This window comes from Physella acuta, unplaced genomic scaffold, assembly GCF_028476545.2.
Source record: "Physella acuta isolate Inbredline_101_S28 unplaced genomic scaffold, ASM2847654v3 ptg001341l, whole genome shotgun sequence".
Lineage (NCBI taxonomy): Eukaryota > Metazoa > Mollusca > Gastropoda > Physidae > Physella > Physella acuta.
In genome coordinates, this window is record NW_026732856.1 from 1 (window position 1) to 142,518 (window position 142,518).

General features: G+C 35.6%; 8 protein-coding genes across 8 annotated transcripts; 5 read left to right on the forward strand and 3 right to left on the reverse strand.

Moving 5' to 3' along the window:
• The first annotated feature begins 5,278 nt into the window (after nucleotides 1-5,278).
• Nucleotides 5,279-5,719, forward strand: LOC131958603 (DNA-directed RNA polymerases I, II, and III subunit RPABC2-like). The gene has a single exon (XM_059323719.1). The coding sequence runs from the start codon at nucleotides 5,299-5,301 to the stop codon at nucleotides 5,677-5,679; it is 381 nt and encodes a 126-aa protein (XP_059179702.1). The 5' UTR covers nucleotides 5,279-5,298; the 3' UTR covers nucleotides 5,680-5,719.
• A 10,349-nt stretch (nucleotides 5,720-16,068) lies between these two features.
• Nucleotides 16,069-29,154, forward strand: LOC131958597 (alpha-(1,3)-fucosyltransferase C-like). The gene is made up of 5 exons (XM_059323713.1): nucleotides 16,069-16,289; nucleotides 26,226-26,872; nucleotides 27,241-27,366; nucleotides 27,879-27,973; nucleotides 28,675-29,154. Exons 1-5 carry the CDS (start codon nucleotides 16,264-16,266, stop codon nucleotides 29,152-29,154), a joined length of 1,374 nt encoding a protein of 457 aa, XP_059179696.1. The 5' UTR covers nucleotides 16,069-16,263.
• Nucleotides 29,155-40,788: 11,634 nt separating this feature from the next.
• LOC131958600 (tetraspanin-18-like) lies at nucleotides 40,789-47,315 on the forward strand. Its single transcript, XM_059323715.1, has 6 exons — nucleotides 40,789-40,860; nucleotides 41,560-41,823; nucleotides 43,898-44,005; nucleotides 44,366-44,614; nucleotides 46,014-46,097; nucleotides 47,092-47,315. The coding sequence occupies exons 1-6, from the start codon at nucleotides 40,807-40,809 to the stop codon at nucleotides 47,185-47,187; spliced, it is 855 nt and encodes a 284-aa protein (XP_059179698.1). The 5' UTR covers nucleotides 40,789-40,806; the 3' UTR covers nucleotides 47,188-47,315.
• A 1,779-nt stretch (nucleotides 47,316-49,094) lies between these two features.
• Nucleotides 49,095-74,229, reverse strand: LOC131958601 (alpha-(1,3)-fucosyltransferase C-like). The gene is made up of 5 exons (XM_059323716.1): nucleotides 74,091-74,229; nucleotides 72,571-73,214; nucleotides 72,082-72,207; nucleotides 50,966-51,060; nucleotides 49,095-49,574 (listed from the first exon to the last, which is right to left on the reverse strand). Exons 1-5 carry the CDS (start codon nucleotides 74,114-74,116, stop codon nucleotides 49,095-49,097), a joined length of 1,371 nt encoding a protein of 456 aa, XP_059179699.1. The 5' UTR covers nucleotides 74,117-74,229.
• LOC131958604 (uncharacterized) lies at nucleotides 57,545-63,908 on the reverse strand. Its single transcript, XM_059323720.1, has 7 exons — nucleotides 63,799-63,908; nucleotides 61,657-61,728; nucleotides 61,368-61,450; nucleotides 60,197-60,254; nucleotides 59,548-60,008; nucleotides 58,387-58,515; nucleotides 57,545-58,084 (listed from the first exon to the last, which is right to left on the reverse strand). The coding sequence occupies exons 2-7, from the start codon at nucleotides 61,715-61,717 to the stop codon at nucleotides 57,608-57,610; spliced, it is 1,269 nt and encodes a 422-aa protein (XP_059179703.1). The 5' UTR covers nucleotides 61,718-61,728; nucleotides 63,799-63,908; the 3' UTR covers nucleotides 57,545-57,607.
• Nucleotides 74,230-85,451: 11,222 nt separating the features above from the next.
• LOC131958599 (TBC1 domain family member 23) lies at nucleotides 85,452-109,021 on the reverse strand. The gene is made up of 18 exons (XM_059323714.1): nucleotides 108,966-109,021; nucleotides 99,810-99,918; nucleotides 99,417-99,519; nucleotides 97,894-98,098; nucleotides 97,226-97,349; nucleotides 96,424-96,548; nucleotides 95,683-95,729; nucleotides 94,945-95,048; nucleotides 92,641-92,775; nucleotides 92,113-92,208; nucleotides 91,381-91,456; nucleotides 90,689-90,826; nucleotides 90,123-90,277; nucleotides 89,188-89,294; nucleotides 88,584-88,663; nucleotides 87,818-87,959; nucleotides 87,189-87,383; nucleotides 85,452-86,415 (listed from the first exon to the last, which is right to left on the reverse strand). Exons 1-18 carry the CDS (start codon nucleotides 109,010-109,012, stop codon nucleotides 86,334-86,336), a joined length of 2,070 nt encoding a protein of 689 aa, XP_059179697.1. The 5' UTR covers nucleotides 109,013-109,021; the 3' UTR covers nucleotides 85,452-86,333.
• Nucleotides 109,022-109,281: 260 nt separating this feature from the next.
• LOC131958596 (retinoic acid receptor RXR-alpha-B) lies at nucleotides 109,282-123,709 on the forward strand. The gene is made up of 10 exons (XM_059323712.1): nucleotides 109,282-109,386; nucleotides 111,401-111,528; nucleotides 113,929-113,978; nucleotides 114,708-114,859; nucleotides 116,847-117,073; nucleotides 117,499-117,726; nucleotides 118,532-118,630; nucleotides 120,632-120,716; nucleotides 121,094-121,281; nucleotides 122,998-123,709. The coding sequence occupies exons 2-10, from the start codon at nucleotides 111,402-111,404 to the stop codon at nucleotides 123,231-123,233; spliced, it is 1,392 nt and encodes a 463-aa protein (XP_059179695.1). The 5' UTR covers nucleotides 109,282-109,386; nucleotide 111,401; the 3' UTR covers nucleotides 123,234-123,709.
• Nucleotides 123,710-134,096: 10,387 nt separating this feature from the next.
• LOC131958602 (germ cell nuclear acidic protein-like) lies at nucleotides 134,097-134,417 on the forward strand (the record flags this gene model as incomplete). Its single annotated transcript, XM_059323718.1, has 1 exon — nucleotides 134,097-134,417. A coding segment is annotated over exon 1 (321 nt), but the record flags the coding sequence as incomplete, so codon positions are not given.
• Nucleotides 134,418-142,518: the final 8,101 nt, after the last annotated feature.

Consider the following 142,518-nt stretch of genomic DNA (forward strand, 5'->3'; position numbering starts at 1 on the left):
ATATATATATATATATATATATAGATATATATATAGATATATATAATTACTCTGTAGCATTGTGAAGCTTTCTTTGACAAAGCTGATACCAAGTTAGTTGTATAGGTAAAGCCTCTCCCCTGGGGCACTTCAGCTGTATAGAGGGAGGAGGGGGTCTAATACATCGGAAACATCTGGCTCTTCTCATTTTACTGCCGTAGCCCAGTAGTTGAATTTCCTGAGGCGCAATGGTCAAAATTCTTTCTACAAAAATGTGCCGATCAGAATTACTTAAAAACAGAGGTGTATCGAATCATTCGGACGCCCGGGGCTTACTTTCAATTTTAGCGCCCCAACCCCCATTTATAAATAGTTAACCACGTTGGCTAAAAAGCGCCAGCCCCCCCCCCCTCCCCTCTTCAACAGTTTTTAATTTTAGTGTCACTAAACAGATGTAGAAAATAGTTAAACACGTACGTAAAGCCATATGCAGTCTATTGAGCTTTTTATTTTCCACCCGTTTGGCGCCCTCCATGCTATGGTTCGTGCCCGGGGCGGCCGCCCCAACTGCCCTCCCTTAGCTACGCCTCTGCTTAAAACATATATTTTAATTATACTGTTTTCAAATTCAGTTACTTTTTAATAAATAAAGTTAATATTGTAGAAAACAGTGTGGCTGTTTGGTTTCGATTGTTTAGATTTCTAGCAACTACTCGAATTAGATACTGTGCATTGTGTTTGCAAACGTGTATAACGATTTAAGGATTATATATGCCGCCATCATATGTTCTATACAATTGCGTAATTATGATACAGGGCTGTGTACAGATGCTTTGATATAATATTACTAAATTCAGATTCTAAACCGTTGTAGCATTATTAGTGTTAGAGTTGTGAGTATCCCATATTTAATCTGCCATTCTTGATAATTTTATTACATGGAAAATCACTGGACAGGGTGCGTATATTATTCATTCTGAAGTGTTTTATTCAGAGTTTCTTCCAGGCATCTCTTCGGGGGGGGGGGGGGGGGGGGGTGGGGGGGCCGAACGAAATGAAATTTATATAATTTATATAGAACATATATACTTTCAACAGTGTCCGACCCCCCGAAGAAAGTCTACCGCCCCCCCCCCCCCCCCGAAAATTTCAAGTGCCGCCGGAGGAAAAAGTCTGGAAGAAACACTGGTTTTATTCCATAAGCAGTATCAGTCACTGTAAAGTAAGTAAAGTTCCCTTTCGAACCCGACGGTTCATGTGTGGCAAGTGAAGTAGAGTTCGTCTGTTTCTGTGACCTCGGCATATAAAGGAATAGTGTGGTAAGCACTATGCCCAGCCGCCTATATTTTCTCTGACGTGAGTCAGGTACTCATCAGAGCTGAGTGGGCTCATTGGACATTCTACGGACTTAATCTCGGATTCGAACTCGAGACTTTCCTTGATTCTGATAACTCACTAATCCCTCTCTCACTCCTTTCCTCTCCCCTCTCTCCCCTCTCTCTCTCTATCTCTCTCGCTCTCTTCCTCTACCTCTCTCTCTCTCGCTCTATCCCTCTCTCTCCTCCTCAGTGTTTCTTCCAGACTTTTTTCTCCGGGGGGCACTTGAAATCTTCGGGGGGGGGGGGGGCGGTAAACTTTCTTCGGGGGGGGGGGGGTGGCGGACACTGTTAAAAGTATATATTTTCTATATAAATTATATAAATTTCATTTCGTTCGGGGTGGCGGTAAAAAATTTTCGGGGGGGCTAAGCCCCCCCGAAGAGATGCCTGGAAGAAACTCTGCTCCTCCTCTCCCTCTCTCTCTCGCTATCCCCTCCTCTCTCTCCCTCTCTCTCTCGCTCCTCTCTCTTTCCCACTCTCTCTCTCTCTCTCGCTCCCTCTCTCCCTCTCTCTCTCTCGTTCTCTCTCTCTCTCTCGCTCTCTCTCGCTCTCTTCCTCTCTCTCGCTCTCTCTCTCTCTCTCTCGCTCGATCCCTCCCTATCTCGCTCTCTCTCTCTTTCTCCCTTACATTAGCCATGAAGACAAGACCCTCAGTCAAGAATCAGGCATTTCTCTGACCCGCTTTGCAATGCCGCAATAATGTGACTTTTCACCACTGTTTAAAATCACATTTTTAAACATCAATTTGTCTTATTGTCTGTGTGTTTAGCAGGGACAGCAGTAATTGGTGGTTCTTAAATTGTTACACCATATGGTACGTGATTGTCGGGTTCTACACACATTCAGAGATGGCTACAAGTGAATAACTCAACATTGATCATGTTAGGAAATACTATATCACGCAAAATGGGATAAGAAAAGAGATTGGGGGCGGGGGGGAGCGTCTAATGAAAATTTTTTTTTATTGAATATGTATTTAATTGTTTTCGTCGAAAAATTTCGAGTTCGAACCCTCCGGCAGATGAGGCTCGTTAGCTGGGGACAGCCGCTCTTCTAGGCAGTGTTTCTTCCAGGCATCTCCTCCACCACCCCCCCCCCCTAAAAGAAATGGAATTAATATAGAAAATATATATATGCTTTTAACAGTGTCCCCAATGAAATTTTAGTCCGCCCCTTTCCCCTCCCCCCCCCCCCCCGCCCCTGAAAATTTAAAGCCCCCCCCCCCCCCCCCCCCCCCCCGGAGAAAAAAGTTTGTAAGAAACACTGCTTCTAGGAGAGACAACTCCAAATTCAAACAACGGCTGCCTTGTAGTTTGTTCTAGTGCATAACCAGTTGAGACGTATACTTAATTGTCTTGGGGGGTTTCCCTACCATGATAAACCATTTGCCTTAAAGTAATCAACGTCAACTAATATTATTGAACTAAACTAACAATTTGTTTCATCCAGTAAATCCATACATAGATTTAACGATTAAATGTAAGTCCTTTGAAATCAAAGCGTATTTTGTTTTATATTTTCTACACAAAGCCCAAACCTGATATAAAGATTACAAAAACAATGAATGTCGAGGTCTAAGGTTGATAAATTATAAACAATAACTTTTTTATTTCAATTGTATGTAAGCTAGTCTTTATGTTAAGCAATTAATGTCAATCGTTACATGTATCAGAATGTCACAGGAGTTTTGATATCGTAGATGAAACACGGGTTAACATTTTACAATTGTTAAGTAGTTGATGAGTGAAAAAAGGTAGAACTCATATAAAGAAAGACAGAACAACTGAGTTCAGATAATGGGTGACATTATCTAAACTGATAAACGATCACTAGATCTCTAGCAAAGAGCCGATTACATGATTAAGATATTTGATCAGGTGAGTTATTCGATTTTGAATTAAAATTTACTAACTAGAACGATTTCAGTTGTATCGAAACACAAAAGGGCGACTTCACTTTTAACTAAAAACAAAATGGATATTTTACTTTAAGTAATGGAAAAATGAACAAATTAATTTTTCAATGAAAATTGTGACAAATATTGTTGGTTTACCTTTAGTGACCTTGGCTTGTTGGATTACCTTTAGTGACCTTGGCTTGTTGGTTTACCTTTAGTGACCTTGGCTTGTTGGTTTACCTTTAGTGACCTTGGCTTGTTGGTGTACCTTTAGTGACCTTGGCTTGTTGGTTTACCTTTAGTGACCTTGGTGTGTTAGTTTACCTTTAGTGACCTTGGCGTGTTAGTTTACCTTTAGTGACCTTGGCTTGTTGGTTTACCTTTAGTGACCTTGACCTGCTGCTTTAACTATAGTGACCTTGGCTTGTTGGTTTACCTTTAGTGACCTTGGCTTGTTGGTTTACCTTTAGATACCTTGGCTCGTTAGTTTACCTTTAGTGACCTTGGCTTGTTGGTTTACCTTGAGTGACCTTGGCTCGTTAGTTTACCTTTAATGACCTTGGCTTGTTGGTTTACCTTTAGTGACCTTGGCTTGTTGGTTTACCTTTAGTGACCTTGGCTCGTTAGTTTACCTTTAGTGGCCTTGGCTTGTTAGTTTACCTTTAGTGACCTTGGCTCGTTAGTTTACCTTTAGTGGCCTTGGCTTGTTAGTTTACCTTTAGTGACCTTGGCTCGTTAGTTTACCTTTAGTGGCCTTGGCTTGTTGGTTTACCTTTAGTGACCTTGGCTTGTTGGTTTACCTTTAGTGACCTTGGCTTGTTGGTTTACCTTTAGTGACCTTGGCTTGTTGGTTTACCTTTAGTGGCCTTGGCTTGTTAGTTTACCTTTAGTGACCTTGGCTCGTTAGTTTACCTTTAGTGGCCTTGGCTTGTTAGTTTAGCCTTCAGTAGCCTTGACTTGTTGGATTACCTTTAGTGACCTTGACCTACTGGTTTACCTTCAGTGACCATGACATGTTGGTTTTTTTTTTTCTGCAGTAATTTATAACAACAGTTCTACACTTATTGCCCTACATTACAGAAAGCAATAATTTAATACAGTGATTCTCTCCGAGGTGTATTTTTCTTGAGTGCAATTCAGTCGCTTTATTTATTATTTTAATTAGATTAAACATTTATTTATACAGATTATACATTTGTTTATACAGTTTATAATTTGTTTATACAGTTTATACACGTGTTTATACACGTTATACAATTATTTATACACTTTATACTTTTGTTAATAGAGTTTATACATTCGTTTCAGAGGCGTATCCAGGTTTTCGTTGTAGGGGGAGCGAAAAAGAGCAAAAAAGGCGCCGAATTTTTAACAAGTTCTATATACGTGTATTTTATATATATATATATATATATATATATATATATATAAATATATATATATATATATATATATATATATATATATATATATAATTACTAGCTGTATGTCATTACTTCGCTATGATGTAAAATAAATTGAAAGTAGCACTCTGAAGAAATAAGAAAAAACACAATGTAGGCCGACAAAACAAAAATTGTATCAATCTAAACAAAAAAATATATATTTATACACACACTACAACCAAAACCAATGAACGTAACACAATCTGTTTTGTAATTCTTGTAAAAAAAAATTTCTTACATAATAATTCCTGGGAAATTATTTAAGACAAGTCAAATAGGGGAAATAATCACTCTCTTAATATAAATATGTATATATCTACACATTTAATTATAAATGTCAAAACAAATAAATAACTACTTTAGAATATAATGAAATTGTTTAACACTATTCGTGTTTACAAAATGTTTAGGTCTATAATTAGAATTTAATATATCGTCAGCATAAATGCTAAAGTATTACAGCATAATGAAAGTTTTTAAAATCAGAGTTGTTATAAAACCACGCTTTTTGATATAATAGAACACAATCGGAGTAATAACCTACATTTTACTAAATATCGGTCTTTTAGTTGCTAGTCTAGATTTAGTGTTAAAACTCATGGATCCAGAAGAAGCTGACGGGGACGACTTTGAAGATGGAGCTGAAATAGAAGATGATGAGCCATTAGATGAACCTATAGATCATGAACAGGGTGAGAGAGTGGAGATCATCAGTGAGGGAGCCACAGGCCAGGTGGAGCCCCAGAAAAGAATAACAACCAAGTACATGACAAAATATGAGCGGGCCAGAGTTTTAGGAACACGTGCACTGCAAATAGCGATGTGTGCCCCTGTGATGGTGGAGCTAGAAGAAGAAACTGACCCTCTCGCCATAGCCATGAAAGAGATTAAAGCAAGAAAAATTCCTTTTATCATCAGTAGATATTTACCAGATGGGAGTTATGAAGACTGGGCATTGGATGAATTGATTATTGACTGACTCTTATATTCTTGTCTAATAAAAATTTTTGTACCATTAAAAAAAAAAAAAAAAAAAAAAATCGGTCTTTTAGTTTAGATCCTATATTTTAATTAACTACTGTTTCATAGTGTTCTTTAAAGATTTTTTTTTTTAACATAGATGGAATGGGTTAGATCACTGTATTGATCACACACCTTTTTACTGGTAATTGCAAAAACAATATTCACAGAGTTGTACGTTAAAAAGCTAATTTTCTGGCGGCATGGTACTTTGGTACATCATTTCGCATTTTTCTACATGTACTTAACAGATCAATTTGGGGTGGGTTGGGGGGGGAGGGGTGGGTTCAACTTCATTCACCACTGTCCGTTCACTGTAGGTCAATGCATCGTAATGGTTATTTTTAGATTGGCAAACTGATGCAGCTGTTAATACGTGTTGTAAACGTACACACTACTAGACTAGTACAATAATGCTTAATTCCTGCATGAAAAGAAATCTTGTGATTTACATAGATGTGCCGACCAAAAGTATTTATTTTAACAAATATCATTGTTTAAAACGTTGAGTTTAAAAAGTTTCCAAAAAGGCGCCACTTTGCTGAAAATGGCCAGAGGGGGAGCGGCCGCTCCCCCTGCTCCCCCCTGCGTACGCTACTGATTCGTTTATACACGTTATGCATTTGTTTATGCAGTTTATACATTCGTTTATACAGATTAGACATTTGTTTATACAGTTTATACAATTTTGTAAACAGTTTATATATTTGCAAAGAATAACAAAGTCTTTCGTTTCCTTACTCATTTTAAAAACTTGTATATTAAAAAAAAAATTGTGGTAATTTTAAAATACATCAATTTCATGAAATATTGATGTATTATTGATGTAATATTATGAATTATGAAGGAAAGGGGGGGGGGGGGTGGATTTTATCATTTTGTTATCTATTTATATAATTATCTTGATGGAGACCATAGAAAACACTACGCAGCTTAGCCACCACCCTCATCCCCACCTGTCAGGTGAGCTGTGGTTCACCCCGAATGTTTACAATCGTAGAGCCGGATTAGTGAATGCTATTAGTGGCAGATAATTTAGTATTTAACGGTTTGAAACAAAGGGGAGGTAACGATTTCTGATTGAACTTTTCTTCTGAAACGGTTGCTTTCACTGGGCAAAATGGGGGGGGGGGGGAGTGGGGAGTGTTAAATTCACAAATTATGAATTGCTGATAAGCAGAAAATAAAACAACTAGATGGCGGTGTATACTACGTCGCGGGTAAGCTCGTATGTAGTAATGCGTAGAGAGTAGTCATATATAAGCAGACAAAATTTGCCTCGATTTTCCCACGTTTTCTTTAACTTGCTTTCGTCTCTGTTTGTTTGTCTTTCCAATCAAATCTTGCGATCGAAATTTCTGGCACTTCCCAGTTAGCTAGCGCGCTGAAATTTTCAGGGAAGCTTTGTTTTGGATGACATTAGAATATTCAATTGTTATTATTACTAAATTGATCCATGGAAACATTTTATTGAGCATTTTAGACCGCTATATAATCTATATATATAATTCTCCTCTGCGAGCCATTAGAAAACAAGCTGCAAGCGCCTCCTTACAGTCCCCTCTCTTTCTCTCTATCACTATCACTACCACCCTACCCCACCCCCACATGGTCTGCTGAGCTGTGGTCACGTTAATGTTTACAAACCGTACAGCCAGGTTTAGTGACGGCTTTTAGGGGCAGATAATTTAGTTTGAACCGATTTAAACTTACAGGAGGTAACTAAGAGGAGGCTGCTTTCACGGGGGGGGGGGGTGTAGGGTCGGGGTTAGGGGAAAGGAGGGGGGTTAGTGTTTTAAAGCAAATATTTTCAGTGGAAGCATTGGTACTGTCGAATTCACAAATTATGAATTACTGAAAAGTAGAAAATAAATCAACTAAATAGCGGCGTATGATACGCCGCGGGTCGGCTCGTTGTAGTAAAAACGTGGGGAAAAAAGGGACATAACCCAGTAACTGTAATTTGTGTACAACCAACCGTAACAACTGGTGGCCAGTATGGGGGAGACGATATGGTCGAGTGGTTGGGCACAAGATTGCTATCCCACTCGACACGGGTTCAAATCTGTGTTCTAGTCAGTAACGTATTCACACAACGTGTTTTTTACGAGTTGTCTTTTTACGAGTTGTCTTTTTACGAGTTTTCTTCGTTTACCCAAAAAAAAGTGAAAAGATAAAATCGATAGCAAGATTTTAATGCAAGCAAACAGACAAAGACTAAAAAGTAGAAAATAATAATCATTAAAAAAGTTTTTAAAAACCCACGTTTTCTGATTGAACTAAAAAGTAGAAAATAAATGCCATACATCACAATAATGCAAGCGATCACTCTACTATAAGCGATCAAAGAATACGTGTTTACTCAATAAAATTACTGCACATTGTGTCCATTTAACATTGCAATTATAATGTTTAACATTAATGAATATTAGTTATACTAATATGAATTAAATTTTATTTTAATTTACTTAAAATTGATAAACTAAAAGCTACATCTATTAAAAATAGTGTATATTATAAAATGTAATCAATTCCATTTCTATGTACTATACACACTGCCACACCAAGAAGTTAAAATATTCTTCCAAATTGATCTTGCTGTAACCCCATACCCTCTCAACACACCGAACCGACAAAAAGTAACCATTCTATTTTTATTTTCTTGTATACAGAGTACAGTGAAAGAATTGTGATCGTGCAAAACAAATGATTGAGATTTTTGCAAATCTCGACGTTTTACACCTCTCTGAGTCGGAAAAACATTAGTTTGGCAATCTTGTCCGTATGTCTCTGTGTGTGTATGTGTGTATGTGTGTCTGTGAACACGATAACTTAAGTGCCGTTACAGCTAGGTTGATGAAATTTCATATACAAGTATTATGTCCAATTTCTAGTTATGTATCAACTCTTGAGCAATTTCCGATAACCGGAATTTGAACTTATTCTACTTTCAATTTTTCAAAAGCCTATAACTTGAGTACTGTTTCATACCGATAAATGAAATTTCACATGTAAGTAAAAAACCTATTTCTCTATCTTCTGTCAAATTTTGAGTATTATCCGTTGACCGGAAGTAGTAATTGACGCTTTTTCCGATTTCTCAAAAAACGCGTGTGAATTTATAAAGTACTAATAATAGTCCGCACTATTATACACAGATTGTTTTGGCGTTTACTTGGTGCGCAATTCTTTTTTTTTCTACGAGATTCTATTCTATTTTAAAAAGTTTAAGTAATTAAAAATGGATTAAACGTCATGTTTATATCCCGAGTGCCATCCCCCGTAGTGTTATATAAGAATATTCGAGAAAGTTTAGGGAAGATCACATTTCAGCACATCGATAAAAAGTAACCATCCTATTTTATTTTTTTAATTATTTTTACAAAACGTTGAATCATCCTTTAACTACACATTTGTATTATTATGGTAAAAAATATAAGTAAAACATCTTGTATGAATGAAAGCACATGTCAGAAAGAAGTATTAATATTGTAAGTCTGTATCAGTCCTCACAAGCCGATGATCAAAACTGTAATACTAAAGTGTACATGGCAAGGCAAACTGACGCTGTAAATTACATGTCCGAGGCGAAAAAAAAAAGAAAATTAAAAATAAAAGAAAAAATAAAACATAATTTAATTTATTTTTAAAAATCTAGACGATTTTTTACAAAATCTTTTTAAGTTAGTTTCAGATCTTCTAACACTTCTTTTAGAAACTAGTTCAAAACTAAAAAGTGGCATCGATATTTGGATGAAAGAAATAGAACGCCTCTTACGTGTATATACACATACACACGCACACACACACACAAGAACTCACACACACACACACAGAGAATACATAACTTGTACAGCTTTTGTTACAATAGTATAATATAACAAAGCTCGTGACACATTACTTTTGCCTAATATACTGCTCTATATTATTAAATTCTCGACTTATCATTACGTCGAGAACTCAGCAAAATATTTTCCTGGATTAAGATCTATCTAAAGATGATTTTATCGTGACCAGATCAGTGGCGTAGCGAGGTCGGGTGTCACCCGGTGCGGCATTTAATGGTGTCACCCCCCAGAGGCGTAGCGACCCTTCCCGGGGACAAATTTTCAATTTGCATCCCCCCCCCCTCAAGTTTTCGATTTGCACCCCCACCCCCTCAAACTTTCGATTTGCACTCCCCCCCCCCCTCAAGTTTTTCTCTATATATTTTGCTATTTTTTTGCCTTGGTGTCACCCCCCCCCCCCCTAAATGGTGTCACCGGTGCGGTCCGCAACCCCCGCCCCCCCCCCCCCCCTCTCTACGCCCCTGGACCAGATGAATCCATTCGAGAGCTAGGTTTGTGTTTTATGTCCCTCGATGCCTATTTTAAACACAGCTACTGATTATGTAGTTGTGTGAGAATATTGTACGTCCCCTAAATCCATAACCTTTGATGGTAGCACATGTGATTATAACTTGTTCACATTTTCCTAATACAAGCATAATTCCCTAGAAAATGTGTGGGACGGCATGGTCAAACAGTAGAGCGTCTGGCTGCTAGTCCGATAGTCTCGAGTTTGGATCTAGGCTCAGATTTAGGACTGAAGAACGTCCCTGAGTACACCCAGCTCCAATAGATACCTGGCTTACGTTGGGGAAAGTAAAGGCTGCTGGGCAAAGTGCTGACGACACTATCCCTTCATTTATCGAGGAAACAAAAACAACATGTGAACTCTACTTCATCTGTCAAATGAATCTCGTTGTCTCGAGTTTGCCTAAATTTGATTCATGATTGAGAGCAGCATCTAAATGAAAGCATTAATATTGAACATAAGTTATCATTGTTTGGTACTTAATTCACACCCATTCAATGCATATTTTGATTTTAGCACATGATTTTTGCTAATGCACAGGTCTTTAATGCAATCATTCACCTCAAGCTCATCATTGTTGCTGTTCACATGTCCTCAATACAATCTTTTATCTCTAGCACATGATTGTTGCTTGTTCAAAAACTCACAATACAATCATTCATCTAAAACAAATGATTGTTGCTGTTCACATGTCCTCAATACAAGCATTCACCTCTAGCTCCTCTAAGTTTTCTTGTGCACGGGCCATCTATACAGTCATTCATCTTTATCATATCTGAGTGTTGCTTGTGCACGGGCCCTCGATACAATCATTCATCTTTATCACATAAGATTGTTGCTTGTGTGCGGGTCATAGGTACAATCATTCATCTTTCTCACAACCGATTGTTGATTTTTCTCAGGTCTTCAGTCATCCATCTTTATCAGTCACATCTGTTTGTTGTTTGTGCACAGACCCTCAATACAATCATTCATCTTTATCACATCTTTTTGTTGTTTGTGCTCAGGTCTTCAATCATTCATCTTTATCACATATGTTTGTTGATTGTGCTCAGACCTTCAATCATTCATCTTTGTCTCATCTGGCCGTTGATCTCAACAAGAAATGAACCGGTTTAATGAACGTCCAAAAACCATTAAAGATATCTTTTTTAACACCCAGTGTTTAAAACAAAAGCCTCTTGCGGTTTTTGTCCACATAGTGTAGGATTATTACCATCTTCTGCCCCGGGCAATGGAGTATGGACATGAAATTGATGATTTAGGTTTTTTAGCGGCTAGGTTTTGAAATGTTTGCTTTATGATAAAAAAAAATTAGAAAATTAGATATTTGGTGCAAAGACGTAACGAGGAGAGGGCGTGTGGTGCGTAGAAAAATAATATAAAAAGCTCATTTTGAGCTATTTTACTGAATTAGACACAGATGAAATTAAGAAATAGACTGTTATTTTGCTTTAATGCAGTGGCGTAGCGAGTCACCCGGTGCGGCACTTAATGGTGTCAACCCTCTCCCCCAGTAAATATATATATATATATATATATATATATATATATATATATATATATATATATATATATATATAAAGCGGTTGCTTTAAACTGTCCTCAGATATAATGCTAACGATTTATTTATTTCTATAGATGGTATATAAATACAGCTTGATGTAGCATGCTTTCTCTCTCATTAGCAGGTTTACGATTTGGTGTCACCCCCCCCCCCCCCCACACACACCCCCCCCTTCCTCCACCCTTGTCGGGATTTGTCAAATTTGCTCTTAAAAGACTATTTAAAACTCTAATTAATCACTTAATTAAGTGGAATTATCATTTTTCTGTATATATTTTGCTATTTTTGCCTTGGTTTCACCCGCCTAAATGGTGTCATCCGGTGCGGTCCGCACCCCCCCCCTCGTTACGCCCCTGCTTTAATGACTTTCTACATCTTTTGTGTGATTCCAAAAAAATAAAACGGTGAAGAGAATGTGGCTGGTAAAAAACGCTACGTTTTGCTAATGGGGGGGGGGGGGGGGAGGGAGGGGGGCTTTTACGCCAACTGGTATAAATTTATTTAGGAGGTGAGTGGGGGGGGGAGAGAAGTTGATATTCCGCCGCAGACACCAAAATAAGTAGAATGGCCTCTGTTTATGTTTTGTTATTGAGATTAGAACATATGATTAGGTTTGAAATATTTTATTTCGTTAAACTTTATGTTCTGTATATTTTTTTTTGTTAACTTAGAATGTTTTAAAAGTTTACAGTATTTAAATAAAATCTTAAGCCCTAACCCAACCTAACCTATAACTCGAGTACTAACCTTTATAGTAGTGTTAATTTAAAATAGATCATTGTTATTTAATTTCACTTCTGTCTTGATCTTTCTTCCCATATTCTATGGATTGCACGATTTTACAACAAAAAAAATATACTATGACAATTTGAAAAAGTATGTTTACGCTTCTGTTTGTGCTTGCGTTTTTGTTTAGGTTTGCGTTTGTATTTGTGTTTGCGTTACGTTTAAATTTGTTTTTGAGGTTGTGTTTTTGATTTGATTGGCTGTGGTTAGCAATAAGCTTAGAGAGGTTAAGGGTTATGTGTTTCTTTTTCAAATGTCCATATTTGAATATAAACATTAAATTGGAAAATTAATGTATTTCGTAAATCCGGACAATTCCGGATTTTGTTGCTTAAAAAAAGCACAAGCCACGGTCCTTTATATCAATTTTTGTATATAGGTCATATATATATATATATATATATATATATATATATATATATATATATATATATATATATATATATATATATATATATATATATATATAATATTATATTTGGATTCGAAAAAAATGTATATATAGGTTATATATATATATATATATATATATATATATATATATATATATATATATATATATTTCATATTTGGACTCGAAAAAAAATTGCGGCGGGGGGAAAGGGGGCGTTTTGCCAATAAGTTTTGCCTCGGGCGCTAAATAACCTGGCGCCGGCAAGGGTGCGACAAGGTTAAATGTCTTCTGTTTTGGAAAGTAAATGCTGTTTGCCTAGATTAGGTCCTTAGCTTTAATGGACATTACTGAGCTGACGAGAATCTTTCCCTCATTAATGCTGATATGAATACAAAATGGTTTTTTTTTTTTTTTTTTTTTTTTTGCAACCAAAACGACCCTAAAATATTTTTAAAAAGAAACTTAAGTTTGAAATTTATTCAGAAATGTAATAATTTTATAAGCAACGTTAAAGACGTTGCAAATCCAGAGAACTTAAAAATAGTTTTTTTAGTTAAATGCAATATCTCTATTTATTTTCATCAAGCCTAAGTTAGATCACAAAGTTTCACATTTGTAAGAAACATTGATTGGTTTTACTCCGTGATCGAAATTCTGACAGCCCCACATGCATCATAGTAATTTGTTTACAAAACTTTGCCGATAAAATGTTAAAATAAAAATATACTATTTTAAACCACATGACTTAGTTCTACCATATTTTTTTTTACATTTTGGATAATAAAATTGTGTCTAGGACATTTCCCCATCCCCGTCAATTTTACCCCCCCCCGGATATTTCCCCCCGCCCCCATCATTACCCCCGGATAATTACCACCCTGTCAATTACCCGCCACCACCCCCCCTCCCCCAAGTTCAAGAATCCTGACTCTAACTCCAACTCTGTATCTATATATTACCTTAATCCTAATCTTAAGAAAAATACCAAAACCTAAGCATTCACCTGAGCCTAAACTTAACCCAAAACCAAACCCAACCATAGACATTGGTTTAAGTCCAACCCTGAATATAACACCAACCCGTTCGTAGAGGTAACTTTTTTAAAATGTTTCTTTCACACCCTTTTCGAAATATAACTTTAGATGATTTCACAATATAAAGCAAATTTAGGGGTCGACGTGGTCGAGTCGGTAAACTTATGGTTGCAAAACCAAGTCTCGAGTTCAAACCCTCGGGCAGATGAAGCTCGTCAGCTGGGGACAGCCGCTCTTCTAGGAGAGACAACTCCAAAATAAAAACACCGCTGCTTTGTATTTTGTTCTTGGTTGGACAAAGAAATCAAATCCAAGAAGAGCTGGAATTGGAGTCAAAGGCCTCACTGCCGCATAACCAGTTGACACGCAGTGGCGTAGCGAGGTCGGGTGTCACCCAGTGCGGCACTTAATAGTGTCAACCCCCAGAAGCGTAGCCACCCTTCCCGGGGACAAACTTTCAAATTTTCGATTTGCACCCCCCCCCCCTCAAACTTTCGTTTTGCACGCCCCCCACCTCAAACTTTCAATTAGCACCCCCACCCCCTCGAACTTTCAATTTGCACCCCTCAAGTTTTTCTCTATGTACTTTGCTATTTTTTGCCTTGGTGTCACCCCCCTAAATGGTGTCACCCGGTGCGGTCCGCAACCCCCGCCCCCCCCCCCTGGCTACGCCTCTGTTGACACGTATACTTAATTGTGTTGAAGGGGATCCCTTCCTTCACTAAAATTTAGAACGAAGAAGAAGAAGATATTAGTACAAACTCATAACCCAGACCTGTATTCATCAACCTGTGACAGTTTATTTATCCATTCACACCCATTCGGATTAAGTATACTTGGGCCATCGCTTTATGAATGGAAAGAGTAATCGATAAAAAAAAAGACAGCTCTTAACAAATATAAATTATCGGCTTGATAGCGGGGAAGAATATTTGTATAAAAAATAAATGTGTAAACACATGTGTGCAGAAAAACATTGTCTATAAACATAAGTTTCTTTAAATTATGTATTATATATGTATATATATATATATATATATATATATATATATATATATATATATATATATATATATATATATATATATATATATATATATATATATATAACTGTTATAAAAACATACGTGTATAAAAATATGAACATCGACACAAAACATACTATTTATTATGACTGCATTAGAGAAACGTAACATTTAAACGGGACTATGTTTATTTAATCAAAATGTTTTACTACTTACAATTATTTTTAATATAATAATATACAGCTACTAAATAAACGTAAGACTATTTATTATTCACGTAGTTATCGTTGTTGATTTCTTGATGAGATTATGAAGCAGAAGAAATATACTATCCTGAGTGACCTCGATGATACTAATATTCGTACTATTTATCTCTATATTCCCCAGGTACTGAACAAGAGGAAGAGCTAACTTATTAATGATTGATATCGTAAATCAGCGTGTGACGTAACAGGACGCGAGTAATTAGCTTGTTGTGCGACAGGTGACGCATAACACAAAACAGAACCATTGAACGAGAATGGTTCGACATTAGTAGCACGGTGTCGCGTGAATAGATTTGGAGTGTATGCATCAAGGAAAGAGCTAGATTGAATTGAAAATCAGCAGTTGTTGTCTGAGACGGTAGGCCAAAGTAGTTTAGCTATACTGAGACAGTTGGATCAGTACATAAAACAGAATTATTCAAGGAAGCCAACGTGTTATAGCCATAGTGGAACAGTTGAATCAGTACATAAAATAGAAATATTCAAGGTAGCCAACGTGTTATAGCCATACTAGGACAGCTGGAACAGTACATAAAACAGAATTATTCAAGGAAGCCAACGTGTTATAGCCATAGTGGAACAGTTGAATCAGTACATAAAATAGAAATATTCAAGGTAGCCAACGTGTTATAGCCATACTAGGACAGCTGGAACAGTACATAAAACAGAATTATTCAAGGAAGCCAACGTGTTATAGCCATAGTCGAACAGTTGAATCAGTACATAAAACAGAATTATTCAAGGAAGCCAACGTGTTATAGCTATACTGAGACAGTTGGATCAGTACATAAAACAGAATTATTCAAGGAAGCCAACGTGTTATAGCCATAGTGGAACAGTTGGATCAGTACATAAAATAGAAATATTCAAGGAAGCCAATGTGTTATAGTAATACTGGGACAGTTGGATTATTACATAAAACAAAATTATTCAAGGAAGCCAACGTGTTATAGCCTTAGTCGAACAGCTGGATCAGTACTTAAACAGAATTATTCAAGGAAGCTGACGAGTTATTTAGCTCTAATGCGACAGCTGTCACAGTACACACTACAGGTTTACACAAGTAACATGCTTCAACACTAACTGCCGGGTGACGCATCAAACACTATCACAACATGGATGAACCATCGTTATTGAAAAGGTAAATCTCATTTAAGTAAGATTCTAGACTTGGTAAATTTAAGTTTGAAGACTAATTGTGTGTTTAAATTAGATCAAATTAAAGTTACGAAACTAGATCTGTAATCGTGCAGAAACAGAAGTTATATTTTTTTTTCTTAGCCAAGCCTGGAGTTAATAAAGTTATTTGCTTGAAATCGACGAAACTAATTTAAAGAGAATGTAGTTTGGTTATTTATTTAGTCACGAGTGTGGTTTTGTTATTTATTTAGTCATGAGTGTGATTTGGTTATTTATTTAGTCATGAGTTTGGTTTGGTTATATATTTAGTCGTGAATATGGGTTGGTTATATATTTAGTCGTGAATATGGTTTGAGTTTGATTATATATTTAGTCGTGAATATGGTTTGGTTATATATTTAGTCATGAGTGTGGTTTGGTTAATTATTTAGTCGTGAATATGGTTTGGTTATATATTTAGTCATGAGTGTGGTTTGGTTAATTATTTAGTCGTGAATATGGTTTGGTTATATATTTAGTCATGAGTGTGGTTTGGTTAATTATTTAGTCGTGAATATGGTTTGGTTATATATTTAGTCATGAGTGTGGTTTGGTTAATTATTTAGTCGTGAATATGGTTTGGTTATATATTTAGTTGTGAATATGGTTTGGTTATATATTTAGTCGTGAATATGGTTTGGTTATATATTTAGTCGTGAATATGGTTTGGTTATATATTTAGTCGTGAATATGGTTTGAGTTTGGTTATATATTTAGTCGTGAATATGGTTTGGTTATATACTTAGTCATGAGTGTGGTTTGGTTAATTATTTAGTCGTGAATATGGTTTGGTTATATATTTAGTCATGAGTGTGGTTTGGTTAATTATTTAGTCGTGAATATGGTTTGGTTATATATTTAGTCATGAGTGTGGTTTGGTTAATTATTTAGTCGTGAATATGGTTTGGTTATATATTTAGTTGTGAATATGGTTTGGTTATATATTTAGTCGTGAATATGGTTTGGTTATATATTTAGTCGTGAATATGGTTTGGTTATATATTTAGTCGTGAATATGGTTTGGTTATATATTTACTCGTGAATATGGTTTGGTTATATATTTAGTCGTGAATATGGTTTGGTTATATATTTAGTCGTGAATATGGTTTGGTTATATATTTAGTCGTGAATATGGTTTGGTTATATATTTAGTCGTGAATATGTTTTGGTTATATATTTAGTCGTGAATATGGTTTGGTTATATATTTAGTCGTGAATATGGTTTGGTTATATATTTAGTCGTGAATATGGTTTGGTTATATATTTAGTCGTGAATATGGTTTGGTTATATATTTAGTCGTGAATATGGTTTGGTTATATATTTAGTCGTGAATATGGTTTGGTTATATATTTAGTCGTGAATATGGTTTGGTTATATATTTAGTCGTGAATATGGTTTGGTTATATATTTAGTCGTGAATATGGTTTGGTTATATATTTAGTCGTGAATATGGTTTGGTTATATATTTAGTCGTGAATATGGTTTGCTTTTTTGAAACGAATTGCGACTGAAGATGAGGCTAAACGTGTTTATATTTGCTTGTTTCACTTTATCGTGTACGGCAGTATTGTAATGGTGCAAAAGTTGAAATCGATCTATTTTAACAAATCTCGACGTTTTACACCTTTCAAATTCGGAAAACAGTTTTACAATTTATAGTGTCTGTCTGTAAGTAACTTGAGTGCATTTTCAGTTAGATGAACGACATCGCATAAAAAAACCTTAAAAATAACAACTTAAAAAAAAAACTTTAAAAAAAAACAAGATTTTAAATGCTCTGAAAATATGTAAAGAAAATTTGTTACTTAATAAAGTTTTGACGACAAAACGTGTATATTTTATGAGCAAACAAATTAACAAACAAACGAACAGACATGGTGAACTAAATAAAAGCTCATACCCCGTTGAAGCCGTTTCATGTTGTCGACATGGGACCTTCAATATCAATCGATTGTGTACTGTTTTGTTTTGTTTTTTTGGCTGGCACACGAACCCTAAAGACACATCAACACATTGACATGTAAAACTAACGCCAGTGTGTATTGATTCTAGCTCTGCCGCGCCATCAAGTAATTAGAACGGTTATCGTCCTTAACGAGCTACTTATTGTGTTTTAAAGAAATATTTTCAGTGGCAGCGTTGGTACTGTCGAATTCACAAATTATGAATTATTGAAAAGTAGAAAAAACAACAACTAAAAAGCGGCGAATGATATGCCGCGGGTCGGCTCGTATAGGTTAAATCTAGTCTTCTTCTACGCACCTGGACGTATTTTAAATTTGATTGTTTAAACCACTGAAGTTATTTAAACAATGTTCGATCGCCGTAATGTTTGTGTGTCTTCAAAGCAGTTATTTTTTAAAGTGAAACAATACAAAGCCGTTGAATGTTTTAACACACCCTCCCCCGATGCCCCTCTGCGTTATGTTAACAGTTAGTGCTCAGTCATGCGTGGACAGTCACAGCGGGTTGTTAATTGTCGAGTCACGTACAAATAATGGAATATCCACCATTGTGATTCTTAGCGATGTCGGGGGGGGGGGGGGGGGGGGAATAAGGGAGGGGCGATTGATCTGTGAACAAGTCTAAAATTCGTCCACGAACTTAAAAAATTTTTTTTTTTTTAATTTAAAAGATTTGTTTCTTTAAAGTCACTGTTTGATTATTGAACACAATGATAGCTGTGGTTATTGTACAAATTTCAACACAAAAACGGTTATTATTTATAAAGGAGTCCGCAACACAATTATACATTGGCGAAACAACAGCGTAGCTTGGTGAGGAAGTGGGTAATGTAGGGAAATACGTACGAACCTATTTTATGCCCAAAATTCTCACCTTAACTACCTTTTAAAAAACGGATAATATTCTAAAATGTTATGGTCAAACTAAGAACGCTTACTTTATTTGTTACGCTTTCATACTCAAATGTTGGTAGAATTTTCTTCCATAGCCACACAGTTGTGTTTGCAACAATTTCCGGAACTAAACGCAGCCGGAAAGACCGTCTATCGTTTAGGCGACTTTACGACGAATGTCTTTTTACAAGCTTTTATTTAACTCACTTCCTCGTCAGTCGTCAGTCTAGACGGAAACGCAGGAGTGAAAATTCGGACAGTTCTACTTGACCGATACGATTCACAGTTGGCACGTGGGTCAAGACATGAAGACAATGCAATCTGAATCTAAATTTGACTTAATTGGATGCCTAATTAATTTTTTATGAATTAATTAAAATTTGGACCGAATTAGTAGGCATGTCTAGCCAACCACACCACACGCGTCATCACCTTCAATAGCTGCGCCATCACGTAATGGCTGCGTTCAAAAACAATTGCGCGGCTACTGAACGTGATGTTCAGTAGGCGCGCAATGGTGTTTAGTCATGTAACTCTATTGTAAATAAAACATGTAAAGTACTGAAAAAAAATTCATAAAAAACGTTTTAATAACAAGCTTTTATGTAATGATGCACTAAAAAGTAGAAAATAAATTATAGACTACTATTTAAATAACTATAAAGAAAAGCGTGGGTGTCTTCCTTAACATTAGTAAAGGTATCCAATAGATACTAAAGTGACCCACGCTTTTCTTTATAGTTATTTAAATAGTAGTCTATAATTTATTTTCTACTTTTTAGTGCATCATTACATAAAAGCTTGTTATTAAAACGTTTTTTATGAATTTTTTAATTGTATAAATTTACGTCGGTGATGTAGCGGGAGGAGGATGGATAAAATCTGATTTAAAAAAATATATAAAAAAATATTTTACATTTCAAATTTTAATGCAAATATGTTCGTATTTTCGAGTGCAACTGCACTCCTTTAAATTTTGTAAATATTTTTTTTACGAACTTTTGTTAAACTCTAAATTAGTATATACTGTTGTTAGTTTCTTCTTGCTCTTTCGTCTTATTTATTTCAACTCCACGGGGCACTCTTAAAATTAAACATTTTTAAGGTATATTTTCCGAAGGCCTTTTAAGCGTGGAAAATTATGTTCGTTTTGTTGATAAGGGTGATTTTTTTTCCTACTTCCATCAGTGCACCCGATGAGATCTACATCTAAAGCACCTACCCCCCCCCCCCCCCCCCCCCCCCACTTCCCACCACGCGACGCTATCATTTTTAGGTATCTTAATACGCCCAAACATCATGCTACCGATGCATACTGTGTTGACTTATGGCTGAATAAACAAAAATAATTAGAACAATCGATGATCTGGGTACAGCGTGAAAATGGCGTTATCGTGGTCTGGTTGGAAAGAGTAGTTAATTTGTGTAAACAATGGAACAAGCAATTACAATTGCGACACAAGTGTATACTTGTAAACAGTGTTAGATACACATATAGCTGTCATTGATAATCGATAAGCACTGACACTTTCTTAGGGCGATGTCACTCAATATTAACAGACACTAACCTACTCTCCACGGAGCCGCTGCTGAATATTTTAATAGGCACAGTTTTGACCCCCCCCCTTCACCCTCAATCCCCGCGGTGCCGCCACTGAATATTATCAGGCACTGCCTTACCCCTATGACGACGCCACTGATAAGCCCTTTCGACAAACACCCCCCCCCTAGCTGACACCAACGAATATTGAGTATCACTGCCATACCCCTGTGGCGACGCCAATGAATATTAGTAAACACTGCAATATTATCTTATCCGAGTTTAAGTCAGCAGGACGTCCCTGAGTCCACTCAGCTCTGATGAGTTCCCTAGCTAAACTGTGAGTGATTTCGGGTGACTGAAAGAAGTAGAACTTTACGGTATTTCAAATTTCTCAAAACATATCACTCCTACCGGACGGACGTCCCTGAGTCCACTCAGTTCTGATGAGTTCCTTTACTAAATTTTGATTGAGTTGGTGACTGAAAGAAGTAGTACGTTACGGTATTTCCGATGTATCCAAAACTATCACTTCCACCAGATTGATTGGTTTCAAACTTATCACGTAGGCCAAGACTCCATGACAATACACCGTGTCATAAAATGTGACTTGTTTTAATTACTTTGAAATAAACTAATTACAGTTTTTATTTTATAAAGTACTATTTTTCCTCTCAGATATGCATAAAAACTTGAAAAGAAAAGAACAGTTTGGGCCAAACGGGATCCGAACCCACCGCCCCACCCTAAATCGCGATTCCTAACGTATTATCCAGCCACTCCTCTGCATGAATAATTTACTAAGAACGAAGTGTCTATCCTTAATCAACGGAGAACATACGCTAAAAGCTTTAACATTTTTTTTTCTTATCAAAACAAAACGCAATAAAATATACCGCTTTTCGCTAAAGCTACCTGAACTGCGATGAATTCTATTGTTGTTGTATGATATACAGCCGTTATGTTACACGAAATGATAGCCGGCTGAGAATAGCCATATGGGCTATTCCCAGTCGAATTGGTATAGCCTCAACCATATATATATATATATATATATATATATATATATATATATATATATATATATATATATATATATATATATATATATATATATATATATGCATTTATTTATAATTTGCCATAACTGTAGTATAGAATTAGTATAAAATGCACATTAGTATCATTTTACTACTCTATGTTTTATATAGTTTAAAACAAGCTTTCATTGATTTTTGTATTTAATAACAAGATAATAAGAGCAAATTATGGCCTAATTGTTTAAACATTACACGCACAACTAATTGTAATTGCTCTTTATTTTAAAACAAGAATTAAATTTGCAAATTGAAAAAAAATAATTATTTAATTTTTAAAATACAGCGTAGACACGATTTTCCTATGTTTTATATTCAAAATATTGAACGATTAAAATACATGATTGCGAAATAGTCGTCTGAACCCCTTCTGTCTCGTTTTGTCTTAAAACTACACAGCATAGATCTACAGTAGTTTAGAACCGGTTATAAAGAATTCTCCTACGTGGCACACAATGGGCTTTTTTTTAAACCTTCTGACTTTAATGCACCATTCAACCCCAGGCCATTATCTGTAGCCTTTCAAATAGGAAAATAAATATCCTGCCCCCATCGGAATTTCAAATGCCACAACCACCACCACCCTCCGCGGAATTAAAATGTCTAACAGAAACTAAGTTCTAAACCAGGGGTCCGTGTAATTTTCAGCTAGGGTGTCTTTGTGTATGGGGGTTTCGTGAACACCACCGACTGCGGGAAGACCACATACTTGGGCGTCATATAGCTCTCAACCAGATCTGGATTACGTCGTGTGTACAAAATATAAAAAATATATAAGCCCATAATATCCGCCCAGGATTAATTAAATCCTTTCCTAAGTAATCGTTCAAACAACTTGAGACGGTAGCCATAAAAAAGACAATGAATTTGAAACACAAAGAAACAGCTGAAACAGGCTTGATACCCACGGTACATGAACAATTATCCCCGGTATTTGAGTAGCTTAATATATATATATGTATATATATATATATATATATATATATATATATATATATATATATATATATATATATATATATATATATATATATATATATATATATATATATATATATATATATATATATAAAATTCCTTCTGGGAGACGCTAGAAAACAAGCTGTAAGCGCGCTCCCTACCACCCCCACCCCTACATGGTCTGGTGAGCTGTGGTTCACGCTAAATATTTACAAGCAGAGCCGGGTTTAGTGACTACTATTAGGGGCAGATAATTTAGTTTGAATCGATTTTAAACGTAGGGGGAGGGGGGGGGGTAACTAAGTGGAGTGTACTTTAACGGAGAGAGTGGGATGGAGGGGGGTTATCGTCCTTAACGAGCTACTAATAGTGTTTTAAAGAAATATTTTCAGTGGCAGCGTTGGTACTGTCGAATTCACAAATTATGAATTACTGAAAAGTAGAAAAAACAACAACTAAATAGCGGCGTATGATATGCCGCGGGTCGGCTCGTATATATATATATATATATATATATATATATATATATATATATATATATATATATATATATATATATATTACGCGGTGTATGAGTTACAACTATGGAGCTTACCGACACGAGTTTTTGTTTTATTAACAAACTACGAGTTTAGTGGCTTTAGGTAAATCATTATCCGTTCTACGTCTTTAGTTAAATGTTTAATGTTTATAGAAAAACTGCCTTCATTTTATAAATAAACCTCATTTTTATAGGTATTCCAACTGACTCATACGAATGGCTAAATTACCTGTTTAATGTCTACAGGTAAACTACCTGTTTCATGCCTAGTGAATATCTGCCTGTCTTTTCTTTATGGTTAAATTACTTGTTTGTTGTAGGTATACTATGTCTCATATCTATATGCTAACTACTTAAGTTTTGTCTACATGAAACTACCTGTCTACTAACGCTACGTAAACTGACTCAGTAGGTTAGATTCATTGAATAGGAAATGAACAGAATTTTGAAAAAATAATTTAACGTATTCAGTCCTAGTGAGGCAGTTTCTGTTATTGATTTCAAGCATCTATTATTTAAGAATTTAATTAGATCTTTGTTACTGATTGAAAAAAAGGTAGTGTTTAAGAAGTACGAACTTAATGAAGTCATTGTCTGCTATTGATTTATATAAGCTATTATTTAAAAAGCACGAACTTCTCAACAATAAATTCAATGCATGTCTATCCCCACAATTGAAGTATTGTGAAACTATTTAGCACTGGCTGATTTATTCATGCACACGCCTTTGTGTGAACACAATCAATGCCCTCCCCGTTGCTTGCTAAATGTTAGTTCATGTAGGAAGGTCGTTTACAACTATACATTACAAAAGCAGTCAAACTCAGAGGCGTAGCGACCCTTCCCGGCGCCTGGGGACAAACTTTCAATTCGGCGCCCCTCGGATGCAAATTTTCAATTTGCACCCCCCCCCTCAAACTTTCGATTTGCACCCCCCCCCCCCCCTCAAACTGCAAAAATGTAGCTAAAATGACATTTTAATTTGTTTTTACAACCCATTTTGGCGCCCCCTAAGGTCGGCGCCCGGGGACATATGTCCCCCCCTGCCCCCCCCCCCATCGCTACGCCTCTGAGTCAAACTATAACATCGGCGTAGAAGCGAGTTAGTCACGGTGGAGAGGGGGAGTTGACTTTTCTCTCTCAATACACTCATGAAAACAAACGTAATGAGGTAGATAAGTAGCATGCGAATTTAAAGAACGAACTTCGGGGAAATAAATTTATAGAAATACGTGTTAAATTAAAAAAAAATTTACTATGTCTTGTTACTGCAGGAATAAATTTTTATTCTTCACACAATGACCAGTGAGACACTGTTCTATTTGCTTTGAGAAAATCATTCTATTTTCACCAGCTTCTGTTTAATTCACTTCCTCGTCAGTTTGTCTGTCTGTCTAGATCGAAACGCCCGAGCGAAATTTCGGACACTTCTAAACGACAGATTTGTTTCGACGTTGGCACGTCGGTCAAGACATGAAGACAATGCAATATAACATTAAATTTGACTTAATAGGATGCCTAATTATTTTTTATGAATGAATTAAATTTTGACCAAATAAGTAGACAGTCTTACCCAACTATTCCGCACTATTATACACTACTAATTAAAATTGTGTCCAAATAAGTAGGCAGTTTTATTAAACTATTCCGCACTATTATACACGCGTTATCACGTTCATTAGGTGCGCAATGGTTTTTAGTCATGCAACTCTAATGTAAATAAAAAATTTAAAGTACTGAAAAACAATTTTATAAAAAACGTTTAAATAACTATAAAGAAAAGCGTGGGTCTCTTCCTAAATACTAGTAAAGGTATCCAATAGATATTAAAGTGACCCACGCTTTTCTTTATAGTTATTTACATAGTAGTGTATAATTTATTTTCTACTTTTTAGTGCATTATTATATAAAAGCTTTTTATTAAAAAAATGTATAACATTTTTTAAAAGCTTTTATTGAAATTGTTTCCTATGTCGCAAGTCGTCTGTCTTTCTAGATCGAAACGCCCGAGCGAAAATTCAGGCACTTCTAACAAATAGATTTGGTTCGTACTTGGTACGTGGGTCAAAACATGAAGACAATGCAACAAGACATTAATTTTGACGTAATTGGTTGCCTAATTAATTTTTATGGATTAATTAAATTTTGACAAAATTAGTAGGCAGTCTTACTCAACTATTCCGCACTATTATACACGCGTTATCAAGTTCATTAGGTGAGTAATGGTTTTTAGTCATGCAACTCTATTGTAAATTTAAAAATTTTAAAGTACTGAAAAAAAAATCATAAAAAACGTTTTAATAACAAGCTTTTATGTAAAACGTAGAGTCGGAAAAACTTAATTTTGCAATGTTGTCTGTATGTCTGTCTGTCTGTGTGTCTGTGTTTGTGTCTTTAAACACGATAACTTCAATACTGCTACAGCTAGTTTGTTGAAATTTCAAATATAACTATTACATCTAATTTGTAATTCTGCATCAACTTTTTCGCGATTTCTGGTAAACGAAAGTGGAATTTATTCTACTTTCGGTTTTTCAAAAGCCTATACCCTGAGTCCTGTTTCTTATAGATAGATGACATTTCACATATTAAAGATTTAATTTTCTTTTTTCTGTCAAATTTTGAGTAATTTTCGGTGACCGCATATGAATTTATAAAGTTTTAATGTTCAGCACTGTTATAAACGCATTTTTTAAATATTTAATTTGCCGCAATTTCTTTTTTCTACAAGATTCTATTCTATTTTTAAAATGTATAAGTATGTAAAAATTGATTTAAAAACCTGCCTATATCCCTAGTTCCCATCTACTGCTGTGTTGTATCTGTATATATCGAGAAAGTTTAGGGGAGATCACTCCCGCTCTATTCATTTTGTTTAAGCAATTTTATTGTGTGTTTCAGTTTGCTCAAATACGTGCCAGAAAAGCGAATCACACTTTACATCAGCGTGGCGTTCAGCTTGCTCCTCATCATCTACCTCAACAACGACATCATCAAATGGAATCAAATTTTGCCTCTTTCTACCCTGGGGATTATCAACATCAGCGATATTTACTCCCCTCTTCTCGAAACGCCATCACCGGTCAACAATACATCATGCGCCACCTGTTACACCACCAACCTAACCAACGTCACGAACACCACACTTTCTTGGACTCATCTTCACCTACTTGAGAACGCTACCACGACAACATCGACACCCACGACGACAAACAGAACTAGTGTGTCGATCCTAGCCCCATGCAATACCTCCCCTTACATCTTATGCCCAAATGGTACTCGTGCCAATTCCAACGACACGAAGACCTACTCCATCGCCGTTCTTAGGCGGCCATCTTGGATACCTGACAGCGATTTTGATTTCGCATCCTGCGAATTCTCCAACTGTAAATTCGTCGATACTAACGTCAACGAGATGACAGATGTCGTGTTGGTGTATGCCGTGGGTTTGAGCGACGGATTTCGTCCCCCACAGCGCTGGGCTCACCAGATCTATGGAGTGATGATGTGGGAGTCTCCGATACATACACACGCGAGCTTTATCTCAGGTAGAAGCTTGATGCTATATGTAGTACTCGTCCTTTCTATTCACAACTACAATCATACCCAACATTATAATGTTTAAGCACAAATAGTATCATATCCTCTATCTCTATCTTTATATCAGTTTCAATGCGCAGATTAATTTATTAAAATAGATCCCGTGATTTTTAAATTTGTAAACAACCAAAATACAAATTTTTTAAATATTGAATATTAAATGTAATGTAAATTTAGCGTATTGGGAATCCACAAACACCATCCATTCCGAATTTGATAACCACATCGCGAGCAATGTCCAGATACCAACTTCACGTTCTGAAAATGATTCTGAGAATGTGCAAAAAAAGTTTTTTTATTAATTCTGATCTCTCAGATGCCGGTTCAGTCTGGAACAAAGCATTCAACATGACCATCCACTACAGGACCGACTCTGACGTGTTTGTGCCGTACGACCGTCTCGTTTACTCACCTAGACCACAGCAGGAGCTGCCCAATTACTGTAGGTACAGAGTGCGTTAGTGACTGTAACATAAGCCGCTAGGTAGTGTGTCACTCCCCGCACTGGGGCTTCGTCTTCGCCTTAAAATGCGTTTAAAATGTCTGTTGAATTCTTCAGTATGTATTGCATGTGTTTGATGTGGTTTGTGGGTCTGTGCGTTCGTTTCTGTTTTATAATTATATATATATATATATATGTATATATATATATATATATATATATATATATATATATATATATATATATATATATATATATATATGTATATGTATATATATATATATATATATATATATATATAAATGTATATGTATATATATATATATATATATATACATATATATATATATATATATATATATATATATATATATATATATATATATATATATATATATGATAAATAAACTCAGAGACAAAATACGACACTGACACAAGATATCATGGACAAACGATCTCAGACAAAAAGCAAACAAACTCTATGATAATGTTTTTCCTGTATCATTGCTCAGATGAGATAGCAAAGAGCAAAACTAAAATGGCAATGTGGATGGTCTCAAACTGCGGAGCTCCGTCAAAGCGCAACAACTACGTACAGGAGATGCAGGTAGGTCTCTGCTAGTCTAAAGTGGGGACTTGGCTCCTGGAAAAAAACAATTATTGATAGAAAACAATTATTTATCTTTAGCTTTTTCAAAGTAGCCTACATCTGCACATGTTGTTTAAAAAAAAAATGTGGGGGGAAACCTTGGTAACTATGACAACGGCGGCCATCTTGACACATTAACCCCGGGAAGGATTTCCACCATTCATAAAATATTATATTTTAAGTCCAATAAACAATGAATTCATAATCTTCTACCATATTTTAAGGTACTTAGCTAAAAATTTGAAATGCATACATTCAAACTAGTTTATTATGAATTTTCAAAAAAATATCCATTAATAACACTAAATTTTGGGAAATGTTGGGGCATTAAAACTGGTGTTTTTAACGAACCCACAATTTAAAAATTCATTAAAAAAATTAGTTTGAAGGCAATAAAAAATTTTTATACCACAGCCTACCACTTAAATCCAACATGTATTTGCCAACTTCGTTCATTTTCCCCCGACTAATCGCTATCCCCAGCCGACCAAAAGTTTTGAGACTTTTATACGCTTTTAATTTAGTTCACAATTTCTGTTTGCCGTAGGTTGAGGCGGATCCTGTAACTTATATTTGACCCCCTTTTCTTATATTTTTCTGAATTATAAATACTGTATCTGTTTAAAATCGGTTAAATTGTGTGTGCATTTTATTTTCAGAAATACATTGAGGTTGATATTTACGGGGCCTGCGGTCAACCATGCAAGCAGGAAGTCTGCGATGACCTACTCCGACATCACTACAAATTTTACCTGTCTTTTGAAAACTCCCACTGTAAAGATTACATCACAGAAAAACTATTCAAAGCCTACAATCCCGACACCCACATCATCCCCGTAGCCCGTGGAGGGGCGCCGTACGGTCAGTATCTCCCCAACAACACCATGATCAACGCGGCTGATTTCAAAACGCCGAAAGATTTGGCTTTGTTTTTGAAAAATCTGGCCAGTGACTTAAACAGGTACGCCGGTTACCTGGCAGAGAAAGACAAATACAGGCACGTGACTGAAATCCCCGCAGGCATTTCATCTGTGGGGTGTCAAGTATGTAAAAAATTACACACTCATACTTTTAACAAAATCCATGATATGAACCAATGGATACAAGAGGGGGCATGTATAACTCCACACGACGTGTGAAATATTATTAGTGTTTTATACTGTGTTTGTGTGCTCATTTGAAATTAAGAGTGAATATGCCTTGTGCCCCGTTCTTCCGTTTTGTACTTTAATTAACTACATATCACACTAGCTTGAAGTGAGAAAAATTTGGGATAAATATATATATTTTTCCACGTGATGTGATATAAAGTGTGAAAATATGGGATATATAAAAAATTCATTACGGTGTGACATAAAATGAGAAAATATGGGATAAATAAGCTCCCTTATCATGTGGTTTGATGTGAGAAAATATGGGATAAATAAGCTCCCTTATCATGTGGTTTGATGTGATAAAATATGGGATAAATAAGCTCCCTTATCATGTGGTTTGATGTGAGAAAATATGGGATAAATAAGCTCCCTTATCATGTGGTTTGATGTGAGAAAATATGGGATAAATAAGCTTCCTTATGATGTGGTTTGATGTGAGAAAATATGGGATAAAAGTCTTTTTATGACGTCATCAGTCAATGTTCCTACAGGCCCAGAGATTTGAGTTCACTGACCGTTCAAAGTTATGTGCGGGTCATACACCATGGGAAGAAGAGCAAGTGGGGTCTGGCCATAGTCTCCACAGGCTCATCCAAACTCCTCTTGGCAGGGAATGTTGCCTTTCAAATGTACCATGAGGCAAGTGGGATCTGGCCATATTCCCAACAGAACTCCTCCGTCGCAGGAATGTTGCCTTCCATCTGTACCATGATTTAAAAGTCTATGTGATATACTGTTCACGGTCATGTATATTGAACGTGGTGAACTGTTCATGAAATATAAATACTCATTTTGATAAAATATTCACAGGATATAATAAACCGTTTGATATACATTTTCCAATGTATAAATATCAATGTGATGTATTATTCTAGGGATGAAAATAGTCAATGTGATTTATATTTACAGGTCGATATACATTCTCCAATATGCAAATATCAATGTGATATATTATTCACGGGATGTAATTAGTCAATATGATTTACTCTTCACTTGACCTTATTTCCAGCCAATAGGGCTGAAGCATACAGTAGAAACTAATCGATAAGGGCCCTTGTAATGTTAAGTCAGCTTTAGCTGACCCACTAGGACCAATGCTAAGACAGTAGGAGCTAAACCGAATCAGCTCATCGGAAGACAGAATGAGCTAAACTAGAAGATGGGAAGACGGAATGAGCTAAACCAAAACAGCAATTGGGAAGACACAATAGGCTAAAAAAATAGCACTTGTGAAGATTGAATGAGATAAAAAAAATGTGTACGTGGGAAGAAGAATGAGCTAAAGAACAGCTAATGGGAAGACAGAATAAGCTAATAAAAACAGCACTTGGGAAGACATAATAAGCTAATAAAATCAGTCCTTGGGAAGACATAATGAGCTAAACGAAATAGCACTTGGGAAGACAGGATCAAATTAAAAAATAGCAATTGGAAAGACATAATGAGCTAAAAAACAACTGTTTGGAAGACAGAATGAGCTAAAGAACAACTCTTTAGAAGACATAATGAGCTAAAAAAAACAGCACTTGGGAAGACAGAATGATCTTAACCAAAATAGCACATGGGAGGGCATTAGGAACTATTTTTGCTTAGACAACATAACACAACACCAAGCACAACAATATGGCCACCCTTGCAAATGGCTATCACAGATCTATAGCATATTAACTGAGGACGTGTTTAACGCTGATATTTCAATAACATTCCATTTTCATGTATAAGTATATGTACATATAAATTTACAGCAAATATTTTTTACAAATACTCTAAAGCTCTTGTTTTTGAATTCCATGTAAATTAAATGTCATTGTTATACAAAGCATTTTTTGTAAACGAAAACCATTTTTTTGTAATTATAACATATTTTTAAAATTGATATTCAATATTATGTTATTGTTTCTGAAAACAAAACACATTGTGCTCTGTTTTTTTTTAGCCTTGCCATGAAATCAAATCAGTGTTTTCATTAGCAACATTAACACAACAAAAATGTTAACTCATGTATTGTAGAATAATACAATATGTAATCCACATATTACGATCTACATGTTATGGTCTACATATTACGACCTACATATGATCTACATGTTATGATCTACATATTTCGACCTACATAATTATGATTTAAATGTAATGATCTACACATTACGATTAAACTGGAGACCCCAATGGATAAACTGTGATTTAAATTATTTTATTTGTGTTGTTTACATTAAAAACTGTTGAATTTTAGCTGCTGTTCAACGGGTTTTATTTACTTGCATTGGTCTCTTCTGTTCAATGTATGTATCACTCAACAGAAGTAATTTCTATGCTGGGCAGCAGCTATAAGAGCCATTAAGTCAATGTGATTATTCACTTTTCTTACTTCCTTTATTCTTTTGTGGCACATGAAGAGCTGCAACCACACCTTTCCATTGGACTCTGTTTTGGGCGTCTGTCTTTATTTGCGCCAGTGTAAGCCCAGCAGAAGTCCATCGTCATCGATCCTCCAGGATTTCTTTGACGACCTACTTTCCTCTACTCCTGGAGATTTCAGTGTAATGTTTCCTCGCCATATTATTTTCTTTCTTTCTCACTGTATGCCTTATTCATCCCCATTCGTGGGCTTTTTATATGCTTATTGGCAAAGGATACTTTCGTTTTTTATAACAAGCTTTTTACTTAGCATTCCAATGCTGTCATTGCGTTAGTCTATGTGTCTGTTTGTTGTCAAGTTTTTAAACCTAATTTGGAACCCATTACTTATGAAGCAATTATTTCTCTTCAACTTGGTAAACAAGAGATTTACTCAACTGTTCTAGTTCACATCTAATTAAAAATAGGAGAAGTCATTAAAAAGTAATGAAAGAATTAATATATTAAAAAAATAACAAAAGGGTAGATAACTATGTAGAGGGTGGATCAATTGATAAGTTAGTTAAGTTGATTGCTTTTTAGCTAAATTTCGAACCAATTTCTTATCAAGCGATTTCGTTAAACCTGCACATAAGTACAGTTCTATGAGCGTTAAATTCATATTCATATTACTTCGACTTTGTAATAGTTAACATTATTGCATAATTGACTACATTGATTCACTAGCACTACTAAGTAGTACTTACACATATTGAATCAGGTGCGCTTGCAATGTTCATTATTAATCTTAGAACCCAAATGGAAGGGGCAGATAGTATGCTTGTCATTACGGAAATTAGCAGCAATAAGATCATTGGCTAACGAAATTTTTTTTTTCTGTAACTATGAAACATTTTTCCTTGCCTTTTCAAAAGCGATTATAATACTTGTGCTAAATAAAAATATTTTTTTTTGTCTATAAAACTTAAATTTTGTTAAACAAGATTTTTATTAATTTTTATTTGATTTTATTTTCTTGTAAAGTGAAGGGTTTTTATTAATTTTAATTAAATAATTTATTTTTTTATTTTAAAGTTTAGGATCTTTTAATTTACATTGAAACATTGGCTAAAATTTACCACATGCTGATCTCTTGGTAAATTTAGCTGCCTCGATGTATAGGTACATCTTACATTTATTTCGCTCCAGTAATTTAATTTGTGTCAATCGCAACGTATTACTCTTAAATATTGCATCAGTGGCTTACCCGTTTTTTTTTCGACTTGAATTCAACAGTTAATGTAATTGATTTATCATTTGAATTTAGCAGTAGATATAATTTATTCATTACCTGAATTCAACAGTTGATGTAATTTATTCATCTTCGGAATTTAGCAGTTAATGTAATTTATTCATCATCTGAATTCAACAGTTATGCAATTTATTTATAAATCCATTCGCAGTTTGAGTTATTTATAGTAACATTACTCTGTGCTTATATGTACTTATTTTTTTTTGTGGACGATAGTTACGTGGAATAAGGGGGGGGGGGGGGGGTGAGCTGCTTGTGGTATTAATTTTTTACATTTCATCTAGCAAGAAGTATAGTTGCAGGCTGAAATATGTGAACACATATTGTAGGTAGATTCGCTAAAAACTGTTGATTTTCCGTTTGCATTTGTTGTTTTTTTTTATCTTTTATTCACAGATTAATTTTTGGAAGAGCTTTTTTGTTTTAGTTTAAAGAAGATAAATTTTACTCGGGAGCGAGTTGGCTTTGTTTTGGTGTTTAAATATTTTTTAAAAATAAAAAAAAGCTTCATAATATATACAGTTGGTTGGGCATTGTTCTGTTAATAAAGAATTTACATTATTTGTTTTTGTTGTTTCTTTTTTTTTCTTTTTGGTTTCTATCTCACAACTCCAGCTCTCTTTCCATTCAGCTCTAATGGGTACTTGACTCACGTTGGGTAAAGTAATGGTATAATGCTGACCACACCATCCTTTCATAATTATGCCGAAGTCAAGAAAACTTAAAAATCTACTGCACACGACCTATTGATGTTAAAGTCTGAAAGAAGAGCTTTACTTACGTTTACACCATCTCACTAATAAGATACCTAGCCGTTCCGGCCAGGTTCTGCACTGGTTTCTTTGTGTTTCCGCCGACTCTCTTATAAGACAATTTATAAAATTCTTATCTTGAGTTATTTATATCACATGAACATGAGTGAGAAAAATAGTAACATAGATGTTACAAATCTAGCAAATTAGCCATACCTACACTTTCGTATAACTACTATCTACTACATTAAACACACATTTATATAATTTTCGTATAACTGTGTTCACCCACATACACTACACCTTTATGTGCCTTTCGTGCAAAATACTGTGTCTTATATACACCATTATTCGCATACCTACTTGACTACAAATACTATAACGTGTATACCTATTTCCCTACATACACCATACCTTCACATAACTACCCTCCCACATACACCATACCTTCGTATAACCATCCCTTACATTCACCATACCTCCGTATAAATACCCTCCCACATACACCATACTTCGTGTAACTACCCTGCAACATACACTTTACATTCGTATAACTATCCCTTACATACAACATACTTTTGTTTAACTACTCACCTACATAAACTATGCCTACGTATAACTACTCTTCTACATACAACACACGTACGTGTCACTACTCTTCTACATAAACCATACCTTCGTATAACTACCATCTCTTACATGCACTGTGCCCCCTGAATGAAACACATTCGCACATCAAAGAGCCGCTAATTGCGATACCGATGGCTATGCGAACGAAGTACTAAATGGGTGGCTCATATGTCAGCACTATAAACACCATCAAGGGTAGCTACACAACGACATTTACATCAGGTACTGTAAACAAAATTGGTATTAATAGCTACACAACATATACAACAGTCACTTTAAACACTTTTTTGTCGGTGTGGGGGGGGGGGGGGGGGGGGTCACATTCTCCAACAGTAACAACGCTTCAATGTTTAGTAATTTTTTAAACTCCTAGCTAAGTAAAAAAAAAAATATTTATTTTTTATATCCATTGGTTCCAGAAGACCAAACCAATAAATCGATCATGGTGCATTAGGTATATCGATTTTGTATCCAAACCACCATAGCCTCGCATACATCAGTTGTGTACGGATACGGGGCTGGGCGTGCGGACAGCAAAAGTTCATCCATTTTGAATAAAGGGCATCGTTTTGACCTCTATAATTTCAAACAGAATCCAAAATAGTTATTGATTATTGGTATTGATCGTTTTTTTCTATTCAATCTTCTACACTGCTGAATACAAAAAAAAGAAAAAAAGAAAAAAAATGTTTACGTGTTTAAAAAGAGTTACCCATAAGATCACCTGTGTAGTTACCTTATCGATCGGCAGCAATCAATACAACAGGCATAGTCGTTACCTGCAAGGGATGATAGTTCAGGGGAAGTAACTGCATTATTTATTTGACTCCGCTAGTAGAAAATTGATTCTGTTGTGATTTTATCTTTTAATTAGATTTTAAGCTGACAATAAGATAAAGGTCCTAAAAAACATTTTGAAATTTTAGTACTTTGAAGGATAAAACACAAAACACGATTTATTTCTTTAACATAAAACCGGAATGAAAACCACTAATTTAGACTAAGAAATAATGTATTTAAAAAATAGGACCATAGGTAAATACAATGGGACAACAGCATCTAGATCTTATGTGCGAACTTTAGCTGAAAAAAAAAAAAAAAAAAAAAAAAAAAATTTAGCTGATGTAGGCCTACTTAGCTCGTCGTCAAAAATTAGTTATTTTATGGATAAATATCAAATATAAAAGAATAAAATAAAATAAAGTTGAACTTTAGCGATTGTATAGTACAGTGGTTCCCAACCTTTTTCGAGTGGCGACCCCCTTTTATAAAAAGTAAGTGACCCGCGACCCCCATAGAATTAAAAAGCCGAAATTAGTATGGAGATTAATAAGCACTAAAATAAGATTTTCTAGTAGACTTTCAATATGAACTACTCTTGATAACTATTTTAATAGCATGAGTAAAATTGCATACTATTCACTAAACCTTCGTGGTTAAGTTTTTAATTAAAAAATTTTTTTGTTAACGCCAACCTATGTCGTTATAATTATCTTAATGTTGTTTTTAATCAGAGAATAGTGTTGAAAATATATTCTCGAAAAGTCAATCAATTTTACGTTTTGATATGAATGGTGAATACTACACCAACATTGTGTCTGCAGTTTTTCATCTTACTCGGAATCATTCTGCAAATCAAAGAATTCATCTTGTAATTCATCGTGAATGCTGGCAACATCAAGGGAAGAAGAGAATGGGTTATGCGTAAATGCAGATTCTTCTTTTTTCAGCTCAGAGAAATAGCGATGCAGTTCGTTTTCAAGAGATTCATGATGCCCAGAAATCGCTTCTTTCAAAAATTGTATTATCTCACAATCAGATTCATCTACCACACCGCAGAGTTTCTCAAATTTACAATATTTCCAAGATTTGTTTTCTTTACCGATTTTGCAGCTTTGATAAAAATGCCCCGAGATTATCATGGAAAGTTATAATATTCGTTCATTTTCCCTGAAGCTTCAGGTTAAGCTTATCTTGATGTTCGAACACATCTGCTAGGTATGATATTCTCTCCAACCACTCTATGTCGTTTTAAGTATACCAAAAAGTCTTGTTTCTTTTGCACTCCCAAGAACAATTTGATTTCAGATTTCAATTCAAAAACACAATTTACAACATTTCGTTTGACAGCCAGCGTACTGTAGTGTAGAAGAGCAGAACCTCGTGATCTATATTAATGTTTTTGCTCAGTTCTTTGAAGCTCCAGATTTTATATAATTTACGACTTATACTAGCAATGGACTCTTGATGTCGATTGGCTTGGGCAGTGGTTAGGAAGCTAAATATTTTCTGTTTTCTGAAAGCCCGATTTTGAGCTAAACATAGATGGCGCACCATCCGTACAAACCCCCCACAGCCGTTTTAACCCATTTTAATCATCCAGTTACAAAAAAAGGTATTTATTTTCTCCCTGCTATCTTCACAAAACAACAACTCTTCTTTGCTATCATCCGCATGAATATAAACACAGACCAGCAACTGCGAGCACGAATTCACGTCTGTTGATTTATCAACTTGAAAAGCAAAGAATGGTGAAAGCTTAATTTTGATAAAAATGTGTTATTTAACATTTACGTACATGCAGCGTTTGATGAGATTTTCTCCTATTGTTTTTTTTTTCTTGACATTTTCTATCGCGACATCATTTAATGCTTGCACTAATTCTGGTGAAAACTTCCTGTTCGATCAAGTCTCTGGCGTTTGCAACTAGCTTCTTACCGACGAAAGAACTCCATATATTTTTGGTGTGTTCCGAATGACTCGTCTCAAATGGCGTTTTAGTTTTGAAGATTTCGTAGATTCGTGACTGAGAACAACTTTGTACAGTGCGCTTTGTTTCTTCTCTATTACATCTCCAGTGATGTTAATGAAGCCGAATTAAAAAAAATTCTTCTAAATATTTATGTTTTGTTTCAAATTACTAAGGTTTAGTATACCAGTTGGCGACCCCCCAGAAAGACCTTCGCGACCCCCAGGGGGGTCGCGACCCCCAGGTTGGGAACCCGTGGTATAGTATATAAACCTTGTTAATTATCATGAAACCGATGAATAGTGTAAGGTGTGATTAGGAAGTCGAGCGATAGATTTCTGACAACCAATGCTCCAAATGCGTATCCTCCCCCCTCCGCGCCCCTCCCCAGCTGCGGATGAGACCCCGGAGCTGGTTGCAATATATCGCATTACAAATTGATATGGGATGCAATATTGTGTTGGAATAAATACCGTCCATTATTAAAAAATACAAATAAAGAAGACTAAGATCAATGAATGTAATGTTGACAAGGATTTGATAAAATTTTGAAAATCTATTTAAATAAAACTTTAAAAAATAAGCTTAAAGGGAAATAACTTTATTAATGTTTTAGGAAAATTCAACATAGCTTTAGTTAGTTCCCTTGTCAAGGAAAATCCTCCGATGGAAGGGAAACAAACAAATCGGGTTGGGGCGAAGGTGTTAAATAAAATATACTCATTTATGAGCTACCCCCCATATATTTTTTTTTCCTTTTCTTTATACACGATTTTTAAAAAATATATAACCTGCATTTCAAATATTCTGGACACTATTCTCGGTTGGGCCCATTTGAGCTAGTGTTTCTTCCAGACTTTTTTCTCCGCGGGGGGGGGGGGGGGGGGGGGGGGCACTTGACATTGTCGGGGGGAGGACACTGGTAAAAGCATATGTTTTCTATATAAATTCCATGTCCATGTGTCGTCGTCCTCCCCCCCCCCCCCCCCCCCACCGAAGAGATACCTGGAAGAAACTCTGATTTGAGCGTGTGCACTAAAATCACGCAAAGTTTTCCTGCCGTGAAACAGACGGTTCAGGAGAAATAAACAGATGATTTTCCATGAATGTTCAATGTCAAGCGATGAGCGTCTAGCTGAGTCTCCCCTCGCCAATGACCAGGTAAGCTTGATGAAATTTGTTTCAATTATTTATGTTGAAATATTAATATACATTGAGATCGAACAATACGTAAACATAAAACTGTGCTCTGTTCTAGTCAAACACTTTTGTAACACGTTTTCATTAGTTGTTGAGAATTTAACAATATGTGAGGGCATTTTTTATAACTACAGAGGCTAAAACGTGAATTGGGCGTTGTGAAATTAGCGGGTTTTTTTTTTTTTAAAATCAGTGTAACACCGAGTTTTGGTAGTGGATGTTGTATAAATGCTTTCCTTTAACTTACTTTAGCATTGTTGCGTTCCAGTAGTTTAATGAGGTATGGGTGTGGTTTAGTTATTTAATAAAACGGGAGTGAGCTACCCTAAATATATATTTCGAGGTGACGAAAAGAGATGTTTCGGCAGAAAATACGAAACTCAATAGTTCTGCACATGCGCATTATATATTGTAAATAAACGAAAGGGTTGGCTGGCGCTTTCAGTGAAATCTGGCTATAAAAGAAGTAGGTAAACTTTCAGATGGTCTGTATTAAATTTCGATGGGGCGGCGGTAGCGAAAAATCGCTGAAGTGTTTATTTTCTATATAAATGCTATTTGTTTAGTGGGTGGTAAACGATTACCGGGGAGGAGAGATGAAGCGCCCACCCCCCCCCCTAGAACGTCTACCGCCCCCTCGAACGTAATAGAAAATTTTGTCAACCCCTCCCCCCCCCCCCCCCAAAAAAAAAATATTTTTCACTGCCTCCCCCCCCCCCCCTCCCCTGGGAGAAAAAAAAATTGATAGAAACACCGATCGCACATACTAAAGGTAGACAGGATATTTATAATCTAGACCCGTTTCCTATTTTTGGCAACTAAACATCTATCATGCAGATAGTGGGTTTTTTTCCAGACTATTTTTCGCCGTGGGGAGGGGGGGGGGTGGGGGTGGGGGATGGCACTTGAAATACTTCTTTTAGGGGGGGGGGACGACTAAATTCTCTAGGGAAGGTATGGAGCACTGACACTGTTAAAAGTATATATTTTATATTTTAATTGTATTTCGTTGGGGGGGGGGGGGCTGTAGACATACCCAAAGCGATGCTGGAAAGAAACTATATATACTAGCGTGCGATATATTCTAGGTGCGATTTGGTGCCCTAGGTTTTCCCGTGAGCGATATGGCATCTACGTTAGTTTTAAAGAAGGCGATAGGCTATGCATACAATGTGTGTTCTACCTCACTATTACGGAGAATGATTAAAGTCCACTGGTGCGTGCTGGGCGGTAGTGTGGGCAAACCCGCACTCCGAAAAATATGATCCAAAAAATATAGCGCAGGCAGTGTTTATTTTTTAATAACTCAATGTTAGAAAACAAGGTGACACGGCTGAGAATTATAGGATTGGTAACGCAATGATGAAATGATGAAACCCTCTTAACTCATTTCGTCAGACTTTCTTCTAAGACCGCGGCAACGCCTGGGGACTGTCACGCTTGTATTAACTATATATATATATATATATATATATATATATATATATATATATATATATATATATATATATATATATATATATATATATATATATATATATATATATATATATATATATATATATATATATATATATATATTTATATAATAGTTTTATATACATATATATATATATATATATATATATATATATATATATATATATATATATATATATATATATATATATTTATATAATAGTTTTATATACATATATATATATATATATATATATATATATATATATATATATATATATATATATATATATATATATATATATATATATATATACAACTAGTGTAAAGTAGAAAACTGGGGACGTGACGAGTGGGCTATAAAATCAGCAAAGAGTGGACAAGATCGATTACTAATTTTGATTTGACCCTCTCAGTCCTGGTTCCAACCCAGGTTTTGATGTTGAACGTTTCTAAAATGTTGACAGCAGCCGTCAATCAAGGCTGGGCTAGCCATGGAGTGAGTAACACGGGCGCAAGGATACACGATGTAGTTTATGTCAGGTATACATGCGCCAAGTCCGCGGGATAATTCCTTTCTAATTCTATCGTCATACGTGCAACCTACATTAGGCTATGCATGCGCTTTTACTTGAAAAGTTAAAATAGTAATATCTTTTCGGACTCTGTTTGTTAGGCTATATCATTTTAATTAATTTATTAGCTGCAGGGTAATTGATTATTAGTACGATATTGGTGAGAATTTTCAGGTGTTTGTAGGGAAATATTTTCTTTTGTTCATACAACTTGGAGCTGTTTTTACCTCTTTGGTCAACTAAAATTATGCAGATTTATTGATAAAATAATAATTGGGAATTAGAAGTTTTCGTGATGTTTTGCGATCACTGGATACACCACTGACGTAGTAAACACAGGTAGACGTACATTGCTTTATACCTGTACTGTAAATAAATAAACCATTTCATAAACAAATGCATAGTATAAAAATATAAAAGTTAATTGTACTGATATTTATATTTTTTTTTTCTGATACAGTTAGAAAAAAGTGTTATAATTTTACCGAAGTACTGAAAATATTCATCCAACGCAAAGATAATTACATTCTTTTTCAAACATTCGTTGAGGTGATTATTTAAAAACGTTTTTCCCCCAAGGTGTTCATAATCCTAGACTCTAAGATGGAACTTAGAGAGGTCAAAATGGGCGTGTCGTGTTCTCGCTGGACTCTGGTCATTATCAACAGTGTATTTGCTGTAAGTACTTTTATATATATATATATATATATATATATATATATATATATATATATATATATATATATATATATATATATATATATATATATAAGCCCTATGTAGTGAAGATTAACTAAATTCAGTCTGATTATAAGTAAAGATTCGTGTTGTTTAACATCTGAGTTAAAAGCACGGGCTTTTTGTTCTATTACAGAGAGGTGGGCGCATTCTTGCAGCGTAATGTAGGCACTGCCCCCCCCCCACGTGTACCGCCCCCCCCCTCCCCAACTAAATACAAAATTGTATACAAAATAACCTTAATTTTTAAGCCACCCCCCCCCCACCCACACCCGTTTCCTGAGAAAAAAGTCTGAAAGAAACGTAAAGGGTGGGGGGATCGTTTTATACAGCGTCGTCGTTTATGTAGTGTTTCTTCCAGGCGGGGGGGGGGGGATATGCAAGTCCGGGGCCGGCGCCCCACTCCCACTCCCCCCACCTTTTTCCCCGGACGAAATTAAAAAAAAATATGCATACGCTATATAATTAGTATAGACAAATATATTTTGACAAATTAGTATCGCTCCTGATGTTTCAAGTGCCTTCCCAGATACCCTGCGTTTATGGATGACCCCTAATTTGGATTGGTAATCAGTCCCCCTGTGATTAGGGAGTAACACGACAACGGTATTAAAACCTGTGTTTACTTTCTATTTATAGCTGCTAGGCCTGTGTTTAATCATCCTCGCCTGTCTCCTCAAATTTGGATCCAACATGGTGGAAAACTACTTCAAGGATAAACTGACCGGCACGCTCAATTTCATAAACTCTTCCGGGTCACGAGGCGATATGGCGACCTTTGACCTCGGTGAATACCTCGGAATTGTGGTTTACGTCATGATCGCTATAGGCGTGCTGATCCTCGTCATCAGTTTATGTGGTTGTTGTGGGAGTATCGGGAAAATCCGATATGTGTTGATTGGCGTAAGTTTTGTTTTAAATTATACTAATTATGGTAACGCAATGCCATTAATTAGTTTTTTTTTAAGTCCAGAAAAATCTAGAAGTTTATAGTATTTGTTATTGTTTAAACTACTTTAGTGCTTATTTCGTCTACCGGTAGAGTAAATATAACAATCACTTATTTCTACTTCCTATTTTTTAAAATATCACAAATGCGTATTTCCTCTCCGTTTGACGAAATAAGAACTAACCAGAAATTTGGTAAACTGCTCCTATTTTAAGAAATGGCCGTCCATGAAACAAAACACGTCTCGCGTTTTACTTTCAGACGATTTTTTTTCACACCTTACTCCTTTCCACCGTCACCAAAAGTCATCCCCCTCTGCCCAGTGCCGGCGCCAGGTTATTTAGCGCCCTAGGAAACTTATCAAAAAAGCCCCCCTCCTCCCGCAAGATATATGTATATATATATATATATATATATATATATATATATATATATATATATATATATATATATATATATATATATATATATATATATATATATATATATATGTTATTTGTTTGTTTTCTATATCAATTGTGAGACACCAAAATAAAAAAGGCAAAATGGGGGGCGCATTTTCATCAACACGAATAACTATTTATAGGCCTAATTGGAAGAGGGGGTGCCAAATTGATAGTTCGTCCTGGGCACCAAAATAGATCGCTACGCAAAGTTATTAATTATTAGGTACTATTTAATAATGGCGATCACACATTTTTGCGCCCTTCTGTGGATAGCGCCCTAATCGGCCGCCTAGTTCGCCTTATAGTAAGTTATAGGTAGCGCCGGCCATGCCTCTGCCTCCCAAACCCCCGTAATATAATGTCACGATAAGGACTTGTTTCACGACGGTTTCTGGCTAAAGAGTCTGTAACTCAGAGGGCAGTGGCCCGGGCAGACAAAGCTCGTTAGCTGGGGACAGTCACTCTTCTAGGAGAGACAACTCCAAAATCAAATAACTACTGCCTTTTAGTTTGTTCTTGATTGGACGAAGGCTATGGAAGCAAGTCAAAATGGAAAGCAGATTGAAATCGGAGTCAACGGCCTATATGGCGATTTAAGTGGACACGCAATACTTCAGTTTGTTGGAGGGGATCCCTTCCATCGCTAAAATTAAGAACGATGGAGGAAGAAGAAGAGCTGTCATTAACTAGTCACAAATTTACAGGAGATATACAACCAATTTTTTTTTTAACTCTGATTCATGGCCCGATTTTGTGTGTTATATATTGTGAACTCATTATATTCCAGTACGCGTGTGCTTTGGTGTCGCTGGTGATTCTACACGTTGCTATGGTGACCGTTATTTTGGCATTTCCCAACACGGTAGGTAAATAAAGTATAAGTCATTCTGGTCGGCTATATAATCTAAATAACCCCAGGCAAAGAGCACAGCATTAAACTGTAACTCTTGAAAATAGTTTCTTTCATGCATCTCTTCAGAGAACAAGAACTAAAATAGAGAAAAAAATACATTTTTATAAAGAAAATATAAAATTTTAACATAAAATGTAGACCTTGAGTCTAGCCTAAATGTGATTCTGAAAATAATCAATTTATAGATTCAATCTAAGTGATCCAACTAATATTTATTTATTTTGCGTTTGAGATTTTGATGGAGTGGTCACATGAATGGTCACATGATAAGGGTTGTTCCTACTCGATGTAATAATACTCAATTTTTGAAAATATCTTTTAAAACATATGGCAAGAGATAAAATTATAATTACATTACTAAAAACTAAAGCTGTTAGGGAACCATCTATTACACTCATTTTTTTTATATCTTTAACTATTTCTAGCCTTAATGAAACCTGAAGTAATTTCGTACTGATTACACAAATGTTATAAAATATTCAATTTTGTTTGAAAAATATGCTTTCTGGAAACAAACATTAGGAACCATTTGGAACCAGCTTATTGAGTCTATTTTTATAGATTTAGCCATTGTCGTCGTTGACTATTAATGAACTTCTTCATTAATACGCATGTATATCAATAAATCGTTAATGAGTGTAAACAAATTAATTTATTATATTCTTTTAGGTGAGAGACGTGATTCGAGAACCACTTTTAAAATCTTTACGTGAGGAATATAGAGGAATTAACGGAACTGACGTCATAACGACCGGATGGAACTTCTTTATGATTGTTGTGAGAAGATTTCCTACTTTTCTTTTGATTTTTTTTCTTTAAAAAAAAAATAAAAACCTCTAACATCTTATGCTTACTTTTCTGTTGATCAAGAGACAGACATCTAGTAACAAGTTAGAAAAAAAAAAAGATTTTCAAACTTAAACGTAAACTATAAGTGGACTTTGTCCTAAGATCAACAAATTTCCGTGAGGTATTTTGTCTGAGATATTTTGTCTGAGATCATTCGTCCTGAGATCATTTGTCCTATCACCATAATAACCTAATGTAAAAATTTTAAAAATAAAATGTAATTAAATGCCACCTTCCCACCCATCTCTCCCCCCCCCCCCTCCCGGGGCTTAATCTCACCACGTCCAGTTCAAGTGTTGTGGCGTCGACGACTACCAAGACTTCCAATCGGCGTCGAAATGGCAGCGGAGTTTAGCTCCACACATCGCGTCAGCAGAGGGCAACAACCAGGGGACACAACCCCTGACAACACAACTGCTGACCTCCCCTGTGGCTTGCTGCAAATGGATGGGCGTGTTTCCGGATGTCTCGTTGCCGATGAAGAATGAGCTGACATGCGCACTCGAGCCGAATATTGACAATTCGAATATGTATAAGGTATCTTTCTATATATAGGCCTACAATTATCTTCATGGAGACCATAGAAAACACCAAGCTGTAAGCGCGCCTAGCAGCCCCCTCTCTTCCTCTCTAGGCATATCCCTACCACCCCCGCCCTCACATGGTCCGGTGAGCTGTGGTTCACTCTAAATGTTTACAGGCTTAGAGCCGGCAGATAATTTAGTTTGAAACGATTTTAAACTTAGGGGAGGTAACTAAGAGGAGGCTGCTTTCACGTGGGGGGTGTAGGGTTGGCGTTGGGGGAAAGGAGGGTGGGGGAGGGGGTTATCGTCCTTAACGACCTACTGATAGTGTTTTAAAGCAAATATTTTCAGTGGCAGCATTGGAACTGTCGAATTAACAAATTATGAATTACTGAAAAGTAGAAAATAAAACAACTAATTAGCGGCATATGATACGCCGCGGGTCGGCTCGTTCTCTTTATTTTTCAAGCTTTATCGTAGGTAAAGATACTTGGAAGTCTGTCTGTCTGTCTGTCTGTCTGTCTGTCTGTCTGTCTGTCTGTCTGTCTGTCTGTCTGTCTGTCTGTCTGTCTGTCTGTCTGTCTGTCTGTCTGTCTGTCTGTCTGTCTGTCTGTCTGTCTGTCTGTCTGTCTGTCTGTCTGTCTGTCTGTCTGTCTGTCTGTCTGTCTGTCTGTCTGTCTGTCTGTCTGTCTGTCTGTCTGTCTGTCTGTCTGTCTGTCTGTCTGTCTGTCTGTCTGTCTGTCTGTCTGTCTGTCTGTCTGTCTGTCTGTCTGTCTGTCTGTCTGTCTGTCTGTCTGTCTGTCTGTCTGTCTGTCTGTCTGTCTGTCTGTCTGTCTGTCTGTCTGTCTGTCTGTCTGTCTGTCTGTCTGTCTGTCTGTCTGTCTGTCTGTCTGTCTGTCTGTCTGTCTGTCTGTCTGTCTGTCTGTCTGTCTGTCTGTCTGTCTGTCTGTCTGTCTGTCTGTCTGTCTGTCTGTCTGTCTGTCTGTCTGTCTGTCTGTCTGTCTGTCTGTCTGTCTGTCTGTCTGTCTGTCTGTCTGTCTGTCTGTCTGTCTGTCTGTCTGTCTGTCTGTCGTATGTCTGTCTGTCTGTCTGTCTGTCTGCCGATGGGTGGGAAGGGTTGTTTTAGAAAAGATGTTCCGGGGAATTAGGGGAGGTCGTTTTTAAACTAGTGGAAAGGGGAGGGATTTACGAGTGGTGAAAGTATATACATAATATAGTGTATATACATAGTGTATATATATAGGCCTAGTGTGTATAATATATATATATATATATATATATATATATATATATATATATATATATATATATATATATATATATATATATATTACATGTGTGTATATAAAAAAAACTCTACTTCATCTTACCCAAGTACGTCTGGTTCTGTATTTATTTTTTTCTACACACAGGGATGTTTAAACGCCATACTTGACTACGTGAAAGAAAATGACCTGTATATAAGTATAGGTGCAGCAGTTCTACTTGTTACTGAGGTAATGAAGTAGGTTTTTTATAAATTGTTTACGTAAAAGGGTGCTATATTTTGTTCGTAAGTTGAAGCAATCGTATTAAAGTTAACTACACGTGCGCAAGTTGAATCCTATGAACGGAAGTTGAATAACGTATACGAAACTAAATATATGAATAAGGAGATTTTATTTAACTTGTATCAGTTTTATTTGTTTGTTTTTTTTAATGAGGGGTTGGAAACTAAGTAGAATCTAGTATTACAACTGGCCTTCTAGAAATTTTGTTTTACATTTAATTTACTTGCATTAGTTTACTAACACAGCCCCCCCCCCCCCACCCCCCCCCCCCCCCTCCCTCGCCGCGTATTTCTGCGCTATGATCGCCAACAATTTGTCAATATCGATTTTTTGTCTTGGTAGGTCACTTGACACCACTGTATGTCTACTGTATGTCTACTATTGCTATACTGTAAGGGATCGGCATGGTCGACTCGGTAAAGCTCATGGTTGCTAAACCGAATAGTCTCTAGTTCTAACACTAGGGCAGATGAGGGGACAGCCACTCTTCTAGGAGAGATAACTCCAAAATTAAAAAAAACTGCTGCCTTGTAGTTTGTTCTTGGTTGGACAAAGGCTATGGAAGCAAAACCAAAAAGAAAAGCAGGCTGAAATCGAAGTCAATGGCCTCAATGGCGCATAACCAGTTGACACGTATACTTAATTGTGTTGGAGGGGGATCCCTTCCAACACTAAAATTAAGAACGAAGTATATCTTCTACCTATACTGTATGCCTACTATTGCTATATTGTATGTCTACTATTGCTATACTGTATGTCTACTATTGCTATACTGTATGCCTACTATTGCTATAATGTATGTCTACTTGTTGCTATACTGTATATCTACTATTGCTGTACTGTATATCTACTATTGCTATACTGTATGTCTACTATTGCTATACTGTATGTCTACTATTGCTATACTGTATGTCTACTATTGCTCTATTGATTTCCACAGTTACTTATGCTTATTGTGGACATAAGGCTACTAAGGGCACTACGAGATCGCAAAAGTTCCGTTACTGAGATCAGCCGAATGTTCATAGAAGAGTGACCTTATAAATAGCCTAATGTTTACAGAAGAGTGACCACTACATAGCCGAATGTTTTCAGAAGATCGATCCCTGCATAGGCGAATGCTTATAGAAGAGAGACGATTACATGAGTGAATATTTATAAAGAGTGCCCATTACATAGGCGAATGTTTATAGAAGAGAGACGATTACATGAGTGAATATTTATAAAGAGTGCCCATTACATAGGCGAATGTTTATAGAAGAGTGAGCATTACACAGCAACATATATATAACAAGTTACCACTAAATAAGTGAATGTATATTGAAGAGTAACCACTACTTAGGCTTATGTTTTTATCTATATAGGGCTGCTAAGTAGGTCGCCAACCAGTTATATGGCTCGTGCAGGTTTTATTGAGCCTTAGAACTGGTTGGTGACCTACTTACCAGCCATATTGAGATGTTGTCAACATTCGGGATTCACTGCTAATTTAATGACAACAGTAGTGCAACTGTTAATTCATGCAATAAATATTTTATACATAAAGTTTTCAGTTCAGAAACTAAAGCATTTCGACTAATACAAACCAGATCTTCGAAAATGTGTTACATTGTCTTGGTGTTATATATGGCTAATCAATAATGGCCAAATACTTTACTAAACACGTTCCTATTATTTTACTCTTATTTTGTAGTGTGTTTTTCTCGAGACAAGGAATTTATCAATCGAGTAATAAAGGAGAAAAAAATGGAAAAAATAAAATAAAAAACAAGAATGGCAAAAGCAAACGTAATTTTATTAAATTAACAAAACAATGCCCCAGCAATGTTATATGTCGTATCTGTTGGTTTTATTTAAACACTAAAACAAAGCCGAACATATCCCCATCGTGAGTTGACTTCTGTGATACTAAAAGATAGGTTTTACATTAAAAAATTACAAAAGTATACTTATATGTTTATTGTTTCACTTTATCAAATCCAACCAAACCGGAACTCAATGCGCTAACGAAAAGCAACCAATGCATAAAAAACTGCATATGTAATAATAAGTTGAAAATTAACACAGCTGTCAATTTACTAAGCAAGAATACAATAATTCAAATCATACTTTACTTAAAAGGGTCTAATTTTTGTTTGGTATTGAATAATGTATCACACATAAAGTTCTTTCATACACCTCTTGAGTTAAGGTTTGGGTTAAAGTTTTATTCAGCAGCAATTTAATTTCTTGGAAAATCTGATGAAAAGCAACACATTTACTATTTACATCCTAAGGATTTTTTATTCAGAAATATAATTACATAATAAATAACATTTTATTTTTTACATCCTAAGGATTTTTCATTCAGAAATATAATTACATACCAAATAACATAAATTTTAAAAGAAGAAAAGAAAACCACTCTTATTTTCAAATGTGCAGTGGAAGATGCACGATATGTCTACCCGATGTGCACATGAAAAACGTACGTGGTTGTAACGACAATACCTTACTCTTTCGGTATGTCACAGGAAAGTGAGGTCGGGTGTCAACCGGTGCGGCACTTAATGGTGTCACCCCCCAGAGGCGTAGCGACCCTTCCCGGCGCCCGGAAACAAACTTTCAATTTTCGATTTGCACCCCCCCCGCTCAAACTTTCGATTTGCCCCTCCCCCCCCCCTCAAAATTTCGATTTGCACCCCCCCCCCCCCCTCCACCCTTGTCGGGATTTGTCAAAATTGCTCTTAAAAGACTTTTTAACACTCGAATTAATAACTTAATTAAGTGGAATTATCATTTTTCTCTATATATTTTGCTATTTTCTGCCTTGGTGTCACCCCCCTAAATGGTGTCACCCGGTGCGGTCCGCACCCCCGCCCCTTCCCCTCGCAACGCCACTGGTCACAGGTAATATACACAGAGCATACTTGAAAAAAAAATGTAACAAAAAATTATCGTCCATCATATATCTGTTGGGACGTTGCAAGCCCCGTTTTGCATCCATCGATTCATATCATGGACTTTGTTCAGAGTTTGAGTAGTTACTTTCTTACACACTTCACACCCTACCGATTCAATGCCTGCCGGGATAGAAGTCACGTGCCTGTATTTGTCCTTCTCTGCCAGGTAACCGGCGTACGTGTTTAAGTCACTGGCCAGATTTTTCAAAAACAAAGCCAAATCTTTCGGCGTTTTGAAATCAGCCGCGTTGATCATGGTGTTGTTGGGGAGATACTGGCCGTACGGCGCCCCTCCACGGGCTACGGGGATGATGTGGGTGTCGGTATTGTAGGCTTTGAATAGTTTTTCTGTGATGTAATCTTTACAGTGGGAGTTTTCGAAAGACAGGTAAAATTTGTAGTGATGTCGGAGTAGGTCATCGAGGACTTCCGGATTGCTTGGCTGACCACAGCCTCCGTAAATATCAACCTCAATGTATTTCTGAAACAAAGTAGGCATATACAGTTAAGTCAACTTTTTGAAATAGACACAATCAAATATCAATGTAGGAGCCTACGACTGTGCAAATAAGAAGGAGGGAGTGGCGCTGGGTGGGACACACGCTGCGAAAGGCTCACCCAGAAGTGACACGTCAAGCATTTGAGTGGAACCCCCAGGGAAAGCGGAAAAGAGGGCGCACAAGACAGACCTGGAGGCGGAGTCTTCTTGAAGAACTGAAGCCAACAGGGATGACTTGGGAGACGGCAAAATTAATAGCCGGGGATTGGATGAAATGGGAAGAAATCGTTGAGGCCCTATATTCCATAATTGTACAAAAATTGTTAATATAATAATTTTACAGTATATTTCACTAACAGGATCTTGGGAGTCAGAGCACTAACTTATATATCTTTCTAGACCATTAAAACTAGGGTGCCTGATCCGCTTACGATTAATATTAACATTTTCCCAAACGCAAATTTCTATTCACTGATTCTGTATTGTAACAACAATGTGCTAAAAATAATTCCCTAGTCCAACCAAATAAGATGAGACTGGGTAGCTGTAGACGGAAAAAAGACTTGCTACTTGAAGACAGTAGCCCATCTTGGAGTGAATACTCCAAAATCAAACAACAGCTAGAGCTTGTAATTTGTTCTTCCATGGACAAAAGTCTAGAAAGATAAGCAGGTGAAAATCGAAGTCAACTGGCCATATTACGCAAAACATGTTGACACGTAATACTCAGTTATAGTGGAGGAGATATCTTCCAAAATTACAATTAAAAAAAAATTTCATAAAAAACGTTTTAATAACAAGCTTTTATGTAATTGGATACCTTTACTAATATTTGAGAAGAGACCACGCTTTTCTTTATAGTAATTTAAATAGTAGTGTATAATTTATTTTCTACTTTTTAGTGCATCATTACATAAAAGCTTGTTATTAAAACGTTTTTTATGGAAAAAAATTTCAGTACTTTACATGTTTTATTTACAATAGTGTTACATGACTAAAAACCATTGCGCGTCTATTGAACGTGATGGCGCAGCTATTAAACCTTATGGCGCAGCTATTGAAAGTGATGACGCGTGTGGTGTGGTTGGATTGACATACCTACTAATTCGGTCCAAATTTTAATTAATTCATAAAAAATTAATTAGGCATCCAAATAAGTCAAATTTAGTTTCAGATTGCATTGTCTTCATGTCTTGACCCACGTGCCAACTGTGAATCGTATCGGTCAAGTAGAACTGTCCGAATTTTCACTCCTACGTTTCGATCTAGACTGACGACAGACTGTCGACTGACGACAGACAGAGGAAGTGAGTTAAATAAAAGCTTGTAAAAATGATGAAGAAGGAGATGAGTCCCTAGCAGCAGGTACTTACCTTCATCTCCTGTACGTACTGGTTGCGTTTCGACATTGTATAGCAGTTTGAGACAACCCACATGGCCATTTTACTTTTGTTCTGGGCTATATCATCTGTGCAATGATACAGGAAAAAACTTTATCAACATTATCATAGAGTTTTTTTGCTTTAAGGTAGGCCTACTTTGACTGAGATAGTTTGTCCATGATATCTTGTAAAAGTTTCCCTTTCAAACCTGACGGTCTATGGGGCAAGTGAATTAGAGTTCACTTGTTTCTGTAACCTCGGCATATGAAGAGATAGTGTGGTCAGCACTATGCCCCGCCGCTTTTACTTTCCCTAACTTGAGTTAGGTACCCATCAGAGTTGGGTGGACTCGGGGACGGTCTATTGACTTGAACCCGATTCGAACTCGAGACTTACGAGTTAGCAGTCCAGCTCTCTACCGCTAGACCACTCCGTCGCTATGATATATTGTGTCCGTGTCGTATTTTGTCTCTGATATATATATATATATATATATATATATGTATATATATATATATATATATATATATATATAATACACAAAACAACGCCCAAACCCACAAACCACACCATCTGTGCAATGATTCAAGGAAAATATAATAGTTAGCATGTTTACATTTTGATCATAACAAGATAACACAAGCATTTGTAAACAAATAAACACGTATATATCATTATGTATTTGGTGATTTTTTTACTGAGCATATCCCGTTAAGAAAAAGGAAGATGATGTGTACATAAACAATGTAAATTTTCTTACAGTAGTTGGGCAGCTCTTGCTGTGGTCTAGGCGAGTACACGAGACGGCCATAAGGGACGAACACGTCAGAGTCGGTCCTGTAGTGGATGGTCATGTTGAATGCTTTGTTCCAGACTGAATCGGCATCTGCGAGATCAGAATAGGCTTGAAAACTCTATGTTATCATACTAAATGTAAAAACAATATGGCAAGCGATAAAACTATAGTTACATTTGTAAAAAATTAAAGCTGTTTAGGAACTATCGATTACACATGTTCATATTTTTGTATTGAATATAAGCCGCTGGAAAGCCTTTTAGAATTTTTTTATAAGTTCAAATATTTTTTTTAAAAACCCGCCCTCAATCTCTCCTTGAAGACAACCGGAGTGGCCAGGGAAAGTAAAACAGTGAAAGTCACAACAATTGTATTCCATGATAAAATACACAATAGTGGTCAATGAGGTACAGCTAAGTGGTTTATTTATATTTAATAGTATAGGATCACCTATCACCACAACACATTAATGTTATTATAGTTTTTAAAAAGTCAGAGGACAATGGATTATGATCCTTATGCTGACTGGTTATTGTGGGACCATGTCACGGATTCAGTAGCGGATTAAGTGAGGTGTGGGGGGGGGGGGCTGATTTTTTAGGATTTTTGTTGGTTTTCACTATAAAAACTTAAGTGTTAATGTCTGCATCACGAACTTTAATTTTTGCTTTTTACAAAATATCTAACACGCACACACACACATGCATACACACACACATATATATATATATATATATATATATATATATATATATATATATATATATATATATATATATATATATCCCTCAAAATTTCAGCCGGGGGCCCCGCTCAAGCTTAATCCGCCCTGGACGGATTGCACAGATGTTTCGGTAATTGTGAATAGACTTTGTAACTATGGCAGAAAGGGGCGGGGGAGGGGGGGGGGGGTTTGGGGGGGGGGGGGTTTGGGGGGGGGGGGGGTGGTGTCAAGCTTCTACCTGAGATAAAGCTCGCCTGTGTGTTTACCGGAGACTCCCACATCATCACTCCATAGATCTGGTGAGCCCAGCGTTGTGGTGGACGAAAGTCGTCGTTCAAACCCACGGCATGCACCAACACCACATCTGTCATCTCGTTGACATTAGTATCGACAAATTGACAGTTGGAGAACTCGCACGAGCTGAAGTTAAAAAAGTCGGAAAGCATCCAAGATGGCCGTCGAAGCACGGCGATGGAGTATGTCTTCGTGTTGTTAGAATTGGTACGTGAACCATTAGGACACAGGACGTAAGGAGAGGAGCCGCATGGGGCTAAGACTGGCTCAATCGTTACGTTCCTCGTCGTTGGTGTCGCTGTTGTAGTAGAGGGGAACTCAAGCTGAAGAAGACGCGGTCCAGGAAGTGTTGTCTTCAAGAGTTTGGTTCGGCTGGTTGTGTTTCCAGGTGACGGTTGTGTTTGGTGTTGAGGGGAGTAAACACCGCTGGTGATATTGATGATGTTCAGGCGCAGTTCCATGACCGACCAGCGAGGCAGGTTTCGATGCCATGAGATGATATCGTGGTGCAGGTAGACCAAGAGGAGCACGCTGCATGCGATGCCAATAAAAAGTGTGGTTTGTTTTTCAGGCAAATGCTTTAACACACTGAAAAAAAATATTTTAAAAGTGAATTGCAAAAAAAAAAAAAAAAAAAAAAAAATTTAAATTTAAAAAAAAATTAAAAGTATATGTTGGCTGGTACTCTATTGTTGGTTCGTTATTTTATTTGTGTTCAGAGGTTGTTTTTTTTATATATTTTGGTAGTGTTTTATTATAGCTGGATCGGGGTAATATTCCCCCTCCCTTTCTCACGGCGCGGGGGTCTACCAGGCTGTCACTGGTAGTTTACGGGCGTTCACAGTCGCATACTGTGGCCGGAGATCGGCTTGACCGGACCCTAGGTGTGGGCATGCTTTGTGTTTCGATTTAATATCCTGTCTTCCTATGGCCGCCTCCTTTAATTTATGTTCGGAAGGCCACGACCTGTGTCAGATCGGGTCAAGCAGGGGGGTTGGGGTGATGGGAAAGTTTGGTTGGATTTAAACTATAAAAGAGGAAGGGTGGCTGTGTTAATGTCTCTCTTACACACACAGCTAGAGCTAGAGGCTAGTCGAGGCCTTAAGGTAGCAGCCTTAGGGCTGGCTGCCATAGCTGGCTTAGTGGCCCAGCTGATGTATTGTTGATATGGCCTGGTGTTACACCCGCGGCCCAACGTCTTGTTCCTGTACATATGTGCTTTGTTCCAGATGTTTACATCTGTGACCTGATGTTTAGACCAGTAGCCAATGTTGTACCGGTGGCCAAACGTCTTGTCCCGGTTGATACGTTCTTCGTTCCAGTGGCCATTATCTATGTGGCTGATGTTTGTACCAGTGGCCGAACCTTTTGTTTCTGTAAATAGGTGCTTCGTTCCGGAGCTTTGTTTCTGTGGTCCAACCCTGATGTTTATACATTTGGCTGATGTTTGTTCCAGTGGCTCAATGTTTTATTCCAGTGGCTGGACAGTCATCTTCCTGCCGCTTGAATGTCGAGTTGGATTGTTGTGATTCTGAGATTACGTAGCCGTGCAAGTAGACAAATAATAAGAACTAGGGTTAATAACATTTACATTGGTGACTCCGAGATTATACAAGCAGTGCAAGAGTGTAGGAAAGAGTTTATTTCAGATATTTTTTTAACTGGGGGAGAGGAGGTGTGCCACTTAATTTACAATATATATTGTATCATTTTTTACTGTTCGTGCCCAAGATACATAGGAGAGATGAAGTAGAGTTCATCTGCTTCACAGACCTAGGCATATGTAGGGATTGTGTTCAAGGACATTCTACTGATTTAAACCCGAATTCGAACTCGAGACTTTCGGAACAGCAGTCTAACTCTCTACTGGAGAATAGAAATTAGAACACCACGTTTACGCAAGTTTAAAACTACATTACTAGTTTACAGTTTCAATGACGAGTCGAGTTCCATTTGGCTCAAACAACTGATGTGTCACTATGCTATTAGTGTTGAAATTGTTTATAGATTTAGTTCTAGTGTTGAGATGTGACACTATGCGATTAGTGTTGAAATTGTTTGTAGCTTTAGTTCTAGTGTTGAGACATCTTCCTTGAAGAAACCTGTTGTGTCTTCTGTGCCAGCTGATTCACCGCAGGGAAATTACGCTTTGGCTTACTGCCACAGACTGTCTGACGCCAATATCAGTCTGACATGACGCTTTCATTGATGTACTGACTCCAAACCTTGGACTTACATTTATGAAAACAAACACCATTGTTAATTAAAACAAGATGGTTACTCGGATAATTTCCGACACTATTTTGTGAAATTACCCAGAAATGATCATAATCAGTGACATCATTATTCCTTTTAGTTCCTTAAGTAACATAGGACTTACGTTATAGCTCTTCACTCTTATGTGGATAATTAATTAATGATTTTAGTCTTCATTAGTATATAAAGTGAATATGCATGAGTCGCAAAAACTGTACCACTGCAAGTATTATCTATGGCATTGATGTGTAGTGCTAATCTATCTAGTAATCTAATGATTAGATTCTAATCATATTGATGTTTATTATTCTTCAGTAATCCATCAGGTTAAGTTCGCCGTAAAAGCAAATAATTATTCAGAAAACTACCTTAATCCGATGCACATATTTATCATCTAAACGTGAAGCATGAATTTATTATTTGCTTTTTTAATGACTGCGTCGAAGTGTCTGCTTTGTTCAAATACGCGTTCTCTCCTACAGTTCAATACCAGTTTACTTTGGTACTACGGACAAAATATTCTCCCTCGTGCGCAAATAAAGACGCGTAGACAATACTTTAATATTCTTTACGTTAGAGCCCATGTTAGGATTCCCAATTGCGTGAATAAAATGTCATTGTTTTACGTCATCGAAATCTGAGTACACCCAGTTGTGTAATTGTATTAAATGTCCATTTATTTGATTTGATCAGAACTGCATGTTTAAAAATAATATTTTTGAAATGGTGTAATTCTCCTGTAAATTCGAAATTTAAGTGAAAAAGAAATATAATAATCGAACAGTTATTATGGGTTCTTTATAAATTCGCCCCCCCCCCCCACATTTTATAAACCACAATTTAAAAACACTTGACAAAATCAGATTTATCCATACATTTTCATACAGTTTTAAAAACATTTTTAAAAAAATAATAGCTGTAAAGAAGTAATAGACCTCGCCTACGTCACAACACAGCAAGCCCTCTTTTGTGTCCATTGTTTCATATATTGCGTGTGCATTTTTCTTTAATTTCTCGAATTTAAGAGATATTTATTACCCAAGCGCAGGCATTGTTTACATTTAAATAACTCACTTTTAGAAACCAAGGTCACGCGTCTAAGAATTGGTAACGCATGGATGAAACCCTTCTGATATATTCCGTCGGACATTCTTCTATTCCCGCGGCAACGCGCGGGGACGGGTACGCTAGTATATAAATATATATATATATATATATATATATATATATATATATATATATATATATATATATATATATATATATATATATATATATATATAACTATATATATATATATATATATATATATATATATATATATATATATATATATATATATATATATATATATATATATATATATATATATATATATATATATATATATATATATATATATATATATATATTAGGGAAGTCAGTTATGAATGTCTCCTTGAAACAACTAAATGGTTTTTGTATTCTAACATTAAAATGTTCATCTGATAACGGAATTACACTGAATTTCTTTCGCTTATTGTTTCCCTATTTCTGCGCAACTTACTAAATATAACTGAAAACAGTGATGGGGCCTAACTTCTACCTCCTCTAGACACGGGTGGACAATCTACCTCATATGACCCTAGAAGGGGCGGACATTCTTCCTACTCTAGACATGGGCGGACCTTCTACCTCAAATGAACCTAGACAGAGGCGGACCTTCTACCTCCTCTAGACAGAGGCTGATATTTTTCCTACTCTAGACAGTGGCAGACATTCTTCTTACTCTAGACAGTGGCAGACATTCTTCTTTCTCTAGACATGGACGGACATTCTTCCTACTCTAGACTTGGGCGGACCTTCTACCTCATATGAACCTGGACAGAGGCGGACCTACTCCTTTACGTTTCTTCATACAGGGGCGCTCTATCGAAACCGCTTCCTCCTACATTTCTGTCAGATTTAGCCACGCAGTGACCGTTGACAGATCTGAAGGCCAGACTTGCTGGGCCGATTTTATTGACTTTTCAAATGTTTACACTGCAGCGAAGCACGAATATTAATTACGTTTGTATATTACCGTAGTCGGTCTCTGGTGTTACTTTGATGTTCAATATAGTACGAACTGGCTTGTTTTGGCCAGCTGTAGGGTTGTAATAAATGGTGGTTATAAGGGCTCGTGATAGATTCTGGTTACTTGTAGGCGTGAGTATTTGGCCAAGTGTAAATATAAAGGCAGATAAGATTTTAGTTAAATTGTTAGTTAAGGCGTGATTGGGTTTGATTTGCAATTTTGATATGCTTGTTATATTACAAAATATCGACAAGGCTACTGTGTAGTTCGTTGTGAAGCTACCAGTCATATTTACAAATAAACACTTGAATGAAGATGATGTGTTAAACCATTGTCCAGGGCAGCATTGGGTATATTCATCTAGTTATTAGAATCAGCTTTAACTTACAAAAATACAAAAAGTTTAACAGCAACAAAAACAGCATACAACACATTTTCGATAATTAAATGATTTATTTATCCAGCATTAATTAATTTGACCACATCTGGATCGTTAAATCAACCACTTCAAGGTGTGTCGTAAAATTTAACAAAGATGGCGAACATGTCGGCAATGGCCACGTCACCAGTGTTCCAGTTCTCAGGGCTACTCTGCCGTGAGTACTTGAAGACCGGTAGCTTGTCGGCTTTCTCCCACGCGCATGCGCCGGTCTCTGCCTTGTCCACAGCCACGAACCAGCCCTTGTCTCCCGGACATCCACCGTAGACGTTGTTGATGAAGAAAACCCTGGATATAATTGGTCGGATGTCGCCTGCAATGCTGAACATGTTAGTGGTATCAGTCTTGATCTTAGTCCAGGTAGAGAACTTGACCTTGGACTTGTCGAACCAGGTCATGTAGGTTGTACTAGTGCCGTCAAACAAAATCTCCTTGACCCTCTTGTAGTTGGAGTACACGATGAAGGATACCTCCTTAACTCTGTCCCAGTTGTTGAAGACTTCTGAGTTCCTGTAGTGGTTGCTGCAGGGTAGGGGGGAGGTAACCTAACATAAAATTCATATGTGAATAAGGCGAAGTTTCAATAAACCATTTTGTAACAATAGGTAAGCAATGAACTCAAAGACCAATGTTGTGTTTACTTTTTATAATATCAAATACTCCTTTTACTATAATGGTGCTTGCATGAAAGTCCATATTCTTATTTCCTAGTAATTTTAAAACATCTTTTGATTAATTTATTTGCGTTAAGGTGTTCAATGTAATTGAATTATGGAATATTTGCTAATAATAATTGTTTTAAAAGTTATTTTATTTTTAACTTAATTAGAGAAAAAAAAACACTCACCTGTTTACATCCGGGTTCCACCTCACTAGGGATCCCAGTACCGTTCTTATAGGCGGCGTAAACAGATTTTCCAATGTAAGCTGTGCCACGAAACGCCAGTGTCCATTCACCACTTTCATTTTGCTTAAGCTGAAAAAGTTTCACATTTTCTTAACTACTAGCCGTCGGTACCCGTTACACGTGAATTATAGTCCTATATATTTTTGTTGGTAAACGTATTTGGAAAAAAATAATTTATAAAATAGTTATTGGTCAAAACGCAACACTACACGTTGAGATATTAGTGACAAAGCAAAGAAGTAGCTAAACAGCTAAAAAAGTAACAGCTTATTTAAAATATCAAAGGCTACCAATACTTATTATAAAAACCAAATTATATACACAACATCATATCAAATGCACACACTGATCAAGAGACTAAAATGATTCCGTAAAAAAAATCTTGGTCATTCAGTGTTATTTATGTTGTTTTTAAAGGAATTTGTATTACTTTTGGCCTAGAAAATTGTATACATTTCATAGCATACGTCTTGATAAGTAGATATATAGATCTTAATCAAATTTGAATGAAATAGTTCCTTTCTTCATATTCTAAAATTGGAAGATGATGCCATTAGTTTTGTGTTCTTTCCGTAGTTTTAAACATGTGGTATGTGACGTCATTGGTTATTGCGTTATTTTCACAACAATAAACGCTTTTCCGGTTGCATAATTAAAACCGTTTTTCTACATTCGAATATACTTTATTTTTATTTTCCTTCTTTAAATAAAATCTAGTTTATACATTTTTAACATCCAACATATTATTTTCAACAAAAGTCCGCATCTTTAAGTTGTCCATATATCGCTGATCATACTGATCACATCGCCTAAAAAAACGTGCGGACAGAGCGAGAGAGAGAGAGAGAGAGCGAGAGAGAGAGAAAGAGAGAGAGAGTAAGAGAGAGAGAGAAGTGCGCATATGGGCTTTAATTATGTTATTAGGATTTCAACATTCAACTTATCATTCAGCATATAAAAAAGGCTTTACTTACACTTTCACATTTGTTTTCAGATCATGTTTACACTACGATTTTAATATTTTAAGTTTTTACTTTGACATTCATCGGCAATTTTTGTTGTTTTAAAATTATTAATAGGTTGATGTCTAATTGTGGTTACCTCGTTCCTCAATTGGCTGCTCTCTGCTTCCAGATATCCTACCACAGTTTCCAGAGATGCCACCCGTTTGTTATGATTATAGCAGCAGTTCTCTAACACAGCTGTTTTGTTTTCCAGCTCTTTTGTCTTCTTGGCCAGTTCTTTAACTAATTCTTCATTAGCCGAAAGTCTCTTTTCAGTCTTTACAATAACATCTACCAACTCAGTTACAATCGGTTGTCGGGTTTGAACTGTCAGATTTCCAGTTAGCATGACCCCGTAGTTGTCAGCTTTCAACCCGTTAATGTTACAGGTGTAAGTTCCGGCTTGCTGCTGATCTGGGTTAGACCAGTTCAGGGAAAGATAACCTGTGACTGGTGAAGTAGTGAAGGTTACGTCCCCTGCAACACTAAGTGTTTGAAAGTCGCTGTAAGCTGTGGCTGGATTACAAGCTGAGACTGAGGCTATTACCTCACTATCTCCTAACGATTAGAAAAAAACACAGTAAATTTGCTTATTAAATTACGTTGACGAAATGAAAATGGAATTATGATATAAATGACGGAAATAAGGAATTCACATTAAAATATCACACTCTAATAAAGTATTACTAAATGGAATAGTAGATCTAGATGTTAGAATTAAGTTTTTAATTTATTTTATATTTTACCTCTGGTAATTGTTATTGATAAAATATTTTTAAACTGGATGCCTATTTCCTCTGTGGACTGTAGACAAAAAAAAAAACAGCAATAAAAACATGATAAAAAGACAATACAGAATGACGATTTTTTTTTTCTACAATCATAATTTGGTTCACTCTTACACTGTTTTTGAATTTTCATCTTGTGTTATAATGTAGTCAGGGCTGCAAAGTCTACAATAAAACAGACATTTTGACACTTTATTTAATGGCTAAGAATTATGTTTTTACTTCTCGAATACGAAGTATAGAGAAAGTATTGTAATCGTGAAAAAAAATCGAGGTTTTTGCAAATATCGACGTTTTACACCAAAACATAGTTTTGCAATACTGTCCCTATGTCTCTGTGTGTGTGTGTGTGTCTGTGTGTATATGTGTGTGTATGTGTGTGTCTGTGTGTCTGTGTGTCTGTGTGTGTCTGTGTGTGTGTGTGTGTCTATCTGTAAACACGATAACTTGAGTACCGTTATAGCTAGATTGATGAAATTTCATATATAATTATTACATCATATTTGTTCATCGGTATCAACTTTTCAGCTATTATCAATAACCGGAAATGGAGCTTAATCTACTTTCATTTTTTTTCAAAAGCCTATAACTTTAAAACTATTTCAGATAGATAAATGAAATTTCACATGTTAGTAAAAGATTTAATTATCTGCCTTCTTTCAAATATTGAGTAATTTCCGTTGATCGGAAGTAGGTATTTACGCTATTTCCATTTTCTTAAAAAACGCATGTAAATTTATAAAGTACTAATAATATTGCGCACTATTATGCACATTTTGTTTTGGCGTTCGCTTGGTGCGCAATTCTTTTTTCTATGAGATTCTATTCTATTTTTAAAAGTTTAAGTAATTAAAAATCATGTCTATATTGCGAGAAATATAAGAATATTCGAGAAAGTTTAGGGGAGATCACTCCCAGTTTATTTGACTTAAAAAACTTCCGTATTTAAAACACTAGCCCTGGAAAGTACCAGTGTCACGCTAACATTTTGTAGAGATTAGCATGTCAATGGTAGAACACACTTTAGGACCTCTAGTGTGTTAGCTTCTGTCATAAAAAACTATTTTAAAAATTGGATTTCAACGTAATTAGAATACATAATATACTTTAATCAAATTTATCGTCATACCTCCAGAGAACATTTGATGTGGAGAGTCGGAGTCAGGGCTGTTGTGATGGTTGAGGTTGATGCCTGGAACACCATCTTAGAACCTGTAGAGATTTAGCAAAATGTTATTATTGAAAAAAACACACATTTAAATCTGATTTATTTTAGGAATGTAACGTTGCACATGGAATTCGTTAGTTTAACTGCAATAAATCTAGGCATTTACAATTATTAGTGGATTTATATGTTTAATGAATCATTAAAAATGATCTGTCATTTTCAATCAGCCCATGTAAAAGTCTGTACTTACCTAATGTTAATGACATTGATAAACAGCCTGCCAAAAGGTAAATTGCATAACGTTGAATCATTTTAAAAGCTCCTAGATTTAAAAAATAAAGAACATATGCTGACAAAAACAATTTATATTCATATATAATCTCAAGTAAATTTTTTGTCAGAAATTATTTGCAATGAGGAACAAAACTTATTTTTTTCTATAATGCATTTGATTGTTGTAGAAAATATTTGTAAAATTAATAATGCTAATAGAAATTATGATTTTCACAAATATCTAACTGGACAGTGGTTCCCTTTCATCCGTGCTTTACAAAGCTCTGATTTCTTTAGTATAGAACAGTACAAGGATATACAAAGATGTCTAGATAACCTAGTAACCTCAGCATCTGTCACCGGAGAATTCAACATTTTATGTGCAACATTTGAAGTACAATATTTGCTGTGAAACATTTGATGTACAACGTTTGATGTACAATATTTGATGTGCAGCATTTGATGTACAACATTTGATGTACAATATTTGATGTGCAGCATTTGATGTACAACATTTGATGTACAATATTTGTTTTGCAAAATTTGATGGACAACATTTGATGTGCAACATTTGATGTGCAACATTTGATGTACAACATTTGATGTGCAACATTTGATGTACATTTGATGTACAACATTTGATGTACAACATTTGATGTACAACATTTGATGTACAACATTTGATGTACAACATTTGATGTACAACATTTGATGTACATCATTTGATGGCAACATTTGATGTACAACATTTGATGGCAACATTTGATGTGCGACATTTGATGTACAACATTTGATTTGCAACTTTTGATGTACAACATTTGATGTACAACATTTGATGTACAACATTTGATGTACAACATTTAAAGTACAACATTCGCTGTGCAATATTTGATGTGCGACATTTGATGTACAATATTTGATGTACAACAATTGATGATCAACATTTGATGTGCAACATTTGATGTACAACATTTGATGTACAACATTTGATGTACAACATTTGATGTGCAACATTTGATGTGCAACATTTGATGAACAATATTTGATGATCAACATTTGATGTACAACATTTGATGATCAACATTTGATGTGCAACATTCGATGTGCAACATTTGATGTACAACATTTGATGTGCAACATTTGATGAACAATATTTGATGTACAACAATTGATGTACAACATTTGCTGTGCAACATTTGATGTACAACATTTGATGTACAACATTTGATGTGCGACATTTGATGTGCAACATTTGATGTGAAACATTTGATGTACAACATTTGATGTGCAACATTTGATGTGCAACATTTGATGTACAACATTTGATGATCAACATTTGATGTACAACATTTGATGATCAACATTTGATGTGCAACATTCGATGTGCAACATTTGATGTACAACATTTGATGTGCAACATTTGATGAACAATATTTGATGTACAACAATTGATGTACAACATTTGCTGTGCAACATTTGATGTACAACATTTGATGTACAACATTTGATGTGCGACATTTGATGTGCAACATTTGATGTGAAACATTTGATGTACAACATTTGATGTGCAACATTTGATGTGCAACATTTGATGTACAACATTTGATGATCAACATTTGATGTACAACATTTGATGATCAACATTTGATGTGCAACATTCGATGTGCAACATTTGATGTACAACATTTGATGTGCAACATTTGATGTACAACTAGAAACAGATGACCAATACGCCCATTTGAACTAGAAACATGGAACTACCTCACTATAAGCAAATAATTGATGACAACGGTCAACTTTAAAGAATGCCAACATAGTGTCAAAATGTCAACACACTGTTGGCTTTCAATGATCACCATATCCTACCAACGTTCATGGAAAGCCTAGCTTACTTCAATACTAACACAAAATCATTACATGATAAAAATGAATCTTACAGATTCGATTCAATCTTTATTGTGTCTTCGTTATTTAAGTGAATATGGAAATTGTATGGCCACGTAGTAAAAGAGCAGCATCCAAGAACAAATGTTAAACACCATCTTGTTTGAATTAACTATTTACTAAATATATCGTGTTTGAATAAGAATAAAAAAAATTAAAATATATCTCCACTTACTAGACAGATGATACCATAAAAAGATACTTTTTTAAAAAAAAGAAAAAGCGTTCGTAACGTCAGCTGAAGTCACAAGTAAACAAGATGTTATGTGGAGCCGTGTACAACAGGATTTTAGGATGGAGTGCTGTGTGAAACACTTCACCTTACGTTACATCACTTTAAACATACATACACACACACGTACACACAAGCAGGCACTCACGAAAGTACAAGAGTGTATAAAACACTGCTTTAGTTACAATAAAACTCTACTTCCGTGGGAACACAATAGCTTTAATAATGTTTCAGTTATTAGGTTGATACAATCATCTATAAGTATAAAATTGCATACTTAGATTACTTTTAAATATTAAGTGAAGAATATCCGGAAGCAGAGGCGTAGAAGGGGGGGGGGTGCGGACCGCACCGGGTGACACCATTTAGGGGGGTGACACCAAGGCAAATAATAGCAAAATATATATAGAAAAACTTGAGGGAGGGGTGCCAATCGAAAGTTTGAGGGGGGGGTGCAAATCGAAAACTTGAGGGGGGGGTGCAAATCGAAAGTTTGAGGGGGGAAGGGGTGCAAATCGAAAATTTGTCCCCGGAAGGATCGGTACGCCTCTGGGGGGTGACACCATTAAGTGCCGCACCGGGTTACACCCGACCTCGCTACGCCACTGTCCTGAAGTGGTACTTTGTTTCCTGATTTCTAAAATACCGATTTAATTTTGTGAGACAAACGAAGTTTTATACATAGAAATAAGATCTTATTCTGTTGAATTACTTCAAGTAACCGGAAGTAGTACTTTACACTATTTCCATTCATCTTAAAAATATCACTTCTACCGGGCCTAATAGTTTAACAATTTTCAGGTAGTTCAAGACTAGATAGCAATGTATTGTGACATAAACTGTGAGTAATAAGATGGTTAATTAACTCAGCTCTGTGCACAACATGATGTAGTGTAGCCCCAAGGACAATGCCCTCGTGACAAAAGTTGTATTTTTGCATGAAAAACAATTAGTGAAAATATGGTTGGCGTTGTTTGATAAATAAAAAATTAGTGGGCTTTTTAGTGTTAAAACTAAACCACACCCATACCTCATTAAACTACGGAAAAAAAACTATGCTGAAATAAGTTAGAGGAACGCATTTATACAACACACAAACTACCAAACAAAAAATAAAAAATACCCTCACATATTTGTTAAATTATCTCAACTAATGAAAACGTGTAACGAAAATGTTTTACTCGAACAGTACACATTTTTTACGTTTAACAACTTTACATGTTTACGTATTATTCGATCTCATTGTATATTAAATATTTAAACTTTAAAATTTTTAAAAAAAATGTCAGAAAATGTTTTCTTTTCCTAATCAATAAAATGTTTCCTAATTTTCTGAAGCCTTTTTTAAAGATGAATTACAATTTATTTCATTAATCACTTTCCGTAGATATATGCAGTTTCTTTAGACATATATACCGTTTCTTTTCCTTTCACCACGGAACAAAATTGTAAAAAAAGCATTTCATGAAAAAATATAGAAAAACCAGTATCCTCTACCCCCACCCCCTCCTCCACTCTTAACCAGAAAGTTTTGAGTGCCGCTCCCCGGAGATAAATATTTAAAAGAAAAACTGGGCTGCCTATATGTATGTAAAGAGCAGAGAGCTAACATTCACCAGAATAGCCCGTGTAATGGGTCCCTATGGTTATTTGTCTTATAAGAGAGGTAGCGGAAACAAAAATAAACCAGTGCAGAACCTGGCCGGAACGGCTGGGTAGCTTATTAGTGAGATGGTGTAAACATCAGTAAAGCTCCCCTTTCAGACCTTTACATCAATAGGTCGTATGCAGTAGATTTTTAAGTTTTCTTGACCTCGGCATAATTATGAATGCATTGTGTGGTCAGCATTTTACCTTTACTTTCCCCAACGTGAGTCAAGTACCCATTAGAGCTGAATGAAAACATAGATGGAGTTCTGAGATATAATGAAAAAAAGAAAAATTGAAAATTCTTTATTAACAAACGAATGCCAAACCAACATTATATAGTATAATTTTTTAAAATAATTTAAACACCAAAGCAAACCCAACTCACGTAAAGTTTATTTTCTTTAAACTCAAACAAAAAAGCTCTTCCAAAAATTAATCTATGAATACAAGAAAAAAAAACAACAACCTCAAACGGAAAATCAACAGTTTTTAGCGTCACTCAGTTCAATCAAGCGAATCTACCCCACTATATTTGTTCACATATTTCAGCCTGCAATAAAAACTCTTACTAGCAGAAATGAACAAAATAAATACCACAAGCAACCCCCCCCCCCCTTATCCCACGTAACAATCGTTCCCTAAAACTAAAATAAGTCATTGCCTTTACATATAAGCACAGAGTAACATTACTAGACATAATTCAAACTGCGAATGGATTTTTAAATAAATTGCATTATTGTTGCATTCAGATGAATAAATTACATTAATTGCTAAATTCCAATGATGAATAATATTAACTGTTGAATTCAAATGATGCATAAATTACATTAACTGTTGAATTCAAATGATGAAAAATTACATTAACTGCTAAGTTCCGATGATGAATACATTATAGCTTATTCTGGCTTCTTATTGGCTGTTAAGTTTATTTTCAGCCCTATTGGCTGGAAACAAGGTCAAGTGAAGAGTAGGCCCTAAATTATATTGACTAATTACATCCCGTGAATATTATATCACTTTGATATTTATATATTGGAGAATGTATATCAAACTCTAAACATAAATCATATTGACTTTTTTCATCCCTAGAATAATACATCACATCGGTATTTATACAGTGGAAAATGTGTATTAAACTTTTTATAATATCCTGTGAATAGTTTATCAAAATGAGTATTTATATTTTATGAACAATTTATTACGTTCATTATACCTGACCTGACCGTGAACAGTATATCGCATAGACTTTTAAATCACGTTATAGTTGAAAGGCAACATTACCGGCCCACAGGAGTTGTGATGAGCCTGGGGGGACCATTGCCCGACCCCCACTTGCTCTTCTTCCCGTGTTGTATGACCCGCACATAACTTTATACGGTCAGTGAACTCCAATCTCTGGGCCTGTAGGAACCTTGACTGATGACGTCATAAAAAGACTTTTATCCCATACTTTCTCAGATCAAACCACATGAACAAGGGAGCTTATTTATCCCATATTTTCTCACATCAAACCATATCACAAGGAAGCTTATTTATCCCATATTTTCTCACATCAAACCACATGATAAGGAAGCTTATTTATCACATATTTTCTCTTATCAAACCACATGATAAGGAAGCTTATTTATCCCATATTTTCTCACATCAAACGACATCATAAGGGAGCTTATTTATCCCATATTTTCTCTTATCAAACCACATCATAAGGGAGCTTATTTATCCCATATTTTCTCAAATCAAACCACATCATAAGGGAGCTTATTTATCCCATATTTTCTCACATCAAACCACATCATAAGGGAGCTTATTTATCCCATATTTTATCACATCAAACCACATCATAAGGGAGCTTATTTATCACATATTTTCTCACATCAAACCACATCATAAGGGAGCTTATTTATCACATATTTTATCACATCATGCCACACAATGATGAAATTTTTATATATCTCATATTTTCACACTCCAAATCACATCATGTGGAAACACACATATATATTTAAGTACGAAACGGAAGTGCTGGACACAAGGAGTATTCACTCTGAATTTAAAGTGAGCACACAAACACAGTATAAAACACTAATAAGAGAATAATATATCACATGTCCTCTGGAGTTATACATGCCCCCTCTTGAATCCATTGGTTCATATCATGGACTTTGTTAAAAGTATGAGTGTGTAATTTTTTACATACTTGACACCCCACAGATTCAATGCCTGCCTGGATTGAAGTCACATGCCTGTATTTGTCTTTCTCTGCCAGGTAACCGGCGTACCTGTTTAAGTCACTGGCCAGATTTATCAAAAACAAAGCCAAATCTTTCGGCGTTTTAAAATCAGCCGCGTTGATCATGGTGTTGTGGGGGAGATACTGACCGTACGGCGCCCCTCCACGGGCTACGGGGATGATGTGGGTGTCAGGATTGTAGGCTTTGAATAGTTTTTCTGTAATGTAATCTTTACAGTGGGAGTTTTCGAAAGACAGGTAAAATTTGTAGTGATGTTGGAATAGGTCATCGCAGACTTCTCGCTTGCATGGTTGACCGCAGGCCCCGTAAATATCAACCTCAATGTATTTCTGAAAATAAAATGCACACACAATTTAACCGATTTTAAAAATATACATTATTTATCATTCAGAAAATTTCAGTATATGATTTATAATTGTAATTTCAGGCGTTAAAAAATCGTTCGTATGTTAAAAGTATATTTAGGATTGGAAATAGAGGATACAAAATCATTTTGTATGCGGAATTTGCGGATATATGGACAGGCAATGAAAATTTAAAGTAAACTTTGACCTCCGACTTAGGGATCCATTGGGCAGATAAGGGAGCTTCCAGATGTTTCTTGACCACGACATGGTGGGCAGCTCTATGCCCAGTCGTCTTTACTTTCCCTATCTGCGCTAGGTACCCAATAGAGCTGAGTGAACTCAGTGTCGTCCTACAGTCACAGGTGCGATCAGAGATCAAGCACTCTACCAGTCACAATTTGTTTATACAACAACAAAAAAACAGTCACAAGTGTGATCAGAGATCAAGCACTCTACCAGTCACAATTTGTTTATACAACAACAAAAAAACAGTCACAAGTGCGATCAGAGTTCAAGCACTCTACCAGTCACAATTTGTTTATACAAAAAAATCAGTCACAAGTGTGATCAGTGATCAAGCACTCTACCATTCACAATTTGTTTATACAAAAATAAAATTAGTCACAAGTGTGATCAGAGTTCAAGCACTCTACCATTCACAATTTGTTTATACAAAATAAAAATCAGTCACAAGTGCGATCAGAGTTCAAGCACTCTACCATTCACAATTTGTTTATACAAAAAAAAATCAGTCACAAGTGTGATCAGTGATCAAGCACTCTACCATTCACAATTTGTTTATACAAAAAAATCAGTCACAAGTGTGATCAGTGATCAAGCACTCTACCATTCACAATTTGTTTATACAAAAAAATCAGTCACAAGTGTGATCAGTGATCAAGCACTCTACCATTCACAATTTGTTTATACAAAAAAATCAGTCACAAGTGTGATCAGTGATCAAGCACTCTACCATTCACAATTTGTTTATACAAAAAAATCAGTCACAAGTGTGATCAGTGATCAAGCACTCTACCATTCACAATTTGTTTATATAAAAAATCAGTCACAAGTGTGATCAGTGATCAAGCACTCTACCAGTCACATTTTGTTTATACAAAAAATCAGTCACAAGTGTGATCAGTGATCAAGCACTCTACCAGTCACAATTTGTTTATACAAAAAGTATGTTATGTTCACTCGTGTATTTGTTACTTAATTTTTTATTGTATTTCATAGCTGACCAAGTAATTTCCCCTTTTATTATTGTATTAAGTAAACTTTTATTTTAATTTAAATAAATAAACTGACTTCTAAATGTATAACTGTATAAAAATATTAGTGACGAAAATATAAGAAAAATTCGCTTCAGTATAGGGGGTCAAAATTTGGTTACAAAATCTGCCACAGCTCACGGAAAACTGTGAACTAAATGAAAAGCGTATAAAAGTATCAAAACTTTTGGTTGGCTGGGGATAGCGACTAAATCGGGGGAAAATGGATGAATTTTGCAAAAAAAAAAAAGGTTGGATTTAAAGGATTCTAGAGTAGCAGAGACCTACCTGCATCTCCTGGACGTAGCTGTAGCGCTTTGACGGAGTGTCGCAGTTTGAGACCAACCACATGGCCATTTTAGTTTTGTTCTTTGCTATCTCATCTGTGCAATGATACAGGAAAAAACAATCAACATTATAATAGTTTGTTTGCTTAAACGTAGGTCTACTTTGTGTGAGATCGTTTGTCCATGACGTCTTTTGTGCGTGTCGCATTTTTTCTGAGTTCATTTGTCATATATATATATATATATATATATATATATATATATATATATATATATATATATATATATATATATATATATATATATATATATAGGGGTCATCCATAAATGACGTCACACTCGTAGGGGGGAGGGGGGGGGTCCGTAATTTTGTGACGATGTGTGATGAGGGGGAGGGGGGGGGGGGTTAGATGGTGTGACATCCCACTTTTGCATTATAAAAAAGCAATGTTAGAAAACGAATTTTAGACGTTATTTCGCGTTTTAGATAACTGTTTTAATAAATTGTAATAGTTTAGACAAGATTTTGGAAAAATATCAATGTTTAAAAAAAAATTCAACTGCAATTTTGAGGGGGGTTGTAGGTTGAGGTGTGACGTCATTTTAGGGGGGGGGGGTCTGGCTTTTTATGACGAAGTGTGACGGAGGGGAGGAGGGGAGGTAAAAATCGCCAAAAAAAGCATGACGTCATTTATGGATGACCCCATATATATATATATATATATATATATATATATATATATATATATATATATATATATATATATATATATATATATATATATATGTATGTATGTATGTATATGTATGTATATATATATATATATATATATATATATATATATATATATATATATATATATATATATATATCTAATATATAAAGCTCAGTTCTGTATGTAATGCATATGTTTGTCGTTGGTCTTGCATGAATTTAAGTGTTAGAAAATTATCGTGCGCATTTGTCTAAATTTATGAGCTAAAAAATTACTATTGAAAGTGTTGGGAAATAATTTTCATTTTTCAAATTATAGTAATAATTGTCGGCATGTTCATTAAACACAAGTTTAAAAAAAATATCATCTTTTACAACAATTCTAATTATGTCTTTATTTAGTCCTATAGCACTTACTTCCCTTTGATAAATTAGGAAAACAAAATTAATTCCCTTTATAAAACCATTGCATTTTGTGGAAAATAATTTACTTTTTAATTACTTTGTTTTGGTGTTGGGAAAAAAAAAATTACATAATCAGCGGGGATTGATCAAGTGCAAATGTTGTAGGTATTTTACGGATAAGCTTGGAGTATTAAAATTGTTCATTAAATTGAAACAGGCGCGTTCGTTTAAGTGAGTGCAAAAGACTATGAATAAGTTGGGGTACTACAGTAGCGTAGCGAGGGGGGGGGGGGGGCGGGGGGGGGGGACATATGTCCCCGGGCGCCGACCTTAGGGGGGGCGCCAAATTGAAAGTTTGAGGGGGGGGGGGGGTGCAAATGAAAAGTTCGAGGGGGGGGGGAGGTGCAAATCGAAAATTTGCTCCCGGGGGGCGCCAAATTGAAAGTATGTCCCCGGGCGCCGGGAAGGGTCGCTATGCCTCTGGGGTACTATAGTCGTTCATTAAGCTAAAACAGGTGATTCCGCCCCGGGCGTTTATGTTCGCGTTAGTGTTTTCTTTGTGTTTAGGTGGGTTTGCGTTAGTGGTTGCGTTTTGATTTGGTTCGTTTTTGTTCTTTCTTTTTTCGTTTTTGTTTGTGTTTTTTTGTTTGGGTTTGTATTTGTGTTTTTGGTTGGTTTTGCGTTTGGATTTGGTTTGTTTTCGTTTGCTTTTTGGTTGTTTTTTTTTTTTTGTTGGTATTGGTGTTTGTGGTTGGGTTTGTTGTTAGGTTTTTGTTTTCGTTTGCTTTTTTGTTTGTTTTTTCTTTGTGTTTGTATTGGTGTTTGTGGTTGTGGTTGGGTTTGTTGTTAGGTTTTTGTTTTCGTTTGTATTTGTAATTGTGTTAGCGTTATGTTTGCGTTTTGTTGTTTTGGTTGGTTGTGGTTTGGGTGGGCAATGCCGGGTTTATGATGATTACTAAACACACAGGTAATGGTCTTTAACAGAAAGGATTTTCACAGAAGCCAGAGCAGGGCCTGGCCGGGACGGCTAGTATATATATATATATATATATATATATATATATATATATATATATATATATATATATATATATATATATATATATATATATATATATATATATATATATGAAACAAAACAACGCCCAGACCCACAAACCACACCAAACACATGCAATACAAACTGAAGAATTCAACATTTCTAACGCATTTCAAGGCGAAGACGAAGCCCCAGTGCGGAGAGTGACACACTACCTAGCGGCTTATGTTACAGACACTAACGCAGTCAATACCTACAGTAATTGGGCAGCTCCTGTTGTGGTCTAGGTGAGTACATGAGACGGCCATAAGGCACGAACACGTCAGAGTCCGTCCTGTAGTGGATGGTCATGTTAAATGCTTTGTTCCAGACTGAACCGGCATCTGAGAGATCAGAATTAATACAACACTTTTTTGCACATTCTCGGAATCATTTTCAGAACGTGAAGACGGTATCTGGACATTGCTGGCAGTGTGGTTATCAAATTCTGCATCGATGGTGTTTGTGGATTCCCAATACGCTAAATTTACATTACATTTAATATTCAATATTTAAAAAATTGTATTTTGATTTACAAATTTAAAAATCACGGGTATCTATTTTAATAAATTAATCACCGCATTGAAACCGATTTCAAGATAGGGATAGAGGATATGATACTATTTTGGCTTAAAAATTATAATGTTGGGTATGTTTGTAGTCGTGAATAGAAATGACGAGTACTACATATAGCATCAAACTCCTACCTGAGATAAAGCTCGCGTGTGTATGTATCGGAGACTCCCACATCATCACTCCATAGATCTGGTGAGCCCAGCGCTGTGGGGGACGAAATCCGTCGCTCAACCGCACGGCATACACCAACACCACATCTGTCATCTCGTTGACGTTAGTATCGACGAATTTACAGTTAGAGAACTCGCACGAGCTGAAGTTAAAAAAGTCGGAAGCCATCCAAGATGGCCGTCGAAGCACGGCGATGGAGTATGTCTTCGTGTTGTTAGAATTGGTACGTGAACCATTAGGGCACAGGACGTAAGGAGATGAGCCGCATGGGGCTAAGACAGGCACAGGCGTTCTGTTTCTCGTCGTTGGTGTCGCTGTTGTAGTAGAGGGGAACTCAAGCTGAAGAAGACGCGGTCCAGGAAGTGTTGTCTTCAAGAGTTTGGTTCGGTTGGTTGTGTTTCCAGGTGAAGGTTGCGTTTGGTGTTGAGGGGAGTAAGCATTGCTGGTGATGTTGATGGCGTGCTGCAAAAGTCCCATGACAGACCAGCGAGGCGGGTTTTGATGCCATGGGAAGGTGTCGTGGTGCAGGTAGACCACCAGGAGCACGATGCACGCGATGCCAATAAAAACTAAGGCTCGTTTTTCAGGCAAATGCTTTGACGAGCTGAAATGAACATATAAAAAAAGCTTATTACAACAACAACAAAGTTAAAATAATACAAAAATATAAAAGCAATACTTAAAAATGGGACGGAGTTGTATAGCGGTAGAGAGCTAGACTGCTAACTCGAGTTCGAATCCGGGTTCAAGTCAGTAGACCGTCCCTGAGTCCACCCAACACTGATGGGTACCTAACTCACGTTTACCTAACTCACGTTAAGGAAAGTAAAGGCGGCTGGGCATAGTGCTGACCACACTATCTCTTCATATGCAGATGTCACAGAAACATGTGAACTCTACTTCCATTTCCCCATAGACCGTCAGGTTTGAAAGGGAAACTTTACCTTTTTTTTACTTAAAAATAATGGATAAAAAGAGATAATAAATTCTCAGAATGTCTAATGTCTTGAACAGGATCAGAAGAAAACAGAGTTAAATTAGTACAATGAAAAACTCAATTATTACTTTGTATATCGATTCTGGTTGTTAAGCGAAAGTTTTGAAATATGAACCTTAGCGGTATTTCTTCTGTCATTAACTGGTCAGCTCAGAGTTTCTTTCAGACATTTTTTTTTCGGGGCAGAGGAGGTTTGCCACTTAAATTACAATATAAATTATATCATTTTTTACTGTTCGTGTCCAAGACACATGGGGCAGATGAAGTAGAGTTCAACTGCTTCTCAGACCTTGGCATATGTAGGGATTGTGTTGTGAGCACTATTTCTAGCCGCTTTTACTTTCGCTCAGGGACATTCTACTGATTTAAACCATAGTTCAAACTCGAGACTTTCGGGATAGTAGTCTAGCTCTCTACCGTTGAATAGAGATTAGAACACCACGTGTACACAAGTTTAAAATTAAAACTACATTACTAGTTTACCCATTCAATGACGAGTCGAGTTCCATTTTGCGCAACCAACTGATGTGACACTATGCAATTAGTGTTGAAATTATTTATAGATTTAGTTCTAGTGTTGAGACATCGTCCTTGAAGAAACCTGTTCTGTCTTCTGTACCAGCTGATTCACCGCAGGAAAATTACTCGTTGGCTTAGTGCCACAGATGTCTGGTGCCGGTATCAGTCTGATGTGGTCCTTTCCAAACCTTAGACATGCAAAAAGGATTGTTAATTTAGTAGCTTCTTAGCTAATCGATTTGTTTTTGTAATTTACAACCTTATGAAAAAATGAAGATAATTATTGAATTTAAAAAAAAAATATTTTATATTAAATAACTATATATATGGTAATCTATCGTTTTAGGTACGTAAAATCGCCCGCGGCTAGTAATGTCCGTAAACGTTACATCATTGTCAAGGCTTTAATAGAAGCAGTGTTTCTTCCAGACTTTTTTCTCCGGGGGGGGGGGGGGGCACTTGAAATTTTCGGGGGGGCGGTAGACTTTCTTCGGGGGGGGGGGGGGGGCGGACACTGTTAAAAGTATATATTTTCTATATAAATTATATAAATTTCATTTCGTTCGGGGGGGGGGGCGGTAAAAAATGTTCGAAGAGATGCCTAGAAGAAACTCTGAATAGAAGTATATTGTGATATATTTGTGTCAAATATTATAGATAAATGAATACTAAACCTAAATCAATGGCTAAATATATCAATATAAGCAAGAAGTTAACTTTAAACAGCAGTGTTTGCGAGCAGGATTTGCTATATAAAAAGCGGCCATCTGTAAGTTAGAGTGGCTTCCCCTGAATATTGCGCTATAAGTTTACAATAAAAAAAAATAAACGAGATGGCTGCTATAGTAAATGAGCATGGTTGCATCTGTTGGAAACATCGCTAGTCTTCATTTATTACTGAAAAGTTTTTATTCAATTGTTTAAAAACAGGTACATAAATGAAACAAGGAAACGTTTTTGTATTTTCAAAACAGAAATCCTCCTCAAAATGTGAAATAATTATTAAAATTTAAGCAGTCACCTGTTTTTCACATTACTAGTCGCGGTCGATTTTTATGTACCTAAAACGATAGATTACCAAGTTCGCCATAAAAACAAATAATTATTCAGAAAACTACCTTAATCCGGTGCAACAATTATCATCTGATGGTAACGTGAATCACGAAGTTCCAAAACTAGACGAAAACATAGTTTATAATTCTCTTTCTTTAATGGATGCGTTAAAGCGTCTGCTTTGTTCAAATATGCGTTCTCTCCTATAGTTCAATACCAGTTAACTTTGGTGCTACGGACAAAATATTATCCCTCGTGCGCAAATAAAGACGCATAGACAATACTTTAATATTCTTTACGTTGAAGCCCTTGTTAGGATTCCCATTGCGTGAATAACATGTTCATTGTTTTACGTCATTAAAATCTGAGTATACCCAGTTTTAAAATGTGTATTAAATGTCCATTTATTTGATTTAATCAGAACTGCTTGTTTAAAAAAAATAAAACTCTTTTTACATTTTCGAAATGTTCCCTTTCTTCTTTAACTTAGCAATTTATAAAGAAAAATAATAATAATCGAACAGTTATTAGTGGTTGTCCTTTAATAACATCACCTTATTCGCCCTTTACCAACCCCCCCCCCTCCCCTCCCCATTAAACAACTCACCATTTAAAACACTTGAAAATATTAGATTTATCCATACACTTAGATTTCCAAAAAAACATTTGAGAAGTGGTATGCGTGATTATATATATCGTGCGCCGTCAATACGGCCAAGGACAAAACGGCCCCGTCAATACGACCCCGACGAATCGGCCATGACGGGAGCCCATTTGACGGGAGCCAATAGGTCGGGGCCCTTTTGACGGGGTCGTTTTGTCGGAGGTCGATAGACGGGGTCATATTAACGGGGCCGTTTGACGGGGTCGATTTGTCCCGGGCCGTTTTGACAGGGCACCTATATATATATATATATATATATATATATATATATATATATATATATATATATATATATATACATACATATATATGTATATATATATATATATATATATATATATATATATATATATATATATATATATATATATATATATATATATATATATATATATATATATATATATATAATATATAAAGCTCAGTTTTGTATGTAACGCATATGTTTGTCGTTGGTCTTGCATGGATTTAAGTGTTAGAAAATTATCGTGCGCATTTGTCTAAATTTATGAGTTAAAAAATTACTATTGAATCTGTTGGAAAATAATTTTCATTTTTCAAATTATAGTAATAATTGTCGGCATGTTCATTAAACACAAGTTTTAAAAAATATCATTTTTTACAAAAATTCTAATTATGTCTTTATTTAGTCCTATAGCACTTACTTCCCTTTGATAAATTAGGAAAACACAATTACTTCCCTTTATAAAACCATTGCATTAGTGGAAAATAATTTACTTTTTATTACTTTGTTTTGGTGTTGGGAAAAAAAATAATTACATAATTAGCGGGGATTGATCAAGTGCAAATGTTGTAGGTATTTTACGGATAAGCTTGGAGTATTAAAATTGTTCATTAAATTGAAACAGGCGCGTTCGTTTAATTGAGTGCAAAAGACTATGAATAAGTTGGGGTACTATAGTCGTTCATTATGCTAAAACAGGTGATTCCGCCCCAGGCGTTTATGTTCGCGTTAGTGTTTTCTTTGTGTTTAGGCGGGTTTGCGTTAGTGGTTGCGTTTTGCGTTGGTTCGTTTTTGTTCTTTCTTTTTTCGTTTTTGTTTGTGTTTTTTTGTTTGGGTTTGTATTTGTGTTTTTGGTTGGTTTTGCCTTTGGATTTGGTTTGTTTTCGTTTGCTTTTTCGTTGTTTTTTTTTTTGTTGGTATTGGTGTTTGTGGTTGGGTTTGTTGTTAGGTTTTTGTTTTCGTTTGCTTTTTTGTTTGTTTTTTCTTTGTGTTTGTATTGGTGTTTGTGGTTGTGGTTGGGTTTGTTGTTAGGTTTTTGTTTTCGTTTGTATTTGTAATTGTGTTAGCGTTATGTTTGCGTTTTGTTGTTTTGGTTGGTTGTGGTTTGGGTGGGCAATGCCGGGTTTATGATGATTACTAAACACACAGGTGATGGTCTTTAACAGAAAGGTTTTTCGCAGAAGCCAGAGCAGGGCCTGGCCGGGACGGCTAGTATATATATATCTAATATATAAAGCTCAGTTCTGTATGTAATGCATATGTTTGTCGTTGGTCTTCGATGGATTTAAGTGTTAGAAAATTATCGTGCGCATTTGTCTAAATTTATGAGCTAAAAATTATTATTCAAAGTGTTGGGAAATATTTTCATTTTTCAAATTATAGTAATAATTGTCGGCATGTTCATTAAACACAAGTTTAAAAAAATATCATCTTTTACAAAAATTCTAATTATATCTTTATTTAGTCCTATAGCACTTACTTCCCTTTGATAAATTAGGAAAACAAAATTACTTCCCTTTATAAAACCATTGCATTTTGTGGAAAATAATTTACTTTTTAATTACTTTGTTTTGGTGTTGGGAAAAAAAATAATTACATATTTAGCGGGGACTGATCAAGTGCAAATGTTGTAGGTATTTTACGGATAAGCTTGGAGTATTAAAATTGTTCATTAAATTGAAACAGGCGCGTTCGTTTAAGTGAGTGCAAAAGACTATGAATAAGTTGGGGTACTATAGTCGTTCATTAAGCTAAAACAGGTGATTCCGCCCCGGGCGTTTATGTTCGCGTTAGTGTTTTCTTTGTGTTTAGGTGGGTTTGCGTTAGTGGTTTCGTTTTGATTTGGTTCGTTTTTGTTCTTTCTTTTTTCGTTTTTGTTTGTGTTTTTTTTTGTTTGGGTTTATATTTGTGTTTTTGGTTGGTTTTGCGTTTGGATTTGGTTTGTTTTCGTTTGCTTTTTCGTTGTTTTTTTTTGTGTTGGTATTGGTGTTTGTGGTTAGGTTTGTTGTTAGGTTTTTGTTTTCGTTTGCTTTTTTGTTTGTTTTTTCTTTGTGTTTGTATTGGTGTTTGTGGTTGTGGTTGGGTTTGTTGTTAGGTTTTTGTTTTCGTTTGTATTTGTAATTGTGTTAGCGTTATGTTTGCGTTTTGTTGTTTTGGTTGGTTGTGGTTTGGGTGGGCAATGCCGGGTTTATGATGATTACTAAACACACAGGTAATGGTCTTTAACAGAAAGGTTTTTCACAGAAGCCAGAGCAGGGCCTGGCCGGGACGACTAGTATATATATATATATATATATATATATATATATATATATATACAGTGGCGGAACTAGAAAAAAAAGGCCCCCCCGCAGAATTTTTTTTTGGGCCCCTATATATATATATATATATATATATATATATATATATATATATATATATATATATATATATGGCCCCATTCAGTTTTCGAAGTGAGAAACACCGACTCTCTAAATCTAGCCCAACACACTAAACTGACGATGATTTTTAAGAGGTTTTTATCAAAACGTTACCAACCGTGTATTTTTAGACGTGTGCCCTGTTTACCAGAAGTTGAATTAAATATTAACAATTTCGGCAGTTCATTTCTACCAACTAGACACGCCAAGGCATGCTGTAAGTCCCGCGGCGACGGCCCAGGTGTCAGGGGAGTCACGGGGCTTTTGGGAGGTACCGGTTACATTCAGAGTTTCTTCCAGGCATCTCTTCGGGGGGGGGGGGGGCGAAGCCCCCCGAAATTTTTTTACTGCCCCCCCCCCCCCCGAACGAAATGAAATTTATATACTTTATATAGAAAATATATACTTTTAACAGTGTCCGCCCCCCGAAGAAAGTCTACCGCCCCCCCCCCCCCCCGAAAATTTCAAGTGCCCCCCCGGAGAAAAAAGTCTGGAAGAAACACTGGTTACATTACTGCACAGGGGATGGGCGCGACATATTGTTTCTTCCGGCAGTCTGGAAGAAACATTGGTGCAACACTTGATTAGATTTAGTCATCGAGTGTAGTAGCGAGACTTATTCCTAGTGTTGTGGGAACTTTTAAACGACTGTCTGTGGGGGCCAACCTGCTCATATGTGATGCGCTCAGATGACACTGTCGCCGGTGATTTAAAGTAGTAACCTCATCCGCTTATGCAAGATCTAGGGGTGCTAAATCACATATTTCCGTTGGGCGTCCCCACTCCAATATGTAAACAAATGTTAGCCTATGACAGAAACCTTTGCGTGGCTGTCCTCAACAGCTTCCAAAGTTTTCATGGCGATTGGGTAAATGAGGCAGTAATGCAAAATAGACAGAAATATGTTTTTCACATGTACAACTGTATGTGGCCAGCTCACGCGTCGGATAACCTTCTGATTTAGGGGGGGGGGGGGGATTTCACAAATGACGTCACATTTTTTAACGACTAACAAAAAGCCAGACCCTCACACACCCCCACCCCAATAACATCATTTATAAATAGTAATTGACTATTAATTATATAATAATGTTCAATTAATTCTAAACGTTCTAATTAATTTCTAAATAATTATATAAAAAATAATCTTACCTTCCCCGTTTTGTGAATTAGATGTGCCTAATACTAATAGTATGCAAATAAATCAATATCTGTTGACTAGTGCTGTCTAGTGTCTGACAAAATGTGCTAAAGTGGTGAATCGTACGTTTGGGAAGTATTTCATAAACGATACATTGATCTACTCGATACTTGCGAGGCTAAAAAAGAGGGATGGGATGGGGGTCGGCTCGGGAAAAATGTTGAAAGAGACCATCGCCCATTGTAAAACTTACTCAGGGGAGATAATTCCAAGTATAGGCCTTAAAAGTTTACTATGATATTTCTTGTAAAAGTAAAAATCAAGTAAACGTATATAAAAACGAAGTTTCTAGTATTATATTCTTTTTTATTATTTGTAGGATACAAGATAGTACAGAATACAAATTCAACCACTATCACTAACACATATTAACATTGAAAAATGTTCAATGGATTTCGGCGGGTCCCTAACTAATGCCGCAAAGAAGAACAGCGCATCATGAAAGCCACTTCATATGTAGCGGCTTCTCGTGCTATGGTCTTTGTTGTTTTTTTAAAAAGAATTTTGCCGGCGACAGCGTGGGGAAATAGAACTCGGCCTTGACGATGGTTAAAAAATACAACTATAAATAAAAAGAAATGTTATCCCCATCCCCTGCCCCATCCGCCACAGTACACTTTGGAGGATCGGTCAAACAGTTACGTGTCCTCTATTTAGCTATCAAAGGGGGGGCAACGAGTCAAATGTGTCATTCAAATTTGAAGTGTTGCCTATATTTTACACTGTATTTTGTGTAAAGGATTTTATTTTTTTGCTGAAGAGCGTGGTATAGTGACTGTAAAATAAAGATAATCGTACCGCAGCTACAGTGTTTTTCTTTTACAAACTAAATATCAAGGCAAAAATGCACGAAAATTAAATTCAAAATTTAAAAAAAATACTAATTATGGTCAGCAGTGGGCCCCTAAACGGCCTGCCCCCCCCCCCCCCCCCCACTCGCATTGCGGGGTCTGGGGGCACTGTAGTTCCGCCCCTGTATAGATCTTTTGGTTGTTTTTAGGCTTAAAAGCTAGATCATTGTATCCTAAAAAAAATTAACTTTAATGTATTTAGTGTTAATAACTAATGTTCCATTAATACGTGTACTAATTATAATACGATTAATAATATAAAGACGAGTCTTACCGTCCTTGTTGTGTGAAATAGATTCGTCAACGAAATACTTCATCAGGTAAATGAACAACTACTGACTAGTGTCTTTAACAAAATGTGCAGAAGTGGCCAGTTTACAGTTCAGTAGTTCATAGACGGTTTCGTTAATCTATGCATTACATCTTATTGTAAGAGTAAGGGTGTGGTGAGGGGTAGAGGTTAGGGGGATGGGGAGAGGGTAGAGAGTTGGGAAGGTTCAAGGGAAGGGGACAAGAAAGCACCGATGAACATCTACATCAATAGTGCCGACTTTTTCCGGTCGTCTAGAAGACCAGGATAGTCGCCGCAACATTTCCCCAGCCCGATTTTCAAAGCTTTTTTGTTCTCCTAATCGACGCCACTAAACAAGAACGGTAGGCTGCGTCTTTGAAGTTGTCTATATGTCTGGCGGTCTCTCGAGCAATAGTCTGTGCATTTTTCTCAAAGACGTTTGCCGACTATTGTGTTTGTTTGTAACTGTAGAAGAAAGATAACTCGACATCCACCTAATTTTTTTATTTAAATAAAAAAAAAAAATTTTTAAATAATTTAGCCAGGATTTTTGGGCCCCCAATTGGTCTGGGCCCCCCCGCATTGCGGGGTCTGGCGGCACTGTAGTTCCGCCCCTGTATATATATATATATATATATATATATATATATATATATATATATATATATATATATATATATATATATATTTATATTTATATTTATTTATTTATTTATTTATTTATTTATTTATTTATTTATACATGACTAAACATGACTAAATAGTATTCGTATACTACTGGCATAAACAAGTTGTCCCCCCCCCCCCCTCAAACCCCTCTCCCGCCGCTGGACAAAAACTTCAAAGATTGTCTGAGATAAACACTACCCATATCGAGATTTGGGTACCGTATTGAAGAAAGTGGGAGCCAATCGCGTAAGTCATCGAATGGCTGGCTAAGTCACGCGGAGAACAACCGCACGAGACACGAACGTTAAAAGGGGCGTGGCTTGCTGTTTTTACTGACGTTGGAAGCCCCGGTTACTGTTTGGTTCGTCCAAACACGACACACTGATAATGACTGACGACGTAGCGCTATTTGATTCTGAAAACCGGAACGGACGTCAACGACACCCAGCCGTACATAAATCAGGGTTTCTTTCAGACTTACTTTCCCCGGCGTGTGGTGGTTGGGAGTCAATTTTTGGGCGTTCCTGAGCCCACCCAGGGTAACTATCAATAGTGAAAGTACACCCGGCTAGGCATAGTGCTGATGGTCCTTTATAAGTTTATATACTGAGGTACTGACCCAGAGGCGTAGCGACCCTTCCCGGCGCCCGGGGACAAACTTTCAATTTGGCGATCCCCTCGGGATCAACCTTTCAATTTTTCGATTTTCACCCCCCCCCCCCCCCCTCAAACTTTCGATTTGCACCTCCTCCCCCCCCCCCCCCCATATATTTTTTTTCTATTTATAAAGCAAAAATGCAGCTAAAATAATATTTTAATTTGTTTTTCCAACCCATTTTGGCGCCCCCTAAGGTCGGCGCCCGGGGACATATGTACCCCCCCTGCCCCCCCTTCGCTACGCCGCTGTACTGACCACACTTACCCATCATACGCAGAGGTTACATACACATATGAGCATCTGTACTATGGTCTGCCAAAAGGTTAACTTAAATTTCTCCAGAAAAAAAAAAAACAAGAAAAAAAAAAACATGATGGTCATTCATTAAATTTTTATTGATATTTGGGCTGAAATAACTGAGTATGCGAGCAGTGTTGATAAATTAATGCAAGCACGCACAAAAAAAACTGAAATTAATAATTGCATGGGTGCAGAGAAACCCATTAATTGCATTAACTCATTTACAAAAAAAAAAAAATAGTAAAATAAAATTCATCAATGAAATAGTAAAATAAACTGATTTAAAAAATAAATGAAATAGTAAAATAAAATTACAAATAATTAGAGGAATTAGTAAAATAAACTCATTTACAAAATAAAGTAATTAGTATAATGAACAAATAATTAAAAAATACAATTATTTTATTATTTAAATAATTTTAAAAATATATGAAACTTTAAAAACTGCAGCTCCATAAGACACTATTATAGGTTAATCCAAAAATAGTTTTATTTTCCGGAAAACCATTTTATTTCATTAAGAAAGTGAAGGAAGATGATTTGTTTAAAAAAAGACAGCCTACCAAAAAGCTAACAGAAAACAAACTAGTTTTTGACAGAACAAATAAAATTCATTGAGATCTATTTTTACTTGACATTCAACCAAAAAAAATGTTAACCTATTTATGAACTAAACTAACAGACAAAAAAACCTAACCTAAAACCAGTTTGTACATAACCCAAATCCAATCAAATAAATATTTAATACTAAATTACATTTTCTCTAAAGCACAATTGACATACAACAAATCAAAATTTTTTTTTGCACAAATTTAAAAAAACAAAACGACATAACAGGTGTTAGCTGTGAGTTTTTATTTCAAATTAAACTTGAATATTTACAAAATAGATAGTAACAAATGCACATATCTGATATAAAGAAAGGGAAACAGATAATAAGGAACAAGTTAACAATTTTCACATGTTGGTGTAGGGTAGCTTTCTGACAGGATATATTCTGCAAGTTCTTATCACCCACATAAATATTTTTTTTAACAACAGTTTCATTTAAATTAGCCTATTACAGAAAAAATGGATTAGCTTATTTTGTCTTACAAAAAAGAAACTTAATTTTGTTACTGTACACTACCAAGGCTAAAGCAGGCGACCAAAGTGTTAATCCAAAGACTAAAGTAGGCGACCAAACTGTTAATCCAAAGACATAAGTAGGCAACCAAACTGTTAATCCAAAGACTAAAGTATGCTACCAAACTGTTAATCCAAAGACTAAAGTAGGCAACCAAACTGTTAATCCAAAGACTAAAGTAAGCTACCAAACTGCTAATCCCGAGTCTAAAGTAGACTACCTGACTGCTAATACCAAGTCTAAAGCAGTGTTCCCTCTAAGCTGCACGGTTGCGCTGCCGCGCAGTAGTTATGAGCTGCCGCGCAGTTATTTTGTAAAATAAATGTAACTTTCTATAAGATTTCTAGAACACCGCTCATACAAAATATACGTTGCACACTAGCTTTTCTTCCTTAGAGGGAACATTGGTCTAAAGTAGACTACCTGACTGTTAATCCCAAGTCTAAAGTAGACTACCTGACTGCTAATCCCAAGTCTAAAGTAGACTACCTGACACCTATTTGTAAGGTGGACCAGTAGACTGATGAAGGTAGGACTTAACATTAATTGGTACTGAGATCTGACTAGTAGTGTGAGCTACACACATCATCAACACTGAAAGGTAGGGTTTCACTGTAGTTAGATTTTCAACTAAGCAACACACAAAATTAAAACACAAATCAAATCTTTTTTTTTTAAATGAAGACTAAAATATGAGACTAGCAATAATTAAAAATGCATAATGTATCTCCTTGGTCAAACAGAAGCAGTAAGAAATGTGGCAGTCTGGAAGGCTAGGGTAGTATTAGTATAATCATGACCTACTGTTGTTGGTAATGTGGGAAAACAATGTGGTGTCTATGTGTAGTTTTAAACAGAGCTTCAGAATGGAAGGAGGGGGGGGGGGGGGGGGGGGGGGGGGGTTGATAGATCCTTAATAATTAAAGAGGGTGGGGGGTGGGGGCAAGTGCAATGTCAAAATAGGGGTGGGAAAATGTGTTAGAGATCCTTTAGAATGGTAGTGAGGGTAGGGGTGCTATGTGTAAAATGCGCTAATGGAAAACTGCACAACGGAAAACTTCGGTATTTGAAAATGCGCAAATACAAACTAATTATACTAATATACTTAAATTGTGTCATATTTCGTGGAAATAAGTTTTGTTATGTTACAATGTACATGTGGGTATTCTTTTCTAATGCCTATAAATGCTTGATTTAAGAAAACACAAATGCCCTTGCACAGCAGTTTTCCATTGCGCATCTCTCCGGTCACCAATAGAGAAACTTTTTTTTGTAGAAAACAGGATAAGACATGGCTTTAAACTACAATACATAGTGTTCAAGGGTTTATAACTCCTATGGGATTAGTGTCATGTTCTGGCTATAAAAATCTTGCCAATTCTTCAGACAGCTGAACATTGTTTCTCTAACTTGTATTGGCATTTACTTGGCAAAAAGCCTAGCTGAAGAAATTTCTCCTACATATTTTTAGTTTTAAATGCTAAGTCAAATGTAGCACTAAATTAAATAGTGTTTTTACTTTCAACTTAATGGGCACATAATGCATCATAATTTCAAACAATTCACAGCTGAATTAAATTCACAGATATATTGTTAATAAAATATAAAAAAATCTTGACACAGTGAGGCTATAGCCCTAGAATACATATCCCCTAGGGTGTGTCATTCCATTCAATACACTTATCTTTATACAAAATTTCCAAAAATATCAATCCCACTTTAAAACATGCAGCTGTTATGAATGAATTACAAAAAAAAAAAAACATTGAACAAAAATTTAAGAACACATTTGACTTGATTTACAGTGCAAGGCCCACCCACCCGCAACAGTTTAAAGTTAAAGGGGTGAAGTGTTACACAGGAGCATAAATAAAATGTGTACATTACTGTTCAATGAAATATGTACAAGATACACAGTACACCGAGTTGGTGTACAAACTTCAAGATGTATGTTGTAGAAATTGTCTCCACTTAGAAAAGTGTACTTTTAAAAAGTTGTCTCCCATTTCATAGAATTTGTAAAAATTATCTCCCCTCTCAAGTTATAATTTTTATTTTTTTTGTTCTCCCTTCCAGAGGTATTTTTTTTTAGAACTAGTCATTCCAGAGGTATGTAATTTACATGGTAAAAATGAAAAGACAAATCAATGAATAGTAAGCAAATATCACATAAGATCACAGTAGGTTAAACGTTCAACCACATAGCTGTATTTCAGTTCTTTGACACAAAAATGTTTCGATTACAAAAATTCTACAGACTTTCGCTTGGCTGTTCAAATACACACAGAAATAAAAATCCCACATTAAGAAAAAATCTGACATAATGTCACACAAATACGGCCCAAATAAAATTCTAATGTGTAAAGGTTAAAAAAAATATTCGATGCGCAAATCCTTATTTGGCTTAGGATAAAATAATTCACATATTGATCGCTTTAGGATGCAAAAACAGGGATGCAAGCTTTCAAACTTTGGTTAATTTATTAACCAAGTTCTACAGTGGAAAATAAATAAGACTTCCTTTTTTCCATTTATTCAAAACTTTGTACATCATGAATTAATTATAATTAACAGATTACATAACCAGCATAATCTTCACAAGAATGTGTCCTTTAATGATCAGATAAAGGAAATAAATTCTTTACAGGGCAAGCTACATGTCTCATTGTTTTACGATGAATATACATTTTCAGTTGATTGGTAGAAGGGTTTCAGGGATGACTTGGCTGTCAGCTCTCTAGAGCATCCAACACTTTCATGATTTGCTGTTTGATGACGCGGATGGCATCCGATGCTGTGGGAATGTAAAATCTGAGGACAAAAAAGATGAAATCATTCCTATTCTAAGCTTCAGTCTAAGGGCAATCTATCAATCTGATATAGACACATTATAGGTTTTTGAAACAAGAGTTTGTGATTTTGTTTTTTTATGTAGTCGTCTCTAGTCAAAACATTTAACCAAAATCTAACCCAAACCATCATCCTAGATACAAAAAGACATTAAAATATTTCATTATCATCTGATATAGACACATTATATTGGTTGTTGAAACAAATTAAGCAAGAGTTTGTGATTTTTTTTTATGTAGTCGTCACTAGACAAAACATTTAACCAAAATCTAACCCTAACCATCATCCTAGAAAGAAAAAAACATTAAAATATTTCATCATTGTTTTTTTTTTTTTTTATAAGTTTAAAACAAGATGTAGATCTTGATGTCTGAGAAAATTGATGGAAAAACAGAGGCATAGCGACCCTTCCCGGCGCCCAGGGACAAACTTTCAATTTGCACCCCCCCCCCCCCTCAAACTTTCGATTTGTTTTTCCAACCCATTTTGGCGCCCCCTAAGGTCGGCGCACGGGGACATGTGTGTGTCCCCCCCACCCCCCTCGCTACACCTCTGTGGAAACATCATAACTGGTAACAGTTCAGAGAAAAATATAAAATGAATAAATAACAGAACTAGAATTAAATCTGAGGAAATACCTCTCACAAACATACCGCATCCCTTCCTCCCAACGTTTTACCAAACACATCTGGCCCTCCTCTCTGACCTACAACTACCCCCTCCAACCAACTCACCTTTGAATATCAGACACATAAAAATTATCATCCTCATTTGTTCCGTACTTGAACGTTATGATCTCGGGCTGTTTCTTCTTAGAGGTAATTTTGATCACTGAGCCTAGGGGCCGGCGAGCCTGTATCAGGGCCATCCCTCTACGAGCTGCCACTTCCCGAAGGACATACAGGTGGCTGTATGTAACTAGCAAGTAGCTGAGGATGAGGTGATAAAAATTTATTAGAATAAGTAATCTGTTATTAAAACCTTTAACAAAATCCAGTGTTGAATGTAAACTAAAAGTCAAGTTCATTTTTTTAACTTGACGGTCTATGGGGCAAATGAAGTAGAGTTCACCTATTTCTGTGACTAGTCTGACCTTGGCATATGAAGAGATAGTGTGATCAGCACTATGCCCAGCCGCCTTTAATTTCCCTAACATGAGTTTGGTGGGATGGTAGACCGTCCCTGAGTCCACCCAACTCTGATGGGTGCCTAACTCATGTTAGGGAAAGTAAAGGCGGCTGGGCATAGTGCTGACCACACTATCTCTTCATATGCCAAGGTCACAGAAACTAATGAACTCTACTTGCCCTATAGACTGTCAGGTTTGAAAAGGGAACTTTACTTTACTTTAAGCAACCCATACCTGGGATAACCACGGCCATTGCTGCGGAATTCTGTACACTTGCATGAGTAGATAACATCACACTTCCGAATCCACGTCTCCAAACTGACCATCTCTTTTTCCTGCTCGTCTTCTTCTGATTCTCTGCCACTGCCTTCCTCGGCTGGCACCACAAGAAAGTTTTAAAATAAATTAATTTTTTTATTTATCAATCAATAAAAATTATAAACAAAGTAAAAACAAATATTGAAAAATGTAATTTTTTTAGTTAATTAATCAAATAGTGATTAAGGATATTTTCCTGTATGATTATTCTTCAAATATAACAGAAATAATGGTGCACATTTTAGATCTATCTGGTATGATACAAGAGTGTGTTTGACAACAACATTAAAAGAAAAAAAGTATCCAGGAAAAATAAATCTACAACATAATAAACCCATGGTGCAAAAGTATTTTTTATATTATTTCTATAGTCTTCAAATATGAAAGAAATAATTTTCCCATTCCTGATCTATTAAGGCAGGGGTCTCCAAACTTTTCAGTCCGAGGGCCGCATTAACTATCAAATTTCAGTTCGGGGGCCTGTTTCTTCCAGGCATGTCCTTGATTTTTCTGGGTAAAGTTTCTCAGCCATCACCAACAAACGTTTTTTCCTTGGACAAAAAGATCACCGCGGGCCGGATGAGGGGACATCGCGGGCCGCATTCGGCCCGCGGGCCGTAGTTTGGAGACCCCTGTATTAAGGTAAGACAAAGTTCAAGAAGGAAGTAAAAAGTAAACATACCTTCGTCTTCATCTCCAATGGTAAACACATTAGCCATGTTTCTGTACCTCTTGCCTGACCTCTCTGTACTGCTGACATGCCTGCAAGTACATAAGGGCGACTGTGAGGCTCAAATGTATCAGGGTTTAAACACAAAAAATAAAAAATTAAATAAATCAAAACAAGCAGAAAGTTCCAATAGTCTTAAAGTAAAGAATTAAATTACAAAAAATGTATAAAATTTACAATTAAGGTTTTTATGTTTTAAGCAAATTTTTAAAACAATTTAGTTTTTATAGCACAGAATTAACAGGAACAATGTGATAAACAAACGAGGTGATACTAATGGAAATAAGGATGTGTATTTTGAAATACAAATTGATGTATTTAAACATTTAAAAGTTTTGTAGTATCAATACACAATAGGAAAGTGTGGTGCTTTCTAATTTACAATAGGATGGATGCTAGAACAAAAAAAGTAGTTTTCAAAAGTAGTTGATGTGGGGCTTTAGAAACAATTGTGGAAAACAACATGAAACAAAAACAAATGAAAGAATTTAAGAAAACAAAACAAAAAAAATATCTAAATTAAATGTAACAAAATCAAATGAAAAGAACTATTTACTTCTCTCCCTGCCCATCATTTTTGATGTAGCTGGACAACTTTTCTTTCATCTCTGCTGACTTCGCCTTAACAGCACCAGATAACTTGCCCAGGAGATCTTTGGAAAACTGAAATCAATATGTCTTCATTTTACCATTTTGTAACTATTCATTAAATTTTTTTTTTAAATTTAAATACTTTTTTAATATAAACAAAAATTTATATTTTGACTCAATTCAGAATGAATCTAGTTCTCCAAATAGAAAAGACACATTAACATAACAATTTTTATACAATTGTTCTTACTAACAAAGCAGAAACAATCTTAGTTGATAGATACAATATTTAGTATATTTTATAGTATACAACAACTTTTAACTTATAATCTTTCATTAAAGTAACACAAAACTGTTATTTATGTATGCAAACATATCTGTAACTAAATAACTGTAATACGTAATACAAATCTATTTTACTAACAAGACAAAAAAAAAAGATTTATTGACTACTCTGATCATTGGCTTTGGGACAAACAGAATTCAGACAATTACTCCAAACCTATTGTCTACTGGAAGAGTATAGATATAAATAAATGTTAGAATAGTTCCTACTATACTAATCCAGATAATAGGAAAATTTAAAAAAGGCAGGTGCTCAGTTGTGTTTCAATATTTTATGAATACTAAATGTGTTCAATAAAAACATGGAATTGGATGGCTGAGCAGCAGAGTGCACAGCTGCTAACATGGAAGTCTCAAGTACAAATCCACAAACAGATTTTCTGGATTCAGGTCTAGAATCCACATTGCTCTGATGGGTACCTGATTTACTTTAAGTGACGTAAGGCATAGAACTGACCAAACTGTCCATCAGTTTTGGTCACAGGTACAGATGAGCTCAGTCCCATAAACATGGATCAGGTACCTACAGCAGAACTAGCCGAAACAATGACTTACATATTTCATAGGACTGTTCTCATCCTCATCTTTCTTCCTTGTGTGCACACCACTAGCACTGTTATTGGAAGCAGTGTCCCCACTATTATGGGAGACAACTTGGGAAAAATCTATGTCTCCATTCTGGGATGTGGCCCTCAGAATGTTGTGAATCGCTAGAAAAATAAAAATGTTAGGAGTTACATATTGATAAGCAATTTATTTAGTAAGGATATGCATATAGATATGAATATTTATAGAAAAAAATTATATCAAGTATAAACTCTGTATTAAGGAGATGTCAAATAACCCTTAAAAATCAGGTAAATTCAGGTTTTATAGGTGGAAATTATAAATTTTTAGATAATATCACAATGTTAATAAAAATCCGATGGAAAAAAAAAATAGAGCTTTGAACCAAGTGTTAAAGGAAATTTATTTGACATCAACAAAAAAAAAAGTTAATAAAATTACAGAGTAGCGTTTGGCATTCATTAATTGTAATGGAAATCCAATTTATAACTTGCATTATTATAGTTGTAACAGCACTTTTTAATGGCTGGGCAGTAATCCAGAAACATGCATACCTGGATAGCCGCCCTTGGCAATAGAAACATACTGCTTGCCCTTCTGTAGTATATTGGCCACAACCATATTGACATACTGATCCTCCTCTTCCCTTCCGCTGCCCATAAAACAAAGATGCTCACCTGAGGCTGCTGAACCTGAAATTTACAAAATAAAACAATTGGCTCAGGATGTTCAACTTAAAAAATGTGGAAAACTTTTTTGCATCAACTGCAAACATTTTTTTGTTGTAAACTAGGTTTTTATTTTTAGCATGTACAGCATTGCTGACAACATTATACTGTTGTCTTTTTTTTTTAATCTTCTTTTAACCATAATTTTTAGAGTTAGTAGAGCTCATTGATTTGAATATTTAGTATGAATAATGCAATACCTTCAACCTTAGAATTAAGAAAATGACTATAATTTGAGTTAGAAATGTTGATAGGATAAATGTTTAAGTATTGACCATAGTAATAACCAGCAATGGCATTGATGAGATGCCCCTAATCAGTATTGTTGACATAGATTGAAAAATCTTTTTTTTTGTAAATTTTGCCTTCATTGTGGTAGTAAAAATAATTTTCTTTAAAATTCTTAAAGTTGAAAAAAAAATTCACAAGAAGAAACATGTATCATAGTTACAAGATAAAGTTACAAGATATGAAGTTTCTTAAACTATTGTTAGAAAGATGATTAGCTGAGCACTCACCAGCAGCTAAAGCCTGAGCCTGTGCAGCAAACAAAGCCTGGACAGCCACATTAAACTCTTCTGGGTTCTGTAGCATCTAAACAACAAAAGCAATTGAATCGTTAGTTGCTGTTATTCTTAAAGAAATAAACAATGATAGCTTAGTTTACAGGCAGCACATATTAGCAGGAGTCGTGTGCTTGCAAAGTCACAAGTCTGGGGTTATGTAGAGGGCTTGAGTTCACCCAACTTTAATGAATACCTGACTTAAGTTGTTTACATAGATAACAACCAAATCTGTGTTGAAAAATGATACAACTCCACTCTACACATGGTTTAATTACAATGAGCATACAGGTTAAAGAGATGGAGTAAAAGCAAAAAAATTATGACAAAGATATCAACAGGAGAGCATTGATGCCCTTGTTCTTTATTTAATAAAATCTATTCTGTTTTAAGTTATATTTTTAAAAGGTTGTATTCAAAAAGAATAAAGTAATTTGGAAAGAAAAACATTTCACAGTTTACAGAATATGTGTCAATGCAAATATGAAAAAATTATACTGAGTATATTAAGAGTTATGAGGCCATATGTAACAGAAACATCAAAGTACTAGGTTTTCGTATAATTTGAAACCTGATAATTTTAGTTGAGACTTTTAAAAAAGGTATACAAATTGAAAGTAAAATGAATACATTTTTGTTTACAACTACATAACGTGTATAAATATGAATTTAAAATCAGATATGCACCAAGCTAGAATCCAGATGAAATGCTGTAGTTAAATGCTCTGTGTTGTACTGCTCTGCTGGTCTGCAGTCTACAACAAAATATCTCACAGAATCTTCCTGCAATTATAAAACATGGGTCATATGTCTTCATCTTTTAATAATATAACAACCATTAAAGTAAACAGTATAAAAGTATGTATCTGTGATTGTTAAACAACTATACAAGTGAATAATTTGCTTCTCAATATCTAAGTAATTACAATTTAAAATATATGTTTTAATATAAAAATCCTAAGCTTAAAACAATCGTTGATATCATTTAACTGCAGAGTGTTGAAACATATTGTATATGCTCTAGCTGCATGCCACAATCTTAAGCCAAAGAAAAATTACATGCACTATACCAGTAGGTTTTTTTGCCTATGTTTTTAGTAGTCTGTATAGTTGTTTGGGTTAGGTCCAGTGGCAAGAACATCATTTATTGTTAGTTAACAGGAGAGATTGTAATTTTAAGATTGGACAGATCTTGTTAAAACTGAATAGACCTACAGTGATAACACTGCTCTGGTTGGCTTGAAGAAGTTCTTCGCCAGATACAAGCAGGCATAAGGAGTCAATGAAGCTGTTGTTTTCTGCCTCCTTTTGAGCTACTATACTGTTGCCAAACATTGCCAGTTGGTAATCCTGAATAATAAAAAAAAAATCATTCTGACTAAAGCTGCTTAAAAACAAATATAATGATTATCACATTAAAATTTGAATATATATTTTTTTAAAATGCAAAGTACAGAACTGTTTATTTGGCACCTTTGTTTTATTCACACAAGTTACACTTTTTAAGGACATGGGCGGGTGTACTTTTCGTCATAAATCCACTAAATCATCGATTTCCCACTTTTACTTGATCTATACAGAATAACCATCGTTGAATCTAAAAATGACATTGTTATGACCCTAAAAACAGTATTTAATTATGAAATACCGGGTTCAATATAGTTTGTACAGGGTCTTTTGTTTAATTTTTTGGTAAAGATAGCAATTTTTCGACCTAAAAAAGTAATATTAGGCTTCGCGGAAACCTAATGTGTTTCATATCAATGGAAAGGCCGTGACCTCCTTTCTTTATTTGTTCTAAAATTAAATGACCAATCAAAATACCTATTTTTATGTGATTATTTTTCTACGTCATAAAGTTGTTTATTTTACTCAGTCGAGTTTTTCCGGTATGCAAATTTTTTACCTCAATTTTTTCATTGGCATACAACGGCGGAAGCTAGTTAGCGATTGGTCGTTTCGCTTCGGAAGTAAACATTCCCTTAGTTTCAGCGCGTTGCTAAGTTTGATCTAGTTTTGTTTCTCTAAGCTTCTGTGAAATACTTACATTATTTCAACATATAATTATTTCAATTAAATATACTATTAACAGTTTAGATTAGTAATCATGAGCAGTGAGACGATTTAATTTATTTCTCTTTCGATAATGGGTAGAACAAAACACTCACTAAAAATAGATACACACATCTAACTAATTTACTAAAGCTAGGGCACGTCCGAATGCAACTGATTGCAGCTACCTCTACTCCATCTAGCACTTTTCACACAAGCACTGGTGCAGATGTAATATGCACATTTACTAAAAAACTGCGGCAATGTAAGACACAGTTTTTACAGGCAGAAGAAAGCACTGTTACATCTAGTACTGGTAGTGCTAATTGTAAACCACAGCCATGCAGAATTATTGTCGACTGTGATTTGCTTCTTGATGTTATCAATACATTTCCTCGCACACTGTGATGTAGTGGCTACTATTGATGAAAAAAGTGTAAGGGGTTTGCTTCAAGCATGGTGTTGTAAAAAAAAACCGTAAACCGTAAGTATACAACTGCAAAAGAATCCAGAACAAGGCCTTTCACAATAAACAAAGACATCGTCTTATCATGATTGGCTTTAGACATGAGACCATGCAAAATATACTGCTGTTTCTGCGATAGCAGAATTCAATTTTGGGCTATGGCATTGCTGTCAAAAGAAGGAAACCATAGTCGAAGGACGCCAAAAAAGACGCCATGACAACAGCTTTAATACAGCTCTAGGTAAAACAAAGATCGCCAAAAAAAAAAGAAAACTAACAGCTGAACAAGCTCAGAAGGAATATATTCAGCAGCACCATACTTCAGGCTATAAATGTGGTCGATTTTAGTGACATACAGCGATAAATGTTCATTTTTTGCAACTTTTTGTTAGTTTTTTGCGTTTTTCTCAGTTTGATGTTTTTTTGTACAATTGTTGAAATAACTTTGTTAATAATTATCAGAACTGAACTAAATTTGCTCCAGTTACTCTTTATATATGTTCAAATAAAACTGATAGAACACTTTTGGAATTTTTGTAAAAAAAAAAATTTTGTTGTTGAAATAGTGAAAAAATTGGACGAAATAATGAAATTTTTACAGTGATGTTTGAAAAAAAAAAAGTAAAAAAAAACTATTTTCTTTTTTGAAAATGTAATCTATCAGAAGTCTTAAACACATGTGTCTGCAGACTATATTAAGTTTTCATGAAATTTGTAAAAACCATTTTTGAGTTATTTCCATTTAAAAATCGTCAATAAAATCCAATATGGCCACCGTCACCATGGCAACGGAAGATTTAAAAAATAAAAAAAAATATTTTTATGCTTAACTCTCTGAGTTATAACTATTAGCCAAGTATTACATCTTTAGACTCGGAAATAAGGAAGTTGGTACTCATCACCCGCCCATGCCCTTAAGTACATTAGTTGTGTCGTCGTCCCCCCCCCCCCCCCCAATTAATTAACAGGTAAAAACTAATTCTGTATTGAACAGCACTCACCCTCCTGTATGACTGGGGTGTTTTAGATTCATAATACTGTGCCAGTGAGCAGAAGTCTTCAATATCCTCAGGTTCCAGGGCTTGTGGGAAGGATGATATGAGATCTGACAATGTAAACAGGGAGCGTTACTGCCAGGAGTGTTATATTTTGGGATCTTGTAAACAATAGACACAAACACACCTATCAATATGAGAACTGTCAATGTAGAAAGGGAGTGTTATATTTTGGGATCTTGTAAACAATAGACACAAACACACCCATCAATATGAGATCTGTCAAAATAACTTGTTTTCCACATTATATATAATAAAAAAAATTTAACAAAATTTAAAACAGCTATTAAGAGATGTCATCATAGATTTTCCACAAGATAGAATATAAAAAAACATTTTAAACACCTCTTGTGAGTTGTGAACATCAAATTTGTATGAATGAGAAAATCTCAATAAACAGGATACACAATTTATCCAGAATTGCTGTGGTCTATTTAAAGAATGCAGGAGCATAAAAAATAGATGCCTTTTGTCTGAATCAATAGGGAAACTCATTCCTGCACTAGTCTTTGTATAGGCCATCACTATAGCCAAACATGTCTACAGGGTGACTGATATACATTATTGGCATATTACTATTATAAGCATCCCATCCACAACAGGCCTTTTCTTGCTTCTTATAGAAAATATCTGAAACTATCAGGCTCCTGTAGAATAATACAAGATATAATTTCCAAGACTCACCCATCAGTTCTTCTTTGCTGTGTTCTTTGTTGTCTAGAATGGATTCTCTGAAAATGGATATATTTAAGATGCTTTACATCAATATAATATCTAAACAACAGACAACTGAAGACACTAAAATGACAACACATAGCAATAACATACTGATAAATGACATACACGTAGCATAAAGGTAAAGACATACATGTAGCAATAACATACTGGTAAATGACATACATGTAGCAATAACCTACTGGTAAATGACATACATGTAGCAATAACATACTGATAAATGACATACATGTAGAAATAACATAAAGGTAAAGACATACATGTTTGCACTGCTCAAATGATTAACATGAGATATGGGTAGATGAAATGCAAACTACTGCAACAATAACACAGATGCTAATAAATTCAAATGATGATGATCAAACTGGATACAACAACATATGACATTAAAATAATGATTGCAAGCTTTCCTCACTTCAACAAAAAACCTCATGAGCTGGACCAAGAATGGGTCAGCATCCTGAGATATCGCATCCTACATTGCCAAGCAAACTGTGATATAACACAATTAATCACAACAACAACAAAAAAAAATAATGCAGGCTCCTAGTACTTATATACCATTGACTAAAATAACAAGTCTCAAGAACAAGACCAAGAATGGGTCAGCATGCTGAAATATCACGTCCCACACAGCTAGGCACACTTGTAGATAACACAACTGACCACCGTGACAAATGAAGTACTCACCTTCCATTGACTAAGATAACAAGCCCCATGAACAAGACCAAGAATGGGTCAGCATGCTGAAATATCACATCCCACATCGCTAGGCACACTTTTAGATGACAAACATGTCCAAACAAGCTGTTGAACTAAGAAGTTTAAATAGTTAGAACATTTACACTAAGAACTTACCACTGCATGATTAGAAAAAAAGAAATTCCTACAGGGCGGGGGATGTATTTGACAAGGTTGTAATTACTTCGGGGGGTATTGTTGGAGGGGTTGGGAAATGTCCCAGGTGTAATTGATAGGAGGGGGGGTAATGCCGTTACCCCTTTTTTGGACCTGATAGTCAATAGAGGTAGGTAGAGTACAGTTCATCTGTTTCTGTAACCATGGCATAAGAAGGGATACCATGGTCACACTTAAGTCCCAAATCTAAATAATTTCCCTGGTGTTAGTCAGGTACCATCACAGTTTATGGGTAGCAGTTGAGCACTCTACTGCCTGGCCTTGTTGCCTCACATCAACAGAATATTGTTTGAAAAAGCCGTCTTTTGAAGATGTGTCGGAGCAAAGCTATTCCTATATACTAGTTTAGGATTATTATTGCTTTTTGTTAAGACCTTATGTTAAAACCATGGAATTATTTTTTTTTTTTTTTGCATTCAACAAAACTTTACTTTTAGCGTTTATCCATTTAGTCTCACAATGTAAAAAGAGTCCAATTAGATTACCACCTTTAAAATAATCTTGCGTTAAAATATGTAGCTATTATCAATATTATCCTTACATTTCATTAATTAACTAACTTGTAACAGCCTACCCATGGCATGGAGTAAAGGTCAGGGGTCACCCTCTTGGTGTCCAGGTATGAGCACAACTCTGGGTCATGGTACTGCAGCAATAGACGAAACAAGTGGAACAGTTTCCCATCTTTCTTGCACCCACTGTACAAAACAGAAATTCAGAAAAATATTTCAATTACATTTTTAAAAAAACTTTTTGTCTGTGTAAGAATGATTTAAAATAATGTTAAAGAATAATATTGTAGAATTATAGTATCAGATGAGAAAAAGTAGCCTATAAGAAAGCTGGGCATAGGAAAAAGTCAGAAAAGCTTGATCTTTTTTATTCCATACTTGTGTCGTTAACAAATTAATTAAACAACAAATTAAGGTGTTGTGATGTAATACATTGCTAATCCTTACTTCAATCTGGAGTATACAAAAACATCGGAAGATAATAACTTTCAGCATGTAAACTTTTTGTTTTACCTTTTTTTTCTTAACTTTACACTACTCTATAGTTAAAAACCAGAGAAAGATCCTAAGATGATTTAACTGTAAAAAAATTTAAACTTAGATAGTGGTATCATGCTTATCAGAAATTCAATTTCCCATTGTAAAAAAAAAATATATATATACAGTATACCCAAGATAAAATATAGAAAAAACATAAAGAGGCAATTTACAAAAATCAATGAATACTTACTGTGGAATAAATTTATTCTGTATGGCGTAAAAACAGCTGTACATTTCTGAGGGGCTCATTTTAACAGCCAACAATATTTGCAACAAGTCCATCCAACCGTTGTCCTTGGAGTACTTGACCCCTCGTGATTTACAGTAGAAGGTGACAATGGTTTCCATGTCACTGACGATGGACACTTTATCTTCTTCATCATTGCCTAGGTTGTCTGTAACAAGACCATGAATAAATCTTTCTTAATATTTGTGATTTTCAGTTATAAGTTATTATAGAAATAATCTGGCTTTGACTATCTAAATCATACAACCCATCAAATGAATTCTTACCTACTAAATTCTTGCAGTCCTCCCTAATCTGGCTTTGACAATCTAAATCATACAACCCATCAAATGAATTCTTACCTACTAAATTCTTGCAGTCCTCCCTAATCTGGCTTTGACAGTCTAAATCATACAACCCATCAAATGAATTCTTACCTACTAAATTCTTGCAGTCCTCCCTAATCTGGCTTTGACAATCTAAATCATACAACCCATCAAATGAATTCTTACCTACTAAATTCTTGCAGTCCTCCCTAATCTGGCTTTGACAATCTAAATCATACAACCCATCAAATGAATTTTTACCTACTAAATTCTTGCAGTCCTCCCTAATCTGGCTTTGACAATCTAAATCATACAACCCTTCAAATGAATTTTTACCTACTAAATTCTTGCAGTCCTCCCTAATCTGGCTTTGACAATCTAAATCATAAAACCCATCAAATGAATTCTTACCTACTAAATTCTTGCAGTCCTCCCTAATCTGGCTTTGACAATCTAAATCATACAACCCATCAAATGAATTCTTACCTACTAAATTCTTGCAGTCCTCCCTAATCTGGCTTTGACAATCTAAATCATACAACCCATCAAATGAATTCTTACCTACTAAATTCTTGCAGTCCTCCCTAATCTGGCTTTGACAATCTAAATCATACAACCCATCAAATGAATTCTTACCTACTAAATTCTTGCAGTCCTCCCTAATCTGGCTTTGACAATCTAAATCATACAACCCATCAAATGAATTCTTACCTACTAAATTCTTGCAGTCCTCCCTAATCTGGCTTTGACAATCTAAATCATACAACCCATCAAATGAATTCTTACCTACTAAATTCTTGCAGTCCTCCCTAATCTGGCTTTGACAATCTAAATCATACAACCCATCAAATGAACTCTTACCTACTAAATTCTTGCAGTCCTCACTAATCTGGCTTTGACAATCTAAATCATACAACCCATCAAATGAATTCTTACCTACTAAATTCTTGCAGTCCTCCCTAATCTGGCTTTGACAATCTAAATCATACAACCCATCAAATGAATTCTTACCTACTAAATTCTTGCAGTCCTCCCTAATCTGGCTTTGACAATCTAAATCATACAACCCATCAAATGAATTTTTACCTACTAAATTCTTGCAGTCCTCCCTAATCTGGCTTTGACAATCTAAATCATACAACCCATCAAATGAATTCTTACCTACTAAATTCTTGCAGTCCTCCCTAATCTGGCTTTGACAATCTAAATCATACAATCCATCAAATGAATTCAGAGCATCTTTACCAGCTGTGCCCAAGCATATCTATTTTTATAATTGAAAAATAAAATACTTTGTGATAAAAACAGCAAAACAAAAAATGTGTAAATGTAAAGCAAAGGATTTTTTTTCTTTAACAAAAATAAGAATTTAAAAAATGCATTTATTACATTATTTACACCACCCCATCACATATAGACCTACTGAAATGATAAACCACCGTTAGTGTTAGCCCTCATTGTGTTATATATTAATGAGTGCCTAGGTAAAGATAAGTAGCCTATGTAATAACTACCAATTTATTCAAGTTGGTTGATAAATTACTTATTACATACTTGCCAAACTTCAGCTCTCAAATGTTCTGGAACAGGTCTGCCCTTGCATATATTACGTAAAGAGCCAAAGTCACACTCTTCAACTAAGGCAGTTTCTAGCTCAGACAACCTACACATTAAAAAATGAACAGAGATAATTAAGGGGGCACACCACCGTACATACAAAAATTCACAAAAAATTTTTTTTTAAGAAGACAAACATATGTATTGCAGATATAAAGATATTTTATATTCTTTTAGACCAATGTGAATGTGTCATCAGCGTTAGCCGATAAAAAAATACAGAAATAAATGATTTAGACATATCATACTTCAATCTATAAAACTCAATAACCATTTAATGTATTGACTTTTAACTTCTAATTTAAATAAAGGAGAGGATTCCTAACAGGATAATAGATAGACTTTTTGAATATATGACAAAATGTTGAAGTTACAATTTTTTTGTTTTTAGATTAAAATATTAACCATGAAATCAACTTTGAAATTCTCTAAAAACAAAACTACTCAAGATAACCTAAAAAATTCTATATTACTCTAACTGTAATTATGTTGTGTTTCTACTGTACAAATTTCATTTAAATCCAATAGATAGTATTTGAGATTCATACTTTTGAAGTTTTAAAACTGGTAAAAAAACAAGATTGTGAGAAAAAGGGGAAAACGTGTTTGAAAATGAAAAAAAACTGTTAAACACTCTTTATATCTTATCAAAAGCTTATCATATAGTTTAAGCAATGTATACAAGATACTTTAATCAAAGTTTCAATCAAATCAAGCAATAATTAGTCTTGGTAATTAGGTTTAATGAGGTGCACCCCCTAAAAATAAATTGTAAATAAGAGTTATCAAAAATATTTTTAAAATTAATAAAAGCTTTTAAAACAAATAATATCCTAGTAAAAGCTTATTAAATAGTTTTAGTATGTACAGAAGTTACTATTATCATTTGGTTTCTGAAATTAAGGAGTAATTATTCTTCTAAATCAGGTTTTATAAATGCACCCCTGAACAAAAAACTTCAAAACAGGTCAAGTAAAATTTACAAAAAAATTAAATTAGCTTACAAAAAAGCTACATAGAGGTACAGTATACAACTCTGAAAACATTTGCATAGTTACAGTAGGCCTAATCATTCTCTATTTAGAAAGCCGAAGAAAAATATGATGATCTGCCTTCAGCCTGAACTAGTTTCTGTTGGGCTATGGGTGAAATAACAGCCATCTTTCAGCATTACTAACTGTCATGTAATCCCATGATTGGGGCCATATGCCTAGATGCATGCAGAAAGACTTTCATTTGGGTTGAATCTATCATGCAACTGCTCAATATGGCATTTGTCGTCAGTTGCTAATAAACATTTTGGACAGCTTTGGCAACATGTTCTAAGATGAATGATGAACCTTTGTGAGATAGCGGTGTTGAATTATGTACCATGACACATTTGCCAGAAGCACCAGGAGGTTTTCCCTGTCTGGCAATCCTGGTGTGTGTCCTTTCATCTGTCAAAGGGACATGATTAGAAGGAGCTCCAACTTTCCACCTCAGTTCCCTGTACTGCCAGTCTTACTTGAAACTGCCTTCTTGAAGTAGGTCTGGAGATTTTTTTTCAGCTGCTGAAATGAGATTGAGACAATATACTGATCTATACATTCTAGCTATCAGAGTGATTTCAAGAATTCAAACAAGTTTGACAAATCCTAATACCTGCGTAAGACTTCCAATCTATCCACTCAGTGCATTACAGCGATTAGACTGCAGAAGCACTAAATTTTCTTTGCGATGGTTGGTGGAAGTAGTGTAGCTGCAACCGATGCATGTGCACTGAGATGCAGGTACTGTAGGTGCATCTAGTGCATCTGTGCAGTCCCAAGTGATGTGCATCAACCCTAGCAAGCTTGGCAGCACTAGCTTTGAGACTTCAGGCATTGACTGTAAAAATATTTAAAAATAATAAGGCATAGGACTTATTGTTATTTCTAGATCTATCTATTATTCTATTATAAACTATTGTTTGTATTTATAGACTCATATTTACCTATTTAGATCTGGACTAGAATCTAAATTCTACTTCTAGATCTTGATCTAGGTTTTAGATTTAGAATCTCCAATCTAGATCTAGTTCTAGATCTAGAATAGATCTAGAATCTAGATCTAGATCTAGATTCGAGATCTAGATCTAGAACGACTCATTATCGATAAGGAATAATAGTCCAAGTTTATATTGATGAAAATACAATTAATAACTATATTTTAGAAAATAATTTCAGTAAAATAGTAATTAAATCAAATCTTACCGTAAAAAGAAGCCAACAAACAAAAAATATGCACTTATTTGATAAAAAAGAAGCACACAGGTTCGCAGATGTCGAGTAAAGGAAGTCATGCGCTGAGCAAAATAATAGCCCGTATCTCGGCAACGGGTAACATTTCGGTCATATGTCGCCTTGACATGAGCTAATTTTAGTAACTTACAACATGGCTTCGCCTGGTAACCAATGGGAATACAGCTTTTCTTATTTCCATCATGCATTCACCTCGCGATTTCTATTTTAGTATTTAAAACTAGGTCAATGTATTTAGGTTATTTAAATGAGCAATTGCAAGCCGGTCATTCTGATATACGGCTTGCTATGCTAGGTCGCTTAGTTAAGAATCTACAGGCATGTTTATGGAGGCCATTTTTCCGTAAATTTATATTTTTCCAGGCACACACACCTTCTTCAAATGCACAAATATGTATGAAAATGTCAATTTACAGTTAAAACGATAACGGCATTAGGTAAATAAGATGTTAATGTATAGAAATAAAAAATAAAAAAAAATCGAAAAAAAAATAAAAATAAAATAAAAAATCAAGCTGAGTACGGTGTTGTAGCCCCTTAAATCTATTATCATGGATATGGATTGTTAATTGAAAATGAAATTTGATAGTACAAAAAAGATCTCTAGGTCCTATATAGACTTTTTTGGTGTACACTGTTATAGTATATGATTCCGGAATAATAACCTACACTAAACTTAATTGTTATTAATTAAACTAAGGTTTTACCCTACTTTCTAGTATTCTAGGACTTAACCGTCCTTAACATTAATTAACTTAACGTCACTTATGAGACTACTAGATTAGTCGATCTCCTTACCAAAACCGGAAGTCAGAACCTGACCCTGAAACGTCATGCTCTTTTAGTTTTCGCATTTTAAGTGTTTTTGGGGGGTCCTATATACAAAAAATGAAAAAACTGCTAATCTAGCAATATCTCATCACTATTTTAATGCGAAATGCTAAGGAAATGGATACTAAGGCTTAAATGCCAGAAACATTTGCGAGATATGTAGTAATAATTAATACAAGCATTTCTTATGGAGCACTCTCATTAGGAACTGAACTGCAACGAAAAACGACCGACCACCGGGCATCAGCGCTCGACAGCTCCTAGAGAAATATATATTTGAGATATTTACCATGATTAATTACATTGATGATGGTTCCCCTTTCCAAAATCCAATTCACCATAGAAATACCATGCCTCTGCTATTTTTAGTAACGTTACGTCATTGTTACGCTAGTTGTCAGATAGAAACAACTAATTTTTGTTTTTTGCGGAATGCACTGTTAAGTCTAGTATTTTAATTATAATTCAGTTGTAGCGTGTGTAGAAATTGTGGACATTATTATTGTATTAAAGTATTAGTAATTTTATAAGTATATTGATTTTTTTTCTTCACTGCAAGCCAAGTAGGCCGACTGTACTGTTAGTTTTATTGAACATAATTCATGACCGGTTGTTAACCTTGTAAATACTACATCTAAATACTTCGTGGCCTACCCGACTGCATAATTTATATGAAATTATATGTAGTTTTTAATTAGGCCTTAGTATTGTATTTTAAACAATGCTCATTCCGAGCCTTTTTTGTGCTAAATCTAATTAGGCCTACTGGCAATTTTTTTTTATTTTTAGACTTGGTCAACCTCGTTAATGCTGTTGTGTTAGTTAAACATATAGGAATTGTGTGTAAAATTTACGCAGTTACTCAGTTACTAGATCTACTTAGTACGATATCAATAAATAAAGTAGTATTTATTTCCTTTTAGCAATCTATTGATACAAAATGTCTAATATTTTATTTTCCAATACATCGTGGTGTGTGGCAGAGTAAACAGAACGGTGCGGTAGGTGACCTAGAATCTCCGAGTTCGAATCCGAAGTAAATCAGTTGTGCTTTATTTTATTGTTTCACATTGGAAATGCCACGAGCGGCTTTATTTTCTTTCTTTTTTAAAAATATTTTTTTGATCGAAATAATATTTTATAAAATAATTATTCAAGATTTTCCAAACATCGTCGCTCGCATCGCTCGCGAGATCGACTGCTTACATTTTCTTGTCTGCGGGAGAAAAATGTTGACACGGTCGAGGGTTCACCGTGAGTTCAGCAGGCCTACCATACATACGTCACAGCATTAACGATTGCTGTTAGAGATCGTCGGTGGGCAAACCCACCCCTCCCCTCATAAACCAAGCAAATTGTAAAACAACTTAGGGTCATTTTAAGTTCATGCAAACTTACAGGACTATAGATTTACTACGCATAGCTGGTAAAAAAAAAAAAAAAAAACTTCGCCTAACCTAATGCTACTACAGAAGAGAAAAATAATTATAGAGTATTTATTTTAAAGTTTAAAAAAAAGTTGATTTATCATCTTACCTAATACTGTATTGTCTTTACAGTTAGAATGCCTAGATCTAGATTTCTGTCAGATCTATTTTTAGTTTTGGATATTAATTTTATTATCATCTTCATGGGTATTGATTGTTCAATTCATCATGGAAGGCCTAATGTTTTAAATTGTACATTATACATAGAATTTAAAATAAATATGTCTGATATTTCTTTAATAAACATAATGAATATAAAGTTTTATTTCCAACAAAATGTTTTGGTTTTTTTTGGTAACTAAAATACCCAATGTTGTCGTAATTGCTATGACATCATGCTACGAATGGAAAACACAAACCAACGTAACTTTTTGAGCTTTTTTGATGGCGAAAAAGAGTTTCGCATTTTAAGAAGTTAATTGGTCATTTTGTTTTTGGTTGTTTTCTTGGCCCCTAATTAAGCTAGACCATTAAATTTGGTCTCAAATTAACCAGTAAGTGATATAGTTGGTAAAACTCCATTTCAGCGTATTTTATTCTCCGCTTCTCGGCTACCTCCAGATGAGCGTATTTTATTATAATAACCGAAACACACCAAAACATTAGGAAAACACGATTTATTTATTTGTATTGTATTTTTGTTTTAACAAATTATTAAAAATGAATATTTAAAAAAACACGATTTATTTATTGTATTGTATTTTTGTTTTAACAAATTATTAAAAATGAATATTTAAAAAACACGACTTATTTATTTGTATTGTATTTTTTGTTTTAATAAATGAATAAAAATGAATGTAAACCACAAAGAGACTGACTGAAATGCTTTGTTTGTTGGTTACAAATAATAAAAAAGGTAGTCACACAAATTCAATTCAATGCAAAAAGTAATAGTAATAATATTCTTTTAACAAAAAATAAATAAATATAAAATGATGATTTTAATTTCAAATTGTTATATATCTGCATCTTCGCCATGTAGAATCCAGTTACGTCAAACCCCAAATGGGTTGGCAAAATATATTTTTCCATGCTCCCGATCTCCCGGTAACTTCCGGTTAATTTTTGTTTAGTGTTCCAATCTTATTCAAAAATCCAAAAAGTGCTGTATTTAAAAATATATATATATTAACATTTGTGGTTGATTTTCGTATCAGTTCTGTTTATAATTTATTTAATTGTTATAAACTATGCAACATGGCAGGTAGACCAAAAGTAGAACGTACTTCCATTGTAGATCCTGCCGAAATTTTAGATGCCGCATTCGTTGAACATGAAATCTGGTGCATCGCATCACTGGCACTAATCCTAAATGAGACAGAGTCTGCCTTGATATGGCTAGCCAAGCGTAGGTTGCTTCGCAATACTATGATTTGTGATAGCTGCAAAGAACTATGCAAACTAATGACATATCGCCAAGGAATAGATGAGAAGAGGTGGGCGTGTCAACCATGCGGATTTAGGAAAAGTGTCCGTGAAGGTTCATTCTTCACAAAAAGCCACTTGACCTTGAAACAGATAATAATGTTGATTTACTGCTTTGCGCAGGATATGCCCCAAAGTCTTAGCAGACATGAGGCGCAAATTGAGAATGAAAAAACTGTGATTGATTGGTTTAACTTTTGCCGGGAAGATTCGGCGAGATTTTTGGAACGGCGGCGAACTGAGATTGGAGGCATGGACGAGCATGGAAATCCAATAATTGTGGAGATAGACGAGTCAAAATATTTTCATAGAAAATATCATCGCGGTGCATGGCATGAGGGCCATTGGGTTTTTGGAGGGGTAGAAAGAGGATCGGGCAAGTGTTTTTTGATAGAGGTTCCAGACCGGACAGCTGCCACTCTGGAGCCAATCATATTAGACCATATTCTGCCTGGAAGTCATATCATATCTGATGGTTGGGCCTCATACAATAACATTGGCAATTTGGGGAACGGTATATATACGCATTCAGTGGTGGTCCATGAGCGCCATTTTGTGGACCCTGACGATGCCGACATCCACACGCAGAATATAGAAAATCTGTGGATGAGGGCCAAAAGGAAGCTAAAACGACAATTCGGAACCAGCCGAATTCTGTTTCCATCGTACTTAAAAGAATTTGAATTTCGGTGTTCTGTTGTAGGGGGGAATGTTTTCAGCTCATTCCTTTTGGTGCTGGCTGAATTGTATCCAGTCTAACTCTACTATCATCCACTATTCTTCAATACTACTTTCTAAAACCTAATAAAAAATCTATCGGTTTTAAACTTCAACTGCTATCTAAGTGTTCTACTTTCTCTTTGGTTGGGCTATACATCTTTCTGCTGATTTCTACCTAGTGACCAATGGCTTCCTACTTGAATTGCTGAACTATTTCTGTTGCATAAACGTGTGTCGTCACGCTTTGTAACCTGTCACAAGTTATTTTGTGTAGGCCTACTTTTTAAAAAAAGGCATTTGTCTCCTGGTGAAACTGATACACTGTTAATTATTCTTTATTATAGTTTTGTATTGTATTTATGCTATATCTTACTATGTTATTTAAATTCATAGAACTATCATTTCCAATATCTTGATATAATTATCAAGTATGTTTCTGTATGAGTACATTTTTCATGATTTTTGTATTTCATCTAAATGTACAAACTTTGTGTTTTTTTTTATTTGACAGTTTTACAAAAAAACTGAAAAATATTTATACTGTATAGTTTATGTTATTTACATTCATAGAACCATCCTTCCCAATATTTTGGTTTAATTATCATGTATGTTTTTTTTTTGTATAGTATGAGTAAATTTCTGACTTAAAAAAAAAATCATTAAAATGTAAATAAAAAATTGTGCTTTTTTACTTTCTCGTATATACGAAGTATAGAGAAAGTATTGTAATCGTGCACAAAAATCATTTGAAATTTTAACAATTTTCACCGTTTTACACCTCAGTCCTTCATCACATCCGAAGTATAGAGGACTTATTTTAATCGGGCAAAAATTATCAATCCAGATTTATCAAAATTAAGAGGTTTTATGCGTAATCCAGTCTGAAAAACTGGACTTTGCAATTCTGTCCGTATGTCTGTGTGTGTGTCTGTGTGTGTGTCTGTCCGTGTGTAAACACGATAACTTGAGTACCGTTACAGCTAGGTTGATGAAATTTCATATATAAGTATTTTATCAAAATCGTAGATCCGTATCAACTTTTGAGCGATTTCCGATAACCGGAAGTGGTACTTTTCCTACTTTGAATTTTTTAAAAGCCTATAACTTGAGTACTATTTCAGATAGATAAATGAAATTTCACATGTAAGTAAAAGATCTAATTCTCTACCTTCTGTTAAATTTTGAGTAATTTCCGTTGACTGGAAGTAGTAATTTACGCTACTTCCGATTTCTCAAAAAACTAATGTAAATTTTTAAAGTACTAATAATATTGCGCACTATTATACGCGTTTTTATTCGGCGTTTGCTTGGTGCGCAATGTTTTTTTTATGAGATTATATTCTATTTTTAAAAGTTTAAGTATTTAAAATGATTAAAAATCATAACTATATCCCCAGTTACCATCCCCTGTTGTTTTATATAAGAATATTCGAGAAAGTTTAGGGGAGATCACTACCGGTTTATTACTTGTCAGTTTAGTCAAAACTTTAAGAAATGTCATAATTTGATATAATAAATTTGTAAATTTGTATTGTGGGGTCATCCATAAATGACGTCACGCTTTTTTGGACGATTTTACCCCCCCCCCCCCCCCCCTTCCCCCATTCCGGCAGCATTATTAATTATTATTATGCCTTTCATTCAGTTTGTTTAGTTGAAATTGAACACTTATTTGTACAAATTGTGCATTTCTATTTTTTGTAACCAACAAACAAAGCATTTCAGTCAGTCTCTTTGTTGTTTTTATTCATTTGTTAAAACAAAATAAAAATAAATAAATCGTGTAGCATTTCAGTCAGCCTGATTGTTGTTTTCATTAATTTTTATTCATTTGCTAAAACAAAAATACAATACAAAAAATAAATCGTGTTTTCCTAATGTTTTGGTGTGTTTCGGTTGTTATAATAAAATACGCTCAACTGGAGGTAAACAAGCAACGGAGAATAAAATACGCTGAAATGGAGTTTTACCGATATAGTTTGTAATGATATTATATCATAAGTGACAGACAATTTTAATTTAAAAATTTAATAAGAAAACCTATACTAGATCTAGATTTAGCATTCTAGCTAGAAGACTGACTAGACAGACACTAGAATCTAGATCCTAGATCTGACTTGAGTCTAGAGATTTACTAAATCCTAGGCTAGGAAATCTGAAATCATTATCTGTCTGTAGCTGGTAGCTAGACTAGATCTAGGACTAGATCTAGATCTAGATCTCGATTAGTAGCTCGCAGCTCAGCTAGAGTAATCTAAATTACTACTAAATTCTAGACATACTGCGTAATAATTGTACATGAAACAACATAATTTAGATCTAGATCTAGATAATAAAAACGAAAGTACCAGCTCGTATCATCTTCCAAGCCTCCCCCAAGACTACCATCCGCCATTTTGGACCATTGACGTGTTTATCAAAAGGTGAGCAAAATATAAACATGCGATAAAACATAACAAAGTTGACATTTTACTGCCGTAAATCAATTGAATTAAATTTTATATTTTATAAAATATTGAGTTTTATGATATGGAAAATATTTCTATTTTATATTCTCAAACTTAAGCTGAATGTATTTATTTGTTTCTTTTAAAGTTATACTGAAGGTATAAATAAGGAAATGCATTTTGTAAATAACAACTTTGGATTTGTATTCTTCCGGTTCAAAATTGTAATAAATTCTGTTTGTTTTGAGACATCTCAAGCTGTTGAAAAATCAAATGCAGGAGCATTAATTTTTTTCTTATCACATTTCAATACACGATAAGGGTAATTTTTTTCCTACTATCTAAAAATAATATTAAAAGTTTTAAAAGATTCAGAAATATAGAACAGTAAATTGTAAATGCGATGTCAGTCAGACTTTTCAATGTCACTGCGACTGTCGGACTGTGACTAGACTTCTAGTCACTAGAGTAGAGACTAGAATCACTAGGTGACTAGATCTAGATCTAGAGTTGTTAGACTAGATCTAGATTCTAGAATCTGGGTCTACAAGTACTACAAGTAGATCTAGACGTCTAGTAATACTGAGAATAATACAGAACAGACTCTCATTACAGTTACACTAGTAATCACTAGTTAGTATTACAGAGACTCTCACCACAGTCACAATAAATGACTTTTAAAAATAAATGTGGCAGTGCATTTGTAAATTAAAATATGTAATAATGTACGATTGTTATTTGGATAATTTCAGTGAATTTCACTTTGCATCATTTGTAGATTTGTATGTTCAGTTTTCATTGTTGAAAGAAATTGGTGCCACTTTTCCAGGATGTCTCGGCTTCAAGAATATTCTTTTTTCACTCTCAGAATTGCAAGATTTGAGTTAGGCTATAACTATAACTCTTTTAAACCGTAACAACGCTCTCAGCGGTTGACATGCCGGCCTGCCATACAGTAATGACACTCCCAGCGTCCTATAAAATTTTCTCTAATTTCTGAATCCAAGTTTACAATAGTAAATCTAGGTCATGATAATTTTTTGCTGTATTTAGGCCTATATCTTGTAGTTTTCTTGTTAGGTTGATTTTGTATTTTTAGTAATTTTTTGTAAAACATCTTGCAAAACGGCATTTTTTTAACACAGTGGAATGCTATTCAGCGGCCGCATCTAAATGTTTATGTAGTCACATTATAAAATTAACCAAAATTAAAGTATTTATTAAACTGATCCATAATTTTTGCCCGAAAAAATCAACTCTTTTTTTTTCTTCTTTAAAACTAAGTAATTATCTTTCTTTAAAAAATAAATAATTATTTAAAATTTATATTTGTATAGGGCATTCAATTACGGTTAATTTTTATCAATGTGTGGGATTTAAAATTAAATCAACGGGTTAAAAGATTTGGGTCGTTTAGCAACAGGGGTACTAAAAAAAAGGAGTGAAAAAAAATAATTCCGGTAAAACGTGAAAATAATAACGGGCTTAAAGAGTTAAAATATCAGGGTTTGCTGTTATAAAAAAAAAAACAAGACAGCTTTAAACTTATAAAAATTTTGCATTATAGTAAATGTTTTTTATCATCAAGAGCCAAGACTCTAGAGCATTGTACAGCTTATGGCCCTTTCTGCTATCAGCGCACGCCTAGATTTCCATTGATGGTACATATAATATCCACTGATGTGTAAATCTAGAATTTCAATGATCATTATTCCACTACTTTTGTTATCATAGGCCGATGCAGTAATTTAAAAGGGTTTCATCAGCATGTTACCAGTTTTGTATTTTTTATTTTCGTATGTGCATCATGTTATTTTCTAAAACAGCTTTGACTGTATGTTAATCCCACACTTTAATAGTGAGGTAGAATCCACCTCGGCAACCGCACAGGTGTCGGGCATAATGGGGTGCTCTCTTGAATCACTGGTTACAGTATTGCAGGGGCACCAGGTGCAGTCCCTGTTTTGGTTTAATTATCAAATGTGTGTCAACATGTGCCTATTATACGGTGTTCTTTAAAATTAAGTAGATACTTAAGTGCTCACACCTGCCAGGGCGGCGAAGGACACACATGAATTGGATTTAATGAGCTATTGAAGTAGCCCATTGTATCACACTTCTTAAAACTAGTGTAGACGTGCTCACAGGGTACATTATCATAAAATATATATATTTAGTCATGATTTTGATTTTTTTTTTTAATAGGAGGATGGGATCACTTATTCAAAAGTTCCCCTTTTGAACCAGATGTGTAGAAGAAGTAGTTCACCTGTTTCTGTGATTGTTCGTCTAAACTTCAGCCACCTTTAAGTATTGTTTCTCTCTTTTATTTTTAGAATGGACGATGATGGCCCAGCCGACAGCAACACAGATGAATTCTATGACATCATAGACTCCGTTAGCAACCAGAATCTTAAAAGCAACAATAATTCATCCCCCAATCAAGTCTCATCCAGGAAAAACAGTAAGGATAACTAATTTTAAATCTTTCATTTGTATATAGCTTTTTACTGTAGCTGTGCACTGAATCGCTTTGGTCATTATTATACTGATGCTGGCGTTTTTAGTGTTACATATATCTCACCCCAAAAATTTTGTAACATGTTTTTAATTAACTAACGAGTATTATTCTTTTTAACTTGAGGCTGAAATATGATATGTTGAGATTTTTTAACACATGGTTACTGTAAATTCAATAAAACATTTAAAAATAATTTTGATCATTACTCAAAAAAATTTTTTATACTATTAAACAATTTGTAAACTATAACTTTAAGTATATTTATATAACTGTCAGTATGTTGATAACTCTCTAACCTTAGGTTCATTATGCAAAATGACCTCTTAAAAATATATTTATCATCACCTATATCTGCTTTTTATAATATATATATATAACAATAATAACATATTATTAAATATTTATTCTAATTTATTATTACCATTTAGATGATCTGACCTGCGAGTAAATTTTAACTTGTTAAATTTATTTTAATTAACTTTTATTGTAAAATATTGACACTACTTTTCTGGTATATAAATAGCTGTCAGAGGTAGAGTTCCCCTGGCTTTTGTTGATGCTTAAATACACTGATGCTCTCTGTAGAATGCTAAAATGTGTTTTGATAACCCTAGCAGCTGAAATTATACCTGCTAATAGATCCATACCACCTTGTATAGTTTTATTTAAAAAATCCTGTTTTGATTATGATAACCACTTGTATTGTTATGCTGTTTAAACCTGCTTGGTCAACCCTCGCCATGGCCCTCATTTCTACCAGCATTGACAGGTTCCCAGTCCTCTGATGTTAGTGTGCACCTGTTTATCAATGCAGCCTCCCTGGACAGCTCTAATAACCTTGATTCCCATGCAGGTATTGATATACGGCCATGAATCTAAAAAATGTTTATGCCCCAGCTTTGTGAAACAGTTTGAATATATATATTTTTTTTTAATTGTGTTTTCACTGTGGCTTAATTTTGTTGCTTTTTAGAAATATATATTTTTTGTGCTTTATTTTATATAGTTGTGTTGTTTGTTTTCCTAGTATTGTATACTTTTAAAATATGTTTTATTATGATCCAGTTTGCTTGTTTTTAATTTTTGTTGAATTTCTTAGACTTTTTATAAACAATATAAAAGTGTTCATATATTAAAAGATAATTTGTTAAATAAATAAAAATAAATAATATTAAATCATTTTTTAAATGTACCTAGTACCATTATTAATTGCAAGAGTTTGCTTTCAAGTATCTCACATGGTTTGAAGTAATCAGTTTGTTTACTCTCTTAACTTTCCTACCTATAAATTTAACAGCTTAGGTCATTTGTTACACTTGAACCGACATTTTACCTATAAACTAATCCAAAAAGATTAAAGGTGGGATTGTGGTTCTCAATCTACTTAATTGATTTTTAGTCAACAAAAAAAAAACAAAAAAAAACAACAACCCAGAAAGGTTTGAGAAAGGCTGTAATAATATGCAGCTAATATATTTGGTGTATATGGTGATGGAACTTTTAATAGTTTAACAAAATCTTTTATACCCTTGAACCCAACCATTTCCATACACATATTTACATTATTAAAAATATATTCATATAATTTAAATTTTATAGTCTTATTAGATATATTCTGAAAATTGTTAACATAACACTGTCTATATTGTGCATGTTTTTTACATGAACTTTTAGCTGTTGTGATATGGAAAGTAAAATATATTGCATGAAATTAACTCTAAATATTTTTCAACAATACAAAATAAAGAACTTTAGACTCCCACTTCGTTGTATTAGCCATTATCTTATGTTTGATTCAACTTGAACAGTTAATTATTTTTTATATTGATACACATGAATTATCTCTGTGTTAATTCAAATATAGATTAAAATGGTTGCTCTTGCTAAATCTTACAAGTTTAAATGTTTCCATTCTTGTTAGAAGTAGTTAATTTTTGTTTGATCTTTATTAAAGCATTTGTATCCTACTTAAGATTTTTAGTAATAAATTTGGCATTAAAATTTTTAGTAAAACATCATACAGTTAAAAAAAATATAGCGAGCAATGCAATTGTGTTTTATTGAATAAGTACTTAACGTAATAGCTCCTAGAAAGATAAAAATCGGGGGTTTCTTTTGAAGCTGAAAAATCAATAACATTTGTGTCCAAAAATTCAGGTCAAGTTTTGTTTCATGCAATAACTTGCTTTCAATACAAAATATTGTTAGTCAATAACTTAAATCTCTTATAACATATGCCAGCTAGAGATAATAGTGGTTGAGAAAACAGTAATTTGAATTAGATTTGTTCATTTAGTTTGTGATACGTGTACTTTTTTATCTTGGTTATTTTAAAATTTACAGATTCCTTATCAGAATCTGAAGGCAACAGGAATGTGTATATAGTCATGCAGGTAAGTTATACTCGTCTTTTCGATGATTTTTTAACTGTGACCATGATGTGACACAACACTCTTAACCAATTTGGTCATTTAAGTTTGTGATAATTTCGCACTTCACTAAATTAAATTGGCTTAAATAAAATAACATTAAAATCTTATTATGTACATTTTAATTTAATTATTACACCAAAAATTTGATTTTATATTGAACAAGAAGCATAAAAGCTTGATATTTACACCAATACGGTTTTTATACACAAAATGAAGAATCAAAATTTCAAATAACTGAGAAATTATTTTTATATATGTCTCTACTCTGTGATGTAATTAGAGTTATTAAATAAAACCAAAAACCTGCAGTAAGGTTTAACCAAATTTGTTATCTCTGCTTACAACTTCAGTACCACAGACCAAAAAGAAGAATCAATATTTTAAAGTTCTTAAATAATTTGTATAGACCCTACATCTTAATTGTGTAATGTAGTAAGAGCAATAAAAAAAAGTACCAAAAACCTGTAACCTGTGGTGCTATAAGGGTTAACCAAACTTTTGATCCCTCCACACTACTACTAAACTCAAGTACCCCAGACCAAATAAAAGAAGAATCAATATTTTGAAGTTCTTAAATAATTTATATACATCTTTATTGTGTAATGTAATTAAAGCAATATAAAAAAGTACCAAAAACCTGCAACCTGTGGTGCTGTAAGGGTTAACCAAACTTTTGATCCCTCCCCACAGCAACTGAACTCCAGTAACCCCAACACAGTGTCCAGCCATGTCATGACATTTAGCAGTGGGGACTCTGTGGCCGGCTCCACCACATTGATGCCACCACCAGCCACACCAGACAGGAAGCATTCGCATGAAGATGTCAGTCTAGATTCAGATAGGTCAGTCTAGATTCAGATAGGTCAGTCTAGATTCAGATAGGTCAGTCTAGATTCAGATAGGTCAGTCTAGATTCAGATAGGTCAGTCTAGATTCAGATAGGTCAGTCTAGATTCATAGGTCAGTCTAGATTCAGATAGGTCAGTCTAGATTCAGATAGGTCAGTCTAGATTCAGATAGGTCAGTCTAGATTCAGATAGGTCAGTCTAGATTCAGATAGGTCAGTCTAGATTCAGATAGGTCAGTCTAGATTCAGATAGGTCAGTCTAGATTCAAATATGTCAGTCTAGATTCAGATAGGTCAGTCTAGATTCAGATAGGTCAGTCTAGATTCAGATCGGTCAGTCTAGATTCAGATCGGTCAGTCTAGATTCAGATAGGTCAGTCTAGGTTCAGATAGAGGTCAGTCTAGGTTCAGATCGGTCAGTCTAGATTCAGATAGGTCAGTCTAGATTCAGATAGGTCAGTCTAGATTCAGATAGGTCAGTCTAGATTCAGATAGGTCAGTCTAGATTCAGATAGGTCAGTCTAGATTCAGGTAGGTCAGTCTAGATTCAGGTAGGTCAGTCTAGATTCAGATAGGTCAGTCTAAATTCAGATAGGTCAGTCTAAATTCAGATAGGTCAGTCTAAATTCAGATAGGTCAGTCTAAATTCAGATAGGTCAGTCTAAATTCAGATAGGTCAGTCTAAATTATTCAGGTAGGTCAGTCCAAATTCAGGTAGGTCAGTCTAGATTCAGTTAGGTCAGTCTAGATTCAGATCGGTCAGTCTAGATTCAGAGAGGTCAGTCTAGATTCAGATAGGTCAGTCTAGATTCAGATAGGTCAGTCTAGATTCAGACAGGTCAGTCTAGATTCAGACAGGTCAGTCTAGATTCAGATAGGTCAGTCTAGATTCAGATAGGTCAGTCTAGATTCAGATAGGTCATTCTAGATTCAGATAGGTCAGTCTAGATTCAGATAGGTCATTCTAGATTCAGATAGGTCAGTTGTTTGTGTGGTCAGTCGTTGCCTATGTGGTCAAATATTGATTGTGTACTCTATTATTGTTTTTATGGTCAGTTTTTGTTTGTGTGGATAGTGGTTATTTGTATAGTCAGTTGCTGTTAGTTACTTGTGTTACGGGTCAGTTGTAGACTAGATAGAAATAGGCTAGAATAGTCCAGAACTTAGGGGAGTGCTTGTGTGAGTTGAGTTTACCCTAGTGTGTAGTTAACCCCGGTGTGTTTATGTATTGTTATCTTAAGGTCGAATGGGGGTATAAAAGCTGGAGTTAATGAATGTAAGGGGGTTAGCTGGTAGCGGCTAGGCACGAGGTCATGTTGTATAAAGATAATTTGGGTCCATCGAAATAAAGATTGCCTACAAACGTGTTTGTTGTTTGATTGTAACAGCTTGTGTAGCTCATTGTTTGTTACTTCAGTTGCAGTTTTTGTGGTCAGTTTGTGTTATTAGTCATTGTTTGTGTAGTCAGTGGTTTGTTTGGTCAGTTTTTGCTCATGCGGTTAGTTTTTGTTTGTGTGGTCAGTTGCTTAATCATCATCATTCGTGTTGTCATTCATTAAGTATGTGCAATAGTTTTATGATTGTGACTTGTTTGTTGCTTAAGAATCTAATAAATTTACATTTTAATTTCTAAACTGTTTTTATTATTGGTTATATTTAATTATAATACATGGCTCAAAAGTAAACCTAGTTTATTTTATACATCTTTTTCTCAATTTTTTTAAACTGTCTTATTTATTGCTATATTTATTTGTTCTATATTTACTCCAGTCTCTAGGTAAAACAGTATTGTTATATGTGCAACCTTACAATCCTCAGTGAGAACAGTCTCTAGTTAAAACATTCTTGTTATATGTCAGATCTTACAATCCTCAGTGAGAACAGTCTCTAGATAACACAGTATTGTTATATTTGCAACCTTACAATCCTCAGTGAAAACAGTCTCTAGATAAAACAGTATTATCCAATTTTACCATCCTCAGTGAGAACAGTATTAATGCCTGTCTAATCTGCGGAGACCGGGCCTCAGGGTACCACTACTCTGTCTACTCATGTGAAGGCTGCAAGGGATTCTTCAAGCGCTCAGTACAGAAGAACCTGCAGTATGTCTGCAAGGACCAAGGGATGTGCTTCATCAACAAGTTCTCCCGCAACTCATGCCAGTTTTGCCGCTTTCAGAAATGCCTTAATATGGGAATGAGACGAGATGGTACTCTTATATATTTTTTTTATTAGTATCTATGTTAAATAATTTTTAACTTAAATTTGTAGTTGTTCAGTAAGTTTTATTAATTAATTTTTTTAAATTATATTTTTTTAAAATGTGTTTATTAGTGGGTTTAATTAATTTTTAAAAAGTGCTTTGATTTGATTTTCAGCCAGTTTTATTTATTTATTTTTGTATTATAATTGTTTTTTTGGAAAATCAATTTACCTATTGAATTTATAAACTAATTGTTATTAATATACTTTTTTTTTTAATTTTCCAATTTGTTCTTTATTTATTTATTTTTTTTATTGTTTTTTTTTTTTTTAAATTAATTTACCTATTTCCTTGTGCAAAATGTCATTTAAATTTGATCAATTAAAATGAGTATTTGTCTCACTAAAAAATTGTGCTTGTATTGTTGACAGCTGTTAGAGAAGACAGGTCTCCGGGGGGCAAACACAGGCACAAACGCCCCAGGATAGAGGACGGGCACCATCTTGTGGTGGCGCCGGCCACAACCACTACCATGCTGCCTGGTGACGTTGTACATTCACACAGTGTCAAATCCTCCGCGGAGAAAACACCTGTCGTTGATGATCCGCTGCGGGACAGTTTGTTAGCAGCTAAGCCTCACCTATACCCTAAGGCTGAAAGTAAGTGGGGCTTGTCTGGACAATTTGTAAGATTTAGCTGCATTGCTTCTGCACTGGCTCAAAACCTGTTCTGTTTTTTGTAAAAATGTGGTGTTTGTTGTTTCTTGTTTTTTGGTTATTAATCGAGTTCAACATTTATATAATTCTGTTCTGGTGACTCAAATGAAATATGGCAAAATAAAAATACAAAATGTTTTTCATCAAATGGAACAAAAATTATTTCTCATGGTCGAGTCGGTAAAGCTCATGGTTGCTAAACCGAAAAGTCTAGAATTCGAACCCTCAGGCAGATGAGGCTCGTTAGCTGGGGACAGCCACTCTTCTAGGAGAGACAACTCCAAAATCAAACATCTGCTGCCTTGTAGTTTGTTCTTGGTGGAAGCAAATCCAAAAAGAAAAGCAGGCTGAAATCGTCGTCAATGGCGCATAAGCAGTTGACACATATCCTTAATTGTGATGGAGGCATGGTCGAGTTGGCAAAACCTCATGGTTGATAAACTCGAAAAAGTCTCGAGTTCAAACCCTCAGGCAGATAATTATTAAGAACCAAGAAGAAATAGAAGATTTCTATATGTATATTAGAAAGAATTATCTGATATCTAGAATGGATAAACATTAAATTATAGTTTATTTAAACTATTAATGTTTAAAATAACATTTTGTTAATAGCTATTCTTAAAATTTAGCTACCTCATTTGAGATTAGATAAACCTTTCTATCAAGGTAATAGCTTTAATAAATTACTTAAGTGTCATACATTTTTTGCTTTTGTAGTTTTGTAATTATTTGTAATTTTTTTTTATAGATAATGCTGAGCGCTCAGAAAATATTAGTGTTAGTGAACTGATGCATTATGGGTATCTGGAACTGCGTTACATCATTGAATGGGCCAAGAAAGTACCAGGTTTGTTTATTTATTGAATGATTGTATATGGACTTATTTGGCTGATTTTATTGAATATTGAAGCTATAGTACACTAATACAGCATTGCAGTAAATCTTGCACAATAGTCAAGGCGAGTGGTTGCCACTTGGATGGTAGGCTCATATCCTGTAAAAGATCTAATTCTCTGCCTTCTATCAAATTTTTTATAATTTCTGTTGACCGTAAGTAGTAATTTTCGTTATTTCCGATTTCTCGAAAAGCGCATGTGAATTTATAAAGTACTAATAATATTCCGCATTATAATGCACATTTTATTAGGCGTTGACTTGGTGTGCAATTCTTTTTTCTACGAGATGTTATTCTATTTTAAAGTTTAAGTATTTAAAATGGATTAAAAATCATGTCTATATCCAGAGTTGCCATCCCCTGTTGTTTCATCTATACTAATAGTTTCGCTGTCTGTGTATGTATCTGACAAGAACGCTATAGAGAAAACACAAGCAAATTAAAAACATGCATAGTTAAACGAAAACGAAATATGACGTCACATTTAGCATATAGTAGAAAATAGTATCAAGCCGGAGAGTGCACACAGTAATATGACGTCATTGATTCTCAAGTAAACATTGAATAAAAAGGCAATTTTGTCTAATCTAAGTGGTTTGCGTGAAGAGTTTCCTTCATAAAATTCTTCGGGATGGAGCGAAGCCCCATTCCTGCCCCCCTCCCCCTAACTCAAAAGAAATGACGTCATCGATACTTTATAATAAAAAGACTCACATTATGGCATATTTATTGTATCTAATCTTATAAGCGTTTTGCGTGTAGAATTTCTTTCATGCGATTATTCGGGTAGTGGCTAAGCGCGACATCAGTGTTTCTTTCAGACTTTTTCCTCCCTGGAGGGGGGAACTTTTTCTAATCTAAAAAGTGTTTTGCGTGCACAGTTTCTTTCATGTATCTCTTCCGGTAGGGGCGCCCCTCCCATGTTCTTCCTTTAGTTTGTATGATCCACAAATGCGACCAGTGTTTCTTTCATACTTTTTCCTCCCCAGAAAGGGGTGGGGGTACTTGAAATTTTTGGGGTCGGGGGTAGAATTTTGTGGGAGGGGGCGGACACTGGAAAAAAAGCATATAATTATATTTTGTTGACGGTAGATGTGCTTTGAGGTGTGTGTGGGGGAGGGGGGGGGGGGCAAGTAGAGTCGCCTAAAAGAGACTCTAAATGCGACTTTTCTCATGATTGAGATTAGTTGGGGTATTTTTTAAAAATGTATTTACTTATTTATTCAATAACGGTAACATTAGTATCAATGTGCAGTAACTAAGTGGAGATCAAGAATAAATCCGATTAAAGTACAGATTCTGGATAAAAATCTGTGTTTTCAATGTCATTTTTCGTTTCCGGTTAAATTGAATTAAGATGGTGATTTTGGTTTTGGTTTTAGTTTAGAGAAAATAGACAGCACTATCAACCTAGCGCCCGTTGTATCCTTCCTCAACAGGCCATTTTTCTCGTATAAGAATATTCGAGAAAGTTTTGGGGAGATCACTCTTGGTTTATTTTTTACAAGTTTATAACATTTTTGTGACTTTTTGTTATGTTAAAATTGATTAGCTTTGATGCTTAAGACAAACAAAACAATAAAATAACTACTCATTGCTAAGAAACAAAACAAATTTAAATAAATGGGAAATACTGTTTTCAATTACCTTGCATTTTTCATCCGCAAAAGTAAATTAATGCTACAGATTATACACACAAAAGTAGTCAGGTTTCTTCTTAACAATTTGTAATATTTTAGGTTAAAACATGATATATTAATATCATAATTAATCAGATAGATATGATTAAAATGGATAACTGTTGTGCTGTATAAAAGAAAATGATATTGCTGCACTTTAATATTATTTAATTACAATATTTTCATTTTTACCTCTTGTAAATGTTTCATTCAAAATGTAAAATATAAAATTGACGTAAAAGTGGTTATTAATTATAACATTATTTTTTTTAAGGCTTTGCCGACCTGGACTTCTCTGACCAGATGGCTTTATTAAAGTCCTCCTTCATGGAGCTGAATGTCCTGCGACTGTCCTACAGGTAAATACAGGACCCTAATTGATAAACCTGTGGGCTCATTTTGTTAGATTACAGTTCTTATTTAATCTTAAGTTTTTAAGACAGCCTATCAGTTTCCTACATCTACATTCCAGTGCCCTACATCTAGAATCCTGGGGGACACTCACATGCTTAGAATTGTTCAATACATCAACAAGACAGAGACTATCAAAACCTTTGTCTCCCTTTCTGCTACACTAAACAACGCTGTTAGTCACTATTTATTTCCCTTCACAAAATCCCTTCATAACTCAATACTTTCCAAACCACATACATAGTACAACACTCACTTCAAAACAATGTCTTCCTGATGATTTATCTTTAAATTAAAATGTGTTCTTTACTTTTGTTCTATAAAGATCCATGGAGTTTGACAACAAGATCAAGTTCTGCGAGGACATAATCCTACCTCTGGAATACTGCGAGACCATGGGCTGGGGCAGAGAATTGGTGGATGGTACCCTGGATTTTGCTCAAAGACTGAAAGAAATCAACTTGGATTTGACTGAGTTTTGTATCCTCAATGGCATTGTCCTGATGTACCCAGGTAAAATACTTAGCTTATTTCTCGTTAAAATATTTGTATCTTCTTCTTTGTTCTTAATTTTAGTGTTGGAGAAATACAATTAAGTGTACGTGTCAACTGGTTATTAGGCCATTGACCCCGATTTCAGCCTGCTTTTCTTTTTGGATTTTGCTTCCATAGCCTTTGTCCAACCAAGAACAAACAACAAGGCAGCAGTTGTTTGATTTTTGAGTTGTCTCTCCTAGAAGAGTGGCTGTCCCCAGCTAACGAGCCTCATCTGCCTGAGGGTTCGAACTCGAGACTTTTCGGTTTAGCAACCATGAGCTTTACCGACTCGACCACGCCGACCCCGAAGCTTTACCAAATCATCCATGCCAACCCCTAATATTTGTATAAAAACCCTTGGACTATGGGAGTGATTGGTGAATTTCTACTTTTATAAAAATAGCTGTCCAATCAGGATAGCCTAAACTTAAAATTGACATTTATAAGTCTTTTATTTACTAGGTAAAGTCAGCATCTTCCCATCTTTCCATGTGCCTAGGACACATAGGGCTGTCACACAAAGTTCTTTCCACTTCTGCTACCTTTCTACTACTTTGTAGTTCCCCAGGACAATCTGATATAAAAAATAACCTTAGTCCCACATATGCACATGTTAGTTTCTCACTATGGAAATGGTTCTGGTTTTTTTTTAATGAAAATGTGTCTAACCTAAACTTAAATCTGACTGGTAGAAACTATTTAGTTGTTTATAAAAAAATATCTTTAGTCCCCCATTACTTGTGTTAGCCTCTCATCCCTGTGATTTGACTGTGGGGATAGTTGGTGTAATTTTTCTTTTAAAAAACATGCCTAATCAAAATAATACCAAAATATAAATAGAGAAGTGTACCGATTCGTGAGTTTTAACTTTTTATAAGAAAGATATTACATATAAAATAGAAGGCTCAAATGTTTTTAACCACCTTATGAATGAAAATTTGCCTTAGAAGTCATATACTAGCTAGGGGAAGCTACAGCATATTTCAGTTCTACTCCAATGTAATTATTTTTGAGTTCCCTCCCCTTCTAACTTATTGATTCTTTTTTTATTATGGTAAGGTTGGTATTAAATCAGTTTGGCTGTGGTCAAAATGAATATCATTACTAGTGATTGTTGTTTCATATCCACTCTTAGGTCTTCAGTTTTACCTATGTAGTATGGCTTAATTGAATTAGAGCTGTAAACTCGTTGAGGAGCTTAGGACCTCAACTATTTTTTTTTCTAGTTGCAAGTTGCAACCCCAATAAGCAACAGTTGTTTAGATTTCTTTGTTTGCAGCCTCCGTCATTGCGGCTTTGTTTGTTCCTGTGGAATGATTATGGCAATTGTGTAGTTGAGGGGGGTGCGTTACGTTTATAGAAATTCTATGGTACATAGTTTGTTATTAGGTGAAATTTGGTTTGCAGTAGGGGGGGGGGGGGGATTTAGTGTGTGTTTTTTCATCATCTCCCAGGACATCCCTGATGTCTTTCATATCTTTGTAGTGTAAATGTAATTTTATGTGTTTAAATGTTAGTGCTTTTCATGTTTCATCCACAAACTTTATCAATTTAAATTATGTAAAAAACTGGACAATATTTTTGTAGATGTGGCAGATGTTTGTTTAATTAATATTAAGAATTCAAATGTTTATTCAATTTATATTTGTTTCATTAATTTTTATGAATTAAAATTTTTGTATTCAACACTAGATGCTCACGGAATTGAGGACAAAATCAGAATAGCAGAGCTGCAGTCAAAAATACTTGACTGCTTGAGACGCCACATAGTCCGTCAGTACCCCAGCGACCCAAAGCGTTTTGGAAAGATATTACTGAGGCTGCCTGCATTGAGGGTCGTCAGTGCCAAGGCGGCAGAGAGGTTCCTGTCACTGACATTTGACGGGTCCATACAGCTGAACGAGCTGGTCCTGGAGATGATGAACTGACCATTCCAACCACCTGACTCATCCATCCTAGCCAACCAGAGTTCAAATCAACTGTGTTAGTTCGATTTCCAACAAGGAGTATTTTGCCCGAAACTGCGCTGGTTATTCAGCAAGAATAGTATTTAAGGTTGTTGTGGTGTCAAGACACAAGTCCTAACAGGAGAAACGCTAAGAACTGGGATGTGCTGAATCATGCCACTTTGCCATTGATAACCATATCTGGCTAATGTAAATCCTAGGTCCCTCGATGTCCATGTACTGTTGTACTACAGATACATGCATGGGTCTGTCCAGACTGTTGCCTAGGATTGTGTTGTCCCCTCAACGGCTATTATCTCCAAATATTTCTTTGTTGTGTTTTCAAGGAAAGATAATTTTAAGCCTTTTGAACTTGAATATTTAACCGTTTACTGAAGGGCCAACAACTTTATGTGCTGCTGTATTGAGTTTGGTATGTAAATCTGATGTTTTAAAATTTGATTACCACACATAGACAAACATCTTTTTTCAGGTGGGACAATTATTTTAAAAAATGTTAAAAATGTTGATTTTAAAGCCGTAGGCATGTTGAAAACAACTATTTGTGAATGATTTGGTTTCAATATAGCAATTAGTGATGTTTTTTGTTTTAAATTGTTAAATTTTGTACAGTTTAGTTCATTCAAAACGTGTGTTTGTTTTATCTATATACTTTGACCTTCAATTGCCAAAAAATTTAATTTTGTAATTAACTTTTTTTTAAAATTATAAACCTGGCATAATCTTTTTAGTAAATTTTGAAATGTCTTGAATTGTATAAAAACAAAACAAAAAAAAACATGCTCTTTACTACATTTTGACACAGGTGAAAGGGAAAGTAGTACCCTGAAAATGCTAGTAGGCCAGTAATATGTTGGTGCTTCTATTATAGATGTGGTATATATAATAACAAAACCATAGCTTTGCTATAACCTGCGTTTTTTTTTGTTTTTTTTTCATATATTGTGTACAGGAAGTAAAAAAAAATAGAGAAATTTTAATTACCAGGTAATGAACTGAACATTTTTATTTGTAAAAAGATTTTTTTTTTTTTAAATTACTTTTTTAACCTGTCGAGTACGTTAATTTTTTCTTGACAATCTCTGGCTACATCAAAAAGTACTTCTGCTGGAATTTAATTTCCTATGTTTGTTATTTCACTTCCTGTCTGTCTGCAAGGTAGCTAAAAAAAATAACCTTCCATATTTGTTTTTTCAATTTGAAGAGTGCAGTTTATTAACTTTTATTATATTTACTTAAACTTTTTGGGTAGATATTCATAGTATTTAAATAGTCACATTTAATTATGAGAGTAGTAAATTGTATAAAATGTTTAATAGACAACCTGTAGGGGGCATAAACTATTTGAAGCTAAATCTTATAAAAACCAGTTGAGTTAATCATCAGCAGTAACATGTTTGTTGGTGCATTACCTTTTCCTGAAATTTTCGAAAAGTATCCAAATGTATGTTTGCTACTTATATTGTATTTTTGTCACTTGACTTTTTTTTCAAAATTGTGTGTGTTATTTAAAACAACATAAATTTAACAGATGCCTAAAAACTTGGCATTTCAAGCCTTACTCTGACTCATCATAATATATAATGGCATTTCATTATTTTTCTAAGAGTTAAGAAGTGATTCATCCATTTTATGTCAACTTTCTTGGAAGCACTTGTGTGGGAATAGGTATTCTTTATTTTGGTCTTAATAGTCAGATTTTTTTCTATGTAATATTTTAAGTGGTTACATTGTTTATAAATTTTTTTAAATCAACCAACCTAACTAAATAGTTTGTTACATTAATAATATAATGCTTAGAATTTAAAAAAAACAACAGCTACCCACCTCTGCTTATTATATATTGTATTATTTAAATCAGTTTGATTAGTTTTTAAGATTGAAAAAAAGTTTTATTAAAAAATAACACTCGGTGTATTTTACCAGTAGAACATTTTAATTGTTGGCATTGAGAATGGGATGAGTCTTTTAAAACAAAGACATGTTGGCTCGGACTTGGATTAGAATACATCTAATCCCTGGTGGATTTGGCTTATTTCATACACAGTCTGGAAAATCTGAAAGCGTTATGGTGTTAGCAACTGCTAGCTTGCCATAGATAAGTTTGAAATTCACATGGATTGTGGATACTGGTCATATGACACAATATTAGATCAGAGGTAAACATGGCTCTGTGCTAGCAGAGCTTTTCATAGAAAATCAAGGGACCCTACTCAGCCTGTTTACTGTTATGTTTTGTAGGAGCTACTTCCCTTTGTTTTTAATATGATAAAGTGGCTAAAATTACTGTGTAAATGTATACTTTTAACCCAACCAAGCAAAATGTTTTAGTATATACTTTAATATGATACTTTATAACTAAAGTTTTTGTTTTAATTTAATTATAATTACTTTAGCAACCTGGTGGCTTGAGTTTTGTTATTTTTAGCATAATGTGATGTAATAACTTACAGTCTACTCTGTCCGTTCTCTTCAACTAAAATATGTTTTGATTAGCTGATGTAGGAATTTCAGAATTTGTGTTTGTCACTAATGTGTTCATATTTTGTCGGTAGTTTTCTTTTAATCTTTTAATTATAATCTATTTAATTGTATTTCAAAGTTCGTTTATTAAAAAAATTGTTCAGCTTTTTTTAGCACAACTTTTCTTTAGAACTTTTCATATTGTATATAATTTTACAACTTTTTGAGCAGAAATATCTTTTCATTTGTTGATTCTATTGTCATAGACTTTTCTTAAAGTAGGTATTTTAAATTTATGTCATTACCAAAGAAGAATAAGTTACGGAATAATTAGAACCACAATTATAATTATCAAGATTCATGTCAGTCATGAACTACAGAAGTCTTAAATTATTCAAGTTATTTATATATATATATATATATATATATTGAGAAATGAAATACTTTTTTAATATTTGTAAATGCTTTTTCCAACTTGAATTATTTATGGTATGAAATATATAAGGGGGTGAATTTTATGATTAGAAAATTGTTCCAGTAGTTTGACTTAAAGAAAATGCATGGCAAAATTCTAAAAAAAAAAAAGATCTTTAGTACTTTCCCTTAATTTTATTTGTAGTAATACAATACAGTTTTTTTTAAAGGAGGTTAAAAGCACACATTTTTACCTACAAATTGTAATGGTGTAATAAGTGGGGCCTCTATCTGGTTTGACCAAGAAAAGTTCATCCGTTTTCATAAATGCACTTTTTTAAAAACTAAAAAGTAGATTTCATTCTTCCGAGTGAGTTGACATTCTGCATCATTTTATGGCAAGTTTCTGACTTGAAAGAAATTGTTTCTTGGTCAGGCTTACTGTGTTCATTGCCTACAATTCCCTCCTGTTACAGTTCTCTCCCATCTCATGTCTCAAATAAGGCAAGGGCAGCTAAAAAGATCACTATCTGTCATGTATAGGTTGTTTTCACAAGGTGGACATTTTGTCCTTACAATTTCTTTTTGTTAAAATAAAAAAGAAATGTGGGGATTACTATGTATTATCTATAAGTTCTGATAGCTTTGATCTTTTTAAGCAGTGGTACTATCCTTGCTGGGTAAGCTAATGTAGAGAAACTGTAATGCAATAACCATAGCTGTTTAAGAGAGAATAAATGTTTTTAAACTAACAGTCCATACAAGTAGGTGAAGTAGAGTTTAGTTGTATCTATGGCCAGGGTATAGAAGAAAAATGTAATTACTGCCCCCCCCCCCCCCCCCCCCTTTCTCCAAATCCTATTGGACTTACCAACTAAAACAATTCCTGCCTCCCACACCCCACCCAAACTGACTTAGCAACTAGTTGCCGCCTCACTTTCCCCCTCCCCCGCAAGCACACACCCTATCTAACTTTGCAACTGATTGCCGCCAACCGCCCACCCCCTTTCCCCTTTTTAGCCACTCCCTGGTTTTCTTAATACTCTAATCTTTTCTCCACTACTCATATCCTGTGGTGAAGTACACCTAGGATTTGATAGATTGAATAACCTTAGTGCTGTGTTGATTTGTGATACTGTAGTGAAATTTAATGCCATTTTCATCAAGAGTCATTGCCTCTGTTAAAACCACTTATAACTGTTTGTGTTAAATGTTGATAACGTAACTACTTGCTGTCCTACACCATAAACTGGCCATTTTAAGAGCCAAACAGTATATATTTGAACGGGTGATATATATTAAATTCTAGGTATTTTTAATAATTTTTCAAGTAAGGACACATTTAAGTAGAAGTAAAGATTCCTCTTTAGACTAAAATTTCCATTGGGCTAAATTGAGTTCATATAAGAATTCTTTTAAAGTTGTTTTTATTGTTGTTTGTTTTGTTATGTTTTTTTTGGGGGTTTTTTTTGTAAATTATTAGTAGTTACTTTAAGAGATAACACCCGTTTTATTTTTTTTATTAAAATGTTTAGAAAAGATTGCCTTTATTGTCATTAAGATGTTCAAAGTCTATAGAAAAACAAATATTTCATTGACTTTGAGAGTTACCCCCCTTGATTTTTACATCAATAAATATTTCAGTGTTTTAAAAAAAGCCAAATAACACAGAGCAGAACTGAAAAAAATGTCGGTTCCCCAGGGGGTGGATTGCTTTCCTCCAACACCAATAAGATGTGTATTACATTTAATGGCATTATTTCACAAGACAACTATTCCTTTAATTTGTTTTAATTATAATGTTTTGTAATATAATGTTATTTTATTCTATATCAGAACATGAAAAATGTGTAAGAAATTTTTTTTAAAAAATGTTTCAATTTGTTTTCCCCATCTTGAGTTTCTGTTGTCACTCATTGAACAGAAATTGTTACATAGTCACATACATTTCACCATCGGCTTAATTGGGTTTTTCAAACTGTGAATATCTAGATAAAAAAAATCATTTTTTTTTTTTTAATTTCTGTTATGTCAGAAGTAAAACTTAATATTTTTTAAAAATGTTTTAAAATTATTAATTTGATTAAAATTTGATTATGATTGAATTGATTATGATTGAATTGATTGTGCCATATCACAGAAGATTGTGTGGCTTATGCACGTCAAATGATAACTGAAAATCCAAGTGTGAAAGAAGAATTATGAGACGTCTTTTTCTATTGTGGTGTATTCCATTACAAAGTGCGTTATACTATTTCAACAACTGTATCATTTTCTTTTCATACATTTGTATGCTGTGTTCAAAGCATGTATGTTAAGTATGCATTTAACCACAAAATTTATATTCCATACAAGCAATACGGATTTTACCTTCTCTTGTCTGTAGCTATTTGTACAGTTATTCTGAAAATAATTACTGTTTTAATTTCTTTGCATAAGTTTATTTTTAAAACAAAAAAAAATAGTGCAAATAGCAGATTTTACCTTCTCTTCTCTGTAGCTATTTGTACAGTTACTCTGAAAATAATTACTGTTTTAATTTCTTTGCATAAGTTTATTTTTAAAACAAAAAATAGTACAAATAGCAGATGGAAAAAACAGAAGTTTTCTCGTTTTAAAAGTGCTACTGTGATTAGAGTGAGCTGTTGATGTTTTTTTTACTGAACTGCAAGTGTATATCATAGATTTTTTTTTCATTTCATAATTTAAGAAAAGTGTGATGAAGTTTTAAATTTTGCTCATTATACTAATTACTTAATCTCTTTTCTTTTTAAAAAAAAAATTATAAATGTGAAATGAAATTTTTTTTTTTAAAAAACTTTGTTTAAATTGTGAAATTGTAAATGTTAAATTTACATATTTTCATCAAATAGTTTTTAAATATTTTTTTTTTGGGTTGTCTTAGTGACGATATCACAATAGTTGATCATCACATTTCTTCAACAAAATTTTTGTCTGTAAATATAGAGTAGTGTATACATTGTCTGATATCTTAATTTCTTCATATAAACTTAATTGTTCAAACACCACTGAAGGAATATTGTTTTTGCCACTGTGGTATTTGAAAACTTGTATCTGTTATATTATTCACTAAATGCCAGTCTTATTACCATAAAGAATTTTTTTTTTAATTGCTGTGGTAATTAAGACTGTCATTATCACATTATTCAACCGTTGCCAATCTTTTTACCACTTGCAGGAATTTGTTTTTTTTTTCTTTTGCAGTGGTGATGAAGATTAGACGATGACACATTATTCATTCATCGCTTTCAGTGTCATTATCATATTAAATAGAGTATCAATCCTATTTGAGCACTGGAGTTAAGACTTCAGTAACTTTCATTGTGTTTGTTGTGATGATAGGTCTGCCTCTTGGTTAAACCTCTCATCAGCTCTGTCTGTTTTGTGGTGTGTGGAAGTCTAGTTAGATAAGTTATACATTGGCCAATTTTACAGTAAGACGCCCACTCCACCAACCCCCCCCCCCCCCCCCCCCCACCCCACCACCACCACCCCATGCATACACACAGAGAGAAACACTGCTGTGTTATGTGTGAAAGTTTAGTTAGACATGTTATATATTGACCAATTTAACATTAGGACGCCCACATCCCTTCCTCTATCCCCCCCCCCCACACACACACAGAAACACTGATTTGTGTGTGGTGTAGTGTGTGAAAGTCTAGTTAGACATGCTATATATTGACCAATTTAACAGTAAACACCCAATCCCCCACCACACACACACAGAGAAACACTTGATTTGTGTATGTTGTGTGGAAGCCTAATTGAGCTGTTATATGTTGGCCATGTAAACACAAGACACTCCACACTTTTCTGTGCATGCAGAAGCCTACTTTGACGGTTATAGATATTTCAACCAAGTAAACAAAAGACTGCCCCCACACACTGTCACACACAAGCACGGATTGGTGTGTGGTTGTGATATGTGTGGAACCAAATTAGGACCTCTTATTCTTATTATATATTGACCAAGTAAACACTTAACTCTCACCTCACTGACCTGTGTGTATTGTGGTACATAGAATCACCAAGGTGCCCTGTTGTAAAGTGACCACTGATCCTATAACGTACAAGGGGTGGCAGTAGTATTTTTCCTTCTTTCTAATCAATTGAATTTTCTTCCTACATACAAATTATCTCCACATTTGGTTTTAAAAAATTACAGAACAAAACAAGTTATAGGCTTTTGAAAAACCAAAGGTAGAATAAGTTCCACTTCTGGCTATCGGAAATGGCTGAAAAGTTGATACTGAACTACACATTTGATATAATACTTATAGCATATATGAAATTTCATTAACCTAGCTCAGGGGTCGGCAACCTGCGGCTCTTTTAATATCAAGATGCGGCTCTCCAGCTCCTTGAACAAATACTAATAATCTTAATAAAAAAAATTTGAAATAAAAAAAAATGTTAGTGGCTCTTTAAAACCAGGGAAATTTTGAAAATTGTAACTTTTGGCTCTTACGCTTCAAAAGGTTGCCGACCCCTGACCTAGCTGTAACGGTACTGAAGTTATCGTGTTCACAGACATACATACATATATACGGACAAAATTGCACAACCAAGTTTTTCCGACTCGATTACGCGTAAAACGCGGACACTGATAAATCTGGATTTAGAATTTTCGCCCGATTAAAAATAAGTCCCTTATACTTCGCGTGTGATGAAGTACTGAGGTGTAAAACAGCGAAAACTCAAAATTTTAAGAGATTTGTGTGCACGATTACAATACTTGCTCTACGCTCCGTATAAGAGAAAGTAAAAAAGAACGGAAAGGAACTAGAATTTTTAAAAATTATAAAAAAAAAAGAAGAAAAAATACAGTGGCGGAACTAGAAAAAAATGGCCCCCCCGCAAAAATTTTTTTAGGCCCCTATATATATATATGTATATATATATATATATATATATATATATATATATATATATATATATATATATATATATATATATATATATCGGGTGCAGTGGCGTAGCGAGGTCGGGTATCACCCGGTGCGGCACTTAATGGTGTCACCCCCCCAGAGGCATAGAGACCCTTCCCAGGGACAAACTTTCAAATTTTCGATTTGCACCCCCCCCCCCCTCAAGTTTTCGATTTGCACCCCCCCCCCCCCTCAAGTTTTCGATTTGCACCCCCCCTCAAACTTTCGATTTGCACCCCCCCTCGAGTTTTTCTCTATATATTTTGCTATTTTTTGCCTTGGTGTCACCCCCCTAAATGGTGTCACCCGGTGCGGTCCGCACCCACCCCCCCCCCCCCCGAAAGAAATTAAATTTATATAATTTATATAGAAAATATATACTTTTAACAGTGCCCGCCCCCCCCCCCCCCCCCTCCGAAAATTTCAAGTGCCCCCCCCCCCCCCCGAAGAAAAAAGTCTGGAAGAAACACTGCCAAAGACCCACCCATATTATAACCGAATATAACCCCTCCCCGTTACGGGCTAAACATGAAATTAAACATTAATACATTCAAAGGTGATATAGATCTTTTGGTTGTTTTTAGGCTTAAAAGCTAGATCATTGTATCCTAAATTTGATTAACTTTAATGTATTTAGTGTTAATAACTAATGTTCAATTAATACGTGTACTAATTATAAAACAATTAATAATATAAAGACGAGCCTTACCTTCCTTGTTGTGTGAATTAGACTCGTCAACAAAATACTTCATCAGGTAAATGAACATACAACTACTGACTAGTGTCTTTAACAAAATGTGCAGAAGTAGTCAGTTTACAGTTCAGTAGTTCATAGACGGTTCGTTAATCTATGCATTACATCTTATTGTAAGAGTAAGGGTGTGGTGAGGGGTAGAGGTGAGGGGTAGGGGTGAGGGGGGAGGGGTGAGAGTTGGGAAGGTTCAAAGGAAGGGGACTAGAAAGTGCCGATAAACATCTACATCAATAGTGCCGACTTTTTCCGGTCGTCTAGAAGACCAGAATAGTCGCCGCAACATTTCCCCAGCCCGATTTCAAAGCGTGCCGGCAAAAACTTCAGATGCTTCGCTAAAGGGAGATAACTTAAACTTTCACAAGTTTATTGATACAGTTGTTAAAGTAAAAATGAACGCAATTATAAATGTATGACATCGAAATAAATAATTATATTTTTTGTAGAGTCCAGGCCAGTAGTTTAAACACACAATCATATATTATATATATATATATATATATATATATATATATATATATATATATATATATATATATATATATAATAATGTAAACAATATAACAATCCTTTTTTGTTCTCCTAATCGACGCCACTAAAAGTAAAAAGGTAGGCTACGTCTTTGAAGTTGTCTATATGTCTGGCGGTCTCTCGAGCTATATTCTGTACATTTTTTTCAAAGACGTTTGCCGACTATCGTGTTTTTTTGTAACTGTAGAAGAAAGATAACTCGACCTCCACCTAATTTTTTTTTTAAAATTAATTTTTTTTTTTTAATTTTTTTTTTTACATTTTTTTTTTAAAATAATTTAGCCAGGATTTTTGGGCCCCCAATCGGTCTGCCCCCCTCCCCCGCATTGCGGTGTCTGGCGGCACTGTAGTTCCGCCCCTGCGTCTTTGAAGTTGTCTATATGTCTGGCGGTCTCTCGAGCTATAGTCTGTACATTTATTTCAAAGACGTTTGCCGACTATCGTGTTTTTTTGTAACTGTAGAAGAAAGATAACTCGACCTCCACCTTATTTAAAAAAAAAAAATTAATTTTTTTTGTTTTAATTTTTTTTTTTACATTTTTTTTTAAAAATAATTTAGCCAGGATTTTTGGGCCCCCAATCGGTCTGCCCCCCTCCCCCGCATTGCGGTGTCTGGCGGCACTGTAGTTCCGCCCCTGCGTCTTTGAAGTTGTCTATATGTCTGGCGGTCTCTCGAGCTATAGTCTGTACTTTTTTTTTCAAAGACGTTTGCCGACTATCGTGTTTTTTTGTAACTGTAGAAGAAAGATAACTCGACCTCCACCTATTTTTTTTTTCTTTTTTTTTTTTAAATTTTTTTTTTAAATTTTTTTTAAAAATAATTTAGCCGGGATTTTTTTGGGCCCCCATTCGGTCTGGGCCCCCCCGCATTGCGGGGTCTGGCGGCACTGTAGTTCCGCCCCTGAAAAAATATCAAACTACAATTCGCTTTTAAAACGACGAAGCACTCAAGCCCTGCTCTCTTTGTTATGCGCGAGCCCTTGTGATTGAAATCGCTAAATCTTGAAACCTGAGACTCTAGACTTAAACATCAAACGATTGAAATTAAGACTTGTCAGCAGAGCTCAGAAGTGAAAAAAAAATGTCTGAAGTTTTTGCCACTTAAAAGAGAAATTTTGTAAAGCTGCTAATAGGAGTGTCTACATCTTTTTTAAAAATGAGAATTTTGTTCCATATTTATAGTTTGATTTTTTATATAGATCTACCATGTTTGTTTGTTGTTTTTTTTTTGTTGTTTTTTTTTATGATCAACACCCCACCCTATATAACGTTAAATATAGTTTTCGTTGGCCAACAGCCTCCATATAGAAAAGCCTATTATAGGATGGTAGAGAACTTAGAACATATAACAGCTAACCGGAAAGACTCGAGTTCGGTTTCCGGGGTTCGAGTCAGTTGGACCAGAAACACTTGACCAATGTCCAATATTTAAACTCTGTACACTGATGAGGCCTGTGCGGATTTCTCGGGTATTGAGTGACTGACCTGTAGGAACAGACGACATCGCTACATGGATGGTTGGTGCAGAACGTTGACCCTTGGCCGATACATGAGGATGACCTGTAGCTGGATAGGCAGGTGCTCGAAAGTCAGGTTCTAGAAAGTCAGGTGCTCGAAAGTCAGGTTCTAGAAAGTCAGGTGCTCGAAAGTCAAGTACCGGACAGTCAGGTGCCGGGAAGTCAAGTGCCGGACAGTCAAGTGCCGGATAGTCAGATGCCAGAAAGTCAGGTGCCGGGTAGTCAAGTACCGGACAGTCAGGTGCCGGGAAGTCAAGTGCCGGACAGTCAAGTGCCGGATAGTCAGATGCCGGAAAGTCAGGTGCCGGGTAGTCAAGTACCGGACAGTCAGGTGCCGGGAAGTCAAGTGCCGGATAGTCAGATGCCGGAAAGTCAGGTGCCGAGTAGTCAAGTACCGGATAGTCAAGTGCCGGATAGTCAGGTGCCGGACAGTCAGGTTCTAGAAAGTCAGGTGCCGGATAGTCAGGTGCCGGACAGTCAGGTGCAGGAAAGTCAAGTGCCGGACAGTCAGGTGCCGGTAAGTCAAGTGCCGTAAAGTCAGATGCCTGAATGCATTAGGTATTGGCAAGCTAATAGAAAATGTCTCAAATAAAATTTGAGAATCCCCGTCCACGAAACAAATTGAGTATAATGTGAACCCACTTACTAACATCTGTATTTGTTTTATGCTTGAAGAAGCAGCCTGGACACGCCTTTTGACATGCCGATGTTAATGTAAACGCCCATGTAATTCGAGATTACTAACGTGAGAAACGATACCCGGATATGTAATTTACCTGCTTTTTTTTACGATTTCATTGAGTGCAATAAAACATGAGCGAATAATAAAAGTGAATTTGTGTTGGTTTTTTTCAAGTCAATAATGCCGCACCTAATATCAACAGCACGGTGGCGACATAATCAACGTACCCACTAAGTAGGGGGAACAATGTGTGACATGCAGGGGCGTAGGCAGGGGGGGTTAGGGGGGGTCATAAACCCCCCAATAGACCCCTCGGTATATTTATATAAAGTATGAGGGGGTGTAAATCGAAAGTTTGAAGGGGGGGTGCAAATCGAAAGTTTGAGAGGGGGGGGGGGGTGCAAATCGAAAGTTTGAGGGGGGGGGGGGGTTGTAAAAATTTGAACCCCCCCCCCCATGAGACGATCCTGGCTACGCTACCGGTGACGTGTATTTTGTGTGCACGGTGTTGTAAATGTCTTATACAAGGATATAGACTACTAAAATGAATGCGCGGCAGGTTCAAAACAGCGCGGTGGCGCAACTGCGCAGCTTAGAGGTAACAACGAACATAGATCACAAGGTGGGGTATCCTCTGGTGCAGTAACTTTTAGTTTCAACACAAACGCCTAACAGATGGTGCTTCAAGATCATTCAACCATAACTGATAGCTAATCTAAACCCACATCATCTTTTATTTTTTTTAAACTGGATTTTTTTTAAATTTGTATCGCCCCCCCCCCCTCCCCTCAAACTAGGGGTCAACCGATGCGCCCCTCTCAGTGTTTGTTCTGAAGACAGTTTACCCCCCCCCCCCCCTTGAACGAAATGGAATTTATATAGAATATATTTACTTTTAACAATGTCCGCCCCCCCCCCCCCACGGAATATTCAGTCCGCCCCCCCCCCCCCCGAAAATTTCAAGTGAGTACCCTTCCCCCCCCCCCCCTGGGGAAAATGTCTGGAAGAAACACTGGCCCCTTCCTCTTGCCAAGTAGCTTGACCGCGTACGTAAGAAGCCAGCTTTGTTCAGGTAGTGTAGGCGAGTGCATAGAAACAAAAGACTCGTGTCGTACTTGTTGTTGGTATGGACTGGGGTCAAAGTTGTAAAGTCGTTGGGTCAGGTGTTATAAATATTTTACATATCGAACACAAAGGGAGCAGAGGCGTAGCTAAGGGAGGGCGGGTGGGGCTGCCGAACCGGGCGCCAACGCTAAGGGGGCGCCAAACGGGGTAAAAGAAAAAAAAGCTTATTGTGAGCTTCTATACTGAATTATACACAGTCGAAGTTAAGAATAATGACTTGATTAACTGTTTTCTTCATTCGTTGTGGAATATCAAAATAGCAACCGTTAAAAAGCATTTTTCTTGTGTACATTAAGAATTTTTTGTCTTGGTGTCAACCCCCGCCCCGCCCCACCCTCGCTACGCCTCTGGGTAGGGGCCAAAATTAATTGTACGCCCCGGGCGTCGGAATGGGTCGCTACGCCTCTTCAAAGGGGTAAAAGGGTGTTTTATTGTTTTGTTATGTCTTTAAAACACCCCATTGTCAATCATTCATCTCCACACTGCTGAAGTCAAACGGCCCATACACATGAACTCAGAGGCGTAGCGATGGGGGGGGGAGGAGGAGGCAACGGGGGGGGGGACATATGTCTCCGGGGGCCACCTTAGGTGGAGCAAAAATGGGTTGGAACAAGTAAATTGAAAGTTTGAGGGGGGGGGGTGAAAATCGAAAGTTTGTTTCCGGGCGCCGTGAAGGGTCGCTACGCCTCTGAATGAACCAATGACAAGCACACCAAAACGAGTACATTGATCATTTTATTATGGATCGTCATATTCGCGCCATTCGCTACATGACACTGTGGTTTTTCTTTGCTTTCAAGCAAAAAGATCACCCAAAACTAACAAAGTTCTATTAGCTTATAAAACATGCAAAACGTGGATCATTGTTTCACTCGTCTAACGCAATGCATTCTCTGTTTAATGTAGCATTTCACAAATATGAACTGTGTTTTTTTTTCTTTTGTAATTCAGTGGACCGGTCTCCTGTTTGCCCAATATCGACCAGCGTTAAAGCAAACAACACGTTTTTTTTTTCTGGAGTAAACAGTAACTGTTTCAGACCGTGCTGTTGCTATGGTCAGTGGCGTAGCGAGGTCGGGTGTCACCCGGTGCGGCACTTAATGGTGTCACCCCCCAGAGGCGTAGCGACCCTTCCCGGGGACAAACTTTCAAATTTTCAATTTTGCACGCCCCCCCCCCCTCATGCTTTCGATTTGCACCCCCCCCCTCTCAAGTTTTTCTCTATATATATTGCTATTTTTTGCCTTGGTGTCACCCCCCTAAATGGTGTCACCCGGTGCGGTCCGCACCCCTCGCCCCCCCCCCCCCTCCTCGCTAAGCCTCTGGCTATGGTAACGACACAAAGAGACAACAGGTATAGCAGAAAGGTTCTCGTTCCAGTAAATAACACACAATGTTTCTTCCAGACGTTTTTCTCCGTGGGGAATTGGGGGGGGGGGGGAGACTTGAAATTTTCAGGGGGCGAAATAAAATTGCCGGGTGGGCGGACACTGTTAAAGGTATATATTTTCTATACAAATTCTATTTCGTTCGGGGGGGAGGGGGGGGGGGCGGTAGACCAAAATTCCTGGAAGAAACACTGATAACACATCTTATCTAGACCTGCCTGTATTTCTAACTGGAGCAGGACATTAACCCCCCCCCCCCTTACACACACACACACACACCCGGATATTACCCACCGGAGCAACTACCCCTTGTCAATTGTCCCCCGCCGAGTTAGGGTTAGGGTTCTTCAGGATGGGGGTGGTGTAATTAACAGGAAGGTATTGACTCCGGGAGATTATATCGCGGGGGAGGGGGATGTCCGTGGTGGGAGGGGGGGGGGGTAATTGACAATGTCCTAGACCCACTTCTCACATCATGTCTGATACAGCCATTACGTAATTCACCTCGGTTCGAACTTGTGTCGGTAGGACGTCCCTGAGTCCACTCAGCTCTGATGAGTACCCGGCTTACCTTGGGGGAAAGCAAAGGCGGCTGGGGACAGTGCTGAACACATCATCGCTTCATATGCCGAATGAGCTTTATTTCATCTGTCGAAAAGGATCGCTAACCCAAAAGATGAATATTTTTTAATTTCCCCCAGAAATTTACTTATGCCCCACCTACCGAATGTTTCAATCACCCCCCCCCCTCCCCCCGGGTTTAATTGTCATGGATAATGACTCCGGGAGGATAATGTCGGGAGGGGGCGGAAATGTCCGTAGAGGGGAGGGGGGATAATTGACGGGTGGGTGGGGTATTATACCAGACCTCCTCCTGAAAGTTTCAATTGCTCCCCTACCCCCCCCCCCATCACACAAACACAGGTAGAAAAATGACTTAAAGAAACACGTAGCGTATGGCGAAAGTAAACGTTGCGAGTTTGAACACGACCTAATCAATTTCCCTATTTTTGCCACAAAAGCAGATCAAACCGTTATTTTTTTAAAATATTAGTATCTATATCTATATATATAATTCTCCTCTTCGAGCCGTTAGAAAACAAGCTGCAAACGCTCTCCCTACCTCCCCACCCCTACATGGTTTTAGTGAGCTGTGTTCACTCTAAATGTTTACAAGCAGAGCCAACGATTTTAAACGTAGGGGGGGGGGGGGGGGAGGGGGAGGGGAAGGAAGGGGGGGGGGTTATGGTCCTTAACGAGCTACTTATAGTGTTTTAAAGAAATATTTTCAGTGTCAGCGTTAGTACTGTCGAATTCACAAATTATGAATTATTGAAAATTAGAAACAACTAAATAGCGGCGTATGTTATGCCGCGGGCCGGCTCGTATATATATAATTCTCTTCTGGGAGCCGTTAGAAAACAAGCTGCAAGCGCTCCTTACAGTCCCCTCTCTTCCTCTCTATCGCCATCAACCCCCCCCCCCCCCTCACAAGGTCTGGTGAGCGGTGTTCACTCTAAATGTTTACATTTTACAATCACAGATACGGGTTTTGGTGACGGCTATTAGGGGCAGATAATTTAGTTTGAAACGATTTTAAACTTAGAGGAGGTAACTAAGAGGAGGCTGCTTTCACGTAGGGGGGGGGGGAGGGGGGTTTAGTGTTTTAAAGCGAATAATTCAGTGGCAGCATTGGTACTGTCGAATTCACAAATTATGAATTACTGAAAAGTAGAAAAAAACAACAACTAAATAGCGGCGTATGATACACCGCGGGTCGGCTAGTAGAATTATATTTTTGAAAAATCCCTTTAAAAAATCAGCCATTACACCACCCCACCTTTCACTCTCATATGGGTTCGCGTCAACAGTGTGTCGCTGTGGCTTTGCTTTGACCTGATTGGTCGCTTTATCTATGAAAGGTGGTGGGGATTGGAGATGTAAGTCGAAGGGGGTGGGGGAGGTAGTACCATCCCACAAGGTGGCGGGGTGTGCGACGCTCATTAAAATAGTAAACACTTAAGCGGTACACGGTTGAGTTTTTGGTTGTGTAGTTCGACTTAGTCTTTATACCCAGCGTCTGTTAACTTATACTAAACATTTTTAAAATTAGGTTGAGGAGAATTTATTTAAATTAAAGTATTAAAATATAGAAATAACGTTTCGTTATTGTTCGCGAAACACGCTTGTGATTGAAATTGCAGTTAGCAACAGTTAACTTTCTTGTTGGATAGTATTTTTATCAAAATTCAAGGTAAAAGAAAATATATTTGCTCTGTTTAATCTACACTATAAATTGTATTGTTTTTCTATCATATTAATCAAAATATTAATTCTAAAATAATAAATATTAAGTTACCGTTAAAGTCAAACGACGGGGTGGGTTTACCAATGAAGATAGGTTAATGTTAGCGCTACTTTTGTATTGTCTTATAATGTGTTATTACTATTTCATCATTAAGATGATGGCGATCCCTCGGGCAGATGAAGTAGAGTTCACCTGCTACTTTGACCTTAGTTTATAAAGGATAATATGCAGTGATTCTTTCAGACATTTTTATCCGGAGTAGCGGGGGCACTTGAAACTGTAGTTCTAGTATAAATAGTGTAATTTCTATTTAGTTGGGGTGAGGGGGAGGGGGGGGGGGAGTGAGGTAGACGTGCTTCGGTGCGAGTGTCGTCCAGTATACGCAGTTTTCCTTTGCGCAGTTTTTCTTTGCGCAGTTTTCCTTTGCGCAGTTTTCCTTTGCGTAGTTTTCCTTTGCGCAGTTTGTCTTTGCGCAGTTTTCCTTTGCGCAGTTTTCCGATTGGGCATTTTTTTTTTTCCGGGAACCCTAGTTTCATATGCGCATTCACCGAGCCCTTCTTGTTAGTTCTATCGTCCGCAATGACTAAATCAGATCACGAACCACATGAGTCGGGTGTGTGTTTTGGCCTCCGCCAAACCCCTGACACTGACTCACCGAACCCTTGGGGTTCGATCGAACCCAGGTTAAGAAACACCGTGCTAGTTATAAAATAAATTCCTTGGTTCAAACGCAACATCGGCCCAGCAACGCACTCAATGCAGCGCGAGCTATCGTTTTATTTGCTCCAAGAATCCGTTTAAGTGCAGTTAGTGTCAACGCTTTTATTAACATCAGCCGGAAGTTTTGGTGATAGTGGCGATATATGCACACACACAAAATTACTATCTTTTTATCGCAAGTGTTCCTGGTACCTTTTTTTCCTTTTTCGGTGGGCTTGTATGGTTATTTCAATGTAATTTCCTCATATACATACACAATATATATATATATATATATATATATATATATATATATATATATATATATATATATATATAGGCTATATTTATATATATATAGGCTATATGTATATATATATATATATATATATATATATAGGCTATATTTATATATATATATATATAGGCTATATATATATATATATATATATATATATATATATATATATATATATATATATATATATATATATATATATATACATATATGTATATATATACATATATGTATATATATACATATATATATATATATATATATATATATATATATATATATATATATATATATATATATATATATATATATATATATATATATAAATATATATATACATTCAATTAGGGATTTTAATTTTAGAATAGTTAAGATCTTTAAAAAATAATTTTTGGAAGTTTAAGTTATAAGCTGGTAAAGCCAAATTGACTTATCTGTTAAAGTATTGATAGAAGTTAAGTTCCCTATTCGAACCGGATTGTCCATGGCGCAAGTGAAATAGAGTTCAACTTTTTCTGTGCCCTCTGTATATAAAAATAGATAGTGTGGTCAGCATTATGCCCAGCTGCCTTTACTTTCCTTAATGTTAGGTACCCATCAGAGCTGGGTGGACTCAGGGACGTTCTACTGATATGAACCCGGATTCGAATTCGTGACTTTCGGGTTAGCAATCCCTTTATCTGTTAAAAGATTAATAACAAATGTCTAATGTCACCATAAATTCTGAATTCGTCAGCCGGATATATTCGAGATTATTGTTTCGTGTATGCTGGATTCAATGCCCTGTATCATGACCCAAGACCCCACAAAATAACGCAAATCCTGACCCAGATCTTAATAAAAAACAATATCGGCTTAGTATTATCATGTCGGCGTGTTAATCCCTCCCCCTCATACGCACACAAATCAATGTTACTGTTAATAAAGTGATAGCGTTATCAACTCTGGTTGTTATTTTGACAGCCCCCCCCCCCCCCCTGCGACACAGCTGATTCCGATTTGTATTGGTAATGTCTCTCTCCTGAATCCATCAGCTGTGTGGACAGAAGGGTGTCTGATACACGGGCAACATCTGGGAGAGAGGGGGTCTGATACACGGGCAACATCTGGGAGGGAGGGGGTCTGATACACGGGCAACATCTGGGAGAGAGGGGGTCTGATACACGGGCAACATCTGGGAGAGAGGGGGTCTGATACACGGGCAACATCTGGGAGAGAGGGGGTCTGATACACGGGCAACATCTGGGAGAGAGGGGGTCTGATACACGGGCAACATCTGGGAGAGAGGGGGTCTGATACACGGGCAACATCTGGGAGAGAGGGGGTCTGATACACGGGCAACATCTGGGAGAGAGGGGGTCTGATACACGGGCAACATCTGGGAGAGAGGGGGTCTGATACACGGGCAACATCTGGGAGAGAGGGGGTCTGATACACGGGCAACATCTGGGAGAGAGGGGGTCTGATACACGGGCAACATCTGGGAGAGAGGGGGTCTGATACATGGGCAACATCTGGGAGAGAGGGAGGTCTGATACACGGCCAACATCTTGGAGAGAGGGGGTCTGATACACGGGCAACATCTGGGAGAGAGGGGGTCTGATACACGGGCAACATCTGGGAGAGAGGGGGTCTGATACACGGGCAACATCTGGGAGAGAGGGGGTCTGATACACGGGCAACATCTGGCAGTGGCGTAGCGAGGTCGGGTGTCACCCGGTGCGGCACTTAATGGTGTCACCCCCCAGAGGCGTAGCGACCCTACCCGGGGACAAACTTTCAATTTTCGATTTGCACCCCCCCCCCCCCTAAAACTTTCGATTTCCACACCCCACTCAAACTTTCGATATCCACCACCCCCCTCAAACTTTCGATTTCCACCTCTTAAAAGACTATTTAACACTCGAATTAATCACTTAATTAAGTGGAATTATCATTTTGCTCTATATATTTTGCTCTTTTTTGCCTTGGTGTCACCCCCCTAAATGGTGTCACCCGGTGCGGTCCGCACCCCCGCACCCCCCTCGCTACGCCCCTGTCATCTTGCACTTCTCATCTGACTGCCCAAGTTTGCGCCTTTGATATACAAGGCGTCTATCAAACTATAAAGGCGGCTGG

What these genes read in the sequence shown, in the direction of transcription:
- LOC131958597 (XM_059323713.1), top strand. Translation starts at nt 16,264, where the DNA reads ATGGATGAACCATCGTTATTGAAAAG. An exon ending in GAACCATCGTTATTGAAAAG is followed by an intron (nt 16,290 to 26,225) that starts GTAAATCTCATT and finishes TGTGTGTTTCAG; the next exon opens with TTTGCTCAAATACGTGCCAG. An exon ending in ACACGCGAGCTTTATCTCAG is followed by an intron (nt 26,873 to 27,240) that starts GTAGAAGCTTGA and finishes CTGATCTCTCAG; the next exon opens with ATGCCGGTTCAGTCTGGAAC.
- LOC131958601 (XM_059323716.1), bottom strand. Translation starts at nt 74,116, where the DNA reads ATGGAACTCGACTCGTCATTGAATGG. An exon ending in ACAGGAGCTGCCCAATTACT is followed by an intron (nt 51,061 to 72,081) that starts GTAGGTATTGAC and finishes ATCATTGCACAG; the next exon opens with ATGATATAGCCCAGAACAAA. An exon ending in AGTACGTACAGGAGATGAAG is followed by an intron (nt 49,575 to 50,965) that starts GTAAGTACCTGC and finishes ACTTTGTTTCAG; the next exon opens with AAATACATTGAGGTTGATAT.
- LOC131958596 (XM_059323712.1), top strand. Translation starts at nt 111,402, where the DNA reads ATGGACGATGATGGCCCAGCCGACAGCAACACAGATGAATTCTATGAC. An exon ending in ATGTGTATATAGTCATGCAG is followed by an intron (nt 113,979 to 114,707) that starts GTAAGTTATACT and finishes CCCTCCCCACAG; the next exon opens with CAACTGAACTCCAGTAACCC. An exon ending in ATGGGCCAAGAAAGTACCAG is followed by an intron (nt 118,631 to 120,631) that starts GTTTGTTTATTT and finishes ATTTTTTTTAAG; the next exon opens with GCTTTGCCGACCTGGACTTC.
- LOC131958600 (XM_059323715.1), top strand. Translation starts at nt 40,807, where the DNA reads ATGGGCGTGTCGTGTTCTCGCTGGACTCTGGTCATTATCAACAGTGTA. An exon ending in TCCGATATGTGTTGATTGGC is followed by an intron (nt 41,824 to 43,897) that starts GTAAGTTTTGTT and finishes ATATTCTTTTAG; the next exon opens with GTGAGAGACGTGATTCGAGA. An exon ending in CAGTTCTACTTGTTACTGAG is followed by an intron (nt 46,098 to 47,091) that starts GTAATGAAGTAG and finishes TGATTTCCACAG; the next exon opens with TTACTTATGCTTATTGTGGA.
- LOC131958599 (XM_059323714.1), bottom strand. Translation starts at nt 109,012, where the DNA reads ATGGCGGATGGTAGTCTTGGGGGAGGCTTGGAAGATGATACGAGCTG. An exon ending in CAGAATAAATTTATTCCACA is followed by an intron (nt 97,350 to 97,893) that starts GTAAGTATTCAT and finishes TGTTTTGTACAG; the next exon opens with TGGGTGCAAGAAAGATGGGA. An exon ending in TGCCAAGGGCGGCTATCCAG is followed by an intron (nt 90,278 to 90,688) that starts GTATGCATGTTT and finishes TTATTTTTCTAG; the next exon opens with CGATTCACAACATTCTGAGG.
- LOC131958603 (XM_059323719.1), top strand. Translation starts at nt 5,299, where the DNA reads ATGGATCCAGAAGAAGCTGACGGGGACGACTTTGAAGATGGAGCTGAA.
- LOC131958604 (XM_059323720.1), bottom strand. Translation starts at nt 61,717, where the DNA reads ATGATTCAACGTTATGCAATTTACCTTTTGGCAGGCTGTTTATCAATG. An exon ending in ACATCAAATGTTCTCTGGAG is followed by an intron (nt 60,255 to 61,367) that starts GTATGACGATAA and finishes TTTTGTCTACAG; the next exon opens with TCCACAGAGGAAATAGGCAT. An exon ending in GCAGCCAATTGAGGAACGAG is followed by an intron (nt 58,516 to 59,547) that starts GTAACCACAATT and finishes AAACTTTTTCAG; the next exon opens with CTTAAGCAAAATGAAAGTGG.